The 144,179-nt window shown below is 37.0% G+C and overlaps 1 pseudogene; it reads right to left on the reverse strand.

Moving 5' to 3' along the window:
- Positions 1-50,124: 50,124 nt before the first annotated feature.
- Positions 50,125-52,731, reverse strand: LOC128051723 (alpha-1,6-mannosylglycoprotein 6-beta-N-acetylglucosaminyltransferase B-like; annotated as a pseudogene).
- Positions 52,732-144,179: the final 91,448 nt, after the last annotated feature.

Genomic DNA, 144,179 nt, shown 5'->3' on the forward strand with positions numbered 1-144,179 from the left:
TTGCAAAGAGTTGGACATGACTGAGCGACTGAACAACAATAAGTAATGTTGCTACTATGAACATTCACTAAGAAGTCCTTATGTTAACAATATATATTTTAATTTATATTTTATAGATTCCCAGGAGTGGAATTACTCATGAAATTGTAATTACAATGGTAATTACAATGGTAATAGTACTACATTCTTGCAAGTGGATGGGGTTCTAGTTTCTTCACATCCCCACAAGCATTTATTTTCTTTCTATTTCAACCATTCTAGTGGATGTAAAATAGTATCTCGTTTTAATTTTTATTTTTCTAATAACAATGAATAGCGTTTCATATGCCTAAGAGTCACTTATATGTTGTCTTCAGTGAAACATTTATTCAAATTCTTTGCTCATTATTTAACTGGATTTTTTGGTCTTTTTTGTTAGAATTGTTAGGGTTCTATAAATTCTAGATACAGATTGTTCATCAGATATCTAAGCTTATTTTTAACAACTCATTGCTTCAGATCAGAGGCAAACCAAAATAGCATTAATCCTCCTGACCTCTGATAAATTTTAATGCCTTGGAGTAAACAAAGTGTAGACTTTGGGGTCAGATAGTCCTGGGTTCGTGTTTTATCCCTGCTGTCACCAGCTGGGTAGACCCTGGCTGGATTGAGACTCAAAGTTTTCATTTCTTTCTCTAAAAATAGGGCTAACAGTACAAACTTCATATGAAAAATGAATGAGTGAGTTTAGGTCAGCAATTTTCTTTGAAGTGAATAAATGAAACCCAGTTCATGCCCGCTAATACTTATATTCTATTTGGGAAAGACGTGTTTAAATAGAGAATGACATTTTGTGATAAGTGCTATTTTAAGGCATTGACAAGGTCCAGATGATACTAGGGAGCAAGAAATTTGACTGAGCGACACAGAATGGTCAGGAAATTCTTGGAAGATATGGTACTAGGTTGTGTGAAATGTAAGACAAAAGTAAGCCAGGAAGAGTGAGCATTCAAGATTGAAACCAGTGTATTTTTTAAAATATCCCCTTTAAAATAACACCAAATATTATTGATGTTAACCACCAAATATTATTAATGAAGCTTCAGAACAGTCTAGTTGTGCATGAGTTTTGTGTTAGACTCATAGCAAAATGAAAGTGTGGTATTTAAATAAGTCATTTGAAAAAGATTTATAATGACTGTTCTTAGAGAATATTTGTCTTCCATTTATGGACAAAGAAGTGTCACTTATGTTGATGCCATCATGGCAAAAGAGAGCTAAATTTATTAGTCTTGTTGGTCAGTTGCAATTAGACTCCTGAAATATTTGATAATAAGGTTCACAATAATTTCTAAAGGATTTAGAAATATATGCTGGAAGTGTTAGTTTGTAATTACATATAAAAAAAGAATCCAGAATAAAGGAATGCCCACTTTTTTTCTATTTCAGTGCAATGATATAGTGCTTAAAAAAAATCAGTAAACAAGGAATAACATGTTACTTTTGTCTACCTGAAAGCTGGGAGACTTTGGAAGGTATATTAGCTTTCTTTATGCCACCTGATGACCACCAAATATTATTAATCAAGTTTCAGAACGGTCTAGTTGTGCATTAGTTTTGTATTAGATTGATAGCAAAATGAAAGTGTGATATTTAAGATTCTGGGGGACATGCCTGATGTCATTCAATGCCCTTTTCTTATTCTGTACATTTATTAAAAGCCTATCTTCAAAGTATCTCTCAGTTGGGCTTAATGTCAAGAAGATGATGACTAATATTACACGAAATAAGAATAAAAGGATGGAGGGAATTCAAGGCCCTGGAGAGGCTGAGAAAAAGGAGGGTATAAAAAGTCAGAACATAGACAGGTCATCTAGGGAATAGAATGTTTGCACTGGTTTTCTTCTAATTGTGATCTTTCTGAAAGTCCCAGAAGCAACTCATATCACAATCTGCCCTACATTGCCTCAGGATAATCTGAAGCTTATGTATAAACAAATAAGTTCATCCATGGAAGTCACAGAAATGTAAAATGTATAGTTATGTTCAAGGGGGATTTATTATTGATCCCTAAAAAACACACATACACACAAAATGATTGTAACACTAATGTTTAGAAAGACAAAATCTGTCCAATGTGGATTAGAAAGAAAGAAAGAAAGAAAGAAAAGAAAGTGAAGTCGCTCAGTCGTGTCTGACTCTTTGCGACCCCATGGACGGTAGCCTACCAGGTTACTCCATCCATGGGATTTTCCAGGCAAGAATATTGGAGTGGGTTGAAAAGGAGTTTCAAATAAGTTTCCTTCAAAAGTTCTTCACACACTTCTTAGCACTAAGCAATGGAATAGCAGTACTATCTACCTGAAGCAATTTTCAAATAAGCCAAGAATCTTTGTATGAACTGGGAAAAGAGATGGAATAGAGAATAAGATGGAGAAGGAAATGGTAACCCACTCCAGTAATCTTGCCTGGAAAATCCCATGGACAGATGGGATTGTAGCCTGGTGACCCAATCCATGGGGTCACAAAGAGTCGGACATGACTGAGCAACTAACACACACGCACACACACACACAGAAAATAAGAATCAAAAATAAGGCAAAGGAAAAACATAGTTAGCAGAGGAAAATGAAAAAAAAAAAAAAAAAGCATTAGTTGGGGGAAAATATCTGTAAATGTCTGGAGAGATTGAGATTCCAACTTCCTGTATAGCATAAATCACAGTTTTGATGATTATCAGTTTAATTTGGTCTTGAATAGAGGTACTTTTTTCTTTCACTTGTTTCCAGGGATCAAATGACCTAGATAATTTCTAGAGTTTCCATTTGGAGTATTCAGACAGATTTAGATTCAAGTGCATGAGTCATACTAGGGAAAAATAAAATAATTAGTAGGAAAGCCTATATTTGAACCATAAAGGATGACTTAGTTTATGAGATAAATCAAAGCAGCTACTTAATAGGTGATTTTCAAGAAAGGGGAGGCATAATAAATGGACTACTTGTCTTTCAAGGTCCAGTTCAAAGACTTTCTCTTGATATCCTGATGGGAATTAACCATCATTTTCCTTCGCTTTCATTGTCCCTCTATTATAGCAATTATTTCATGTTCATTTTATTATTATTCACATACTATGTTTATGAGATTTTAATTTTAATGTTACTGAGGATAGGACTTAGGTCTGACTGAATTTTGTTTCTTCTGTCCTCTGATTTCTACACATATATCCATCTTTCACCCAGAATATAGGGCCTGATGGTATGCAGATATTAGCAAATTAGACTCTGAGACTCAGTTTAACTTGGTCTTGAATAGAGACCAATAGAGAGAGACTCAATATTCAGAACTTGGCTCACAGCATGAAGTCTGATCTTAGGCAATGACTCAGGCTTCTTCTTGTTCTATGAAACGGGATAAGATTTCAAATTTAACATGTTGCTATAGGTTGAAATGAGACATTTTTCTTGCCCCTGTTGATTGGGATAGATAAAAAACTTGAACTCTGTTAAGTAAGAGTAAGTGGAGAAGGAGAGGGTAAGCTTCATTAAGAGGACTGTAACTGCGGAAGCTCACAGATCAAAGAGAAAACTGTGTGGTCAGGGAAGCCTCCAAGTCTTCGGGCACTGAGCTGGCCAAAGTTCCTTTGAGTTTTTTCATATCACCTTTTGGAAACATCTGAATAAACATTTTGGCCAACCCAGTATTTCTGAGCTCATTTCCAACAGGATTGTCTCTTCGCACTCCTAATTTCTGCATTCTTAAAAATGTTAGCTCTATTTCTCCAGTGTTTGAATGTGTCAGGATAAGGGCTCCTTAAAGAAGAAAGAATCTATCTTTCCTTCAAAGTCCAGCAGAAAAAATCCCAGAAAGGATTTGGTCATGTCACTTTCTGTCATGTGGTCACTTTTTACTATAATCAGAGAATTACCAGAAAGAGATTCTTGACAGAAAAAAGACAATAACTAACAAATGCACTCCACACCAAGTGCTTAGCACAATGCTTACACATAACAAATGCTTACAAAATATCTCAAATATATATGTGTGTGTATATATATATACTTTTCAAGAGGAACTAATGAATTCTAGGTAAAGAATGACTCTGTACAGTACCTTGCTCATTAAGATTCTGTTACATGAGTATGTGTTTGTGGCCACTGGATGAAAAAAATAATCATCTGGATTATTATAATGTCCATCTTCCCTGTATCAGTAAATTGCAATATCCACCCAAAACATAGGAGATTTGCAATTAATTTCTTTCCAGCCTAGGTAATGACCCATCCACAGATCTCAATTTCCATGGATACAATCCTCAACTAAGCCACTGTCATCTTTCAATAGATTGCTGAATGGAGCTTCCAAATAAATTCTCTGCTTCTACTTTTGTCCTCTTAGGGGCTGGTTTCTCTAAATAACCAAAATAACTTTTTATGAAAAAAACAGACATACATAATCAATCTTCCAATTAAAATGAGTATCTACTCATGGCAGTAAGAACATAGTCCACACCCTATTCATACTTAATATCCCTTTTCCATCTGATGCTTACCTCCCACAGCACCTTCATCACATACTACTCATGTTCCTGCACCATTGACTTCATTTATGTCAGTCAAGAATCAAACTTCCTACTAGCTCAGGATGTTAAAACTTTTCTTATCCAGAAGGTTCTTATTCCAGACCTTTGTATGGCTGACTCCTTTGTAGTAGATCTCTAATGAAATGCATCAGCATAACCAAGAGCCTTCTCTAATATCCTTGGGTAATGCAGTGAACCTTCACCTCCATGCTCGTTTCCCCAAAGCAGAATATAAACTCCAAACAGGCAAGAATCAGAGCTTTCTTGTTCATGGCTTTATTCCTAGGTCTTAACCTATGGGAAGGCCTTAATAATAACACGCTGATGAACAAAGTATGATACAAGTAGAAAGCTAAAAAAAATGAATGGCTCAAAATCCATATGATATTTGTACCTGAGATTAAGATACAGTCTCTGTAAAAGCTTTGTTAAAAACCTGGACACTTAGCTAAGGATAATGAAGTATATTGTCCTTTATATCCTATTTAGATATGGGTAGTGTTATGGGCCAGATGAGTAAGTGGTCACTTAACAAGATCCTGAGGGAATGGAACCCAATATAGGTATTTTTGAAGAGAAGAAGAGAAATGAATGTCAGATAGATAGGGTAACCCTGTTTGGACTACTTATCAAAGAATTTGTACAGCAAGGAAATAGCATAAAGTAAAAGACCACTAGGCTCTTGAGAAAAGGGTAGCAGACTACCTAAGGCAAAATTCAGCTAGAATAACACCATGCCCTGAGTTAGCAGACAAGATAGAGGCAATCAGTAACTTTGCAGTGCCCTTGGGAAAAACTCCTCTTATCACTAAGTTTTGGTTTTCTTCTCTGTGAAGAGAGTTGGCTTAAAGAGATGGAGAGGCTTTCCTGCTCTACAATTACAGAAGACTAAAGAGCTCCCCCCACGAACATTCCTCCAATGCAAATTAAGGGTTTACAGAGCCTTGGAGGCTTTCCTTAAAATCTGTAAGGGGATGCTACTAAGAAAAAGTGTATCAGTTGCTAAGGCATCCTCTCCAAGGTACAGACTAGGATAGATGTCATAGTAACCACCATGGGACTGTCCTACTTGTTTGTCAGCTCAGGAAGGGATAAATGAGGAATGTTAAGATGAAGCTAGTGTGATGTGTGTGCTTGTCTTTTGTCCCTAAGTTTTTTTTTTTTTAATTTATCTTATCGACAATATAGTCTCCTTTGAAAATTAACTAAAAGGAAAGGCAATTTTATTTATTATCACTGATGAGGCTCCCAAGAACCTCAGTTAGAACTGGGGCTGCAAGAACTTTGAACTAGAACTTTTTTTTGTTTGTAGCAGGTGTTACAACCTTAATGTGGGTTACAGATTCTAACTCAGGCCTAAAAAAGACCAAAAAAATGGGAAAAGTTACATACGTGCGTGCTACGTCACTTACCTAAGTTGTGTCTGACTCTTGGCAATCCTGTGGACAGTAGCCCTCCAGGCTACATATCCATGGGATTTCCCAGGAAAGACTACTGGAGTGGGTTGTCATGTCCTCCTCCAGGGGACCTTCCTGACCCAGGGATCAATACCTGTCTCTTATGTCTCCTGCATCGACAGATGGGTTCTTAACCACTAGCCCCTCCTGGAAAGCCCAAGAAGTTACATGATTGATTAATTTCTTTCCTCTGATACACTCTGAGTACACCAAAGTGGTGACCACTTTTCCTGGTAATCCCTGATATGCCTCAATATTTAGAACAGGATTTATCCATCAACAATTTCAGGTTAGATTCAGTAGCCAATGACTGAATCTGATTAGGAAAAAGAGGATTGTCTCTTTGAAGGACAATTCCACAAAAAGAAAGCTTCTGTTGCATTTACTGTGGGATAAAATGGAACTTGCTATTGGAAACAGGTCCTCATGATGAGTATTGACCACAAAGCTTTTGATTATGCTAGGAATGGGCACTGACAATTCCATCATTGTTGAAAATATTCCCTCTTTGTCATCTATAATGCAAAAAGGAACTGAAGTATGTAAAGGCAGGGGAAATAGCCTTATTCTAATACAATATGCAAAGCTCCCTCTGCTTTCAGTCTTCTGTGCCCATTTCCCAAAACAAATTCGAGAAAGTAGATATGTAATGTTTCTGTATGCAGAAGTTTAGAAATCAAAAAAGAAAAAAAGCTCATCTTTGCTCTTGATTAGATAGAGATCCCTACTTTTTCTTTGTACATAGACTGTATTTTGTTTTACAGAGATGTATGAAATTTCCAATTTTCTAAGAAAACAATAAATAAAAGCACACACACACTTTATCTGATCTAAGAAAAATAGTATCAAAGGAATGCAAGGAGGCAGGCTTAAGGGAAAGTTGAATGTTAAATAAGCATAAGAAGAAAAGAAATTCATCTAATTCAAATGATCCAGAAATACATCTGGAGAAATTTGAATTTGGGCAGAGAAAAGCAGCAGTAAACTTCTAATGAATGGACACTGAGTTGTGAGCAAATGCAAACTAGAAAACTGCAGAACCCTTTGAAACAAATCAAGCAGTCTCATGAGGTAGACATATGTATGTGTGAAAATGTGGTTCACTCTGAGAATATAGCAAGTTATGGACAGACCTGGGATTAAGAATTTGATTTCAAAAGAGTGTGAACCCTTTGTTACAGCATTCATTTGGTACATAACAAACTCAAGGATCAATTCAAACCCTATACCTTTCATAAAGCCTTCCCAGTTATTGTGACCCTTAATGATGCCTTCACACCATGACACCCATTATCCAACACAGATTTTTACCTTAATTGCAGTCTGTCTCGTCTCAATTTCTGTTTCATCTGTGTTCACTACGTAAGTCTCAGAACACCTTGAGGACTACTAGGTCTCAAAAAATTAAGCCTGATGTGCTTTTAGACACTAAGTTAGCATGTAATGAAGACATTATTGATTATGTATTATAAAGGAAAAAAAAGTCATACTCCCAAATTGAAACAATGACAGTCACAACCTCACATGTTTTGCTTAACCTATAGGATGGATATTGATCCCATCTGACCGCAAGAACAGAACTTGCATAAAGGGTTTACGTTCTGAACACTTTAGTCGTATTCAGTCTGCTGTGTGGTCAAAAATCCATATTAGTGGAGTGCCAGCAATGCATCAAATGTACTGTTAATTTCACTCACAGCAGAGGTTCTGCGCTTTGATGAGGACCACTTAAATTTAATAGAGGAGCAAGCTGTCCCATGCCTGTTCTAAAACAGGAAAGTGACCCAAAAGCCAGGAGACAGGTTTATCTTACATGCCCAGAATGTGATGTGTGCCTTTTGGCACAGAGTAGATTTTTGGCAAGAAACCTATAAGGTGAAATGGTAATTGTGGGGACAGGACCTCCAGGGTGATATGCAGGAGCAGACAGGCTTGCTTCTTTCATACAAGGCTCAGAAAAAGAATGGCCTTCATATTAGAGAGCCTTTAAATGTGTAAAATATTATTTCATCCAAGAAAGTAGCCCTCTGTGGACACCAAGGCTATAAGAAGTGGAGTGAGCAGGCAGGCTGCCAAAGCAATTGTCAGCAATGGCTGCCAGAGAATCAGATGCTGTGGCTGCAGAGATATTATCTGTGGCTTGGTGTTTGGAACCTACCCTAGAAGTTCAAAGAGGAGCAGCAATGACTGAACCAGCTCTCAGGGGAACACAATAGCTATATTATCTATAATTTATAGGACTTTAAAGACAAATCTTGATTTTTGAGGGGATATACAAGCAGTGATGTTTCCTCTGTAAGGGAAATTGCCTTAGAGCATGTGTACTGCAGATTTCTCTGAAGAAGAGCATGCAAATTGGAATGATGAAGGAAGTTATTATGAACTATCTTGATTAGGTAAATTCTGGTTATATGTGAGGCAAGCCATGGCGGTATAAGCGTAACTCTGAAGGGGAAAATCCTAGTAAGTTCACTGGAATTCTAACAACTGTAGAAGGATTCCCAGCCACCATATTTAATGACTTGAACAATAGAACTGCTCAACAAATAATGTGGAAGCTTAGGAAGTATTCCATCAGAGTCTACACAGAAACTTTGGAAATGTTTGTCTCCAAATTACAGTCAGAGTAAGGGTGAATTAGATAAATGACAATGGCTAGAACTTTGTGTCACATCAAAATGTAGGACTATATTCATCTAGCTAGTATCCTCCAGCATTGTATTAGGACTTATATTATTTCTAATGTATTATGACTCATCAATTAGTTATTAGGTATAGTGGATAAATTAACCCATTTATTCCAGATTGACTCATTTATTCAGTAATTATTAAGTGCATGCTATGTATCAAGACTGGATCTAGTTGTTGGGAATACAGAAGTGAAAGTAACAGACAAGTTTCTGCTCTCTTTACACTCTAGTTAAAGCAAGAAAAATAAACTAGAAAGCACACCGGGAGGCTTTGAGATGGAAAGAAAAAAACAAAATGGGGAAGAAAGACATTAATGGAGATTCTTTAAAAAGCTATTTTACTGAAGTATAGTTGATTTACAATGTTGTGTTACTTTCTGTTTTATAGCAAAGTGATTCAGGTATATGTATATATAATACTTTACATTTGCTAATCTCAAACTCCCAATTCACCCCCTCCCACCTTGGCAACAAGTCCATTATTTCTGTAAGCTTGCTTCTGTTTTGTAAGTAAGTTCACCCGTGTTGTATTTTAGATTCCACATATAAGTGGTATCATATGGCATTGCTTTTTTTGACTTCCTTCATTTAGTATGAAAATCTCTAAGAACGTCTGTGCTGCTGCAAACAGCATCATTTCATTCCTTCTTATGGTTGAATAGTATTCCATTGCATAAATATACCACATCTTCATCCATTGAGATGCAATTTTAAATAGTGTGTCCATGGAATACCTCAATAAGGTGGTAACATTTGAGGAAAGAAATGAAGAACTGAGTCATTGGGATATCTGAGGAAAGAACCAACTGTATATAGCACCAAGTATAGAAGTTCTGATGCTGCAGTATGCCAGGGAGTTCAAGGAGTAGTAAAAATCTAGTATATAGGCTATAATGGGATAGATAAGGGGATGAGAAACAGAAGGGGACAGGGACCCAGTGATAGACCATGGAGGGCATTGTGAGGACCTTGGTTGTTACTCCAAGTGGATGGGGAACCAGTGGAGGGTTTTGAGCAAAGGAAGGAAATGATTGATCACATGATTTTAAAACATCACTCTGCTGTTAATTAAAACCGAGTGGGACAAGGACAGAACAAGGGGTCCAGTGAGGAAGCACTTGGAATAATTTGGACAGGGAAGGACAATGGCTTTGAAACCATAGACACCGTGATGATGAATTCAACTAGGTGTTGCTGAGTCTTCTTTAAAATCCACTGGAAATGTACAAAATGAAATCAAGTAGTTTTACTACAAAACAGATATTTTTTAAAATGTTATAGTAGAGGGACCGAGTGCTACACAGTATAGGGAAAAGAACAATTAATATAAATAGTGACAGATGAGAATCTAGTAAGCAAAAAATCAGAAATGGCTTTCTAAAGAATGTGGTGTAGATTTGAATCTGCACAAATAGACACTTAAACACAACCTCTTCCTACCTGCTTGGTGGCTGTGGGGAACAGGAGAAAGGATGTTGAAAAAAGCTGAGGAAGAGATGGCAAATATATTTTAAGTCCAAATATTGACAGTAGCTAAGTTTTTGTACAATGAAGGAAGCTATAATCAAGGTGAAAGGCAGCCTTCAGAATGGGAGAAAATAATAGCAAGCAAAAGAACCAACAAAGAATTAATCTCCAAAATATACAAGTAGCTCATGCAGCTCAATACCAGAAAAATAAACGACACAATCAAAAAATGGGCCAAAGAACTAAACAGACATTTCTCCAAAGAAGACATACAGATGGCTAACAAACACATGAAAAGATGCTCAACATCACTCATTATCAGAGAAATGCAAATGAAACCACGCTAAGGTACCATATCATGCTGGTCAGAATGACTGCCATCAAAAGTTTACAAACAATAAATACTAGAAAGGGTATGGAGAAAAGGGAAGCCTCTTACACTTTTGGTGGGAATGCAAACTAGTACAGCCACTATGGAGGACAGTGTGGAGATTCTTTAAAAAACTGGATGTAGAACTGCTATATGACCCAGCAATACCACTGCTGGGCATACACACTGAGAAAACCAGAGTGAAAGAGATGTGTGTACCCCAATGTTCATTGCAGCACTGTTTACAATAGCCAGGACAAGGAAGCAACCTAGATGTCCATCGGCAGACAAATGGATAAGAAAGTTGTCGTACATATACACAATTACTCAACTATAAAAAAGAACACATTTGAGTCAGTTCTAATGAGGTGGATGAAACTGGAGCCTATTATACAGAGTGAAGTAAGTCAGAAAGAAAAACACGAATATAGTATATTAACTCTATATATGGAATTTAGAAAGATGGTAATGATGACCCTATATGCAAGACAGCAAAAGAGACACAGATGTAAAGAACAGACTTTGGGACTCTGTGGGAGAGGGCAAGGGTGGGATTATTTGAAAGAATACTATTGAAGCATGTATGTTGCCACATGTGAAAGAGATGACCAGTCCAAGTTTGATGCATGAAACAGGGCACTCAAGGCCGGTGTGCTGGGACAGCCCAGGGGTATGGGATGGGGCGGGGGGTGGGAAGGGGGTTTTGGACAGGGGGACGCATGTACACCCATGGCTGATTCATGTCAATGTATGGCAAAAACCACTGCAATATTGTAAAGTAATTAGCCTCCAATTTAAATAAATAAATTTAAACACACACAAAGAATTATTCTAACACTATATCTCAGATCAAGTAGGGAGAAGTGAAGATGGTTAGTAGTGTTTTCTAGGAGCACAGAAAAGAGTGAGTTAGGGAACTCCAGAGTGTGGAAGTGACAATGAGCAAAAATATAGGAGCAGGAATGTATGAACTTAATTCAGGAAAGAATGAATTCCTTGTCATGCCTGAAACATAAGACATGTGGAAGAAACCGTAATGAGGAATAATAAAACATCAAATTTCAGCTACTTATTTTAAAAAGAGCTTATTTAAATCAGCTCTTTGAGTAGATAACCAACCAATGTGTCAAATAAATTGGTTTTTAGAAATAGTCATTAACCTATAAATCACACATGTTCTTCATTTTAAAAAGAAGCAAGGTATTTGAAAGTTAATGTAGAATCTTGATGTGATATGTAGTCATGTAGCAAAGATATTGAAACACATGCATCCAAATAGATTAGAAAATCTCGTTAAACTAATTGCATTGAAAATTCTTAAAAATTTAACATAACCACTTAATTTTATTTTATCCCTAAATCTAGATTTTCACAATTTGTCTGCACATAAAGTATATATATATATATATATATTTATATATATATATGAAAGTATATATATATATTTATATATATATATGAAAGTATATATATATATTTATATATATATGAAATTTTGAGAACTTCCTAAAAACTCTAGTAACATATTTAACACATGACAATAAAATTAAATGATAAATAATTTGGTTCTAATATCTTGCTTTGCTCCTCACAAGTTATGTGAATTAAGCAAATTACTTAATACCTTTGGGCATTAGTTTCTTCATCTGTAAAAGAAAGATTATCCATAAAACTTGTTTTATGGATAATCAAATTATTGTGAATGCAATTTGGAGGTGCTGTAATCTTTATTCATGTCTTACAGAGTGTGTGTGTGTTTAGAGTGCAATTATTAATATTACAGTGAAGAATATAGCACAAAAACATCGCAGTGTTTAACACACATGTGAAACCAGTCAGCCTTGAAATATATCTCAATTGGATAGTCTAGTACCTGTCTAACAGGTTTAAAATGATTATAGGCACAACCTGCATCTGACAACAGTTGTTAGCACGACTGAGACTAACCTAAAAAAAATTGTTTAGTCACTCAGTTGTGTCAGACTCTTTGCAACCCTATGTACTGCAGCATGCCAGGCTTCCCTGTCCTTCAGTATCTCCCAGAGTTTGCCTAAACTCATGTCCATTGAGTCAGTGATTCCATCCAACCATCTCATCCTCTGTTGCCCCCTTCTCCTATTACCCTCAATCTTTCCCAACACCAAGGTCTTTTCCAGTGAGTCGACTCTTCATGTCTGGTGGCTAAGTATTGGAGCTTCAGCTTCAGCAACAGTCCTTCAAATTAATATTCAGGGTTGATTTCCTCTACGATTGACTGGTTTGATCTCTTTGCAGTTCAAGGGACTCTCAAGAGTCTTCTCCAGCACCACAATTCCAAAACATCAATTTTTTGATGCTCTACCTTCTTTATGGTCCAACTCTCACGTTTGTTCATGACTATTGGAAAAACCGTAGCTTTGACTATATGGACTTTTGTCAGCAAAGTGATGTCTCTGCTTTTTAAACTCTGTCTAGGTTTGTCATAGCTTTTCTTTCAAAGAGTAAGCATCTTCTAATTTCATGGCTTCAATATCCATCCACAGTGATTTTGGAGCTGAAGAAAATAAAGTCTGTCACTGTTTCCATTGTTTCCCTGTCTATTTGCAATAAAGTGATGGGACCAGATGCCACGATCATAGTTTTCTGAATGTTGAGTTTTAAGCCAACTTTTTCATTCTCCTCTTTCACTTTCATCAAGAGGCTCTTTAGGTCCTCTTTGCTTTCTGCCATAGGGGTGGTGTTATCTGCAAATCTGAGATTACTGATATTTCTTCCTGGAATCTTGATTCCAGCTCAAGCTTCCTCTAGCTCAGCATTTCTCATGGTGTACTCTGCATATAAGTTAAATAAGCAAGGTGACAATGTACAGCCTAGAAATCCTTTCCCAATTTTGAACCAGTCCATTGTTCCATGAATGGGGTCATACAAAAAATTTGTCACTATTGCTACTCTGCTAGAAATGAAAACATGGTAGAATGTACATCAAATATGAGATCATTAATGTATTTTTAACAGTGATCAGGTATTGGCAAGAATATGGCACAAAATTCTGATAGCTACCAATAGTTTGAGGGTTACTCTGTGATCATATGTGGAGAAGGCAATGGCACCCCACTCCAGTACTCTTGCCTGGAAAATCCCATGGGTGGAGGAGCCTGGTGGGCTGCAGTCCATGGGGTCTCTAAGAGTCGGACATGACTGAGTGACTTCACTTTCACTTTTCACTTTCATGCATTGGAGAAGGAAATGGCAGCCCACTCCATTGTTCTTGCCTAGAGAATCCCAGGGACGAGGAGCCTGGTGGGCTGCTGTCTATTGGGTGGCACAGAGTTGGACACTACTGAAGCGACTTAGTAGCAGCAGCAGCAGCAGCAGCAGCAGCTGTGATCATAGGATATTATCTTTAGTCAATTCAACAACCATAAATGATTTTTTTTCCTATGATTTATACACAAGGAAATTGAAGTGTAGAGAGGTTAAATAATTAAACCAATAAGACGCTATTATTAACGAGTGTCTCTGTATGATACACAGAGCTGTATATGATCTCTTATTCCTTAGTCGTCCATTAATTTCATACTGACATGAGAAAAAGGATGGATTTTGTAGAAAAGATTAAATGCATGCTAAGATGGAATGTGACAAAGATATCAATGATTAGATGTCTCTGTGCCAAAATTCTTTCCAATGCCATTTGTAAACTTTATACATACACACATATATATGATTTGCAATGGTCTTCATATATATATTTACTTATACAATGACCGTGAATTGCTCTATTTTGTATTTTGCAGGTGTTGAAATTGCAGAGCTCAGAGAGGTTGCATGACTTGCCTGAGGTCAAACAACATAGCTTGTAGCAGATCTGGGTCATAAGCTAGGATGTCTGAGTCAAAATCTAGTTCTTTTCATTACACCACTCATCAATCCTCAGAGCATAGTTGTCCCCTTAATGGTGGCCATGGATATCAAATCATTTCAGATGCCACATTTGTATTACTACAAAACTATTACCAACATAAATAATGTATCAATTGTCTTATTATTTATTGTTATCTCTTGACATAAATGACACGGGATATATAGGCATTTGAATTCAGAAATGTCAATAACTTCCTTCCAAAGAGATTGTTATTGATTTTTTCCTGTGTTTTGTTATCAATGTACAGTTACTACTGTATGTCACTCCAAAGTAATGTCTAAATTTATTGAGCTCACTGGGCTGTTCTCATATCATCAAACTGAAATCTTGAAGTGAGAATTTTGTATTGCAAGCAAGTGCAATGCTTTGTAAAGTTCCTGTGTACATAATTATAGGAACTTTATGAGTTCCAACTAAATGCCCTTTACTGTCTCAGACTTAATCTTGTCATTTTTTTCCAAGACAAAACACATTTTAACAACTATTAATACACAGGAATACTGTAGAATGAGATTTTTGACAAAAAATAGTGTAAATATGACTTAGGCATGCATTTATTATGAATGCAGTGATTTATATTCAATGCCCATTATCATTATTAGACAAATTTACTTGTGATTTCAGTGTGGAAACTGTAAAGAATACAAATTTAATAGCAAACAGTGGCATTGATCCAAGTTCAATCAATAAACAACCAAGAAAGAAGGGTGTGAGAGTTGGGTTTTCCATTGCAAGTTGCCTGTGTTCAGCATTCTAAAATATAGATAGTATATTCCAAGCAGGATTTATATGTTATTACTCACTCTGGTATACTCTACAATTTAGAGTATGTAACTTTATCCCTTTGTGGTGTCATTTTATCCCTTTATGGTATGCCTGCCAATGGTCAAAAGAGCAGTTCTGACTTACATAAACTATAAAATATAACCAGGTGTTACTGAAGTAAAATATTTCTAGTTTTGAGCCTTTTTCTTCGAAATGTGAAATCTTCATTCATACTAAAAAAACCCAAAAAGCCCTGAGGAAAATAGGAAAATAATAGTGTTTTCTCAATACCAACATTACTCTAAATAGAAAGATGGACAGAGCTCTTACGATTTCCATTCAAATTGACTATACAACTGGGGAAGGATTAAGATATTATGCACAAAAGTAGGAAAAAATAATTACTTTGGTAATAGAGTTTTGCTTTGAATAATTTGTATTTTAACTATGCTAGATGTATTTGGAAAGCTGAAAGCTATTAAAAACATACTACTACTGTATACAATGAAAACATTGTTACTAAATAAAAGATGCCATTTTTCCTTTTTTTTTTTAAAAAAAAACACTTTAAAAAGAAAAAAGCAAATAAATTGAAAGAGAACAACAACCTACAGTAAAAGCCATCACTGAACTCCTTTAATGATGTACAATCTGTTAGCTGTATGAAGACTGTAAACAGACTAATATTTCGAGAAGTGTAGGATGAATCACCTATTTTGAAGCATTGAAGAGAAAATGAAGAAGCTATGAGTGACTTGTGAAGCAATGAATAAGAATGTATTACACTACATGAAGCCATCAATATTTGTTTATTATGTCAGTATGAGGAATAAATCTGTTAGCTAATTTGTATTCTCCACAGTTGATTCCAGTGTTCCTGCCTGAGCGTTTTTGTTCCAGAATGAGTGTTGCACAGCTGTTTAATAGTGCTATCAAGAATTCAGAAAGTCATGGTCCCTTGGAGTTGGAAAGGCATTGCAAAGTATGATATCAAACCAGAAATGAATAAGATTACCTTCCGACATTCTATACTTCTTTCTTGCACTCTACGGTCACTGTCTGTCTTTTTCTGTCTCTACCTCATATTTTATATCCTTTAATGTTCTCTCCAGTTTTAAAAATATTTGCTTAGGCAAGAACCAAAATAACTACTAGGTTAAATGGTTAAAGCTCTATTTGTTCTTAATTGAAAACTTTAATTTTTTTAGGCTTACTTAGGTAATGACAAAGTCAACATAATAAAACACAGAAATTAAACAATTTCATATTGATAATAACCAATGCTTCAAATTGCTCTTAGGCGTATCACAATATAGAGATTATAGCTTATATTTACATATATACCTGTATTAAAGCAGTAGTTTTTTTAAAAATTAATAAAGAATTGAATCGCCAGTCTATGTCCAACGCGGGATACAGCATGCTTGGGGCTGGTACATGGTGATGACCCAGAGAGATGTTATGGGGAGGGAGGTGGGAGGGGGGTTCATGTTTGGGAACGCATATACACCCGTGCTGGATTCATGTCAATGTATGGCAAAACCTATACAGTATTGTAAAGTAAAATAAAGTAAAAAAAAAAAAAGAAAAAAAGAAAAAAAAATTAATCACATTTAATAATTTTTCAAACAGAAAAGCAACCTACTTACTGGAGAAAATATTTGCAAATTATATAACCAATTATGAGTTAACATTGAAAAAACATAAACAGCTTATACAAGTGTATATCAAAAAGACAAAAGCTCAATTAAAAATGGGCAAAAGAACTAAATAGACATTTTTTTCCAAAGAAAACATAATGATAACCAACAGACCCATGAAAAAATGCTCAGCATCACTAATCATCAGAGAAATACAAGTCAAAACCATAATGAGATATCACTTCACATTGTCAAAGTGACTATCATCAAAAGTCTAGAAATAAAAAATACTGCCCAAGGATATGGAGAAAAAGAAACCTTAGTACCCTGTAGGTAGGATTGTAAATTGATGCAGCCATTATGGAAAACAGTATTTCTCAAAAAACTAAAAATAGAGCTACCAGTTGATCTATCAATTCCTCTTGGGCATGTATCCAAAGAAAACAAGAACACTAATTTCAAAAGAGTAATGAACATTATTGTTTGTAGTAGCATTCTTTATGATAGCCAAGATATAGAAACAGCCTAAGGGCCAACCACCAGATAGATATAAAGAAGACTGGCTAAAAGTGAAACAGTTAATTGCTCAGTTCAGCTCAGTTCACTCAGTCAGTCATGTCCAACTCTTTGTGACCCCATGAACTGCAGCACGCCAGGCCTCCCTGTACATCATCAACTCCCGGAGTCCACCCAAACTCATCTCCATTGAGTCGGTGATGCCATCCAACCATCTCATCCTCTGTCATCCCCTTCTCCTCCTGGCCTCAATCTTTCACAGCATCAGGGTCTTTTCAAATGAGTCAGTTTTTCTCATCAGGTGGCCAAGGTATTGGAGTTTCAGCTTCAACATCAGTCCTTCCAGTGAACACCCAGGACTGATCTCTTTTAGGATGGACCCGTTAGATCTCCTTGCAGTCCAAGGGACTCTCAAGAGTCTTCTCCAACACCACAGTTCAAAAGCATCAATTCTTTGGCACTCAGCTTTCTTTATAGTCCAACTCTCACATCCATACATGACCACTGAAAAAACCATAGCCTTGACTAGATGGACCTTTGTTGACAAAGTAATGTCTCTGCTTTTAAATATGCTGTCTAGGTTGGTCATAACTTTCCTTCCAAGGAGTAAGCGCCTTTTAATTTCTTGGCTGCAATCACCATCTGCAGTGATTTTGGAGCCCAGCAAAATAAAGTCTGACACTGTTTGCACTGTTTCCCCATCTATTTGCCATGAAGTGGTGGGACTGGATGCCATGATCTTCGTTTTCTGAATGTTGAGCTTTAAGCCAACTTCTTCACTCTCCTCTTTCACTTTCATCAAGAGACTCTTTAGTTCTTCATTTTCTGCCAAAAGGGTGGTGTCATCTGCATATAGAAGGTTATTGATATTTCTCCCAGCAATCTTGATTCCAGCTTGTGCTTCAGCCAGGCCAGCATTTCTCATGATGTACTCTGCATAGAAGTTAAATAAGCAGGGTGACAATATACAGCCTTGACGTACTCCTTTTCCTATTTGGAACCAGTCTGTTGTTCCATGTCCAGTTCTAACTGTTACTTCCTGACCTGCATATAGGTTTCTCAAGAGGCAGGTCAGGTGGTCTGGTATTCCCATCTCTTTCAGAATTTTCCACAGCTTATTGTGATCCACACAGTCAAAGGCATTGGCATAGTCAATAAAGCAGAAATAGATGTTTTTCTGGAACTCTCTTGCTTTTTCGATGATCTAGCAGGTGTTGGCAATTTAATCTCTGGTTCCTCTGCCTTTTCTAAAACCAGCTTGAACATCTGGAAGTTCACGGTTCACGTATTGCTAAAGCCTGCTGCTACTGCTACTACTAAGTCGCGTCAGTCATGTCCGACTCTGTGCGACCCCACAGATGGCAGCCCAACAAGCTCCTCTGTCCCTGGGATTCTCCAGGCAAGAATACTAGAGTGGGTTGCCATTTCCTTCTCCAATGCATGAAAGTGAAAAGTGAAAGTGAAGTCGCTCAGTCCTGTCCAACTCATAGCGACCCCATGGACTGCAGCCTACCAGGCTCCTCCGTCCATGGGATTCTCCACGCAAGAGTACTGGAGTGGGTTGCCATTGCCCTTGGAGAATTTTACGCATCAATTTACTAGCATGTGAGATGAGTGCAATTGTGCAGTAGTTTGAGCATTCTTTGGCATTGCCTTTCTTTGGGATTGGAATGAAAACTGACCTTTTCCAGTCCTGTAGCCACTGCTGAGTTTTCCAAATTTGCTGGCATATTGAGTGCAGCACTTTCACAGCATCATCTTTCAGGATTTGAAATAGCTCAACTGGAATTCCATTACCTCCACTGGCTTTGTTCGTAGTGATGCTTCCTAAGGCCCACTTGACTTCATATCACAGGATGTCTGGTTCTAGGTGAGTGATCACACCATCGTGATTATCAGGGTAATGAAGATCTTTTTTGTACAGTTCTGTGTATTCTTGCCACCTCTTCTTAATATCTTCTGTTTCTGTTAGGTCCATACCATTTCTGTCCTTTATTGAGCCCATCCATCTTTGCATGAAATGTGCCCTTTGTATCTCTAATTTTTTTGAAGAGATCTCTAGTCTTTCCCATTCTATTGTTGTCCTCTATTTCTTTGCATTGATCACTGAGGAAGGCTTTGTTATCTCTCCTTGCTTTCTTTGGAACTCTGCATTCAAATGGGTGTATCTTTTCTTTTCTCCTTTGCCTTTTGCTTCCCTTCTTAGTCATGTCCAATTCTTTGTGGCCCCATGGACTATAGCTCACCAGGCTCCTCTGTTCATGAAATTCTTCAGGCAAGGATACTGGAGTGGGTAACCATTTCTTTCTCTGGGGAATCTTCCCAACCCCTGACTGACCCTGGGTATGCTGCATTACAAGCAGATTCTTTCCCATCTGACCACCAGGGAATCCCTGCTGGAATATTACTCAGTCATAAAAAGAATGAAGTCTACTATTTGCAATGTGGATGGATACAGACAGTATTATGCTTAATGAAATAAGGTAGAGAAAGACACATACACTATGTTTTCATTTATATGTGAAATCTAAGAAATAAAACAAATGAAGGTATATAACGAACAGAAACAAACTTACAGATACAAAGAATAACCTAGTGTTAACCAGTGGGGAGAGGGAAGAAAGAGGGGGTGGGATAGGGTATGAAATTAAGAGTCACAAACTATTATGTATAAAATAAATAAGCAACAAGGATATATTGTACAAGACTTGGAAATATAGACATTATTTTATAATAACCTTAGGTGGAGTATAATCTATAAAAATAATGAATCACTTCATTGTACACTTGAAACTAGTATATTGTAAAACAACTAAACTGGAATTAAAAAATAAAATGTACATAATTTTTATTACTTTCTAGATTTTAGAAAGCAATACTGTTCATTTTTATGTTCTGTAATGCCACATTCCTTTTTTTTTTTTTTTAATTTTCTGATTTTGCTTTTCTGCAAATGTGATCTAAACTTGTGGCCTTCTCTTACTTCAAAAGAAAGTTGAACCCTTAATCTCAGCCTTAAGTTGTGACAGGAAAGTGACAAGCTGGACTTGTACCTCTTAAACTCTCCTTAAATAAGTTTGAAATTTGCTCAACCCAGTGTCACAGAAGGTTACAAATGAGAATCTTACTTTAGTTATCACAATATCCTATATGCACTCATAGATTTCAAGGTTGAAACACTACAACTTCATTTGTGTGAATTTCTTTGTGCTGATAAACTAATAGATAAATTAGTGTCCATCTACCAACAGCTTTTTTTTTTATTTTAAATTTTTATTTTTACTTTATTTTATTTTACAATACTGTATTGGTTTTGCCATACATTGACATGAATCCACCATGGGTGTACATGCGTTCCCAAACATGAACCCCCCCCCACCTCCCTCCCCATAACATCTCTCTGGGTCATCACCGTGCACTAGCCCCAAGCATGCTGTATCCTGCGTTGGACATAGACTGGCAACAGCTTTTATCATTGGTGTCAAACTCTTTGAAAGTTGACAAATAATCTATGGAATAATAGATTATTCCAAACAAATTCGGATATTCTTCCCACCCCCCAAAAATCTGCTTACCTAAATCTAACAAATGCAACTTCAAAGCTAACATAATTGTATTCTAAGTTTGTCATCACAATCATCAAGAGCTTCTCTTGTCTGAACACATGAAGTTCAGTGCATGATATTTTTTCCTTCTTTTGAATAGCAGTAATAAATTTCTTCCTTCCATTCTGATTGCCTGTATGTGCTTGCTTGCTATATTTAATCTAATAAATGTGAAAGTGTTTTTGCTTTGTAAGAAAAATGATTTTTCTTTAAATTGCATTTGACCTAAGTACAAAAATTCATGTCACTGTACATATATGTACAAGTGTATCTATGCCATCTATGGGGTCGCACAGAGTCAGACATGACTGAAAATGACTTAGCAGCAGCAGCAGCAGTATTAAAACAGTAGTATTTATAAAGTAACAAACATTGATTACAAATAAAAATTTAACCATCCATATTGGTATTTTCCTGCTTAATCACAAACATTTGATCATTTGACAAGAGCCAGATAATGAAATATATTTTACAATTTTTGTGGATATATACATTATTAGCTCTATTTTTAGCATGAGAAAAATTCTGAGAATGAGTATATGTATTCTGGATATTAAATATTGTTATTTAAAGATGTAGATGAACAGTTTATATTTTTTAGGACAGATTTTTCCCAATTGTAATTTACTAAAAATACATATTTCATCTTTCTGTGTTTTTTTTAGACGGGGGATAGTAAAAGGAACATTTTTATGAATTGCTCAGTTGAGAAAACAGACAACACATTTCACTCCTTAAGTATATAAAATGTACCAGCAATCATGTGAAAATCTCAATTGTTTGTTCACTAGAGATTTATAAAGTTCTTCAGAGTAGAACTCATTTCCTCTGAATATAAGGAAGGTCATAAAGGTTTTCTGTTGACTTTCACTACTTGCTTTTCATTAATCATCTGGTTCGATAATTTCTAGTTTGTGGCACTATGAAGTTAATTCTTGATTTACTTTGAGAGACTGAAGTTATATGTCTTGGAAAATTGAACATCTGAGGCAAATGATAAAATGTGTAATTAAAAGTGAGATAACATACTTTGCAGGAAATATTACATGTTGTAAATTTGTTACACTAGAGATTTATACAACTTCCTTTTTTCCAAAAACATTAATATTAGAATTTTCCATTCTAACCATACAGGCTTAAAGAAATGTTTATACACTGTCGTTGTTTCTGGAAAAGTCATTCTCTTCTGTCAACCAACTGTACACATCAGATAGTTCATGGCTGGCTAATGTAATTTGCTCGTGCAATAGCATTAGAGGTGACCTGGTTGTGCAATTTGCTTCCCTAGAGCTACTTAGGCATGGATTCTTTCCAACCTCAGGTATGTACTGGGCAGAAGGTATATCAAAAGTCAGAGAGTATAGCGTCAGATGAATAATAAAAACACACCATTTAATGTGTACCTATAGCAGCAACTTGCTATCACGAAGCCAGTGTTCTAAGAGTCAACAAAACTATTTTTCCTATGAGCTTTGCCACTTGCTTGAGATCTAGGAAGGAGAGGGATAGCTGTACCTTTGTAGCTTTTAAGGAAGCTTTTTAAAGCATGATAATTTAATAGGTATTGTGTTTTTAGACAATATTGAAATTTTTTAGTGAGTGAAGTGCTATTGTGTCTAGGATTTTTTATGAAATAGGGAAGCAAAGGTTGAGGGAAGAACAGAGGTAAAAAACAAGAATAGAGGTAAAAAATAAGAATAGAGGTAAAAACGTCTCACCTCTGACTTTCCCAATGCAACTAAACAATGCATAACCACTTAGCTAGCAGGTGGGGAGAAAAGCAAAACGTGAAAAAAATAATCATATCAAGAAAAATAGACACTTGTTTGATTATTACTGAGGATATGTTGTGAAAGCTAACACAGTGGTTATGAAGTGAAAGAATGATTAGAAAAAACAGTGAACTAGAAGTTAAGAACATTATATAGTTGTTCTTAACATATTATTTACACTCACATATAATCCTAAGGATTATAAATAGCCAGATGGTCTTATTTAGCAAAATTGACTTCCATCTGTTTTATTTAATGAAAGAATAATGGAAATTTAAAAATAGTTCTACTACAAATTAACTAATATTTATATACTATATTACTCTGGATATTTAAATTCAATAACTGACAAGTATTGAATACCTACTTCATAGTTCTAGGCACTATGCTAGGAACAATAGATATAATATTTGTTGTACTTGTGGTCCAACAAAAGAGGGAAAATTAAGTAAAAGAGGTAAAATTAAGTATGATTCCATATGATATGATAAATGAGAGAGATATGAGAAGCACTGTTCAAACTTTCACTGTGGAAACTTTCAAATGAACACAAAATACTATGCTAAACTCCAATGTACCCACCATCCAATTTTATCAGTTATCTATGTGTGGCAAACTCTAGGTTTATTATTTACCTCTATTCTTCCTTCAACCTTCACTTCCCTGTTTCATAAAAAGCCTCGACACAAAAGCATTTCACCCATTAAAAAATTTCAATGTTGTCTAAAATATTAGTCTTTAAAAAAATACAATACCTACTAAATTATCATGCTTTAAAAAGCTAATAGCACTATTTGCATAATATCAGCTAAAATTGCACCAGTGTTTATATTTCCCTGGTTTATCTAAACCAGTATCATTATAGTTCATTTGTTCAATCAGGCTCAATAAAATAAATCCCTCATATGACATATACTTGCTTGATGGGATTTTCCCCAGCATTTTATAAGAAAAAAATAATAATTTACAAAGCTGATGGAAAGAAATACAGCAAATGCATATTTGCAAAGTAGATTTAACCATTAATATCTTAGTTCTATCAAGTATCTATCCATCTATCTATTTCTGCATTCAATCTATATTATTTTTTTGAAGTTTTTCAACAATATGTGACCAGAGTGGAAGATGTCAGAAAGGTTTTAGGAGAGGGTGAGATGTAAGGAGAGAGTAACATGGAAACTTACAATACTGAGGGAGGGAGGGAGAAAGATTTTAGGGATAGATGTAGCTGGAGGAGTAGACTGAGAACACATCACAAAGGGCGCTGTTCCTTTTTCTTTTCTTTTGGTTAAGAAATATGTACCTTATCTTATGGGGCTTCCTAGATGACACTAGTGGTAAAGATCACCTGGCAATGCAGGAGATACAAAAGCAGCGGGATCAGTCCCCGGGTCAGGAAGATCCCCTGGAGAAGGAAATGGCAACCCACTCCAGTATTCTTGCCTGGAAAATCCCCTAGACAGAGGAGCCTGGTGGGCTACAGTCCATGGGACCACAGAGACTCAGATACGACTGAGTGACTGAACATACATACTTTATCTTAAATTCCTGTGTAGAAGGTAGAAAAGGAACCTAGTAAATAAATGAAATGGAGAAGGAAATGGCAACCCACACCAGTGTTCTTGCCTGGAGAATCCCAGGGACGGGGAAGCTTGGTGGGCTGCTGCCTATGGAATTGCATAGAGTCGGACACGACTGAAGCGACTTAGCAGCAGCAGCAGCAGCAAACAAATGAAAGAGATAATAGTTATATAGTGATAAATGTTAAGGAGAAACTTTAGAAAGGAAAGTGGAAGTAAGAACAGTTGGCAAGTAGCAAGATTTATAATTGTAAACAAGTTAGCCAGGGTAGTGTCCACTAGGAAGATGGCATTTGAATAAAGATCTGAAAAATACACAAACCAACCAACAAACAAGAAAGCCATGTGGATATCTGGAAGATGAAGATTCAAAGACAGAAAGTAGTAAGCAAAGGCTCTGAAACTAGAACAAATTGACAATGTTTTATCATTTTAATTAAGTACAATTATACCAACATTATAAGGAACCAGTAACAGGAATAACAGGCAATAATTGAATGAAAGTCACCCATAATTCTACTATTCTCGGAAGTTGTTAGGTAGTTAGAATAGAAAACAGAGTCCAAAATGGTGGTGGCTAAAAGACAAGGAAGGGAAAAGCCCATGAAAATAGAACAAAGGAAGGTCAAAGGAAGGTCGGAGGACCGGAGTGAGGACTTCAGGAAGAACAGTACTCCTGGCTAAGCCCAATTTGCATAGAGCAGGCCCTGGGGAAGAAAAAAACATATAAAAAGAGAAGCCAAAGGGCTCTCTTTGTCTCTCTCTCTCTCCCATGCACTGGGGCACTCTTCTCTTCGTGTTTTTGGCTTGACATGCCCTCACACCTCAAAGATGGATTTTCCTGCTATTATCTAAAAAAAAATAGAGCTGTAGCACTGAGCTGTAACACTGATTTGTCTAAGAGCTATAACACGGTCCTTTTGAGACCTGTTAGTTATAACACGATCTGTATAAGACCTGAGAGCTCTGACACACCAAGGAGGTGTTTAATGTCCGTCACTCCAAATCTTTGTTCTGGAGGAGCATACACTCGCATGACAGAAGTCAAATTATTTTCATGTTTTATTCTTTAATCCTTTTGTTTTTATGCATTGTGTTCAACTAAAATTTATGTGTGTGTGTGTGTGTGTGTGTGTGTGTATATATGTTTGACAGAGTCAATTCCTAGGTAGGTTGATGAGAAGTCCGGGGTCCCTCAAGCCCAGAATGATGCTTACACAACAAAAAACTCAGTTCAAGCTCTGCACTAAGGATTATAGAAGAGCAGTGTTTCTTGCTTGAGAACAGTTTCTCCTTCCTGAAAACCTTCTGGCTAATCCTGTTTTCTTAAAATGTAAATTATGGGAGTGGGTCTAGTAGATCTTTTCAACCTTGAGACATTCTTTTGATTTCTTATAATAACTAATTAAAAAATATATAGCTGTCTTGCTTAGGCTAGCGAGGGGGTACTCACAGACCCCTTCTGATGTCTATGTCAGAAGCTTTCTGTCACTTTTCTGGTGGCTCAGACGGTAAAGCATCTGCCTGCAGTGTGGGAGACCCAGGTTCGATCCCTGGGTTGGGAAGAACCCCTGGAGAAGGAAATGGCAACCCACTCCGGTACTTTTGCCTGGAAATTCCATGGACTGAGGAGCCTGGTAGGCTACAGTCCATGGGGTCGCAAAGAGTTGGACACGACTGAGCAACTTCACTTTCTTCATTTCAGTTCAGTCGCTCAGTCGTGTCCGAATCTTTACGACCCCACGAATCGCAGCACGCCAAGGCTCCCTGTCCATCACCATCTCCCAGAGTTCACTCAGACTCAAGTCCATCGAGTCCGTGATGCCATCCAGCCATCTCATCCTCTGTCATCCCCTTCTCCTCCTGCCCCCAATCCCTCCCAGCATCAGAGTCTTTTCCAATGAGTCAATTCTTCTCATGAGGTGGCTGAAATACTGGAGTTTCAGCTTTAGCATCATTCCTTCCAAAGAAATCCCAAGGATGATCTCCTTCAGAATGGACTGGTTGGATCTCCTTGCAGTCCAAGGGACTCTCAAGAGTCTTCTCCAACACCACAGTTCAAAAGCATCAGTTCTTCAGCACTCAGCCTTCTTCACAGTCCAACTCTCACATCCATACATGACCACTGGAAAAAGTCGGCAAAGTAATGTCTCTGCTTTTGAATATGCTATCTAGGTTGGTCATAACTTTTCTTCCAAGGAGTAAGCGTCTTTTAATTTCATGGCTGCAATCACCATCTGCAGTGATTTTGGAGCCCCCCAAAATAAAGTCTGACACTGTTTCCACTGTTTCCCCATCTATTTCCCATGGAGTGATGGGACCAAATGCCATGATCTTTGTATTCTGAATGTTGAGCTTTAAACTAACTTTTTCACTCTCCTCTTTCACTTTCATTGAGAGGCTTTTTAGCTCCTCTTCACTTTCTGCCAATAAGGGTGGTATCATCTGCATATCTGAGGTTATTGATATTTTTCCCAGTAATCTTGATTCCAGCTTGTGTTTCTTCCAGTCCAGCATTTCTCATGATGTACTCTAGATGACCATTATATCTACTACTGTGGGCAGGAATCCCTCAGAAGAAATGGAGTAGCCATCATGGTCAACAAGAGTACGAAATGCAGTACTTGGATGCAATCTCAAAAATGACAGAATGATCTCTGTTTGTCTCCAAGGCAAACCATTCAATATCACAGTTATCCAAGTCTATACCCCAACCAGTAACACTGAAGAAGCTGAAGTTGAATGGTTTTATGAAGATCTACAAGACCTTGTAGAACTAACACCCAAAAAAGATGTCCTTCTCATTATAGGGAACTGGAATGCAAAAGTAGGAAGTAAGTGAAGAAACACCTGGAGTAACAGGCAAATTTGGCCTTGGAATGCAGAATGAAGCAGGGCAAAGACTGATAGAGTTTTGCCAAGAAAATGCACTGGTCATAGCAAACACCCTCTTCCAACAACACAAGGGAAGACTCTACTCATGGACATCACCAGATGGTCAACACCAAAATCAGATTGATTATATTCTTTGCAGCCAAAGATGGAGAAGCTCTATACAGTCAACAAAAACAAGACCAGGAGCACACTGTGGCTCAGATCATGAGCTCCTTATTACCAAATTCAGACTCAAATTGAAGAAAGTAGGGAAAACCACTAGACCATTCAGGTATGACCTAAATCAAATCCCTTATGATTATACAGTGGAAGTGAGAAATAGAATTTAGGGCCTAGATCTGATAGATAGAGTGCCTGATGAATATGGAATGAGGTTCGTGACATTGTACAGGAGACAGGGATCAAGACCATCCCCATGGAAAAGAAATGCAAAAAAGCAAAATGGCTGTCTGGGGAAGGCTTACAAATAGCTGTGAAAAGAAGAGAGGCAAAAAGCAAAGGAGAAAAGGAAAGATATAAGCATCTGAATGCAGAGTTCCAAAGAATAGCAAGGAGAGATAAGAAAGCCTTTTTCAGCGATCAATGCAAAGAAATGGAGGAAAACAACAGAATGGGAAAAACTAGAGATCTCTTTAAAAAAATTAGAGATACCAAGGGAACATTTCATGCAAGGATGGGCTCGATAAAGGACAGAAATAGTATGGACCTAACAGAAGCAGAAGATATTAAGAAGAGATGGCAAGAATACACAGAAGAACTGCACAAAAAGGATCTTCATGACCCGGATAATCACGATGATGTGATCACTCATCTAGAGCCAGACATCCTGGAATGTGAAGTCAAGTGGGTCTTAGAAAGCATCACTATGAACAAAGCTAGTGGAGGTGATGGAATTCCAGTAGAGCTATTTCAAATCCTGAAAGATGATGCTGTGAAAGTGCTGCACTCAATATGCCAGCAAATTCAGCAGTGGCCACAGGACTGGAAAAGGTCAGTTTTCATTTCAATCCCAAAGAAAGGCAATGCCAAAGAATGCTCAAACTACCACACAATTGCACTCATCTCACATGCTAGTAACTAATGCTCAAAATTCTTCAAGACTGGCCTCAGCAATACATGAACCGTGAACTGCCTGATGTTCAAGCTGGTTTTAGAAAAGGCAGAGGAACCACAGATCAAATTGCCAACATCCGCTGGATCATGGAAAAAGCAAGAGAGTTCCAGAAAAACATCTATTTCTGCTTTATTGACTATGCCAAAGCCTTTGACTGTGTGGATCACAATAAACTGTGGGAAATTCTGAAAGAGATGGGAATACCAGACCACCTAACCGCCTCTTGAGAAACCTATATGCAGGTCAGGAAGCAACAGTTAGAACTGGACATGGAACAACAGACTGGTTCCAAATAGGAAAAGGAGTACGTCAAGGCTGTATATTGTCACCCTGCTTATTCACTTTCTTACTTTAATAAAACTCTGCTACACAAAGGCTCTTGAGTGATCAAGCCTGGTCCCTGGTCCTGAAACTAAATCTTCTTTGGAGATCACAAATCCAGCACCATTCACCTTAAGCTATCATGTGCATATATATGCATACATACATACATATAGTAAATTTTGGCTGTTAATTTATTATAAATATTTCCATGTCAGTGTGTAATCTAAATAGTTATTTTAATAGCTGCCACTTATTACATGAATTGAAACATCATGAAATTTTTTTGCCAGTTATTTTGTTGTTAAATATTTAAGCTGTATATCTGTTTATTTTTACAAATAGAAAGACAAGTATTTTTGTATATTTAATTGCTTTTAATTTTTCTTTTAAAAATATTTATTTTGGAAAAAATCAAAAATATAATTATAGTACTGAAGGAATAAACATTGAGTGATTTTGCTTTCCTAAAATGTTGTATTAAAGTGCACTTCCTAGCAACTGTATGTGTTTTTATAATTGTCACAAATAGGAATAGTCACGTTATAAATTAGAGGATATATTTTGACCATTTAAGCTCTAAAATGGAATTCTGTTGTCTTACTTTGTATATTTTACTATTATCAAGTGCTAGTATTGTATCATGTATTTATATAGTAGTTGTTTCTGTCATATCAATTACATGGCCTTAAATTTTCCCATGGTTTTTATTATTCATTTAAGATATTTTATAAATGTTATTTGCTAAGAAAATTGAAAGAAGAACTCACCCACTGTTTGTCCTTTGTTTTATTTTCAGAAATAAGAGCAGATATGTGTAAAATACACATGAAATTTTAAATAATTATTCAAATATTATAATTTTCTGATTATCAATAATACATTTTTTGCATTTTTAAAATTTTGTATTGAAACCTAAAAAGACAGTAAAAATCAACTCTCTTTAGATAATGTGGGAGATTGGAGTAAACAGATATAATCTAGTATATATAGACTGGATAAACAACAAGGTCCTACTTTATAGTACAGGAAACTATGTTCAATATCCTATGATAAACTAAAATGAAAAAAGAATGTATATATGTGTAATTGAATCACCTTACTTTACAGCAGAAATTAACACATTGTAAAAAAAAACACTACAATTTAAAAAGAATGGAACTTCTATAAATAACAGCAACAGCAAGAAAGGAAAAAAAATATCAGCTCTCTTTGTGTTTCAGAAAATAAATGGAACCTGTAATCTCCCTCTTCTTGAGTCCCTTCCTTCCTCCACTATTACAGAAACAGTAACACTTGCTGACTGGATAGGAGTGTTAGAGGGCATGAAGTTTTTATTAGTATATGGGGAAAAAGAATAATTTCAAACAAGAATGGTATTTGATAGACAACGAAAACAGAGAATCTCTTCAAATCAGGCTCTGGAGAGCAATGCAGTGAAAATGGGGAACATGTTACATGGACAAACACTAAAACTTCCCAAGTTAAGAATCGGTGACCACAGGATACAATGAGGTCTGCAGCAATATTTAGGGGATTAAATGCTTTTCACTGGAACTGCTCTATCTGCTCCTATGTTTCCTCAAGGCATTGACACAATATCAGTCTATTTATTTCTTACCATCCTTCATCAGAATGCAAGTTCTCTCAGAACAGGCCATCACCTGTTTTATTCCAGTGCCTAGGAGAAGGAAATGGCAACCCACTCCAGTGTTCTTGCCTAGAGAATCCCAGGGATGGGGGAGCCTGGTGGGCTGCTGTCTATGGGGTCGCACAGAGACGGACATGACTGAAGTAACTTAGCAGCAGCAGCAGCGGCAGCAGGAGGTGCCTGGCGCATAGTAGGTTCTCAATATGCATTGTGTACATGAGCCAGATCCAAAAGACTTCCCTGCGACTTTCAAATGGTAAAAGATCTTCTGCCTCTAGATATATTTTCAGAGGTCTCATCTTTGATATTTTTCTGTTAAATTTCATAGGCCTGAGTTCTTTCTGGGAATTCTTTATAGTTAGACTGTCATATCTATATTTCCATGATGCTTTTTTGGTCACCTTTTCTAGAACCTTCAAAGGAATTTTGTGGAAAGTACAACTCATCTGTAGTTCATCAGGACTGTGAGCCAAGTGTTATTGCAATCCCTATGTTCTTTGTTTTAATAATTAAAAATTGTATCCTTGGCCTCTGTGACTATAGTACAAGATGTTATATTTAATTGCTTTTGTCTTTCGCTTCAGTAGATTGGGGCCAAGAGAACCTTTATAAAATTCTTCAGTTATAAAAATTTTCCCAACTACTTTAAAGGTATACATCTTTATGTCCCACACTTTTTTTTGTTTGTTTGTTTGTTTTAATCAACAACAAGTGGCAGTTTTGCTTGTGGTCACACTCTGGCCACTCCTGAATCATTGATCAAACTTCAAAAACATAAAAAAGTATGCTGTCCTTTTGAAGTTTGGCAAAGAATGCTCACAAAATCCTAAGAGAGTACCATTTCTAAAAACCCATTTACTATTAAGCAGTTTCAAATTTTCTTTTATTTCTGTTTTCCTTTAAAGAAAACTTTTTTCCAGTCACTATTCTCTTTTGGTTTTGCTTGTACGTAGTTTATTATAAAGAGGGCTTTGGATCTTACAGTTTTGCTTTTATACATTTATTCCAACATTGTTTTTGTTTTTCGTTTATGCCATATAGCCAAAGCATTTCTGCTGCTGTGTTCCTGAGTGGTTTTAAATGTGAAGCTTTCAATAATGTTTGTTTAACTGCTCAATCTTCATTTAGATTTTGGATAGCAGCCCTACTGAAGGCCTAGTACAAAGCAATATGGAATCATGCAATCTGATTTAAAATTTTTAATAAAAAGTGAAAGTTAAAGCTAATTTTCCAACAAGGGAGAGTAGGAAAGAAAAGAGCAACCTGATGATATTCCTATGTTAGAGTGAATCCAGAATTGTAAGAATGAAAAGGCATGAAGGGAGCAGTATTCTGACACTGCAGAGTCCCTCAGTCAAGAAAACTGAGCGAATACAGTGCGTCAGAGCATCACAACAGAGCGTAGGGCTGCAATATGAAAGGTTTCCCAGCAAAAAATAAATGGAAACAGCCACCTAGGCAACTGAAGCTCCACATCCTTTACAAGTAGTTATTTAGTTTGGATTTTGCTCAAAAGGGTATTTATTAAACATCATCAGTCTGGAAAAGACTTTTATTTTTTTCTTTCCACATACTTTATCTCAGAGATTTCTAACAATACTGGTAGGGTATACAGAGTATTACCATTTTATGTAAAAGGAACTGAAATTAGAAATATTTTAAATAGCTTGCAAAAATTACACAGCTAGTAATTATTCCAGTTGGAATTTTATTTCCAGATGGTCTGATTCTAAAGCTAGTGTTTTCGTTCTTATTTTTATTTTATGTGACTTTCCCTGTAAACTCTTACAAATATTTCATTTAAAGCAAAAGTGGAAATATAACATAAAATAATAGGCTGTAAAATTACCTGTCTCTTACCATTCCCAGTGTCAGTTACTCTATGACTACTTTTATTAAGTATGTGAATATTTGAAAGTTTTATTTTACTAATACACCTGCATTTAGGTCAAGCCAGCACAATGAGGTGTAAATATTTTCTTTGCTAAATAATAACAAATTAGTTTTGCATTTATTCTATATTTTCCATAACTTTCATTCTTTTTCTTCCACCCTCTCTCCCACTTTCATATTTTTTAAAAGGCCGTCATGAGACTTTTCGTGCATTTTGTGGATTGCATTGTTATCATTGCCCCTATCAATAGGAGGCAACACCTCCTCTTTTGCCGTCAAAATTTCACACATCCAGAATGCCTTTAATCAAAAATTTTTTCCTTCAAATACAATTTACTTACCCTTTAATGTCCTCACCAAATAGTTTTCTACCTGTATTCACTAAAGCCATACTGAAATATGCATTCCTGAATCTCACTCTTGCTCACACATCCTCTCTTTTGTGCAGTTACTAGTATTCTCAATGATTATCTGCAACAACAATCGAAATTTATAATAGATTATGAATAACTATGGGCATATGTTCTTTTTATATTGAGGATGGTAACCATCATTGAAGTCACAACTTAAGATGCAGACTATCTAGAAAGACAATGTAAGAGTGAATGAGAACACAAATCCCAGAATCAGACTATTTGGGTCTGAATTGAGGTTCCACCACTTCTAAGCTCTGGAAAAATCAGCAAACCTTGCAGTGCCTTGATTTCATCACTGTGAAAAGGGCATGTGCTTTATACTTACCCCTTCTGTCAACTGAGAAATCAAATGAGCAAATCTAAGTACATGTAAATCACAACAAGGGGTACTTGACATAAAAGTGCTCAATAATGTTAATTCTTATTATTTTGTTTACTGTTTTTAAATTGATGATTATCCCTGGATTTAAGCAGTCTTGAATATTATGCTTTATTTTATTAAATTCATGGATTTTGGAGATGGCTTGCTGGAATTAAACCTATAATCTCTTGCTTCCTGGAACCTTATCACAAGATGAGATGATGGATGAAGAAAAGGAATGAACGGTAGAATAAACTTAGAATCTGTAGAATAAACACAATAAAGCCTTGTTCTCATTATTAAGCTAAACTAGGTTTAAGCTGGTTGATGACTGTTGTTATTAGAGTAGTTTTTAATGTATGATTTGAAACATCTTTAGTCTAAGAGGGTAAAACATTGGTGCTTATTTAACACAAACACAGTATCATGCTACAACTCAAATTTGAAAGACACCAATTGATTATAAGCGTTCTTTGAAACAATATATTTAGTTCTTTTATACACCTCATGTTATTAATCAAGCAGAATTTGACACCCTTTGTACAATTGGGCAAAGCAACTTCATTTATATGAATGGAGAAATGAAATTTTAATATCAGAGACAGCCTCCTTTGGTGTTCAAACAATATGAGCAATCATGTTTCCTCCATGTGTTGTTAACTGGACACCTTTTTGTTAGCGTTCTTAGTAACTGGGAGTAAAGGATATGCTAATTCACTGTACATTATTGAAGAAAGTCCCCTGTATATCCAACTGTGAACTGTTGATAAGTCATGATATTGGCAGAAATAAGTAGGTATGACTGCACACGTGTAATTTATACATCTATTTCTCTGTTTTTTCCTGCCATCTGTACAGTAGCAGGGAAGCTGAACGACATGCCCCAATTTATTTAACAATCATATTTAACTCCCACACTGTTCCCAGGATGCAATAAAAGTATATTAATGATTACAAGGAAAATATTAATAAGGAAACAAATCAGAGAGCTCATGGGTTCAGCCAGAATGAACTTCCTCATCCATGCCTGCTCATGTGAATACAGATCTGGGTTCAAGCTAAGTTTTCATTACCTTATTTCTCCATTTGCAAGCCTGCATGAATACTAATGAACGAAAGAGGTGTCAAGATAGGTAAAAACACAGAATCAAATACATAGAGGTTTTCAGTTGTTTCACATGGAATCATAATGTTTCCAGTCGACACAGTGGTCGGATATTAATAATAAGTATATAAATGATTTAATCATGTAAATAGCTATTATTCAGAGGTGAGGAGCATTTATTTAATTATTTCTGCTGAGTGAGTGGTTTGGAGAAATGCTGATTTCAGTGTTTATGTGTTTCCTGAGAATGAGGCAGGCTAGTTAAAATAAAAACAAAACAAATAATCAAAGAGCACAACTACATGGGTTATTGGAAGTTGTTTGTTTACTTGCATGCTGATTTACATGCCTGAACAAAATGAAAAAAGCCGAGAGTTCAGACCCATTAGAATAGCGCCTTCCTTTTGCAAATAAGCCATGATTATAATATATAGTGATGTGGTGTTGGATATAGATTCTCTGAAATGAAATTAAGTCTCTTCAGGCTCATTTTCACTACTGAATTTTATGGAAGGAAGTGAATTCTCTAGATAGACTGTTAAGACCTGTATTCTAAGGAAATAAATGAATATTTAATGAATTCCAACCATGTGTGAGGGCTTGTGTTAGGCACTCTGGAAAATAAGAAGTAAAAGACTTCATGCTGATACTCAAGGTAATGAAACAATTAAGAGATATAAACCTGTAACATGAAGCCTTAGAAACAATGGGATCTTTGATCTTGAGCTTGTACTGGAATCCTGGATTCCTTAACATCTCAGTGAATTAATGAATTTATTAGAGCACTTTAACTTTCCTGCCTATGTAATAGGAATAATGAATCTTAGCTTGCAGGATTTATATGAATATAAACAATTATTTGTTTATCATTATGGCATGATGCCATAAGCTAAAAAATGTGTTTGCATTTTGCACATCACCTGTAAATTTCTCTAAACTATAGGTTCATTATATTATCGGTGAGCTTTTGAAAATTTAGGTAAACACTAAACTGCAGTGATCAAAAAACCTAAAAATGGAGTGGCTCAAACAGGATAAAAGTTTATTTCTCTAGAGTGGTGGGCAGTATCTGGCATGAGGGCAGACTATGACACATGAAAGTTATCCAGGGACAAGTGGGTCTGTTCTAGTTCTTATTGTTTCCAATTCCAGCCACTTTGAATGAGAAGAATAAACAAGTTCAGGGCAAGTATTATGAGAAAATTATGAAAAAATAGTATTGTGAGAAAAACCTAGAAGTTGGCTCCATGAATTCTGTAACATTCTATTGATGAAGATTTACTCACATGGCTATATTCAGATATAAGAGGGTCTGTAAAGTGTAATCATGAGCTGTATGACAATATGCTCAGGAATATGGAAAAAGTAGATTTGGAAGAGCATTAGTTTGCCATATTTGTCCACTCTTTCTCAGTAATAGTAGAGTTGAATTTTGAATTTTTATTTCGGCTTTTACACAACTCCCAAATTTATCTCTCTAGGCTAAAACTCTCTTTCTGAGTTCCATACTGTTAATTCCCTCACCCTTAACTTAAAATCTCCTCTTGTAGGTTTTAAAGGCATATGTAACAATCACATCTCAGTCGGTAAAGAATCTTCCTGCAATGCAGGAGACCTGGGTTCAATTCCTGGGTTGGAAAAATCCCTGGGAGAAGGAAATGGCAAGCCACTCCAGTATTCTTGCCTGGAAAATCCCATGGACAGAGGAGCCTGGATGGCTACAGTCCATGGGGTAGCAAGTGTCAGACACAACTTAGCAACTAAATCACCACCACTAACAATCACATATCTTATCTCTTGATCTTGTTTATACACCTGATTATTTTTTATTGATTCCTTACAGCAGTGGAATATTCAGTTAAGCAAATCAGACACAAAGGTATTGCCTTGATCAGTCTTTGGTACCTCATCTCCCATAGTCAACTGAACACCAAACCTTGGAGCTTTAACTTTCTAAATATGACGTATATCTAACCTGCCTCCCTCTCTTGCCACTGTTTCCACTGTAAGCCATGGTACCACCATCTCTTACTAGATTTAAAGTGAAAGTGAAAGTATAGTCGCTCAGTCGTGTCTGACTCTTTGCGACCCCGTGGACTGTGGCCCACCAGGCTCCTCCATCCACGGGATTCTCCAGTAATGTTGGATTGTAGACTACCAGGTTCCTCCGTCCACAGAATTTTCCAGGCAAGAGTACTGGAGTGGGTTGCCATTTACTTCTCCCGAGGCTCTTCCTGACCCAGGGATTGAACCCAGGTCTCTCACATTGTAGGCAGACACTTTACTGTCTGAGCCACTAGGGAAGTCCCTAGATTTAAAGTACTGGTTTCCTATATAGTTTAATCAGGTCAACTTTACACCTTATCAGTCTATTCTCTACACTTCAGCCAGAGATGATGTTAGTTTAGTTTAGTATTGTTTTGTTTTACACTTAGAAAATATGCTATTTAATTGAAGACCAAAACAAGAATCTTCAATGTCATCCACAAAGTATTCCATGCCTTAGCACTTGCTTACATATGCAAACTCATTTCATATCTTGCTCCCCTTGCTTTTTCACTTCTCCTATACTAAAGACTCATCTGTTGTCCCTAAGTCCCATGTGCTGTCCTGTGCTCAGTACCTTCAGTCGTATCTGACTCTTTGTGACCCCAAGGACTGTAGCCCACTAGGCTTCTCTGTACATGGGGTTCTCCAGACAAGAATACTGGAGTGGATTGCCATGCCTTTCTCCAGTGAAAGTGAAAGTTGCTCAGTTGTGTTCAACTTTTTGTGGCTCTATGGACTCTACAATCCATGGAATTCTCCCGGCCAGAATACTGGAGTGGGTAGTGATTCCCTTCTCCAGGAGATCTTCCCAACCCAGGGATAGAACCCAAGTTTCCCACGTTGCATGCATCCGGATTCTTTACCATCTGAGGCACCAGGGAAGCCCAAGAATATTCTAGTGCTCCCTTCTCCAGGCAATCTTCCTGACCCAGAAATTAAACTGGGGTCTCTCTCATTGCAGGTGGATTCTTTACCAGCTGAGCTACCAGAGAAGTCCTATATGAACAGAAGATATTAATTCATCACATATTATAGGTCTCTTTGAAAATACGAGTTTCTGTTGCCCAACCTGACTGTGGATGGAGGTTCGCGACATTGAACAAGAAGCAGTGATCAAGACTATTCCCAAGAAAAAGAAATACAAAAAGGCAAAATGGTTGTCTGAGGAGGCCTTACAAATAGCTAAGAAAAGAAGAGAAGCTAGAGGCAAAGGAGAAAAGGAAATATATACCCATTTGAATGCAGAGTTCCAAAGAAAACAAGGAGAGATAAGAAGTAGTGATCAATGCAAAGAACTAAAGGGAAATGATAGAATGAAAAAGACAAGAGATCTCTTCAGGAAAATTAAAGATACCAAGGGAACATTTCATGCAAAGATGGGCATAATAAAGGACACAAATGGTATGGACCTAACAGAAGCAGAAGATATTAAGAAGATATTGTAGGAATACACAGAAGAACAATACAAAAAAGATCTTCACAACCCAGATAATCACAATGGTGTGATCACTCACCTAGAGCCAGACATCCTGGAATGCAAAGTCAAGTGGGCCTTAGGAAACATCACTGCAAACAAAGCTAGTGGAGGTGATGGAATTCCAGCTGAGCTATTTCACATGCTAAAAGATGATGCTGTGAAAGTGCTGCACTCAGTATGCCAGCAAAATTGGAAAACTCAGCAGTGGCCACAGGTCAGGAAAAGGTCAGTTTTCATTCCATTCCAAAGAAAGAGAATGCTGATGAATGTTCAAACTACTGCACATTTACACTCATCTCACATGCTAGCAAAGTAATGTTCAAAATTCTCCAAGTCAGGCTTAACAGTACATGAACTGTGAACTTCCAGATGTTCAAGCTGGATTTTAAAAAGGCGGAGAAACCAGAGATCAAATTGCCAACATCCGCTGGATCATGGAAAAAGCAAGAGAGTTCCAGAAAAACATCTACTTCTGCTTTATTGACTATACTAGAGCCTTTGATTGTGTGGATCACACGAACTGTGGAAAATTCTTAAAGAGATGGGAATACCAAACCACTGGACCTACCTCCTGAGAAATCTATATACAGGTCAAGAAGCAACAATTAGAACCTGACATGGAACAACAGACAGGTTCCAAATAGGGAAAGGAGTACTTCAAGGCAGTATATTATCACCCTGCTTATTTAACTTACTTGCAGAGTACATCCTGTGAAATGCTGGGCTGGATGAAGCATAAGCTGGAGTCAAAATTGCTGAGAGAAATATCAATCAACTCAGATACACAAATGACACTACCATTGCAAAGGAGAACTAAAGAGCCTCTTGATGAAAGTGAAAGAGGAGAGTGAAAATGTTGATTTAAAACTCAACATTCAAAAAACTAAGATCCTGGCATCTGGTCCCATCACTTCATGGTAAATAGATAAGGAACAATGGAAACGCGAGAGACTTTATTTCCGTGGGCTCCAAAATCACTGCAGATGGTGACTGCAGCCATGAAATTAAAAGATGCTTGCTCCTTGGAAGAAAATCTATGACTAACCTAGACAGCATATTAATAAGCAGAGACACTACTTTGCCAACAAAGGTCTGCCTAGTTAAAGCTCTCGTTTTTCCAGTAGTCATGTATGAATATGAGAGTTGGACTATAAAGAAAGCTAAGCACCCAAAGAATTAATGCTGTTGAACTCTGGTGTTAGAGAAGACTCTTGAGAGTCTCTTGGACTTCAATGAGGTTCAACCAGTCAATCCTAAAAGAAATCAGTTCTGAATATTCATTGGAAGGACTGATGCTGAAGCTGAAACTGCAATCCTTTGGTCACCTGATGGGAAGAAGTGACTCATTGGAAAAGCCCCTGATGCTGGGAAAGGTTGAAGGCAGGAGGAGAAGGGGATGGCAGAGGATGAGATGGTTGGATGGCATCACCGACTCAATGGACGTGAGTTTGAGTAAACTCTGGGAGTTGGTGATGGACAGGGAAGTCTGGTGTGCTACAGTCCATGAGGTCGCAAAGATTTGGTTATGACTGAGCGACTGAACTGAACTTGAAAATTTGAATTTCTGTAGCCCAACATAACTCAGAAGGACTGTTTCCAAGTGAAGTTAATTTAACCTAATGGAGTTATGTTAGGAAGAAGGATAAAGTGTATGTATCAGGTAGTTTGTTAATAGTAGCCACTAGATACAGATTTTTGTAATTATGCTTCTCAAAATTCCACTTCAGGATACTCCCTTTTTAATTTTTTTATTTTTAACATCTGGAAACATTGATCTTGGTTTGTCGTTAGTTCATTTAAAGGTTGGTGGTTTATATCATTTATCTTAATTCACCCTGATGGTCTCAGTAACCACCCTTGAACAGTATTTATCTTCATGTGATTCACATTTGCTCAGCAGTAGCTTTCTGACATGGCTCTTCCTCATACACTTTTCATTTATTAAGCGGCAGATGTATGACATTGTTTGGTTTAGTCTTTCCAATTCAATTCAACAGTAGTTGCCTCAATCATCTTTCTTCATTGATGCATCTTTGTCCTATGGCGTTCTCCTTCTCTCACTTGTGTACTTTAGCAATGATCGTATAATGGGATTCAGTTTCTCTTATCTCCCAGGCATTCAGAAGTCATCTGACATCATTTGCTTCTATCCTTTTTGGGTTCATTCAGAGACTATTTATTTTTATTTCTTTTCTCCCATTGAGAAATTATGTAGTTAATGCCACATGCTAGCCTTTTCTGTAGAACACTCTTTCTGATCAAGAAGTTGGTCATTTATTTATGAACACTATTGAGACTTCTCAGCTTCAGTTGAGCCAGTGATGCATTTTTGCCACATCAGACAAATTCTACAAAAATACTTTAATGCTAAAAACTGGAAATAAAATGAACAAGGACATCCTTGGGATAGATTATTTAAGCTATATTAAAAAAATACATTTCCTGGGCAATTCTCTGTGTATGATTGTCCCAATATTTGTAGAATTGCTTCTTAATCCTTTACCTCCAAAAAGAAAACAAAGTAGAATACTTTGTGAGATTCTACAAATTGTTTAAACCTTCATAATGCCCTTTGCCTTCAGTTTAAAACATCCATAAGTACAAAATGTAGATTTGCCCTCCCACAAGCATTGGAACTTTCCTGCTCATGAGATATCTTACTACATATTCTCTCCAATTTCACATAAAGTTTAATGCTGGAAGGCTTGTAGGCAGAGTGAGTGATAGCTTTATGATTACAAGATGGAAAAAAAATATTCATTTAACAGTGAATGTACATAGTGCTTTGTCAATTTTTACCAAAACCAGTTCATCTAGTTCATCACAGCATTCAGAGATTAATGTTTCAAAGCCTATTTGACACTGTTTCAAAAAGGGTTAATGTATTTTTGACAAAAGAAACCATTTGCTCAAATCTTTTTCTCTCCTGGAGTTTAACTTAAAATCCAGCTACATACTTAAATAATCTGTATAACTACATGTTATCCAATAGTAATTTTCAATTAAAACTTAGAATGTTGCAGTGGAATCTACCAAACAACCTAGATTTTCTGAAATATATGCATTCACATATATCAGCTCTAAGATTAGGCTTTCAAATTAAGTAAACTTAGATATAAAAATTATATATACGATTCTTGGATATAAGAATTTTAACAATTCTATTTCTGACTGCTTTTGGTGTCTCAAGACCTCTCTCCCTTAGTAATGTAATGACATGTTATGATGCTTACCTGGCTAGATATGAAAATAATTGTCATATGGATATCAGATTTTTTCTTCTAGCCCTCATCAAAGTCTTTGGACAACTGACAAAGCACTGAAATAATGAAACCTTTCCTGGTTCACGGAACCTTAGGTAAATCCCTGATGTTATAATCCATAAGAGCACATCATGAGCACAGAATATATCACTTTGCTTTCATAGACTGATAAAGCAAATATAAAAATGAAATATTTGAATATTGCAAATGCAAAATATCTTCGACAGTCTCCTGCTAGTTGCGTTTCTATTGTTTCTCCATAACAAAGTTTGTTCCATTACATCCTTTAACAAAAAAGAGAATTGAGGCAATAAGAATATTAGAGATAGCAAGGGAACATTTCATGCAAAGCTGGGCTCCATAGAGGACAGAAATGGTATGGACCTAACAGAAGCAGAAGATATTAAGAAGAGATGTCAAGAATACACAGAAGAACTGTACAAAAAGGATCTTCATGACCCGGATAATCACGATGGTGTGATCACTCTCCTAGAGCCAGACATCCTGGAATGTGAAGTCAAGTGGGCCTTAGAAAGCATCACTACGAACAAAGCTAGTGGAGGTGATGGAATTCCAGTTGAGCTATTTCAAATCCTGAAAGATGATGCAGTGAAAGTGCTGCACTCAGTATGCCAGCAAATTTGGAAAACTTGACAGTCGCCACAGGACTGGAAAAGGTCAGTTTTCATTTCAATCCCAAAGAAAGGCAATGCCAAAGAATGCTCAAACTACCACGCAATTGCACTCATCTCACACGCTAGTAAAGTAATGCTCAAAATTCTCCAAGACAGGCCTCAGCAATATGTGAACCATGAACTGCCTGATGTTCAAGCTGGTTTTAGAAAAGGCAGAGGAACCACAGATCAAATTGCCAGCATCTGCCGGATCATGGAAAAAGCAAGAGAGTTCCAGAAAAACATCTATTTCTGCTTTATTGACTATGCCAAAGCCTTTGACTGTGTGGATCACAATAAACTGTGAAAAATTCTGAAAGAGATGGGAATACCAGACCACCTAACCTGCCTCTTGAGAAATCTGTATGCAGGTCAGGAAGCAACAGTTAGAACTGGACATGGAACAACAGACTGGTTCCAAATAGGAAAAGGAGCACGTCAAGGCTGTATATTGTCACCCTCCTTATTTAAATTATATGCAGAGTACATCATGAAAACTGCTGGACTGAAAGAAGCACAAGCTGGAATCAAGATTGCCGGGAGAAATATCAATCACCTCAGATATGCAGATGACACCACCCTTATGGCAGAAAGTGAAGAGGAACTAAAAAGCCTCTTGATGAAAGTGAAAGAGGAGAGTGAAAAAGTTGGCTTAAAGCTCAACATTCAGAAAACGAAGATCATGGCATCTGGTCCCATCACTTTATGGGAAATAGATGGGGAAACAGTGGAAATACTGTCAGACTTTATTTTTTGGGCTCCAAAATCACTGCAGATGGTGATTGCAGCCATAAAATTAAAAGATGCTTACTCCTTGGAAGAAAAGTTATGACCAACCTAAATAGAATATTCAAAAGCAGAGACATTACTTTGCCGACTAAGGTCTGTCTAGTCAAGGCTATGGTTTTTCCAGTGGTCATGTATGGATGTGAGAGTTGGACTGTGAAGAAGGCTGAGCACCGAAGAATTGATGCTTTTGAACTGTGGTGTTGGAGAAGACTCTTGAGAGTCCCTTGGACTGCAAGGAGATCCAATCAATCCATTCTGAAGGAGATCAACCCTGGGATTTCTTTGGAAGGAATGATGCTAAAACTGAAACTCCAGTACTTTGGCCACCACATGAGAAGAACTGACTCATTGGAGAAGACTTTGATGCTGGGAGGGATTAGGGGCAGGAGGAGAAGGGGACGACAGAGGATGAGATGGCTGGCTGGCATCACAGACTCGATGGACGTGAGTCTGAGTGAACTCCAGGAGATGGTGATGGACAGGGAGGCCTGGCGTGCTGCCATTCATGGGGTTGCAAAGAGTCAGACACAACTGAGCGACTGAACTGAACTAAACTGAACTTTTAGGGCAAAGTATAATTTTTTAACAATCCAGTCTACTACACTGCGAATTAAGTGATATTATCTAGATTCTGCTGCCAAGTCACTTCAGTCGTGTCCGACTCTGTGTGACCCCATAGATGGCAGTCCACCAGGATCCCCCATCCCTGGGATTCTCCAGGCAAGAACACTGGAGTGGGTTGCCATTTCCTTCTCCAATGCATGAAAGTGAAAAGTGAAAGGGAAGTCCCTCAGTCGTGTCCGACTCTTTGCGACCCCATGGACCGCAGCCTACCAGGCTCTTCTGTCCATGGGATTTTCCAGGCAAGAGTACTGGAGTGGGGTGCCATCGCCTTCTCCAATCTAGATTCTAGAGTGCCCTAAATTTTAAGGGAACAAACCAAGTTGTCTAGATTCAAAATTAACATTCATACTGTATTCTCCATGTTCCCCAGGGGAGGGGGATATATTCCCATAGCATATAGTATGAACACGGCTCCTAGAGTCGTGTTTTTTTTGCTGTTGTTGCTATTGTTGTTTAATGGTGTGGATTTTAAGGTCTAGGTGCATTGTCACACTGTCTGGTATTCATAAATACCTGGTTAGTTGTGTGTCATAAATGAGGGAGCAACAAGCCTTGTCCTCAACAAGATGGAAAATAAACTGTGAAATATGGGAGAAAAGACTCTTAAGCAGGAGAATCCCTAAATCCAAACCCAGTAGAGTCAGAGATAGATGGCAAAAGGAAAAATAAGCACACTTCAGTGAAAGTTTATCCATAGAGCTAAACCTGTTGAATTTAAAGAAGTGCTTTTAGTTGTCAGATTATGTCTCTACTTGACAATTTTTTTTTCTTTTATAGGCAATAGACCTTGTCTAGTCAGTTCGGGCTGTCTTAGTGCAGCCTGTCATAACAAAGTATCATAACTAGGTGACTTATGAAAAATAAACATTTATTTCTCACAATCCTATGCTTTGGTAAGTTTACGATCAAATTGCAAGCAAATTTGACCACTGATGAAGGCCTGCTTCTTGTTCATAGAGTTTCATGCTCTTGCTATGTCCTCACATGGAAGAAGGGGCAAGGATATTCTCCAGGGTTTCTTTTATAAGGACATTACTCCCATTCATGAAGGCTCTATCACCCCCAACCCAACCCTACCAAAAAATTCACCTCCAAATGCCATCTCATGGTTTTAAGGTTTCAACATAAGATTTTAAAAAATTGATTATCATCCCTCATGCAAATTTCAGCCCATTCAATTTCATATTATTTTTTATTTTAACCATGGAGAAGAGATGAGTGGGGAGAGATTTTTAGAAACAACCTAGATGTCCATCAGCAGATGAATGGATAAGAAAGCTGTGGTACATATAAACAATGGAGTATTACTCAGCCGTTAAAAAGAATTCATTTGATTCAGTTCTGATGAGATGGATGAAACTGGAGCCGATTATACAGAGTGAAGTAAGCCAGAAAGAAAAACACCAATACAGTATACTAACACATATATATGGAATTTAGAAAGATGGCAATGACGACCCTGTATGCAAGACAGGAAAAAAGACACAGCTGTGTATAACGGACTTTTGGACTCAGAGGGAGAGGGAGAGGGTGGGATGATTTGGGAGAATGGCATTCTATCATGTATACTATCATGTAAGAACTGAATCGCCAGTCTATGTCTGACGCAGGATACAGCATGCTTGGGGCTGGTGCATGGGGATGACCCAGAGAGATGTTATGGGGAGGGAGGTGGGAGGGGGGTTCATGTTTGGGAACACATGTAAGAATTAAAGATTTTAAAATTAAAAATAATAAATAAATAAAATAAATAAATAAATAAATAATCTATTGGTCACTACAATTCATTGCAGTTCTCTTATCCTGTTAGACTCTCACATGGTTGCTATTAGATTCTAATGACAGCAACAATGGTCATTAGTGATGGTGATTTAATGGTTTTCATTCAAAAATCTCAAAGCACATTATACCCATAGTAACAGATACTAAGTCAGTTTTAATGGCTTTATAAGATAATGTTTTGTAGAGATTAATGCCCATTATTTTAATCATGGCATTCATAATTATAATATTTTCTTTATTTTTTATGGTAATATGGTGGTAATATGAAATGGACCAGAAAATCACAATGTTATTTTCAGTGTTCATAGTGCTCAATTCTGTGTCTTATTGTTTTATATGTACATCTAGACTTCTTAGCAAGATTTTTATTTCCTCAAATGTGAAATTGTTTATTTTTATTTTTTCATGTGTGTCAGTTAAAGAATTCATTTCAGGACTGGTGGCATAAATAGGGCTCAAAAAACACTTTTGTATTCTGTTTAATAACAAGGTTAGCTTTAATAACTACTTATATTTTCAAAATATAGGGTAGCTTTAACCTATTGGGTTGGTCAAAAAGTTTGTTCAGATTTTTCCATAAGAGCTTACAGAAAAACCTAAACAAATTTTTGCCTAACTCATTCAGTTCAGTTCAGTTGCTCAGTTGTGTCCAACTCTTTGCGACCCCGTGAATTGCAGCACACCAGGCCTCCCTGTCCATCAACAACTCCCAGAGTTCACTCATGTCCATCGAGTCAGTGATGCCATCCAGCCTTTTTATCCTCTGTCATCCCCTTGTCCTCCTGCCCCCAATCCCTCCCAGCATCAGAGTCTTTTCCAATGAGTCAACGCTTCACATGAGGTGGCCAAAGTATTGGAGTTTCAGCTTTAGCATCAGTCCTTCCAAAGAACAACCAGGACTGATCTCCTTTAGAATGGACTGGTTGGATCTCCTTGCAGTCCAAGGGACTCTCCAGAGTCTTCTCCAACACCACAGTTCAAAAGCACCAATTCTTCGGCACTCAGCTTTCTTCACAGTCCAACTCTCACATCCATACATGACCACTGGAAAAACCATAGCCTTGACTAAACGGACCTTTGTTGGCAAAGTAATGTCTGCTTTTGAATATGCTGCCTAGGTTGGTCATAAATTTCCTTCCAAGGAGTAAGTGTCTTTTAATTTGATGGCTGCAATCACCATCTGCAGTGATTCTGGAGCCCCAAAAAATAAAGTCTGACACTGTTTCCACTGTTTCCCCATCTATTTCCCATGAAGTGATGGGACCAGAAGCCTAACCCATTACATATAGACAAATAAAAGTAAAGATTTGATAAATGTATACTTCTAACTCAAAGACTGAAATAGAGAGGAAGAAGGTCATAAATAGATAAATAGTTTTAGGGGTATAATTTTATAATTGTCTATAGTGTGATGATGCATTTTAACATTGGGTCAATAATGTTATGATAATTGTATAGTTTAATAAATAAAAGCAAGCCCTATTTTCACAATATGTAATAACTGGCACAGTATCTGAAAGCTGAGCTTTGTAATATTTCCAACTGTAATATAACTAAGAAAGTGTATTTTTCACTGTCTTAATTACTTTTTCAATTTTTTTCACAAAGCCAGCCTATCCACAGAATGGCATTTATATATGTTTTTCATATTATGAGGCTTTTTAACTACTACAGAATCTTCTCTTCGACCATCTGGAAATGTTAAAATCCAAGCTTTGGAAAGAATTCAATGATACTGATGAGATTTTTCTATAAATTCATTACTTCACTGCACTTCTTTCTTTGCTTTCTCCTTTAAGTTACTTTAATAAGTTTTAAAGCTTTTCTTACAATAAATTTTATATCTGATTTTGAAAAGACAAATGTATTTCCTTACGTATATTGTTACTATTCCTTTGAACAACTTCCTCACATTTGGAAATGATTACTAAAATAATCCCAATGGCTGTTTTATGTAGTCTATGAGTTTGTATAGTTATGCGTTGTGTATTTTATCCATCTTCTCTATATAGGCACAAAATGTGTTGTTAAGACACAAAAGCCCACTTGTTCTATGATCAGTGAATCTAAGACACTATAGAAAATAGCCATATGGTGAATCTATACCATGAAAGTTATTGCCTTTTCCTTCTTTTTAGAGTTTTCTAAAGTCATCTTCTCTTAATTCTATTCTCTGAATAGAAAACCACTTATCTCAACCAATTTCTGTCTTCAATGTTTATGAGATGAATTTTCCCCTCTTACTTCAAGGTGTCCCAAATTTTCTAATGACCCTAGTCTGCTGGAAGTAATACTTAATGCCTCAGAGTTTTCTGAGGGGCCCTTTAAGCATTCTTTCCACACATGAAGAACAGCCCAGGTTTCTTAATGGTGAGCTTGTCATACCAGATTAGCTGAGTTTTATATTGAAATGTGACATTTCTGGGTGTGCTCACAGTTACAAATTCAGTTTGTCCAATTATATCCTGGTAAGAGAATGTGTATTATTGAACCTTAGAAATAACTGCATCCCCATATGAAGTAAAGGGACTGAATGAAGGCACCCTGTATAAATCCTAGCCAATACTGAGGAATCTTATGAACAGAGTCAAATGATATCTGCCATTTTACACAAATAAGCACTTTCAATAACCCTTTACTTTTTATCAGCCAAAAAAACTCAACTTTCAAAAAAGTAGAAGTCATAGAAACTTCCTTAATTTACGTCTCTAGTGCCTTTATTACTCCTAAATCAGCTTTTTTCATTCTGTGATTTCTTAAATTCTGAAAATATACAACCTTTTACTAATGAAACACTTTTTCTCTAGACTTTTATGTGTGTTATTTTCTCTTTTCTATTGTGAAGTTTATTTTGTAAAAAATTACTATTGTCTTTGCTTATAAAATTTGGTTCACTGATAATCTGAAATATTTCTCAATATTACAATCATCAATTTACTTCTTAAAGCATAAATATTATATCCATTTCTTCTTATTGAACTAGAATGAGCTAGTGAATTTTAGCTAGCTATTAAGCATATTATCTAAGTAGGTTTTCTTCCCTGGGTGGTAAGTTATTCATCTTATTACTTTATAATTTTTTTTAATACTTCCAGCTTGAACAGGTATGGGAAATTACTGTTGTACTTTACATTAAAGAAATCTATTGGGGAAAACTTGAATGTATAAAATAAGAAAATCCATTAGAGAAAATTGGAAATGAGCTATAATTTTATTACTAGGCAAAATGAATTTCTTTATAAATATAACAATGTATAATGGAAGTCCTTGGTTGATTTGTTATTTTCAAGTCATAAATTCAGTTGAGATATCAGGTGATAGAAAAACTGCAAGCTAGAATGATAGATCCTATGTCAACTAAAATTTAATCAAAAGTAATATGAAACAACTAAAAAGTCATACTATATAAAAAATAAAAGTTGAGTTAAATTTTAGAAATTATTTCTATTATTTTAAAGAAAATTATCATGTTTATCAAGCTGTCTTTTGTAATTCTTGTAAAATAAGTGAAACTGTGGTGACATAAAATAATTATTATGCTTTTGAGAAGTTACATTTTTAATCTTGAGAAGAAATTTTAATATTTATTTTATTTTTTAAAAACTTTACTGGCCTTCATTACTGTGTGCAGGCTATCTGTATTTGTGGCAAGTGGGAGCTACTCTCTAATTGTGGTGTGTGTGCTTCTCATTGCGGTGGCTTCTCTTGTTGGATAGCACAGGCTATGGAGTGTGCAGGCTTCAGTAGTTGTGGCTCAATGGCTTAGTTGTCCCGTGGCATATGGATTCTTTCTGGACCAGGGATTGAGCCCTTGTCCCCTGCATTTTCAGGTGGATTCTTAACTTCTAGACCACCAGGAAGACCTAGGGTTTTTCTGTTTTAAAAATACTACCTTATCAAATTTGTGGGGCAGCCTTAAATTAGAACTAGATCTGCTTTTTAAAGAGTCTCATGAAATGTTTCTCTCAGGTCTGTGTGGCCTGAATTATTTTAACTTTTCTAGAAGGAATCAGGATTCATAGAATCTACACATTTTTTTTCTTTTTTTTTGAACCTCACATCCCAATAAAATATTTATTATTTCAAGAAATAAATCTTTAAAAAAAGAGAGAGAAAAAAGAGTATCTCTATTGCTTTCCCCCGACAGGTCAGGTCCTTGGTGACTACTGAGTTTCTGTGGCCGCAGGGGCCACCCAGGCCGAGAGGGCTCTCTGATGGGAGGCATCCACCCTCAGGCCCACAGCAGAGCTAATCCCCCGTCTCTGGACTCAGGGTCCTGTGGCTGCCTCCCTGAAAGGGTGGAGGGGCAGGCCTAGGTGGGTGGGGCAGGTTGCCAGAAACGGAGTGAGATTAAAAATCAACTGGGGTGGGGTGGCAGTGTTTCTGAAGTCCTGGTCTTTTTCCTCAAGCAGGGCTCTGGGCTCAGGGTGAAGGGGAAGGCATGCCACACAAAGATGGATGGACAGCTGGATCTAGAGGAGGTCTGAGGCTGACGAGGCTGGAGGTAGGGACGCGGATGCAGCATTGATGGGGTGGGAGGCACAAGGGGGTAGCAGGCCTGGGGAGCCAGGAAATAGGCCAGGTGTGCTGTGGGGCTGAAGGTCCATCCCAAGCCTACGAAAGATGCTTGTGGGGTGGGGCAGGGCCTGAGGCTTTGGAAGCAAGTCCACAGTCTGGAGGCACAGTAATGCTGGGGGAGGTTTCAGGAAATGCCCCAAATGAAGAGAGTTGGAACAAGCAAGAGGGAGACAATTCAACCCAGGGTCCAGGTGGTTCCTGCAGCTTCTGACTGTAGTCCCCAAGTGTGGAGGGGAGAGGGAATTTGGGAAAGCTAATAGGAGGCATAAACAGGGTCCCCCAGCCTGGCCTTCCCTCAGGCCCCCCACCCTTTCTGCCCACATTGCAAACAGCTCCAGAGGGACAAGGTCGACCCCTCACACATCACTCCCCACTCTGTGGACCGTTCAATGGGCCATCAAGCAAGCCTCACCCCACTTCCTCTGTTGTATACCCAGAGGGCCCCTCCTGGTCCCAAGAAGGACAAGAGCCCTCTCTCCATCTGGTTCAGATCTGGTCTTGCACAGAGCAAGGGACCTCTGACCACCTGCTCCTGGGCCACTCACTGGGACGCTTGCACCAACCCCCAGCTGCTTGGCCACTGCGCTGCCATGCACCCCTGGGAGGAGCATGAGGAGCCTGCGGAAGGTAGACACCAGATGCTTGGCAGAGTCTCCCCCCTCCCTAGACCTACGCACCAATCTGCCCTGCCCACGTCCCAGTCAAGGAAGAAGGCTGCAGTTCGGGGGCGTCGAGGGGAGGGAGGGTCACTGGAGCTCGGAATCTGCTGGGGCTTTCTCCTGCGGTAGGGAGGCCAACCTGGTGGTCACCCTCCCAGACAGTCCTGGCACAAGGCCACCTGGCCCTTGCGGAAGTCTCGGCAGGGGCAGAGCCGCGGATATTTCGTGCTGGAGCCGGCGCAGCTGAAGAGCAGAGGTTCCTTCTGCAGGAAGCACTCCTGGCCGGGCTGGGCGAAGGCCGGGTACAGGTGGTTCATCTCTGACTCAATACCGTCGAAGGGCACCTGCAGCTTCTGGAAGGTGTCCTGGCTGTTGAGGAAGGGGAAGAAAGGGGGCTCACAGATCAGCCCGTGGTCCAGGCAGGCGTCCGTGCAGGCCCTTCCCGTGGCAGCCAGCCAGGCCCGGAGGGAGTGCACTGGGGGCCAGGCCCCCGGGGCTAAGCTGGTGTTGCGAGGTGGGTGCCATTGGGAGCCAGGATGAAGGGGCTCTGCGGCACTCGGGCCCCAGGTGGGGCAGGAGCTGGGTCTACACAAAAGTCCTGGTGCTGGACATAGGCGCGGATTTGCTCCAGCATCCCCTCACACGTGTACTCGCAGGGCAGGTAGGGGTCCACCTCATGTTAATGCCATTTTCCAGCCAGCAATGCCAGAAATCAGGTAGCTTCAGCCCTGGTAGTGAAATCCTGCAGGTCTGCTTGAGGCCCAGAATCTATACATTTTAGAAGAGACTATACAGTTCATTTACCTGATCTTTTTACAGTTGCGGTCACAGTGGGCCACACAGTTTAAATGCCTTCAGTCACACAATCAACAGCAATTGTCTGACTCTCTCATTTTTAATCACTGATTTGTGACCAAATGTTAGCCAAAGAGTAGCCTTTTAAAATTACATATAAAGTAAAGTCAATTATAATAGAAAATTTAAGAGAACAAGGGTTTTGTATTAATAGGTGAATATCTAATTCAGCCAACTTTCTTATATATGTATTTAGGTTCATGTATGTGTATATATGTATTTAGGTACATTTATGTGAATTAAGAATAGATCTCATTCATTATTATTTAAATTATTGTTTCCAAACTTCTATTCATTATATGTATCATCTACCATCTTCACTGTAATACAGTAGCTGTCCTACATGAGTCTTACTATCATACTTCTCAATTCTCAATTTATATCTCATTAACATATATTCTGACCATAATTGGGCTTGACCAGTGACTCATGAATCTTTTCAAAAATAATTTATCAGTAACCTATCATGTACCTTACATTGTATGAAGATGCACTGATGAATAAAGTAGATTGGATTCCTTCCCACAAAGAGCTAGGGAAGGAATTATCTAGAGTAGGGCAAGGATCTCCATTAACTGATGCCAGTCCTTGAAATGCCTCACTGTTTAACAGATTACCCCCAAAATATGGCAGCCTAAAGCAACAGAAATTTATTATCTCTCAGTTTCTGAACTGTTGGGAATCTAGGGATAGATTAGCTGGGTCTTCCATTTCAGAGTTTCTCATCAGATTGCAATCACAATGGCAGTCAGGTCCATAGTGCTATCTGGAGGCTGAACTAAGGGAGATCTGCTTCTGGCCTCATTCACATGGTTCTGAACAACATTCAATTCCTTGTGGTTTGTTGGACTGAGGACTTCAGTTCATCACTGGCTGTGGGATAGAGGCTTCCATCAGTTCCTTGTCATGTGGACCTTTCCATAGCGAACATCATAGCATGGTATCTGGCTTCCATCATGGAGCTAAGCAAGAGAAAATGAAGAAAGTCAAAATAGAAGCCCGAGTCTATTTGTAACCTAATCTTGAAAGTCACAGCCTATCCTTTGTGCCATATTCTGGTCATTAGAAGAAAGTCACAGCATCTAGCTCACCCTTCTAGGAAGTATATCAAGGGTATTAAAGCCAGGAGTTAGGTATCATTGGGAATTATCTTAGAAGCTACTTACCGCAGGCTTTAAAAAATATATATATCAGTGTGTGATAAAATAGTCATATTCAACCAGATTTCAAGTAGAAACCAATACTGTATGAAAAATTGTGAAGGGATTATCACTTTATTCCCTGATGTGTACCATTTAACAAGTTAGCCCGCCAATATTTCATGGGTCAGGTATGAAGACAAGAGACTCTAGGCTCAGAGAGTAGACTAAGGACAGTTTATTGCTTGAAGTAGAAGTACCAGAGCACCAGCATTTCTAGTATTGTTTCATCAACCCAATTATTGTCAAAGTGAACAAACAGTGCCAGATTACTCTTGCACATGCAGTGAATTGAATTATAGGTAAGGGACCCTGAGTTTAACAAGCCTAATATTTTATATTTAACAGTAAGCATACTTGCTGTTTGCTCCAAAGACAGATGCTATCTCTGCATTTCAGATTATAAGCAAATGTGTTCTTTGCTTCAGAGAAAAACTCTGTCCTCCAAAGTTGTTCACAATACAAATCTTCTTGAAAAGATAGTTGAGAATAAAGGGCAATGAGTATCTCTTTCACTCTTAAGACATGCTGACATATGATTATCTCATAGATGATTGTTTTTCAACATACTGGTTCTTTCAACACAAGTAGTTTAATAAGCATTGACGTAGATGTTTGCTCACAAAACTTATAATCTAGGGGTTTTCCATCTCTACTCTCTATGGTTCCCAGGGCCTGTGGTGGTGCCTCTGAAGTCATTGTAGGGATTGGTAAATTTAAAAAGAAAAGAAGTCTTTGCTTCAGATATATCTCATTCTTTTTTAAATTTTAGAGTTTGAGGTAAGAATGAGATCTTGCTGAAATGTGAAAAAGAACTAGAATAGCCTAAAGTGAATGAGGTAAAGATAAACCCTGATTATAGGAATTAACCACAATATCTTGAGAATTTATTCCAGAGAAGCAGATTAGAAAAGAATAAAGTCTTTGAAAGCATGCTCAGAAGGATTTGCAACATGGTACATGTTTACACCTTGGAACAACCAAGAAATTTCACCTCTTAATTTTATAAGCTCATTTCACTTTGCAATGTTTAATGTGAGATACTGATTAGAAAGGTAAGAAATGAAAAATCTGCTGTGTGAGAGGAGGAAAAGACATTTTTGCTAACTTACAGAAATAAGAGAAGTTAAGTCAGTTAATTCCAGAGAAAACATATAGGCCAAAAGAAACTATGGAGAAGTGATAAATACAATAAAAAATCAAGCAAAACTGAAATAGCTTGCATAATTTTAATCACAAAGTGAGAAAGACCAAGAATATAGTAAAAATCTGACCAACTAGAGTTAACAACTAGAGTTAAATCTAAATTAAGGCTACACTGTGCAGACTCATAAGAATGGAAATATGTTAAGGAAAATGTTATGCAAATGAAATAAACAGTAACTAGAAATGCTGCTGCATATACTCTAGTTAGCTCCATTTTTGGTAAAGATCTGGAGAGGAGTTTGAAAGGGATTTATGCTCTACAGAAAAAAAAAAAAAAGGTACCTCAAAAGAAAAGTATTTGAGGTGGACACTTGAGAGTGATTTTATGTCTATGCATTCAAGAGAGATATTGCTGCTTTTTTACCTATTGCTTTCCACTTTCACAGTGACAAGTTTGAGCAGGTAATAAAGGAGGAAGTTAAACTTTCATGTAGTTTCTTCTCTGCTTTTTGATACTGTTGGAGGCCCCACATATGAGGAAAAGCTTAAAACCTTGAATTTCGTACTCTACATAAATTGGACTGGGACTGGTACAGGAGTCCAGGCAGCTTACTACTTAGAATGCTCTCTTTGTTTGTATCATCTCCAAGAGTGGTGAATGTTGGTCCCTCTTGTGTGTGTGTGTTTGTGTGTGTGTGTGTGTGTTTGTGTGTGTGTGTGTGTGTGTGTGTAAACCATATGTTAAAATTTTAAATAATATAGGTAAAACAATAACCCCTTGACTACCGCATCCCCATTCCAATATCATTTCTGTTCTCAGATACACATACTATCAGTTTTGGTATTTTTTGATATCTATAAACAAGCATTTATGTCATCATATCCATGAATAGAAATGGAATTATATACAACAGGGATCAGAAATCTTTAGCCTGGTGGTCAAATCTTGTTGACCTCCTTTTTGTTTACTGCTTGTGAGCTAAGGTTGGTTTTTGCAGTTTTTAAATTGTTACTTTTAAAGAGTTATGTAAGAACCTACCTATATGACAGCCTCAATTTTTGTCTCATGATCTGCAAAGTCTTAAATATTTGCTCTCTAGCCCTTTAAGAAATGGTTTGTCAATCCTGGATACAGAATGAGTTATTTTCTAAAATATCTTAAAATGTATACAAGAAAGTTTCTTGGGGATCTGATGTGAATCTATTTTATTCTTTATAGCTGAAAGATGATATTGCATAGTATGGGTTATTGCTTTAAATTCTACCAAGACCATATATGTCTTGCTAGATATTAATGTTAACATTTTTAACATCAGAAATAATACTGAAATGCCCAAACATTTTGGTGCACAGGGGCAAGTATTTGTTTATGAATGTTTTCAATTGATATTAAAAATAATGTACTTAGAATGTTTTCACAAATTTGAGGTCATTTCCCACTTATAAGATTTTTAACAAACTCTTGGAATATTATTGTAAGAGAATTTTTTATTTTAAATATAACCACCATGTAGACCATACTTGCGTCAGTAGGCATAATACACTTTTCCCATAGGCAACACTGTAAAGTATGACAAGTTATAACCACAAAAGTATTTGGTGAATACAGAAATAAAACAAGGTGCATCAGTTATGTGAATTTAATGTTTAAAAGCATAAAACTAATTCAGCCTGGTGAAATTATCTTTAAAATTAGGACAGTCTTGTCAATAAACCATCAGATTATAGGCAGCTCTGTGTGTGTGTGTGTGTGTGTGTGTGTGTGTGTGTGTGTGTTAGCTGATCAGTTGTGTCTGACTTTTTGCAATTCCATGGACTATAGCCCTTCAGGCCCCTCTATCCATGGAATTCTCCAGGCAAGAATACTGGAATGGGTACCCATTCTCTTCTCTAGTGGATCCTCCAGATGAAGCAATTGAATCTGGGTCTCCTGCATTGCAAGCAGATTCTTTACCATCTGAGCCACACTTCCTTTAAATCGGCTAATGATTCTCATTTTCAATATATATAGTTCTTCCTCTTTATATTGTCACATAATAGGAATACACATAACTTTTACTGAATGTGTAAATGAATATATTGTTTATTTTTGAGATTGATATTTGGTGATGCATGTTTACAGGAACATAGATTATAGAAGAATAAATTAAATTTGATTAATTCAAATTTATATGGGACAATAATATAGTTATATTCTCATAAATTCTTAGAAGCACTTATATTGCTCAAATTTAAAATACTATAGGTAATATGGAGGGAGATCAGAGTTAATCAGAGACAGAAATATGTAAAAAATAGTATATTTGAAAAGATAAGCTGTGCTTTTAAAACAATATGTGTAAAATATACTTTTTTGACTAGCTTGCAAAAGTTTTAACAACAGGATGTAAAAAAAAAAAACCATAAAGATTGAACATATTTATGTTGTTCTCAAATTTCAGTGTCTATCAGAATTACCTAGAGGGCCTATTAAAACTTCTGTGCTCCATCCCCAGAGTTTCTGAATCAGAACGTGTGTTTTGATATTGTCAACTTGACTGTGCTAAATCACCCAACCTCCAAATTCCTTTCTTGTAAGTTTCTGGACAGGTGGACTACACTAGATAGTTTTGTGAGAGTTGGAAGAAGGAAGGGAATCACAAGCCATTTTGTACCGTAAGTAAAACATTTATCCAGTGATTCAAACACAACCTATGTGCTACGATGATGGGGTTTTGAAGATAAAATTAAAATCCTAAAAAGTTGACTTTAAATTATTGAGATTATCTTGGATGGACCTCAACTAATTCATTGGAAGGCCTTAAAAGAGCACTTAGAGAATTAGTTGAGCACTTAGACCTCAGAGCGGAGAAGGCAAAGGCACCCCACTCCAGGACTCTTGCCTGAAAAATCCCAATGACGGAGGAGCCTGATAGGCTGCAGTCCATGGGGTCGCTAAGAGTCGGGCACAACTGAGCGACTTCACTTTCACTTTTCACTTTCCTGCATTGGAGAAGGAAATGGCAACCCACTCCAGTGTTCTTCCCTGGAAAATCCCAGGGACGGGGAAGCCTGGTGGGCTGCCATCTATGGGGTCACACAGAGTCGGACACGATTGAAGCGACTTAGCAGCAGCAGCAGACCTGAGACAGAGACAGAGAGAGAGGGAGAACGAGATAGAATTTCACCAAAGATAGCCACTTCAGCCCATATTCATGGGATTTCAGCCTCTTTGTGATATTTGCTTCTTAAACGCCTACCCTAAGAGCTTTGGATTTACTTAGCCAACTCTGACATTGGTACAAACCAATTTCTCGTATTAAATTTGTTTCTCTATATAATGTATAGTATATATACATACTCTGATTCTCTGATTGAGGAATATATGTATATAAACACACACACACACACACACACACACACACACACACACACACACATATACAAATTGTATCAAAGATACAATGGCTCCAAATTGGGAAATGAGTACATCAAGGCTGTATACTGACACCCTGCTTATTTAACTTATATACAGAGTACATCATGAGAAATTCTGAGCTGAATGAAGCACAAGCTTGGGTTCAGGCTTGTTGGGAGAAATATCAATAACCTCACATATGCAGATGACACCACTCTTATGGCATATACTTTCTGTGTTTTCATAAAACATATGAAGACCAGGTTATATGCCCTACTGGCTATGCCTTGATATTTATGAATGTTTTCTTAAAGTTGATCAAAACACCATGTAAACTTGTGTGTGTGTGTGGGGGGGGGGGGGGTGTGTTCAGTTGCTCAGGTGTGTCTGACTCTTTGCAATTTTGTACTCCAAGGGATCTTCTTGACCCAGGAATCAAACCTACATCTCCTGCATTGAGAGGTTAATTCTTTATCACTGGTGCCATCTTGGAAGCCCAGTTAAACTTACTGGTCTTAATCTGTGTCCATGAAATAAGAATGTTTTCCATTGATTTAGCTAATCATAGTCTTCATAAGGCTTTATCAGGAATCCCTGAAAACTAGTTATGTCATGCAGATGCTTTAAAGAGTGCAAATCCATGTGAGTTGAAAGAGATAAATACATTGGCCACATTAACATTCTCTACCCCATCCCCTATTTCTATTACCAGTTCAGTTCAGTGGCTCAGTCATGTCTGACTCTTGCGACCCCATGAACTACAGCACGCCAGGCCTCCCTGTCCAACATCAACTCCTGGAGTTCACCCAACTTATGTCCACTGAGTCTGTGATGCTATCCAACCGTCTCTTCCTCTGTCGTCCCCTTCTCCTCCTGCCTTCAATCTTCCCCAGCATCAGAGTCTTTTCAAATGAGTCAGCTCTTTGCATCAGGTGGCCAAAGTATTGGAGTGTCAGCTTTAACATCAGTCCTTCCAATGAACACCCAGGACTGATCTCCTTTAGGATGGACTGGTTGACTCTCCTTGCAGTCCAAGGGACTCTTGAAAGGTTGTTGTTGAATTACAACGCCGGGATTTTTGGCCCCCGGAGGAGAAGAATTCAATCTGGGGCCAGAGACGAGGCTTGATCACTCAGAGCTTTTGTGTAACAGAGTTTTCTTAAAGTATAAAGGAGATAGAGAAAGCTTTTGACATAGGCATCAGAAGGGGGCAGAAAGAGTACCCCCCTGCTAGTCTTTAGCTGGATGTTATATAGTCACCAGCAGTCTGTTAATGAAAGAAAGGAATATCTCAAAATTTAGAATGGCACCAAGCCCCTCACCCATAAGATGTATTTTGGAATAATTTTGGCTCCAAAGGGTTTATCTTGGGCCATAAAAGGATTAACTTGAATCTTGAAGAAGGGCAGAGCACCATACAAATAGTTTCATTTATATAGATTAGAAGAACAATATCAGAGTATAACATACTGGTTTATCAAGTAGGTTCTGAGCCCAAAAGGCAGAACCAACTTGAAGACAGAGTTTGGGGTAAATGCATAGTACATTAGTATAGCTTAAGATAAACATAAGAAAAAGGCATTGGTTAACTTCAGGTGAAACCAGGCGTCATGGCAACACAGAATTTTAAGAGAAACTTCCTTTTAAATTTGTATAGAGAAGGAAAAAAATATCACTAGTTTGTTTCCACCTGCCGCTTAAGGGAGATAAAAATGTCTGACACTTGCAGGCTATTTCCTCCATTTGGAGACCCCTGGCCTTCCTGCCTGTTACTCTCTCACTCTCAAGAGTCTTCTCCAACACCACAGTTCAAAAGCATCAATTCTTCGGCACTCAGCTTTCTTTATAGTCCAACTCACATCCATACATGCTGCTGCTGCTGCTGCTAAGTCACTTCAGTCGTGTCTGACTGTGCGACCCCATAGACTGCAGCCCACTAGGCTCCCCATCCCTGGGATTCTCCAGGCAAGAACACTGGAGTGGGTTGCCATTTTCTTCTCCAGTGCAGGAAAGTGAAAAGTGAAAGTGAAGTCACTCAGTCGTATCCAATTCTTTGTGACCCCATGGACTACAGCCTACCAGGCTCCTCCGTCCATGGGATTTTCCAGGCAAGAGTACTGGAGTGGGTTGCCATTGCCTTCTCCGATGACAAAACTAGATAGCATATTAAAAACAGACATTACTTTACCAACAAAGGTCCGTATAGTCAAAGCTATGGTTTTTCCAGTAGTCATGTATGGTTGTGAGAGTTGGACCATAGGGAAAGCTGAGCACCAAATAATTGATGCTTTCAAACTGTGGTATTGGAGAAGACTCTTGAGAGTCCCTTGGACTGCAAGAAAATCAAACCAGTCAATCCTAAAGGAAATCAGTCCTGACTATTCATTGGAAGGACTGATGCTGAAGCTGAAACTCCAATACTTTGGCCACCTTATACAAAGAGCCAACTCCTTGGAGTAGACCTTTATCCTGGGAAAGATTGAAGGCAGGATAAGGGCAAACAGAGGATGAGATGCTTGTATGGCATCACCAAGTCAATGGACAGGAGTTTGAACAAGCTCTGGGAGATGGTAAATGACAGGGAAGGTTGGTGTGCTGCAGTTCATGGGGTTACAAAGAGTCAAACACGACTGAGTGACTAAACAACAACAATTAAAGAAATTATTTTATTGGGATGGATTTGGATTAGATAATGCGGAAAATCTTTTTCAGTTCTGACTGTATGATGTAAAAGAACCAATCTAATTCTTTCATGTTATTCTTTCCTCAGAATATACTCCTTTGACTATTTGATTTTATAAGCAGTCTTAGTTTTATAAACATGATTACTCAGTCCCTTGTTACTTGGATAAATGTCAACATTTTAATTTTTTTAATAACACATTATAATTTTTCCTATTATGGGACAATTCAAGTGAAGAAATTACATAATCAGATAATTTAGACCTCAGTTTCATTTTTATATTAATATATGTATTTTTGAAAAATTTGCCAAGAGTGCATACAGTGCCTAAAAGAGTCTTTAGTACATGTACATGTTTGTAAAATTAACAAGGAGAGGGAAAAGAAAGGATTTCTAGAACCTAAAATATTACTAGTGAATTATGTTATCCTTATCATTAATCATCATCTGGTATGTCATGTTTGCTCTCCATCTCATTGGGTATCAGGTGTGATGTTGAAGAGTTTCAGTACATTAATTCACAACTAGTGCCTACTGGTGATGGGCAGATTAGGTTATTCTGTTACTATTTATTAACTCTGTTAATTGCTTGACAAATTATTATTGACTACCATTCACACAGTGACAGATGACCAATAAGATGTTAAATAGCACTTACTGTACTGTTTTTGAATTCTTGATAGATGATACATTTACAAAAATTTAAATTAAAAAACATTTTTCTTTTAAGGGGCAAATGAGTTGTGTTATAAAATCAAGGTATGAATAATTTTAGTATGAAAATGAAGCCTCATTTAAAATAAAGTAATGAAGACCAAATTAACTTTAAATGCTCACACAATTAAAGGTTGTTTTCAGAATCTTGTGCGCTTCTCTGATAATGAGTATATTAGAAGAGTATTCTAGTAATCAATATCATATCAGTAAGAGAGAAAACCTGGGAAAGGATCCAAGGTTAGTGGAACAGTTCATCGTACAAATGTTTTCTGAATGAAATAATGAAAAAGCAAATGTGAATCCATGTTCTTTTCCAGTGCATTTATGCATGTGAAATTTCAGTAGACCTTGAGCAAGAGAAAGTGTGCAAAAAAGTTTACATTTCAAATATTTTCTGATTTTGAACTTTTTTTAAAAATTTGAAAATATAATATGGAACGACCGGAATACAGAGAAACTAATCCTGAGAAATGAGGATGACTATTGTGTAAGAAATAAACAACAAAACTTATTTCCAACTTTCCTTCAACTCAGCTTATATCTGTCTTATTCACCAGTGCTTTCCAATATTAATTAGAGTAATGAAAGCTAATGTGACAAATAAACAATTGTATTGACCAACACATTGCAACTAATTTCTTACTTGGATGACAGTTCTGATGCAGTTCCTAGACAGAATGTGGCTCTACTCAACTTGAAGATTTAGAAATTTAGATCTTTCCATCTCTGAACTTCCTCTCTTAAGTCTAGCATTCTGGGGTCAATTGTTCTCAGGTAGAATAAAAGGAAGAATGAGGGAGAAGAAGGCTTTCACACTTCTTAACCTTGTAACAACTGAGGTGAAATATGCCACTTTCATTTCTATTCCATTGGCAAGAGATAGTCTTATGACTTCCCTCAAATGCAGCAGAGACTGGAAAATGTACTTTCTGTCTGGGCATCCAGTTCGCAGCCACTACCTATTCTGTGGAGAGCAGCAATGATGAGGTTGGCATTTGTTTAGACTGCTTTCTAGGAGGAAAATGATCATTGAGGTGAAAGATCATCCATAAGGATCATGAAGTTTTCTCTCTTCTGTATATGGCAACAGGTAGAAGCATGGTGCCCCTGCCTTCCTGCTTCATCACACCATAGGACGCTTCTTAAGCTCTGCTTCCTTGGTCTGACAAATTCTTAGTGAAATCTAACAAGACTACAAAATTCACATGACATACAACTGTTTGGAATACCCTCTATTTAAAACCCCCTAAATTTGCATGCATTCCATGAAGCTTTTCTAAAGTAACTGAAGCTACTACTCTTCTGTTACCTTGTATTTTCTAACATAGTCTAATTTAAAAAAATCTTCTAATTTCTCATTGATTTATAATTAGCAATGACTCTGTCTGAATTGCATTTTCTGTTCTAATTTCTTCCCCACCTCACTCTGTTCATCAAATATATTTATAAGCATATCAAGAAATATCTATACATTGCTGGGAAATGGCTTCTTCAAGAGAGCTTTCAGTGAGTTAAGCATATGTTTGAGAGATTGGCTCTATTAAAATATATCAAATGCCTATTGGTTCAAATAATCATAGGGGGATCAATGGAAGAGGACTGGAGAGAGATAGCTTCTAGTGTAATATGAGCAGGCTTCTAGAGAGGCAATGGAGTGGAATGGAGAGAACACTGTACTTGGAATCCAAAATACCTTCATTTGCTTCTACCATAATACTTAATGGTTTTGTGGTTTGTGGTTTTAGACACATCACTTACTCTCTCTAAATCTCTAAATCTTGATTTCATCATGCATGAAATAGCAACCTTTTCCTATAACAGTTTGTATGAATATGAAAAATAATTTCAATGAAGGTGTCATAAATTTCAAAATTCTGCTTCATAAAGTAATAGATTCTCTCTAACTTGAGCCATTGTGCTTAAGCACAGTGGGTCTGCAAGTTTGGTCAAGTGCCCACAAGGATCTCCTCAAACTGTGAGATAATCTGATTTTATTCAACTGAGCCTCCTCATTTTGCAGATGAGGAAAGGAGAGAGGTGAAGACCCTTATACAAGTATAAATGCATGACCACAGCATTCTTATCCTAATGCCAGCGTACTCTGGAATCATATGAGTTTTGGCTTTTGCTCTGTCTGGGCTACCTTTAGCCCTTTCAGTCATTTTTTTTAAAACTTAAGTCCATTTTGATTGTTGTTTTCTTGCACAATGTGGCCAGAAAATGCTATTGACTTCATAAAACATAATTCCTCCATACTCCAAAGACATCTAAATAATTCATTTATGAATATCGTGATGATTCAACTGATTTTGAAAGAGAAATTATTCACATGACTGTTTTACTTGGTACCCAGCTTCAATAGGTTTTCTAGCTTAAGTTGAACCTAGTATTGTTATCAAAGAATTGAATTATATTTGGTTCAGTTTAACTTAATACATAAACTAGCTCTATGAAAGAGTAGAATATTACAGAATGATTTTATAATAAATCAGAATGTCTGACTATATAATTTGAAATCAAGAAAAATGTATTCTTAACACTGTGGCATCTATAGCATTAATATGTTTAGAAGTCTAAAAATTGATATTTCCTAGTGTCTAAGGAGACAGTTTCCAATTAAGTAAACTTTTAGCAGATATTTTTTATTCTTTGATTGCTTTATACTGTGTAAACTAATTCAAGATGAGATGCGATAGGGACACAGACGTAGAGAACAAATGTGGACACCGAGGGGGCAAGGGGTGTGTGTAATGAATTGGGAGATTGGGATTGACATGTATACACTATTATGTTTAACATAGATAACTTATGAGAACCTGCTGTGTACACAGGAAACTCTACTTGGTGCTCTCTGGTTACCTAAATGGGAATGAAATAAAAAAAAAAAAAGGGGGGGGGGGACAGATGAACACGAATGGCTGAATTTTGCTATACAGCAGAAACTGACACAGCTATATACAGAAACTATGTTGTTGTTTAGTCACTAAGTTGTGTCTAACTCTTTCGTGAACTTACAGACTATAGCCCACCACGCTCTTTGTCCATGGAATTTCCCAGACAATAGTGGAATGGGTTACCATTTCCTTCTCCAGGGGCTCTTCCCGACCTAGGTATTGAACCCACATCTCCTGCATTGGCAGGCAAATTCTTTACCACTGAGCCAATCAGGGAAGCAAAACCAGCTATACTCAAAAATAAATAAATAAATAAAATAAAAAAGGTGAGAAGGGTTTCTTGCTCAAATTAAGTGGTCTAATATGATGGTGATGATGGGTGAATAACTATAGGCTCATTCAATTACTGATGATTTAGCCTCTCAGTTTGTCATCATATACCTTACCATGGGTCAAGTTAATTTGTTTAAAAAATCTACTTTGGAGACATGGAATTACATAATTTTCTCTGATATTGTTTGGTTATCTTCGCTGATGTTATGGAGTCTGTTAAATTGTAGATACCCCCTCTTCTCTTCATTCTCACCATTAAACTGTTCTGGTCATAAAACCTCTGATTTTGAGAAATTAATTTTATCATATTACTCTAAATGTAGAGAGGAGAACATTATGTAATTTTAATTAAAAAACAACACCATGGTGAAGATAAACAATGGAATTATAATATATTGATTTTTTTTTACCAACAAACCATAGTTGCTAGTATTGAAAAACAGTTAGAATGTGCTGTAACTTGCATATTGAAAAAATATTTCATTTCTGTAGGCATTTTAGTGTTGTTTCTATTCCATTCAAAACTTCTTCTAAGCTTTGGAAAACAGGAAAAATATTGCTAGGTATCTTGTATGTGATTTTAGATATGTGATATTCTCACAGGGAAATATTAATTTTTCAAGGATATCCTTTTTTAATCCTTGCAAATGAAAACAATGATTGTCACAAAAAATTATCATTTTACTTAGAAAAAATATTTTTGTGCATGTGCCTAGCTGTGAAATTAGTCACCAGTACTTTTGAGTTTTGCTCATTTGAGATATTTCATACATATAACAGCTAAGTGCTCAGATTCTTTCAACCAGTATATAAATAATTCCATTGCTACTACAGACCATCAGAACTAAAGTTTTTATCTCTTTGAATTGAGTGAACTTTTGCTTATCTTGCAAAATATTTAAAATTTTTTTGGAATCTGTATTTCCAGATTCTAGGCTTTGGAGATACAAAGAAAATATAATCCTTAACTACATATATATATAACTATATATATATATAACTCTCTCTCTATATATATATATATATATGATTATATATAATCCTTAATCCTCTTTCCAACAAAAATTGGAAAGAAATATTTATATAACTATAACACATAACTATTTATTTACATCATTTAGTATGTGTGTGCTAAGTTGCTTCAGTCATTTCTGACTCTTTGTGACCCTATGGATGTAGCCTGCCAGGCTCCTCTGTCCATGGATTCTCTAAGGAAGAATACTGGAGTGGATTGCCATGCCCTCCTCCACTCTTCCTGACACAGGGATCAAACCCAGGTCACTTAATGGCAGGTGGGTTCTTTACCACTAGAGCCACCTGGGAAGCCCATTATGTAGTATAGTATTTATATTATCTAAGAATTTGATAAGTCCCATGGAGGTGTACATGGTGATACTGATGTAGGGCATCACATTATAAAACAGGTGACTGGAAATCAGTGGGGCTTTGTGGGTTTTAACTTTTTTTTTTGCCTTTAAATCATGATTTCTTTATTTTTTTTCTTTCTTTTCATACATAACAGACATTTTTAACTTCTTTTTTTTAATTTAAAGAATGAGGTTGAATTTGAAGATGGAGAGGATAGAAAGTGGAAACAATGAGATAAGGTGGAAAGGACACCATAATCTATAGAGGCAAAGGCAGGAAAATAAGACTTAGGATGGATCTGTAGGACACTAGCTAGCAAACTAAAGCAAGTCAGTATAGCAGAAATGTAAATTATGGAATATCTGGATAATTTTCTCATAGGTTTTAGACATGTATATTCAAAGCTTGTAACCTACTTGAAAGTGTTTGAACATCTCATCACCCAATCTACAGGGGCATTCTCCTTTTCTGAACTTTGCCAGTCATTACTACATATTTAATCAGCTTGTCAATTATACATGAACTTCCCTGGTATATTTCTAAAGTACCTTTGATTTTTCTTAAACTACAAATTTCTACTATAGCTTTACTTTTCAGTTATAAAAACTCTTTAAAAGCAACATTTAAATATAATAATAACCATGTCTGCCCTGCACTGAATACATGCCTTACATTCAGTTGCTATTTGGTAGTATTTACTCATTAACCTCTACCAGTTCAGTTCAGTCACTTAGTCATGTCCGACTCTTTGCGACCCCATGAATCACAGCACGCCAGGCCTCCCTGTCCATCACCAACTCCCAGAGTTCACTCAGATTCGCATCCATCGTGTCAGTAATGCCATCCAGCCATCTCATCCTCGGTCGTCCCCTTCTCCTCCTGCCCCCAATCCCTCCCAGCATCAAAGTCTTCTCCAATGAGTCAACTCTTCGCATGAGGTGGCCAAACTACTGGAGTTTCAGCTTTAGCACCATTCCTTCCAAAGAAATCCCAGGGTTGATCTCCTTCAGAATGGACTGGTTGGATCTCCTTGCAGTCCAAGGGACTCGCCAGAGTCTTCTCCACCACCACAGTTCAAAAGCATCAATTCTTCGGTGCTCAGCCTTCTTCACAGTCCAACTCTCACATCCATACATGACCACTGGAAAAACCATAGCCTTGACTAGACAGACCTTAGTCGGCAAAGTAATGTCCCTGCTTTTGAATATGCTATCTAGGTTGGTCATAACTTTTCTTCCAAGGAGTAAGCGTCTTTTAATTTCATGGCTGCAATCACCATCTGCAGTGATTGTGGAGCCTCCAAAAATAAAGTCTGACACTGTTTCCACTGTTTCCCCATCTATTTCCCATGAAGTGATGGGACCGGATGCCATGATCTTCGTTTTCTGAATGTTGAGCTTTAAGCCAACTTTTTCACTCTCCTCTTTCTCTTTCATCAAGAGGCTTTTTAGTTCCTCTTCACTTTCTGCCATAAGTGTGGTGTCATCTGCATATCTGAGGTTATTGATATTTCTCCCGGCAATCTTGATTCCAGCTTGTGTTTCTTCCAGCCCCGCATTTCTCATGATGTACTCTGCAAAGAAGTTAAATAAGCAGGGTGACAATATACAGCCTTGACATACTCCTTTTCCTATTTGGAAGCAGTCTGTTGTTCCATGTCCAGTTCTAACAGTTGCTTCCTGGCCTGCATACAGATTTCTCAAGAGGCAGGTTAGGTGGTCTGGTATTCCCATCTCTTTCAGAATTTTCCACACTTTATTCTGATCCACACAGCCAAAGGCTTTGGCATAGTCAATAAAGCAGAAATAGATGTTTTTCTGGAACTCTCTTGCTTTTTCCTGATCTGGCAGATGCTGGCAATTTGATCTCTGGTTCTTCTGCCTTTTCTAAAACCAGCTTGAACATCAGGAAGTTCACGGTTCATGTATTGCTGAAGCCTGGCTTGGAGAATTTTGGAGAATTAACCTGTATATTTCATGCTAATATTTGTTTTGGTTTGTTATTCCCAAGTCACCACCTCTGTTATAGGTTTACTGTGTCCCTCCAATGAAGATATGTAGCGGTCTTAACCCCTAGTGCTTCTGAGTGTGATCTTATTTGGAGATAAGTTCTTTAAAATGGTCATCACATTAAAATGAGTTCATTAGAATGGTGGTGGTCACGGTTTAGTTGCTAAGCTCTGTTCAGCTCTTGTGACCCCATGGACTGTAGCCCACCAGCCTCCTATGTCTAGGACATTTCCTAGGCAATAGATCTAATTGAAAATGACAGGTGACCTTATATATAAAAAAAGAGAATTTAGAAACACAGAGAGAATAACATAGAAGAAGACAGTTTAAGGAGACACAATGAGAAGGTGGCCACCTTCGTGTCATGGAGAGAATCACAAAACAGGGTCTTCTTCATAGATCTCAGAAAGAATTAGCCCTGCCAACACCTTGCTCTCAGGATGTCTAGCCTCCAGAACTGTAAAATGATACATTTCTCTTCTTTATGCACCCAGTGCATAATAAAGTAAACTGAATAAAGTAAAGCACATAATAAAATAAAGTATTACAGCAGTAATAAAGGAAACTAATACAACCTTTTAAATGACTTTACAATCTTGCTGAAATGCTTTCACTACACAAAACAAAACTGTCTTATAAGGAGTAAAGTTTGTTGAATGCCCCAGATTCCTGGGCACACAGAAAATTATTCATCCTCTGCTCCAATTGGTGCTGTAAAATCTGGACCACGGGTGTGACTGCTGACTTTGCATATCAACTTGACTGGCCACCGGATGCCCAGATTAAACATTATTTCTGAATGTGTCTTTGAGAATGTTTTCACATGAGATTAACCTATGAACCAGTGGACTCCATAGATTGTCCTTACCAAAGTGAATGATTATTATTCAATTTGTTGAAGCCTTGAATAGAACAAAAAGCAGAAGAAGATTATCCATTTATTCTATGCTATTGGTTCTGCTTCTCTGGGGAAACAATGAGTGATAAGTGGGGAAAGTGTCGTCAGTATGTACTTTACCATTTCAAATATGTCTTATGTGAGTAAGAGAAGTTTTATAAATACCTACAAAGGTTATTTGTTGTTCAATTGCTGGTTGTCAATCATCTCTCAATTACCCATGTATGAATTATTCAGAGCTGTTTAATCTCAGGCTGATTTCTCTTTGCCTCCCAGCACACATCTGATGTCACTCTCTGTTCCATGAATTGATAAGTGCTTAGAAAATGCAAGCTAATTTAAGTATTAGCCTGAACTAACACTGAAAAGGCTAAAACTGCTTTAAAAAATAAATTAATGCATTCCCAAAGACAAATATGTATCATATCTATATGAACAGATATTTTGGATTATTATTAATGCCATGGCTCATTTCCTTGATAATGAGTATAATAATCTCTATCCTTAACACTGTTATAACTTTAGGTTATAATTCTGAATCATCAGATGTTTTTCATTTCAGATTTCTGTAGTGTTTAGGACAACATTATAGTGTCACCTGGTACCAATTGGCACATGAAGATTCTACCTGGCAACCATTTACTTTAAATAAAATTATATATATATGTAAACTAATGCCACCTGGGGAGCCATTAATTTTATTTGTTTATCTATTTTTGGTTGTGCTGAGTCTCTGTTGCTGCATGGGCTCTTCTCTAGTTGTGGCCAGTGGGGACTACTCTCTAGTTGTGGTGTGTGGACTTCTCAATGTGGTGGCTTCTCGTGTAGCAGTGCATGGGTCTAGGGCATGTGGGCTTCAATAGTTACAGCACGTGGGCTCAGTAGCTGTGGTTCCCGAGCTCTAGAGCACAGAGTCAGTAGTTGTGGTGCATTGGTTTAGTTGCCCCGCATCATGGCGGTTCTTTCCAGATCAGGGATCGAACCTGTGTCTACTGCAGTGGCTAGCAGATTTTCTACCACTAAGCTACCAGGGAAACCCTCTATCTGGAAATCTTAACTGGTAAGGTTAGGAGACCTTACTGTGTTTCACTCTCAGCTCTTAACAGCACCTGCCTCTTCGGTGAGGCACAGGTGGTATCTAAGCTGTCATTTCATGCATTGTCTCTTCCATTTTCCAAGGCTTTGTCCTTCCTGCTTACATGGACAGTTGATTCAAATTAGATATGACTATAACATCTTTGCTGAGAATCTAGAATGTGTACTCTGCATGAATCCACCTTCGCAGGTGCTTGGGTCTCATTACGTGGCTGCAGAATCTTTGAGCAGCCAGCTTTTCTGGCTTGTACAAACTGGGAAGCAGATCAGTTCAGTTCAGTCATTCAGTTGTGTGCGACTCTTTGCGACCTCATGAATCGCAGCACACCAGGCACAGGGTCAGACACGACTGAAGCGACTTAGCAGCAGCAGCAGCAGCAGCAGTATTAGAACTGGAAAGGGACACATACCTCCAAATTCCTAGGGAATGTTTCATTTTGAGAAAATTGTTCAGAGCAGTTCTCTATCTTTGAAAGCAGCTGAGTTGCAAGTCAATAACTAGTAGATGCATCTGTTAGTAAAATAATTATCATTCACTGGCCATCTGTTTGTTTTTTTGTTTAGTAGCTAAGTCATGTCTGACTTTGTAGCCCTGTGGACTGCAGCATGGCAGGCCACCCTGTCCTTCACTCTTTCCTGGAGTTTGCTCAATTCATGTCTGTTGAGTTGATGATGCCATCCAACCATCTCATCCTCTGTCACCCTCTACTCCTCCTGCCTCCAGTCTTTCCCAGCATCAGGGTCTTTTGCAATGAGTCTGCTCTTTGCATCAGGTGGCCAAAGTATTGGAGCTTCAGCATCAGTCCTTCCAATGAATATTCAGGGTTGATTTCCTTTAGGATTGACTGGTTCAATCTCCTTCCAGTCCAAGGGACTCTCAAGAGTCTTCTCCAACACCACACTTTAAAAGCATCAGTTCTTTGCCACTCTAACTTCTTTACAGTCCAATTCTCATATCCATTCATGACTACTGGAAAAACCATAGCTTTGACTATACAGACATTTATCTGCAAGGTGATGTCTCCGCTTTTTAACATGCGGCCTAGGTTTGTCATGGCTTTTCTTCCAAGGAGCAAGCATCTTTTAATTTCATGGCTACAGTCACCATCCACAGTGATTTGGAGCCCAAGAAAATAAAATCTGTCACTGACTGTCTGTCTACTATGTGCTATTTGCATTCTAGGTTCTAGGGATATAGCAGTAGATGAAACAGATGAGGTGTCTGATTTCATAACACAGAAATTATGTTCTATCCTTAATACAGTCAAGATTCTTTTTGAAATTTTCTGGTAGGATGGATAGATTTGTACAAATGCATCTCTTTTGCTGGTCCTCCTTGACAAAGTTCATAAATATACAAAATGGCTGGCTGAAGCCACAAATACAGGTTGGTCCTCACAGAATGTAGAGAAGCCAGCTGGTCCCCCAGGAAACAGCATAAATGGAAAATACAACAGAAGGCACTGGAGAGCATAATTATACAGCGTGTGCCCCACGGCTCAGTCCTGTCCAATATGTCAACACACTGAGAAATTTTAGGGAATTCTAACTCCTCAGAGATAACAGTAGTTGTGAATATATGCTAATCTTCTTGCCCCTTTTTATTTGACTTTCATCATGAATCTATCAATGATTGCTGTAGACCTCCTGGTCCCAATCAGCTAACATTGTATGGCCCAGTATTTAGGGCTCCCAATGCTTTTAGAAATGCTTTTTTGTAGGCACCAGGGACTTCCCTGGTGGTTCAGATGGTAAAGCGTCTGTCTACAATGCGGGAGACCTGGGTTCAATCCCTGGGTTGGGAAGATCCCCTGGAGAAGGAAATGGCAATCCACTCCAGTACTAGTACCTGGAAAATCCCATGGACAGAGGAGTCTGGTAGGCTACAGTCTGTGGGGTTGCAACAAGTCGGACACGACTGAGCGACTTCAGTTTTGTAGGCACCATCATTTCAACTCCTTTATCTCAAATTTAATGTCTTCCAGGATCTAGCTGCAGGTTCATACATACCGCATAAATATAAAAGGAATTTAGCAACTGGTAACTGAAAGAAAAAAATCTTATTCTGCTGCTTTTTAAGTAATTTCACACAAGTCGAATCAAATCAAAATGTTTATCTTTATGTATTCCATCACTACCACCACCTGCCTTCATGATTTCATTCCATCTATGCATGCCTTTGCCTCTGCAATTCAATGAATCAAGAGTACCTCCTTCTTATATTGGAGTTTCAGCAGCCTCTCCAACAGCTGTTATACCATCTTGTTCATTGAGGGTAGGGGCCAGTTTAAACACTGAAGGCTTCAGGTATGTGTCTTACCTTCTTCATCAATAGCCTATGCTCATATGTGACCATTGCCTGGCCAATAGGCCAGAAGCAGAAATCTGCTAGAAAAGAACTTCCACCATGGTAATACTAATATGCATAAGGAAAGTCCCTTCCCCTTCCTTCCAGCTTTAACTGTAGAACTGAGATGCAGTTATATGTATTTGCCAAAGCCAACTACTCTGCTGGGGAGATTGAGACAGTTGCAGAGAAATCCATTCTGAGTACTGCCATTATTGAACCATTGAACCAATCCAGGTGCCACCTGGTTCCAGGAAACTTGTTACAAAGGAATAATAAATCTTTATTTTGAAGTTACTTTTATCTGGGTGTTTTCATACTTGTATCACACTCATGCCAAGTGTATCACTTTATTTATACCTTTATGTGTTTAGCCCTTAATAGCTTATATTAAAATTATTTATGTATAATTTATATGGCAGTTTAGTATATGATTAACTAAGGTATTCTTCCCGTGTTAAACAAGAACAAACTGAAGCTTGAAGGAGTGCACTGTCTGAAGGCACACAACTAACTAGAAAGGGACAATTCTGATTTTAAGCTCATGGCATCCTTGAGGTATGGTTTATCTTGCATAATTAGCCACATGCTGGTGCTTTTTAACAGTGTTGAATTTTCATTGGTTCCTCTTTTGCAAACAGCCCTCCTACTGGAAAGCTATATTTATGTGAATGTTTACCAATTGGTGACTTCATGACTTATAGCTATACTTGGCCATGGTTTTCCCACGGGGATAATCCTATAATTGGTTCATACACTAAGACAGTCTTTAGCATTTCTCAGAATATGTAAGAGAAGCAGGCTCAGTGGTAAAGAATCTGTCTGCCAAAGCAGGAGACACAGGTTTGATCCCTAGGTCTCAAAGATCCCCTGGAGTAGGAAATGTCAATCCACTCCAGTATGCTTGCCTGGAAAATCCCATAGATCAGAAGCTGGTGAACTACAGTATATGGGGTTGCAAAAAAGTCAGGCACAACCTAATGACTAAACAACAACAACACAGTATAACTTAGTGGTTATGTGAATGGACTTGAGTCAGAATGTCAAGTTAATACCTGGACTCCACATCTGTTAGCTGTGAGCACAATACAAGTAACAATAGAAATTGAGTCTATACCCAATTCTTTCTCTAAAGTATACTATATCTTTGTTTTTATTGTAGGAAACTACTTAAAAATTGTTATTTTTGTGACCCCTAAATAAAGCATATATATTTATTGCTCAGTATAGTAGGTGCTCAAAATGTGCTTAAATAAATAGAATGTGACAGGTGAAAATCACCCAAGCCTTCTTTCACTGACATTAGTATTTAGTTATAAATGTTTCCTAGAGAAAATACACAGGGGCAAATAACAGATACTGGATTATGATGGGTACTAAACCAGGTTTTCTATCAAACGTCACTTTGTATATGCCAATATCATAGGAAATACAGTTAGGCAAAATATATTTTTTTAGCCCCTAAAATGGTACAGTACTAAAGCTTTGGGCTCCCAATTATATAAAAATGCATAATTACCCACAACGTGATTTCTTTTAAGTCTTAATCACAAGGGCTCTATTAAAGTTTTCTTGCCGTGTTAACCTCTTACAACTCACCTTGACAGATTTCTTTCTCTCTCTCAAAGTGCATTTTTTTCTGCGTGTGACCACAGTTCCTTTCAGAATCTTATTTGCTCAATGAGACAAGAATCCAGTTCTTTCAAGAAAAAAGCAAATTAAAACGTTATTAAAATATGTATCGCATCTTGACAAGCCCCTCTGGATCCATTTGAGCTTATGACCATGGTGAGTCTTCAAGAAGACTTTTATTTCACAAATCACTGAGCCCTTCCAAGCCACATGGTGTTTGATAATTAGGGGCTATATTATCTGTGATAGAAACCCAGTATTGAAGAAAACAGTGGAAGAGACTAATATAGACAACCAGCTGTTGTTTTTCTGCCACTGTACCACTTGTCTTAAACTGTGTCGCCATCCAAATTTATTTTGAGCCAAAACCTTTTCCTCATAGTAATGCGATGGCAAATAGAACAATGTGCCATCCTGGCTGTAGTATTTCCATAGCAATAGCTAACATCTGTGTGGGCTTTACAATTTACACTGTCCTTTTATGTTATTTAATCCTCACAGATAAGCTGTAAAGTAGGAAAATGTGTTCTTGTTTTAGAGGTGAAACAGAAATGTATGACTCTATGTGACTTGTTTAAGGTACAGTGGTGGGCCAGAACCATTAAGCTCCTCTTTGGTTCTTCTTACCTGTCATCATCACCATTTATGCTGGTTCTGATACCTGTAGAAACTCATTTGTTCTTCCTTAATCTCTGATGTGAGCAGTCCTGGGGTTTGTATTTTTACCTGCAGTAGGAGTCATTTGAATAACACCAGACTGCATTCTCCCTCCAGCCACTTTTGACTGGGGACCATTGGGCCACTGACTATTGACCATTGGGTCAGTCCAAGGTAATCGGCTAATTCCAAACTGCTCTCGCTGTTGAACTAATAGGAACAGAAGGCTCCTTTGGCACTAACCCCTAAGAGAAACTTCAAAACAAGGCAACGTGGCTATTTTAGAGATTTCTCCCATGCTAACTTCCTTCTCACCAGGGCAGCAACCTTAGATTTGGGCAATATTCAAGACAAACTTTTACCTTTCATTTACCAAATGAAAGCACATCTAGGAAATGTTTAGAATTTACCCATCTTGTAACTTCATTCCTCTATAGGAAATTTCTTCAGTTTTATTCATCTCTGTGTTGCTTTTGAAGTAAAACCTGCTGGTCTTGCCGATCCTGATTCCTGGCATCTGGGACACATATTTATAATCATTACTTCCACTGCTTGAAGGCAACCTTTGGACTTTATTGATTGCCTTACATTAGTTAATACTCCCCTGGCATCCTTGAGTTGTACCTTATAGAACTGGCAAACAATTTTAGCATCCTCATTTTTCACATAACATGTTCACAAAGAAAGAATCTGTGATTATTCTAGTGAGACTATGAGTACTGATACTTTTTAGGATTCATGATGCTTCCTTTATGTTGGCAGTGAGTACAGAGAGACTGCTGTTTTTAACACTGTTGTTATCTTCTAGCACTTCTTGAAAGGATAATGACAAGGTAAATATTATAGACAACATTGAAAGATATATTTAAAGTAAATTTATAATTTTAATCCTGTCCTTGATGTTGCTTCTCTTCTCTCCCTCCGTTCTTCCTTCCCTCTTTTTTCCCTTCTTTTCTGCTTTCTCTCTCTCTCTTTTATTCTTTCTGATATTGGCTCTGACACTCTGTAGAAATCTAACAGTGACACTAATTCCATAAGAATCTTGCTTCAATGAAATAATCTCTGTCCCAGTTTAAGACTGTAAGTGAAGGTATAGAAAAAAATATTAAAAATGAGAACATCTCTTTTCTAATATATTTGGCTTCATTATTTCAAAGGTTTAGGATCTTCTTTCTTTTTCCTGGTTTTTCATGGTGATTTTTTCTTAAGCTTGAAATGTTTACTCTAGAAGAAATTATAAAAGATTATGAGAGATATTTAGAGTGCTCTGAGAGAAGGGACTGAAGCTGCAAAATTAAAATGGAAAAAGGGGCACAGAATGAGTATTCTGTATGTGTTGCTTCTAGAGACATAGTCATAATGACCTTCTCTCAGTTTCTGACACAAGCCTAGCTTATTTTCATTGCAAGTCTTAATGCAGTCTAGGCCTATCCCTGAAATATTCTTTTCTAGTCTCTTTGTCTGAATGACTCCTCAAACATCAAGGCTCATCTACTTAGAGGAGCCTCCTCCTGATCACTGTAGTGCAGGTCCCTCAGTTATTCTCTAACGCTGTTCCCTACCATTCATTGTAATTATTTTTCTATTTATGTTTGATTTTTTTCTTCCTTCTCCAACAAAATATAATAATCACATGTCTAGAGGCCTTATTTACCTTGTTTCCATTTTATTTGCAACAACTGAAGTGGGAAGTGGCACATTGCAAGAACCCATAAATATTTGTTGAAAGAATAAGTGAGGTTGTTTCTCATAATGATTCTGAATTATTGGCATTGCTAGTAGGGAGCTGAGATAGGGAACACAGAAATGTGGAGTCCAAAATCTGTTTCTCTGTTTTAAATTGTTGTTCTGGCTTGCTGAAGCATAATTAAAAGTATATAGATTCAATATAAAGTGTACATTTTGATGAGTTTTGATATATGTATGCAGACATAAATAATCACTGTGATCAAGATAATTAACATAATGGTCACCCTTCCCCCACTGCCACTTTGTCATTCCCTCTGACTTCCCCTACTCACACATCATCAAATACTGATGGGTTTTAGGTCACTAAAGATTTATTTTCATTTGTAGAACTTCATGTAAATGGGATCGTAGAGTCTGTAGGCTTTTTGGCATGACTTTTTACACTCAACGTAATTATTTTGAAACACATGCATGTTATTGCATGTCCATTTATATTTGTTGCTGAGTAATATCTCACACCATAAAGTGTTTAGCTGTTCACTGTTGGTGGGAATCTGGGTTGTTTCCAACACAACTAAATAAATGTCTCAGTCACTTTAGGTCATGGTATTAAATTGATTTTTCATCATTAAGCAATAACCTTCTGTAGCCCAGGTAATATTCTTTGTTCTGAAATCTATTTGATATGACATCTATATAGGATCTTCAGTTTTCTATCGATTAATATAGGAATCATGTATTGTTTTTCCATTCTTTTACTGTTAACCAACTTGCTTATTTACATTAAGTGGGTTTAAAATAGTACTTCCACTTCCTGTCAAGATGTTAACCCTTGCACCAAAAACAAATAGAAAACTGGACAAAATGAGAAGCAGTTGCTTTCACCATTGAGCTTTGTGCAGTGCAGGGCAGCACCACCGGTGAGACTGGAAACAAGTGAAGCGAGTCCTACAATGTAGCAGTTTAGTGTTTCCAGGTAGCAATAGAGGAAGGCGAACCTAAGGCAAAGTCCAGTAGATGCTTAGAGTTTAGAAAATGGAGCTGGAATGTTAAGAAGGACAAGTAAGGGGTTAGTAGCTTGGTGAATTGGTAGACACAGAAGTAAACATATTTAAAATGAAATAGAAAAGCAGACCACCACTAAGCTGTGGTATAGCTTCACATAACCTAATGCGTGTGTAATTGTGGTGAAAGTGAAGTCGCTCAGTAGTGTCTGACTCTGCAACCCAATGGACTGTAGCCTACCAGGCTCCTCTGTCCATGGGATTTTCCAGTCAATAGTACTGGAGTGGATTGCCATTTCCTTCTCCAGGGGATCTTCCCGACCCAGGGATCGAACACAGGTCTCCTGCATTGTAGACAGACACTTTACTGTCTGAATGGGGAGAAGTAGCAATAGAAAAAATTTTTCAAAGTTAATTGCTTAATTTTAAAAAAAATTTATAAAAACTATAAATAGATCTAAGAATCACAAACATCCCCAAGTACACAATATGTAAAGTAAATCATACCACATTGTAGGCAGATGCGTCTGAGCCACCAGAGAAGCCTAAATCATACCAAGGTACATAAAAATCCAGATATGTGGATGACACCACTATAATGGCAGAAAGTGAAGAGGAACCAAAGAGCCTCTTGATGAGGGTGAAGGAGGGGAAGGAAAGAGCCAACTTAAAACTAAATATTTTAAAAAAAAAAAAGCTAAGATCATGGCATCTGACCCCATTACTTCATGGCAAATAGAGGGGGAAAATGTGAATGTTGTGATAGATTTCCTCTTCTTGGACTCTAAAATCGCTGCAGAGAGTGACTGCAGCCATGAAATCAGAAGACATTTGCTTCTGGGCAGGAAAACTATGACAAATCTGGACAGCATGAAGCAGAGACAATACTCTTCCAACAAAAGTCTGGAGAGTCAAGGCTATGGCCTTCCCACTGGTCACAGTATGGTTGTGAGAGCTGGATTATAAAGAAAACTGAGGGAAGAAGAATTGATGCTCTTGAACTGTGGTGTTGGAGAAGACTCTTGAGAGTCCCTTGGGCAGCAAGCAGATCAAACCAGTCAATCCTAATGGAAATCAACCCTGCATGCTTTTTGGAAGGACTGATGCTGATATTGCAACTCCAGTAATTTGATCATCTAATGTGAACAGCTGACTCATTGGAAAAGTCCCTGATGCTGGGAAAAGTTGAGGGCAGAAGGAGAAGAGGGCATCAGAGGATGAGATGACAGGATGGCAGCACTGATGCAATGGACATGAACTTGAGCAAACTTCAGGAGATGGTGAGGGACAGAGAGGCCAGGCATGCTGTAGTCCATGGGGTTGCAAAAGTTAGACATAACTGGGTGATTGAATAAAAACAAAATCAAAATCAAATTTCTGGAAGGCAATGATAAAGAGAATGTATTATTAGCGGTCTGAGAGAGAAAATTTAAAAACTCATTAAATATGGAGAAGCAAAGGTAAGAATGGCAGAATTCTCACAGGAAACAGAGTCCGCCAAAAGACAGTAGCATCTTCCAAGTATGTACAGAAAGAGAAGTCTGTCAGTATAGAAGTCTATACAGAGCGGGAATAACTTTAAGAAATGAAGACAAAATAAAGACTTCTCAGGCATAAATATGCGGAAAGTAAACCTGCATAAAAGAAATTTTAAAGTAAATCCTAGAAGCAGAAGGGAAATGCTGTCATACAGAAAGACAGCTCTTCATGGAGGAATGAGAAGCAATGGAAAAGGGAAATTTGCATACAAATATTTAATATTTTCCTATTAAAGTATGTTTAAAAATGACTGTTTAAAGCAAAAATGATAACAATATTTAATGTAGTTTGTGACACCTGTGGAAGTAAAATATAAAAACAGCAGCACAAAAGATGGTAAAGTAAGTATACCATTTTAAAAAATAATGCACTGAAGTGGCATAATATTACTTAAAATAAAGTTATAATATTAAAAATCTATGCCTAAGCCCTCAAGCAACCACTAACAATGTATTATTCATTCACCAAAAGAAGTAAAATGGAATTATAAAAACCATACTTAACCCCAAAGAAAGCAATATAAGAGAAAAAATGGATTAATTACAGATGTCATAGACAGAAAACAAATAGCAAATGTAATATTGAAGTCAAACTTTGTCAATAATCACAGTCAATGTAAACAGTCAAAACACCCCAATCAAAAGGTATTGTTAGATTGGATTCTTTTTTTTTTTTTTAAAGAATGAAGATCCAATGATATTGTGCATGGGGTTACTTAGCTACACTATTCCTTTTACATCTCTGAATTGTATTAACTAAAAATACCAACTATAGAACAATAACATGCACATTAAAAACACACAAGTCACTAGACTGCAATTATGCAAGTGATTCAATATGAAACTAATGAACTAAAAAGAAAATAACATTTGAGCACAATGTGTAAAAATTGCCTAAAACAATAGACATGGGGTAAGGCATCCTTATGACCTTCTACTTCTCCAATTTCTACCTCCTCATTCCTTCTGAACATACCCTCCAGTCTAATAAATTCACACCCAACTGTTTAATTTTCCAGTTTATCCATTTCTTATTACTCTTTTATGTCTTTGCACATATTCTTCTCTCTGCATGCAATCGCTTTTCTACACTTCTACTTTTGAATAAATCATGCTGATCCTCCAAGATCTAGTTCATATAGTACCTCCTCTGTGCAGACTTTCTGACTTTCTCAAGTTGTTTGACTTACACATACTAAATGACACATGTTATTCTTTAAACAAAGTATTCTATTTTGATAACTGATACAACTGTTGAAGGAAACGGGATGAGAAATTAAACTATGCAAAGTCATCTGTATAACATATGGCAGAATCAGAACTTGCTTAAAGTCCTATCATATTTTTCTCATATCCAAAAAAAAGGCAGTTGCAATACTGAAATTATAGGGGCAGGCTTAACCAGTATCATTGTAGGAGAATACCTTAGCTTTTCATGAGAAATGATATAGCAGAATTGATTTGTATAGAAGGGTAACAAACTAAACCTATCACTTACACTTTTCTTCTTTATAGTCAATATCCTGTGATAAGCCATAATGGAAAAATATATATAAATAAATTATATATATTTGTGTGTGTGTGTGTATAACTGAGTCACTTTGCTGTACAGTAGAGATTAGCATAACATTGTAAATCAACTATAATTCAATAAAATTCTTTTTTTTAAGTGGATGACAATCAGTCTAAATCAGAAGAAAGATGTTTAACAAATCAAGCTGCACTCTGGCCAAGGCCAGACTAAAGATATATTATGGAACAGATTAAATCTGAGAATAATTTCAATATTTAAAACAATAAACTAAAATCTAAGATATTGATCCAACTCACATTCCCAACTACTTCTGACATTCAAGAATCATCTGGTCAGACAAGGGTGTCCACTTTCACCACTATTATTCAACATAATTCTTGAAGTCCTAGCTACAGTAATCAGAGAAGAAAAAGAAATAAAATGAACCCAGACTGGAAAAGAAGAAGTAAAGCTCTCACTGTATGCAGATGACATGATATTGTACATAGAAAACCCTAAAGATAGCATCAGAAAATTACTAGATCTAATCAGTGAATTTAGCAAAGTTGCACGATACAAATTCAATACACAGAAATCACTTGCATTTCTATATACTAACAATGAAAAATCAGAAAGAGAAATTAAGGAATCAATCCCATTCACCATTGCAACAAAAAGAATTAAGTATCTAGGAATAAACCTAACTAAGGAGACAAAAGAACTGTACACAGAAAATATAAGACTCTAATGAAAGAAATCACAGATGACATAAACATGGAGTGAATTTCATGTTCCTGGGTAGGAAGAATCAATATTATGAAAAATAACTAAACTACCAAATGCAACCTACAGATTCAAAGTGATCCCTATCAAATGACCAATGACATTTTTCACAGAACTAGAACAAAAATTTTCACAATTCATATGGAGACACAAAAGACTCTGAATGGCCAAAGCAGTCTTGAGAAAAAAGAATGGAGCTGGAGGAATCAACCTTCCTGACTTCAGATTATACTACAAAGTTACAGTCATCAAGACAGTATGGTACAGGCACAAAAACAGAAATATAGATCAATGGAACAAGATAAAAAGCCCAGAAATAAACCCATGCTCCTATGGGTACCTTATTTTTGACAAAGGAGGCAGGAATATACAGTGGGGCAAAGACAGTTTCTTCAATAAATGGTACCAGGAAAACAGGACAGCTACATATAAAAGAATGAAATTAGAACACTTCCTAACACCATACATGAAGATAAATGAATTAAAGACCCAAATTTAAGACCAGAAACTATAAAACTCTTAAAGGAAAACATAGGCAGAACATTCAACATAAATCAAAGCAAATCCTCTATGACACACCTCCTAGAATAGCAGAAATAAAAAAAGGAGTAAACAAGTGGAACCTAATTAAACTTACAAGCTTTTGCACAGCAAAGGAAACACTAAGCAAGATGAAAAGAAAAGACAACCCTCAGAATGGGTGAAAATATTAGCAAATGAAACAACTGACAAAGGATTAACTTCTGAAATATACCAGTAACTCATACGACTCAATACCAGAAAAACAAACAACCCAATCAAAAAATGGGAAAAAGACCTAAGCAGACATTTCTCCAAAGAAGACATACAGATGGCTAAAAAAACACACAAAAAGATGCTCAACAACACTCTTTATTAGAGAAATGCTAATCAAAACTGCAATGAGATATCACCTCACACCAGTCAGAATGGCTATCATCAAAAAGTCTACAAACAATAAATGCTGGAGAGGGTGTGGAGAAAAGAGAATGCTCTTGCACTTTTGGTGGGAATGTAAATTGATACAGCCACTATGGAAGGTGGTATGAAGATTCCTTAAAAAACTAGGAATAAAACCACCATATGACCTAGCAATCTCACTCCTAGACATATACCCTGAGGAAACCAAACTGGAAAAAGACACATGTATCCCATTGTTCACTGAAGCACTATTTACAATAGCTAGAACATTGAAGCAACCTACATGTCCATCGACAGATGAATGGATAAAGAAGTTGTGGTACATATACACAATGGTATATTGCTCAGCCATAAAATGAACACCTTTGAGTCAGTTCTAATTAGGTGGATCAACCTAGAACCTATTATACAGAGTGAAGTGAATCAGAAATAGAAAGATAAATATTGTATACTAATGCATATATATGAATCTAGAAAAATGATACTGAAGAATTTACTTACAGGGCAGCAGTGGAGAAACAGACATAGAGAATAGACTTGCGGACATAGAGAGAGGGGAGGAGAGGGTAAGATGTACGGAAAGAGTAAAAGGCAAACTTACATTACCATATGTAAAAGAGGTAGCCAACGGGAATTTGCTGTATGGCTAAAGAAACTCAAACAGAGACTCTGTATCAACCTAGAGGGGTGGGATGGGGAGGGAGATGGGATGGAAGTTCAAAAAGGAGGGGATATGTGTATACCTATGGCTGATTCATGTTGACGCTTGACAGAAAACAACAAAATTCTGTAAAGCAATTATCCTTCAGTAAAAAATAAATAAAATTTTAAAAAAATCATCTGGTCCAGAAAAAAAAAAAGTACTCCCATTTGAAAATGAGTAACCACAATAAAAACAAATACAAAGAGACTCTGCAAGTTTCCTCACATGAAAAGCAGTTGAAATCATGAAACCTATAATACGTAGTAAAAACAGAGCTAAATCATTAGTTATAAATAAATAATGAATAAGTGTGATTTAAATACCCAAAAAATAATGAAAATAAGAATTTCAAAGTTTCAAAGAAGAGAAAGAAAAACAACAGAATTAGAAAACAAGTAAACTGAAAGGGATTAGTGAATAAATGAAACTGATTAACAATAATGCTGTGAAAGCAAAAGTCACATTGGAAAGTCCAAAATGAAAAGCACTCTAAAACATAGCAAAAATAAATAATAGCACCTTCAGAAAACAGAATGAAATGAAGTTGAGAAAAAGATATGCTTACATTGTTAGAGAAAAAAATAATGGAAACAGAAGATGAAGGAGAATCAACATACAAATAATTTAATCCTCTGAGAGAAATAAGCTAATTAGAAAATAATCAGTTGTGTGTATAGACAAGACAAATATCGTGAAAAAAACAAACAAAATATGTGCTGGAGGTGAAAATGGGGAAAGGGGAAATGAATCAACATTGTATCAATCAGGGAACAGTCAGAAAAGTGGAATCACTATAGGAGAGCTCTTTCTCTTCTTCCAACTCCTTCTTCTCATTCAATAGGAAATTTATTGTGTGGATTTGATCATTGTATGAACTTGATTTTATGCTTTTCAATTGTGATAACTAGTTAAAAATTTTTGAAGCTGTTGCCTCCGTGTCTGGTGCTTGGGTCTGAAATCCACAGGGCAGGCAGTTCCAGAGAAAAGGACATGATGTAGAAAATCATGAACAAGCAGGAGACTGTAAGGACAGACAGAAACAAGGTGAGGAGCTCACCATTTCCAAGTCTCCACCTTTTTAGAGCAGAGTGTCCTGCAGGAGAGACTGCCGCCTTTGCTCTCAGGTCTAAACACACACCTGGCCCAGGAGTCGGAGAAACTGAAAGAGGCAATATGCCACAAACTGAACGAGCAGAATCCTGCTTCTGTCCCGCTTCAAAAAGTAAGATAGAAGAGACACGATAGCCTGTGAGAGCTACAAGAAATCCAACCATCTGCATGTGAAAAATATATGGAGACAGATTCTCTCCAAAAGGGAATCCTAATGTATGCTGTGAACTCTGGGTGGTAGTTACGTGTCAATATAGATTTAGCAATTTCAACAAATGTATACCTCCAGTCTAGGATGTTGATAGTGAGGTAGGAAGATATGCATGTGTGAGCACAAGGGATATGGGAGGAAATCTCTACTTCTCACTCAATTTTGCTGTGAACCTAAATTAGCTTTTTGGGCTTCCCATGCGGCTCAGTGGTAAAGAATCCATCTGCCAATACAGGAGACCTGAGTTCAATCCCTGGGTCAATAAGATCCCCTGGAGTAGAAAATGGCAACCCACTCCAGTATTCTTGCCTGAGAAATTCCATGACACAGGAGACTGGCAGGCCACAGTCCATAGGATTAAAAAAGAGTCAGATATGACTGAATGACTAAATGTAACAACAACAAATTAGCTTTAAGAGAACATAGGCAAAACACTCTCCGGCATAGATCACAGCAGGACCCTCTATGACCCACCTCCCAGGATATTGGAAATAAAAGCAAAAATAAACGAATGGGACCTAATTAAAATTAAAAGCTTCTGCAAAACAAAGGAAACTCTAAGCAAGGTGAAAAGACAGCTTTCGGAATGGGAGAAAATAATAGCAAATGGAGCAACTGACAAAGAACTAATCTCAAAAATATACAAGCAACTCCTGCAGCTCAATTCCAGAAAAATAAACGACCCAATCAAAAAATGGGCCAAAGAACTAAACAGACATTTCTCCAAAGAAGACATACAGATGGCTAACAAACACATGAAAAGATGCTCAACATCACTCATTATCAGAGAAATGCAAATCAAAACCACAATGAGGTACCATTTCACATCAGTCAGAATGGCTACAATCCAAAAGTCTACAAGCAATAAATGCTGGAGAGGGTGTGGAGAAAAGGGAACCCTCTTACACTGTTGGTGGTAATGCAAACTAGTACAGCCACTATGGAGAACAGTGTGGAGATTCCTTAAAAAACTGGAGATAGAACTGCAAGACGACCCAGCAATCCCACTGCTGGGCATACACGCCAAGGAAACCAGAATTGAAAGAGACACGTGTGCCCCAATGTTCATCGCAGCACTGTTTATAATAGGCAGGACATGGACGCAACCTAGATGTCCATCAGCAGACGGATGGATAAGAAAGCTGTGGTACATATACACAGTGGAGTATTACTCAGCCATTAAAAAGAAGACATTTGAATCAGTTCTAATGAGGTGGATGAAACTGGAGCCTATTATACAGAATGAAGTAAGCCAGAAAGAAAAACACCAATACATTATACTAACGCATATATATAGAATTTAGAAAGATGGTAATGATAACCCTGTATGCGAGATAGCAAAAGAAACACAGATGTGTAGAACAGTCTTTTGGACTCTGTGGGAGAGGGCGAGGGTGGGATGGCTTGGGAGAATGGCATTGAAACATGTACAATATCATATGTGAAACGAATTGCCTGTTCAGGTTTGATGCATGATACAGGATGCTTGGGGCTGGTGCACTGGGATGACCCAGAGGGATGGTATGGAGGTAGAGGAAGGAAGGGGCTTCAGGATGGGGAAACACGTGTACACCCATGGTGGATTCATGTTGATGTATGGCAAAACCAATACAATATTGTAAAGTAAAAAAAAAAAAGTCTCTTAGAATATATCTATATTCATATATATACACACACTATGTGTCCAACTCTTTACCAGCTGAGCTATATCTCTCTATGTAGATGTATATATATCTGCTTCCTTAACTTTTGTCTTTCAAATCTTATGTAAATTGTCACCTTTGCCTCATGTTAACCAGATACTGTATTTGTCTCTCTCTCTCTCTCTCTCTCTATATATATATATATATATATATATACACACACATATATCTATCTCTATGTATATAATCTGTAAAACATTGTTCCAGATTGGCTAAGTTGACAAAATATAAATCTACCACAATGTGTTAGAGTGTTAATTGCCACATCTAAATAGATATCTTTGAAAGCTGATGACTCAGTGATTCCAAGTGTAGACACATTTTCTTAAATTCCATAAATCATAAAGAAAAATATTGTTATAAAAAGTAAAGACAATTTTTCCAAACATGAGGAAGAGAATTTCCTCCCTTCTTGCCTCTTTCTCTGTCTTACACACACACACACATTACTTTCATTATGATAAAATATATTGAGAGGATAGATATTAAAATTAGACTTACAGGGATTAAATTCCTAGCTGTTTCCTAATTACTTATATAATATTAGGCAAATGACTTTACTTCTCTAAACTTAGTTTTCGCATACCTAAATGATAATCACAGCACCTTCCTCAGAATGAGACAGTGAGTTGAACAAATATATGATGTCAAATAACTCTCTGGCTCATGTTTTCCCCACTAAATTGTGGTATATTTTTACCAAAATTACTGAGTCATGCAGTTTCAGGAGTGTTAGAGACACACCTAAAGCAACCTCGAGGAGTGTCATTGCTCAGCCAGAGTTTCAGAGATGATTATTTTAGTGGCGCCTTTGTAAAGCACTCTCTGAGTGGCACCTGACCTCCTGACACCTGTTTCAGACCGTGAAGTTTTTGGATGCAGAAAAAGATGTGACAAGACAGCTCACAGTTAGGAACCAGAAGACTGTGCTCAAGCCAGTATCCAGACTCTTTCTCAGAAGCAGAGAAGCAGAGAGAAACAATGGTTCTCTCCAGGGCCAGGGGATGATCTCCACTTCCTCTTCAGAAAATTGTCTTCCTCAATCTGTGTGTTAGTGCTGAGATTTTGTTCTGATTTTCAAGCCATAGATTAATCCCTTGAGTTTCAGCAATAAAGAAGCCTCTAGTATGCTAGCTGTAGCAATGGACTTGAAGGTAACACATCGATGACCTGTTTCCACATAGTTTTAAGTTCTGGAAAGAGCATTTGAGTCTGGGGAGGAAAAAATAGGTCTGTATGTATCTTTACTTTCAGCCATTCCTTCAAAGACTTTCTGTAATGTTGGCAGCATTTATGAAACAGATTTATTTATTTATTTTTGGAAAACATATTTTTTCCCCTCTGAGAAACAACTGTGTATAAAGTTAGGGCAATTGTAATATACCATGGAAAACCACCTGAGCATTCTTACGGCTTCTGCTATAATTTATTTTATTCAGAGCTTCTGGTAAATTGTATGGGTAGAAGCATTATGAGTTCTTTTTAATATCTCACTAAATATATTTAGAATGCTTAATTGAAGCTTAACCTTTATTTTGTTCAATACATGTTGTCTCTAGCTAATAATGACAGGGAAAAATAATCACCTAGGTTAACGTCTTATATTTAGCTACTTCTGTTTCCTTCAAAGCTTGAAAAATAAGTTCTGAAATGAATTGATATAACAGGAAATCAACAGGGTAAAGAATAATTCTAATGATTTCTTCTTGGCCTTGCAATTATATACAGTACATTTGAAGTAAACAAATAGTTCAAACAAAGACATTAATTCCCTTTCTATCTATATAATTTTAATTAGAAACCTTTAATTGGACTTGGCCAAAGTTCCTCAAGAAGGTTATAGAGTGCCCTATCTAAGCTATTTTTATATAAGAAAATGTATTTTTCATCACTTACTAAATACAATAAATAGCTGCCATTATTGTAGATATTTCATAGAGAACACTCTTCTCAACATTTTTATCACAAAATTATTAGAAAACAAAGCTCTTTCAAGGTTTATTAGTTATTAAGTGTTTGATATATTAATTTTTATAATAAATAAGATGCCTTTTAATATATTCATTGCATTTTATATAATGTCATATTTTTATGGCAAGCAATAAATGTGTTTGATGTTCCAGATACTATTTCATCACTGAATTCTTTTAAACTTTCATTTTTATGAGCACTTCTAACATGAATTAAAATGATCTGCAAATGTGCAAGCTCATTTAATTGAAACAAAATTGCTAAATTCTTGAATTTATAAATAAGCCTTTAATCTTTAGGGGCAAATATATCATTTTCAAACAAATTTTATAGAGCTCAATCAATTGTTTTTAGCAGTCCTTTTTTTTTATTTTTGTTATGCCACAACCATTCGTGTGTAGGAAATATGCAAGTATAAGTTCCTCGACTTAATGTTTAAAATAATAAATATTTTTACCAGTTACTTCAATTATCATTGTTTGAAGGCACTATACTATGTCTCCTAACTAAAGACACTTCATATTGCCTAATTATTCCCAAGAAGCATATGATTCACAAAATATTTACTAACAAATTTTTAAACACAAATATTTTGAAGTGTCTATAGTTCCAATTGTATGTTGCAATGATAAAGATGAAATTATAAACTTTATTTTTTAATAATAAGATATAAACTCTGTGCCTTTATTATCAAAATCTTAGAAAAGACATTTAGATTTAACCAGAGAAGTTATTTGAGCATTTGAGTGTGCAGCTAGCTGATATTTAAATTCATGCAATTCAGGTGTAATTTTTTTCTAAATTCCTTCTTAAGTGACTGAACAAATTTCAGCTTTTAAAACCAACTTTTTCATCTGACCTTACAAAACATCCACATAATTGTTAAAAATATAAATACTTCAGAAATCTATAGCAGAGAGAATTTTATGCAATTTGCCACAAAGACACAACACTGAATAGCTTGATGCATATTTCTGTAGATTTTTTTTAATAGTTTTTAATTTTTTTAATTTTAAAATCTTTAATTCTTACATGTGTTCCCAAACATGAACCCCCCTCCCAGTTCCCTCCCCATAACATCTCTGTGGGTCATCCCCATGCACCAGCCCCAAGCATGCTGTATCCTGCGTCAGACATAGACTGGCGACTGGGAAAACTGGTCAACTACTTGTAAAAGAATGAAACTAGATCACTTTCTAACACCGCACACAAAAATAAACTCAAAATGGATTAAAGATCTAAATGTAAGACCAGAAACTATAAAACTCCTAGAGGAGAACATAGGCAAAACACTCTCAGACATAAATCACAGCAGGATCCTCTATGATCCACCTCCCAGAATTCTGGAAATAAAAGCAAAAATAAACAAATGGGATCTAATTAAAATTAAAAGCTTCTGCACAACAAAGGAAAATATCAGCAAGGTGAAAAGACAGCCTTCTCAATGGGAGAAAATAATAGCAAATGAAGCAACTGACAAACAACTAATCTCAAAAATATACAAGCAACTTATGCAGCTCAATTCCAGAAAAATAAACGACCCAATCAAAAAATGGGCCAAAGAACTAAATAGACATTTCTCCAAAGAAGACATACGGATGGCTAACAAACACATGAAAAGATGCTCAACATCACTCATTATCAGAGAAATGCAAATCAAAACCACAATGAGGTACCACTTCACACCAGTCAGAATGGCTGCGATCCAAAAATCTGCAAGCAATAAATGCTGGAGAGGGTGTGGAGAAAAGGGAACCCTCCTACACTGTTGGTGGGAATGCAAACTAGTACAACCACTATGGAGAACAGTGTGGAGATTTCTTAAAAAATTGCAAATAGAACTCCCTTATGACCCAGCAATCCCACTGCTGGGCATACACACCGAGGAAACCAGAATTGAAAGAGACACGTGTGCCCCAATGTTCATCGCAGCACTGTTTATAATAGCCAGGACATGGAAACAACCTAGATGTCCATCAGCAGATGAATGGATAAGAAAGCTGTGGTACATATACACAATGGAGTATTACTCAGCCGTTAAAAAGAATTCATTTGAATCAGTTCTGATGAGATGGACGAAACTGGAGCCGATTATACAGAGTGAAGTAAGCCAGAAAGAAAAACACCAATACAGTATACTAACACATATATATGGAATTTAGAAAGATGGCAATGACGACTCTGTAGATTTTTATATGCACCTTTTATTTTTTAATGAAAATGACATGTCCATTTTTGTTTATAACATCATTTTTCAATAATATATATTAGGTGTAAATAAATTCAATCTATATCACATTTTTAAAAGAAAACTCTTAGTCTGAGCACAATCTGAGACTTACATGAGTATTCTAACTATGAAAAAATCAGTTGTGTTCTGTCATTTTAACTCTTCTATTTATCCCTGGATACACAGAGAGAAAGCAACTATTTTTAAATATATCTATATACCTACATACATATGTATATATATATATATATATATATATATATATATATATATATATGTAATCAAGATTTAAAGATAGAAAAATTATGTGAATGCAATAACATAGAAATTTCTGAGATTTATCACTAAGAAAAATAGTGATCAAAACGTTTTTCCCCCTTTTAATTTTTTATATAATTTTTGTAGGTTATTTTCCATTTATAGTTATTTACAAACCATTGGCTATATTCACTTTGTTGTATAATACATCCTTGAGCCTATCTTGGTATAACCAATAGTTTATTCCTCCCACTCCCTTACCCCTGTATTACCCCTTTCCCTCTCATCGCTGGTAACTACTAGTTTGTTCTATATACCTGTTAGTCTACTTCTTTTGTGTTACATTTGCTGTTTTCTTTTGGTATTTTTTAGATTCTATGATGTAAGAAATATCATATAGTCTGACTTATTTATCTGTCTGACTTATTTCACTTAGCATATTCTTGCCAGGTTCACACATGTTGCTGCAAATGACAAAATTTCATTCTTTTTCACGGCTGAGTAGTATTCCATTGTGTATGTATTCCACAGTTTCTTTATTCATTCATCTGTTGATAGACACTCAGGTTGTTTCTATGTCTTCGCTATTGTAAATATTGCTGCTATTAACATTGGGGTGTATGTATCTTTTTGAATTAGTGCTTTTATTTTTTTCAGCTATATATACCTAGGAGTGCAATTGCTAGGCCATAGAGTAGTTTTATTTTTAATTTTTTGAGGACACTGTATACTGTTTTCCACAGTGACTATACCAGTGCACATTTCACTTACAGTGTGGGAAGGTTCCCTTTTCTCCATACCCTTACAAATGTTTATTTGCATTCACTTGATTTTGAAACATATTTTCAAATGTATAAGGCCAGCACGGAACCTACTTTGCCTTTCTGTGTGTATACTTGTTGAGATCTGCCTTAACAATTGTCCTGAGTTTAGTTAATTGACTTTATTGTGTCTGGCTAAATTTGTTGTAAACACAATAGACTGCTGCTAAACTTTAGAATACCACAAATTTGTAATTACTACTCTTATAAACTTAATGGCTACCTACAAAAGGTCAGTTTTATGGGCATTTCCTCATTTCAACTTTAGATATTCAATAAAGGGAGTATTATTTTTGCCTTCATATTACACTAAGGAATCAAAGGCACAGAGTATAAACAGTTTCAGTTCAGTTCAGTTCAGTCACTCAGTCGTGTCCAACTCTTTGCGACCCCATGACTCGCAGCACGCCAGGCCTCCCTGTCCATCACCATCTCCCGGAGTTCACTCACACTCACGTCCATCGAGTCTGTGATGCCATCCAGCCATCTCATCCTCTGTCGTCCCCTTCTTCTCCTGCCCCCAATCCCTCCCAGCATCAAAGTCTTTTCCAATAAGTCAACTCTTTGCATGAGGTGGCCAAAGTACTAGAGTTTCAGTTTTAGCATCATTCCTTCCAAAGAAATCCCAGGGCTGATCTCCTTCAGAATGGACTGGTTGGATCTCCTTGTAGTCCAAGGGACTCTCAAGAGTCTTCTCCAACACCACAGTTCAAAAGCATCAATTCTTCGGTGCTCAGCCTTCTTCACAGTCCAACTCTCACATCCATACATGACCACTGGAAAAACCATAGCCTTGACTAGACAGACCTTAGTCGGCAAAGTAATGTCCCTGCTTTTGAATATTCTATTTAGGTTGGTCATAACTTTTCTTCCAAGGAGTAAGTGTCTTTTAATTTCATGGCTGCAATCACCATCTGCAGTGATTTTGGAGTCCAAAAAAAAAATAAAGTCTGACACTGTTTCCACTGTTTCCCCATCTATTTCCCATGAAGTGATGGGACCAGATGCCATGATCTTCATTTTCTGAATGTTGAGCTTTAAGCCAACTTTTTCACTCTCCTCTTTCACTTTCATCAAGAGGCTTTTTAGTTCCTCTTCACTTTCTGCCATAAGGGTGGTGTCATCTGCATATCTGAGGTGATTGATATTTCTCCTGGCAATCTTGATTTCAGCTTGTGTTTCTTCCAGTCCAGCATTTCTCATGATGTACTCTGCATATAAGTTAAATGAGCAGGGTGACAATATACAGCCTTGATGTACTCCTTTTCCTATTTGGAACCAGTCTGTTCCATGTCCAGTTCTAACAGTTGCTTCCTGGCCTGCATACAGATTTCTCAAGAGGCAGGTCAGGTGGTCTGGTATTCCCATCTCTTTCAGAACTTTCCATAGTTTACTGTGATCCACACAGTCAAAGGCTTTGGCCTAGTCAATAAAGCAGAAATAGATGTTTTTCTGGAACTCTCTTGCTTTTTCCATGATTCAGTGGATGTTGGCAATTTGATCTCTGATTCCTCTGCCTTTTCTAAAACCAGCTTGAACATCAGGAAGTTCACGGTTCATGTATTTCTGAAGCCTGGCTTGGAAAATTTTGAGCCTTACTTTACTAGCGTGTGAGATGACTGCAATTGTGCGGTAGTTTGAGCATTCTTTGGCATTGCCTTTCTTTGGGATTGGAATGAAAACAGTTTAGCAAATGTTATACTTACACTCAGAGGAGAAACCAAGATCTGAAAAGTGGGAATTATGATCTTACTCTATATTCTTAAATTCTATGGTACATGTCACCAAATAAAATAACTCCTTTCCACAATAATTGGTTCTGCTGTACTTACTAGGTAAGTGAAGGACATCTGTATTTGCACAATCTTACCCACATCCTGTTTAAAGCACCTGATTCAACTTCTTGCCTTGAAATGTAACAGTTTACTCAACCTTTGAAATTTCAGAGATGAATTTCAGCTAATGATTGTGACCCTTAAAGTCATTTTAGTAAATATTGAGAGTGATTATCTACTGTTTCCTGAAAGTGTGTTCCTTAAATTTTCCACTGGCGTATAATAGCAGTTATTTACACAAAAGTTATTTTGCAGAGAAAACCTTACAAGAAAACAAACATTGTGAGTATCTAAAAACAGTTTCCAATATACTGATTTTCATTTTTGCTTTTAAAATATTCGATTTCATAACCCTTTTCTTTTTCAGCAAATTTCTAATTACTATGGTTCTGTGAAAACAATTTACATATCAGATTTATATCACTTTTTTATACTCTTTGTACATTTTAACTTAAGTCTCAGTTTTAGCATTTGTAAAGTGAGAATAACAATATGTATTCTGTAAAATTTTGTGAAGATAAAATAGGTAACATATGTGGTAAATTTGCAGAGTGCCACAAACTCTTGCTCTTTCCAGTAAAAAATAGAATCTGTTGGGTCTGAGATAATATGTAACTGTATTAACCAAAAGCTATGGTAGAAGTAATTATATTTCATTTAAGCTCTTTACTTGGTGTTATAAAAGCATGTCATCAAGCATAAAATGCTATCATGCCATCATACTGTAAAGAGGGTCTAAGCCATGTAGAGAAGTTTCTGGGGCATGAAAAAACTTTTCTTTTTTTTTTTTAAGAAGAGAGAAGTCAAGGTAAATCACAATGATAGACCACTTTGAAAGTGGGTATCCCAAACCCAAAAACTCAAAATGAAGCTATATGAATTAAAATTGAAGCACTAAGAGAAGTGTTATCAACACAAATAGCAAATTATGCACCACCACCCCCAAAACAATTCATCCCAAGCAATAAGAACTTGAAAAAAATTGTCAAAATCATCTATGGAAATCATCCAAAGGCTTGCACCAGTATGAGGAGCATTTGCTCAAGAAAAATGGATGTATCTTAGTAATAATAGTGAGCTTTGTGTCATTTTAGCCCATGATTTCCTACTGTATGGTTCCCTTAAAAATGAACAGCCTTGCAATTACTGTAGTCAGGAACAACAGAAGCATGGCACTCACTGGAAGAAGTAAACAATTTTAAGTTTCCCCAAAGTCCCTTTCTCAGAAACTTTGCATGATTTGACTTGTCTGCCATTTCCCTGGAAACCACCATTCACAGAATTTGTCATTATTTAACCTGATTCAGAACTCACTGTCTGCCACCAACTTTTTTTTTGAGAGCATTTATTAAAACAATCAGTGACATTGCAACTGTTTGAGGTGTAAGAACAGTTGGAGCAAACAAGATGCTGACCAAATATGTAATAGAAAACTTGGGGGGGGGGGCGGGGGGGAGGTGCGGGGTGGTGGTGGTGATGTATCCACAGAGATTTTTGAAAAGCTCCAAAATATGTGGATATCTAGTAGACTAGATACTATAGTACTGTGCACATGCACAGAAAAGACCCAGGAATGCCTATCCTCTTACTGCTGACTGATCATGAGGAAACGTGAAAGCAGGCAGTGAAGATTAAGGCAGAATTGTAAACTCCCTGGCTTGTCAATGATGGCATGATCCCAACAAATACTAAGAGTACCTGACAAAGATGGTATAGCCATTTGTTTAAATATTTAAGGAAATATGTTCAATCACTAGTTGGCCACCAGGCTATATGAACAGAGACATATGACCAAATTTTCTGAATAATTAGTTCAAGAAAGTCACTAAGCAAGCCAGCAGAAACAACAACAAACAGCAGCAACCGCAAATCTTGGTAAGGGGGCAGATTCTGGGGTTCAACATTGCTGCATTGTATTATTTAAAATAACTATGTTTCAACTAAAAATTATGAGAAATGCAAAGAAATGTGAAAGTATACCTGATATGCAGGGAAAAAGTAGTCAAAAGAAACTGTCTCAGAAGAGTCCATCTATTGGACTTATTACAAAGACTTTAAATCTGATAATTTAAGGAACTAAAGTAAACCACATCTAAGGAGCTAAAGCAATATGAGATTGATTCCTCACAATGTGGAAAATGTCAACAAAGAGAGACTTATTTAGAAGTAGAACAACAACAAGAAATAGAAATTATGTATTTAAAAATATATTAATTGAGAAAACATTCATTAGAGGGTCTACAAAAGCAGATTTTTTTTTTCTGGCAAAACACAAAGAATAGAGATATCTAGTCTGCAAAACTTCCCAGTGGTCATTTATGGTTGTGAGAGCTGGACCATAAAGAAGACAGAATGCCAAAGAACTGATCCCTTTGAACTGTGGTACTGGAGAAGACTCCTGAAAATCCCTTGGATAGCAAGAAGTTCAAACCAGTCACTCTTAAAGGAGATCAACCCTGCATATTCACTGGAAGGACTGATGCTGAAGCTGAAATTCCAGTATTTTTGCATCCAGTCATCTGATGCGAACAGATGACTCATTGGAATAGTCCCTGATACTGGGAAAGATTGAGGGCAGAAGGAGAAGAGGGTGTCAGAGGATGAGATGGCTGGATGACATCACCAATGCAATGAGCATGAACTTGGGAAAACTCCAGGAGATGGTAAGTGACAGGTAGGTCTGGCATGCTGGAGTCGATGGGGTCACAAAGAGTCAGACATGACTGGGACACTGAACAACAAAGTCTGCAGAAAAGAAAAAAAAAAAAAAAAAGTAAGCAAATTCTTGGAAATCTCTGGGACACAAATTGAAATATCAACATATGAATAATGGAAGTCCCAATAAATGAGAGAAAGAATCAGAAAGAATATATGAAGAAATAATATAATAATGTCTCAAATTAATGAAAAACTTTAACCTGCAAAACCTAGAGCTTGTTGAACTCTAAATGGGATGAGCTCAAAGAACCAAGAGCTCATTGAACTCTAAATAGTATGAAGTCAAAGAAATCCATACCTAACCACATCATAATTAAACTGTTGAGAACTATTTGTTATTGATGATGTTCAGTCACTAAGTCATGTTTGACTCTTTGCAACCCCATGGACTGCAGCATGCTGGGTTCCTTTGTCCTCTGCTATCTTCCCAAGTTGGCTTAAATTCATGTCCATTGGGTCAGGGATGCTATCTAACCATCTCATCCTGTGCCACCCCCCTTCTCCTTCTGCCTTCAATCTTTCCCAGCATCAGAGTCTTTTCCAAATGAGTCACAGACAAAGAGAAACCTTGAAATTAGCAAGAAAGAAGTGACTACAAGATGAACCACAGATTTTTCCTCAGAAATCACAGAGGCCAAAAGAAAGTGGGGTGAAATAGTTAAGTGCTGAAGAAAAAGATTCTGAACAATGTATTCAATATCTCCTCAAGCCCCATCCCCTCAAAAAAATCCTTCAATAATGAAGGGGAGGTAGTCCAGATCAAGATGGCAAGTAGAAATATCCTGAACTTACCTCCTCCCATGCACTCATCAAAGCTATAACTGCATATAGAACACCTATCTCTGAGAATGACATAAAGACTTAGCAGAACAGATTTTTGACAACCAAAGTTATAAAAAATGACACATCAAGGTTAGTAGGAGGGGCAAAGATGCAGCCTTAGCAAAACTCACATCCTGGGTTTCTCTGGTGGTCTGCTGGCTAAGACTCTGCACTGCCAATGCAGGGGGCCCAGGCTCGATCTCTGGTCAGGGAACTGGGTCCCACATGCTCCAACTAAGAACCAGAACAGTCAAATACATAATAAAAATAGATATTAAAAAGTCCCACATCCCCATTCAGTGATCCACAAGCAGGAGGGATGTCACCATGGTAGAGGTACCCCCACCACCACCACCACCACATCTTGCTGTGGGAAACTGTGACTCTTCTCTTGAAAGACTCATATACAAAGTCACTTGCTCCAAATTTCAGTAGAGAGGCAGCAGCTTGAAGAACACCTGGATTATATGAAAAGAAGATCCACTGACTAATTTTAAGATATGTGCTTAAAAGACATATGGCAGGGTCCAGTGGTACTTTCTCTAGTCATGGAAGTGCTCCTAAACCTCTTGTTTTGTTGTTGTTAACTCTCCCCCAGCTAATTGGCTCAGCTCTTGTGGGTGTTATTTCTGTCACTCTTCATCAACCTAGCCAACACCAGGTGCCCCACCCACCCCACTGTTTCCCTGAGGACCCAGTGGACACCCCACTGGCCTCTCCAATTGGCTCCTGCCCTCTCCCACCTAAAGGACTGCCATGACCATCACCAGAACCCTTCCTAAGTGGTTCACACTCTGGGGGGACAAGTCTGCACATCACTGCCCTGATAGTACTCAGACCAGAACCCCTCATCAAACCAGGCCAAGGACCAGCCCCACTTACAGACTGTGTCCAGCAGTTAGAGCCAAGCAATGCACCCAGCCAGCCTGGGAACCAGGTCCACTAACTAACATGCCTACAGCAATCATGGCTCAGCTACAACCTGCAGAGAAATGGCTGGAGTACTTGGCTCTGGTGACCAGGGAGGATATTCTGCCACTGGGCCCCAAAGGATACCTTTTCTGCATAGGGCCTCTCTTTCAAGACTGGGGGACATAGCTGATATATTTAACACATAGAAACAAAATGAGGAGACAACAGGATACCTTTCAAATAAAAGAGAATTAAACAAAACCTCAGAAAAAGAACTAAATGAAACAGAGATAAGCAATCTACCAGATAAACAATTCAAAGTAATATTCATAAACATGCTCAATAACCTAAGGAGAAGAACAGATAAAGACAAGATTAACAGATATAAATGTAGAAATTGACATTAATAAAATAATGATAAGGGACTTCAACACATCATTTACATCAGTGGATAGAATATCCAGATAGAAAATAATTAAGAAAACATTGGCCTTAAACAACAAGTTAGGTCAAACTGATTTACGAGACATATACAAACATTCCACCCCAGAAGAGTAGAGTATACATTGCTTCCAAGTGCACATGAAACATTCTCCAGGATAAATCACATGCTAGAACCAAATGAGTCTCAATAAAATTAAGATTGAAATGATATCAAGCATCTTTTTCAACCATGATAGTACAAAACTATAAATCAATTATAAGAAAACTGGAAAAAAAACCACAAATATGTTCACACTAAACAATATGCTCTTTTACATCACAGATGTGTCAGTGAAGAAACGGGGGATTAAAAAATACCTTGAGACAAATAAAATCGGAAGCACAGTGTTCCAAAACCTATGGGATGCAGCAAAAGCAATTCTAACAGGGAGGTCTAGAGTGATATAAGTCTACCTCAGGAAACCAACGAGAAACAGAACCCCTCAAATAAGCAATCTGTCCTGATACTTAAAAAGGGAGGCAAAGAACAAATAAAGCTAATGTCAGTGGAAAGAAAGAAATACTAAAGATTAGAGTGGAAATGAATGAAATGGAGAAAAAAATAAAAACACTGAAACAGATCAATGGAACTAACATCTTATTTGTGAAAAGATAAGCAAAATTGAAAAAACCTTCAGTCAGATTCAACAGAGAAAGAAAAGACCCAAATAAATAAATTCAGAACTGAAAGAAAAGTTACAACTGACATCACCAAAATACAAATGATCAAAAGAGGGTATACTTATATGCCAAACAAATTGGACAGCCTTGAAGAGTGGATATATTTCTAGAAACATATACTCTTCTAAGACTTAATCAGGAAAAAATAGAAAATTTGAACAGAACAATCATTAGTAATTTTATTGAGTCAATAATCCAAAAACTCTCTCAACAAACAAAAGTTTACTAAATCAACATTAAAGATTTTGTTGAATGTGAACTTAATATAACTTAGAGTGTGCACATTTTTTTATACTTCCCAGACTATAAATCAGGAAAATATGAATCATCCTAGATTTGGAAAATTGCTTGGCATTACTTTTGGTCTTTTTCTTTTCCATAAACTGGCTGAAGATTTTTAAATGTATTGTAAGTGGTGGAGGTGAAGCCAATACCAGTGGAAGCTGTTGTTTTCCCCACTGGATTGCAAGTTATTTGAATGGATTAGCCAAATCAACTTTATAATATAGTCCTAACATAATAATACTCGTTATTAAGAATGGTTGCCTCATAGAGCCTGGAAAAATTATTGGCAGACTGAATTTATATCATTCAGTCTTATGAATATTATAGATGAAGAAAATACAAATATCTTAACATGAGACATTAATACATGGTCATTTTAAAGGGCAATTTTGCCTCTGTTTTTGCACCCATATGAGATTATCAGAGAATGGAAAAAAAGATGAAATACATTTAAGTAAAGAAGCTAACAGTTTCAGAAGTAAAGTTTTTTTTGTTGTATGCATAAGTACTGAAGCCCTATAGATTGTTTAGCTCCGCTTGAAACACAATGAATAAAAACCTACAGCAAAGCACAAATTTTGTGGTATATTACAAAAAGATGCATTCGGAATACCATATGTGAAGTGTATGCTCAGTTCAAGTGACACACAAGCTTGACTTCAATTTCTGTAATATCAAATAAGTTCTGCTATATGTCTTGATTTACCATGAAAGTTAACTGTCACATTTTAGGCAAATAAAAATTATTAAAACTTGACAGCTGGCAAATTATGCTAACATCTGGTAACAAATCATTCCTGACAGTTCAATTGTACACTTCTTATTGCATAGCTATTAATATTATAAAGACCAAAAAGGAAACATTATAGCACTTGACTAACATATTCCCTAAAGTGATAGAAAGAATGCACTGTTTATCTTAATGTGTAAGAAATGTCATCTTTTCATGTCTGAGGTTTGAAGTAGATTGGAACCAAGTAACTCTAAACATGGATGGCATCACCCAGTGCCACAAGCTAAAAAGAGAATTGAAAATTTCTGAATTCGGAATGACATTATAATATATTTACAGTATATAATAGATAAAATAGTGAAAACAGATTATGGCAATAATAAAAACAGCTAAATGATATTATATACCTATGCACTGATAATTTGGTACAATATCACTTTCTTAGTTAAGCTTGCTAATTATCGTAGAGGGTAGAAGTTCTAAATGGCACTTTAACAAGAAAGCTCTAGACTCCAGGTAACAATTAATTAAAATCTTGCTCAAATTCCTGGCATTGGGATATAAATGTTATTTACTGTCACTGATCTTTTTAAAGGGAGAAGAATAATTTTCTTTTCAGTTTTAAGTCATGATTTTATTCACTTTCATCCTTAAGTCGCTTTTGTTAATTTCTGGATGTTATCCCCAAAGCATATAATAAATAAAAGTAAAATCTGAACCAAAAAATAAATTGTGTCCATGAAGATAAAAGCTGAATTGGTATGTTGAGCATCTGCATCATGGTTCTGGCTTGGTATTGTGTTAAATCACTGTCCATTCATGGGTACACTTTGAGTACTGTAAAATGAGAGGGTTGCATATTATAATCTATACAGTCATTTTTAGGTCTGAACATGCATTTTTTCTTAGACTATGCAACTGAATTTAGAAAATATAGTCAACCATGGATTGATTTAACTGGCTAAATAAGAAAATATGTATATAAAGATAATTTTGCTCACTTATATTTTTGTGAGTATGTAACTGTCACTCATAAAGACTGTATGATTAAGCAAGAATATTGACATTTTTGTGTTTTAAAGTAGACAATTTTAAAAAATATATAGAATCAAAGTTATTATAGATTTAAATAATTTTTAATCTTGATGACAAATCCTAAGATATAGAATAACAGTTCTAAAATGATGTCTAAAATCCTATTATGAGTGTGAGCTCAGTCAGTCGTGTCTGACTCTGCGACCCCATGGACTGCAAACCCCAGGAGCCTGCCAGGCTCCTCTGCCTATGGGATTCTCTAGGCAAGAATACTGGAGTGGGTTGCCATTTCCTCCTCCAGGGGCATCTTCCTAACCCAGGAATCGAACTCATGTCTCCCACGTTTTCTGCATTGGCAGATGGATTCTTTACCATTGCGCTACCTGGGAAGCCTTTTGGATGCTCCTGTGTTTTGTTTCATGGTTGCATGTTAGGTTGTAGAGTTAAAAAATCTAAAAATAATCAAAGGTTAAGTATTCATTTGCTCTAATGAATTCATATAAAATTTATGGATGGATTTGCACTTCCCTAACGCCTGAGCCTCAATTCACTTTCAAATACATGAAGTGTCATTTGAAGAATAGTGTGCTCTTAATGAAATTCTCTAGATCTTATGTTTTAAATGTTTAAGAGGTTCATATTTTAAACCTGGTAAGAATACCAGAGTAACCTTCATACATTTTCTTAGTCTACAAGCTGAAATCCAACTATATGACTTTTGTAAAAGAGAACTTAAGTTCCAAGTCATGTTACTTTTTTTATAACAGATACTGTATCCTATATCAAATGTCTTATGAAAATATTATATTTTCACTTTTGGCAATTTTAGGAAGAGCTATTCATTTGAGAGAAAATGTTATTTTATTATTGGTAGTTTCTGTTGTTGTCATTTATACTCATAATTATTTTTTGGAAGATTTAAGATCAACAGAAGGCAGATGAAAAATAAATACACTGTTTAAGAGCTAGATTAATAAATGAGTAAATATCTGAAGCTGACCACTATATATTGATAATAAATATCAGAAAATGCATTTAGAATGACTGATTATTTTTGTAGAATAACAAAACAATGAAAGTCTTGTTTTCTCTGAAAGTTCTCATTGTTAAGTTGCCTTCATGCTTAGTCACTCAGTCATGTCCGACTCTTTGTGACCCACTGGACTACAGCCCACCAGTCTCCTTTGTCCATAGAATTTCTAAGGCAGGATACTGAAGTGGGTTGCCATTTCTTTCTCCAGAGGATCTTCCTTATGCAGGGATAAAACCCAGGTATCTCGTGTCTCTTTCCTTGCAGACAGATTCTTCACCCTGTGAGCCATCAGGGAAGCACCTTAGGAAACCACTAAATTAAGCACTCACCTTTGGGAAGCACTGATATTTGCACTGCAGGAGCGATGGGCGCAGATCACTCAGAGAAACATAATCATATGCTTTAAAGAAATTAACAAGCCAGATAGTAACTGGATACCACCATCCTCACATCCACTTGGAATGTTCTCTTGCTTCCTTATGTTTCCACCTTAGTCCCTGGCTTGATACATTTAAGAAATTTTAAAAAGAGGATCATTGAGGAGCAGAGGTTCTATTGCCATTACCATTTCAGTAGCGGAGGTGGTGTGCTATGGAAACCTGAAACATGGATTTCTTTACCGGTCCAAATTGTCATCCTTTTCTATATTCAATGTCACGTAACTTTTCAGTTTATCCAACTTAAAGATATTTAATATTTATTAGTTTTACCCCTTGGCCTTGGACTTTGCCTTGTGCCATACTTAGATAAATAAAAGAGAACAGATATGACAGTGAATCATCTCTGTATTTAGACTTCAAAAGATCTCTTGTATAACCATATGCTTTCCTTCAACTCCATCATCTCAATGAGATAAATATGCCCAGAGCGGTCTGCTGGTTGAGGAGAAGGAGTAACAAGTGATGCATAGCAGCTACACTAACTAAGTTGCTGCAGCCAAACCTGGTGTAAATATAAGCAAATGCTTATTGCCGTGTGCTGCCGAGATTTTATCTTTATGTGGTGCTCCTCTTTATCTCTAGTAACATTTCTGGTTATAAAGTATATAGAATCTATAGGAGTATAGTCACTCTATTTTATTGTATTGCTGTCATAATATGTATTTTCCATGATTTCATTTTCAACCTATTCATATCATTGAATCAAAAATATATCTCCTTTAGATAGGATACAAATGGGTTGTTTTTTAACCCATGTTGAAAATCTTTGCCTTTTAATTAGTTTACTTACTTACTTACTTAATTAATTAATTTTATTTATTTATTTATTTATTTTTATTTTTTTTACAATACTGTATTGGTTTTGCCATACAATGACATGAATCCACCACGGGTGTACATGCGATCCCAAATAATTTAAACATATTTAATATCATTAATGATGTTTTTGAATTTATATCTGCCATTTTTACTTTTGTATTCTATATATTCCCTGTCTTTTTGCTCCTATGTTTTCCTTTACTACTTTCTTTTGCATAAACTGGATTATTTTCTAATGTAGCATTTTAATTTCTTTAATTTTTTAAACATACATATACTTTTTATAGTAGTCATGGCTCAGTGATTTATTATATATGTCTAAATGTATCAGAATCAGCTTCATATTTATTCTAGCTTACTTCTAGTGGCATATAGAAAGACTACTATATAGATTTATCCCTTTCCTTTTTTTTTGTATTTTTATACACATTACATCCATAATGTTACAAACTGAATAATAAGTTGCTATCATTATTATTGTACTGCCTATAGTCATTTCCTCAACCTAATACAGCTTTACACACACCCTTCTACTTTGTACTGTTTTTCTTTGTAAATATAAGTATATATTTTTGTATCTTATATGTACAATATCTTATATAATGCTGTTTAATAATTGCTTTTTAAAGTAGTTAAGGAAAGAAAAGCAAACATGCATTTATACTCTCTCTTATAACTGCACAATTAATGGTGCTTTTTTTCACATGGATTTGATTATCTGGCATCCTCTGCTTTGAGAGTCAAGAACTTTCTTTAGTATTAAGGTGGGTCTCGTAACAACACATTTTCTCAGACTTTGTTTATCTAGTAAAGCCTTTATTTCACCTTCATTTTTTCTTTGATAGCTTTGCTCGATTCTGATTGATAATTTTTTATGTATCTTTAAGTACTTTGAACATATTAACCCACTTCCTGATGGCCTCCATTGTTTCTGATGAGAAGACAGCTGTTAATCTTATTGGGGGTCCCCTTATAAGTGAGGAGTCATTTTTTTCCTCTTTCTGGTTTCAGTATTTTCTATGTGTCTTTGACAATCAGCACATTTACTATGATGCGTTTTATCATGAACCTTTTTGTATTTGTCATATACAGTTTGTAGAGCTTTCCAAATATGTAGGTTTTTATGTTTCAATATATTTCAGAAGTTTTTAGTCTTTATTTAAATTTTTCTGCTCCTTTCTCTTCCTCCTTTACTTCTTGTATCCCTATTATGCATTTGTTGATGTGCTTAATAGTATGTCACATTTCAATTTTCTTTATTATTTTTTTTCTATATATTGTTTAGCTTGAATAACCTCTATTGATCTGTCTTTGAGTTTACTAATATTTTCTTATGCCAGTTCCAATCTGCTTTAGAACTCCTCTAGTGATTTTTTTTAATTTCAAATGTTTTATTTTTCACTTCTTAATATCTACTTGATTCTTTGGCACGGTTTCTATTTATTGATATAGATGGTCAATCATAATTTGCATTGTATCTGTTATCAGGCTTTCCTTTAGCTCTATCAACATATTTATAATGATTTTTTTAAATATTTTTTCTTTTAAACACAGCATCTAATCACTCTCTTGGTTTGTATAGCCTTTTTTTTTTAATTTTTTTTCCTTTTCCCCCAAAATAAGGGTTTTATTTTCCTGTTACTGTGCATTTTTCATCCATTTTTGTTAGTAACTGGAGGTTTTCGACCATGTATTGTAGCAGCTCAGCGCTGGTGCCCTCCTGCCTCCCTATGCCCACTTCCCATGCCCAGGTCCCTGCCTTGTTTCCCTGGTTAGTTTTAATGACTATATCACTTTAGTGATTTAACATCCCCCCCAACACACACACATATGATTTTAATTATCCAGTGCAGTTTTGTGTATGCCCACAGTCATCCTGGGATAACAATGGTTTGGGTAGTACTCTTTCTCTAGCTACATTCAGATATTAACCTCCACTAGTTGCCTGTTGATTCCTGTCTTGTTTCAACAGTTCTCAGGGGTATAAACTGTTGTACAAATGAATCCAATCAAATTGTGTCTCTTTTGAAAGAATAGTTGCTGAGATCAATGCATTATATTTTTTCAGAACATAAGAGGACCACTCCCAGCTGTCTTATTTGCTAGTTCTGTCCTGCAAGCTAGCCAGACTATAGTTTAGGTTGTACCTTTGGTTAAATTTACTAATATCTTCCTGATTTCCTCTCACTACAAGCTTCACTGTTCTTGAGCATGCCTTCATACTTAAACTTTTCATACTCTGCTACAAGTGAATTCAGGTCTTTTGAGAAGAGATTAGAAGTTATCTGTTTTAAGCCTGATCCCTTTCCAAGCTAAAATCTCTGAGCTATGTCTCTGGAGCTGGGATGGGGACAACAGCAAACTTCCTCCCAAAGACATTCCCACTCTAGGAAATGAGCACTGGGTAGAGTGGCAGCCAACAGTAGCTGACGTCTTTTTTGGCTTGCTTCTCCTTTCATGGAACCACTGTTTTATGAGCCAGGACAAAGGAATTTGTGACACCAGCATTCTCAGTGCACCATACATATGGTAGAACCAACATTGCATGAGTGAGGGTTAGTATAAGGGTGCTTCTCACCTCTTGTTTGAAATTCCTGGGACTTAGCCTCAGTACCGTGCATCTGGGGAAAGCATGAGTAATGCTGAAATTTTACTCCTCCCAAAGCCTTCTGGCTGGTAGCCATGAGGCAAGGCCCTGGGTTTGCGGCTGCAGCAATCTGGAGTGGAGGTAGTCATCTTGGTCCAAATACTCCAAACTTTCACCAATCTTGTTGATGTTTACAAATTTTCCCTAATAGATGTTTCTTCATTTGTTATTTGTCCTTAGGACCATTTCCATGGGCTTGTGTCCACACTAGCTTCACTGCAGAGCAGGTCAGCAGTGCTCCCCATGCTGTCTTGCCAGAAGTTGTGTGTGGATGCTCAGTCATGTCTGATTCTTTGTGACCCCATGGACTATAGCCCTCCAGGTTCCTCTGTTCCTGAAATTTTGCAGGTAAGAATACTGGAGTGAGTTGCCTTTTCCTATCAGGGATTTTCCTGATCCAGGGATTGAAACTGTATCTCCTGAATCTCCTGGCAGGTGGGTTCTTTACCATTGCACCACCCAGAAGCCACTTGCAAGAAGTTAATTTATTTTATTATAGACATGGATAGTTGTTAACCAGTTGATCTAAGATAGAGATGAAGAAATTTATTCAAGCCAGATTTGAGTATTATAATGTGGGAAGAGCATCTCAAAAAGCTCTGAGAACTGTTCAGCAAGTCAGAAGTCAAGGCACAGTTATAAAAGTTTTTTTGAGACAGAGGGTTGAATATCAAATGATGTGTTATTGACAGTTTGCATAATCCAGATCTACATATTATGTCATGGGACACGGGGTCGCTTACAAGATCAAGAAGGTATGTGATCTGTTAAGGGGTTATCTTGTTGATGATGGGAGAATGTTGTTGTCGACAGTTGAGCAGGATTCCTACGAATGGGAGAGTTTTGGTGATGTAAGAGATTTGGTCAATGCCAAGTGCAGATACCCAGTACTGAGTGAGGGGAGAGAGGAAGCCAAAGGGCAGGGAAGGTTTATTTCTGCTTGTTTAAATTTCTCTTGTATTCTCATAAAATATGACTTTTACTTCACAGCTACATCTGCAAATATTCAGATATGTGTACACACATGTTAATATATTAATGTATAACTCCTATCTTTGTCAGCTGAAAAGATGCAGAATCAGTGATTCCTCCCAGTATCAGTGAATACACCTAGCACCCATTTATTGGATTGTAATATGATTGTCTAATAAAAGAAACCAGAGCTTCTTAGGAAAAAAAAAAAAAGATGTTTGATTCTGGGACTGGGGCAGAATATACATAGGATGAGCATAAAGTGTCTTGTGGTGTCGTAAAACTAGGAAATACTCAAACACACACACACACACACACGGAAGATTTAACTGAAATGTCTCCCAGTGGGCAAAGCTGGAAAAAAATTAGCAAATTAAATACAGTGATATTGAATCGTAATCCAAAGAAGAAAGTAAATATCCATGAATCCATACTGTTATAAATAAATGATAGCATAAATGAATAAATGGGAGGGAAGAAGCAAACCTCTTGTGGAGAAGAATCTCCTATGCAAAGAACTTATGTATATATATTCAACCCTCAGGGACTATAGCATCATCCCCCACTTATTAACAGAGGATTCTGACAATCACTACTTCAGCCAGGTTATCGAGGTCAACATCAACAGTGAGAAGCTGTATTCAGAGTATCTACTGATAGTATACTGTGATGAAAAAGGCACTCAAAAAACAATGTAAATTTTATTTGAAAAGTGGTGAATAGATGCACCTTCAATGCTCTCAATATCTGTGGGAAAGATATCCCAGTGTGATGACTACCCAGTGCTAAGATCAAAATACATCTGGTGTGTCTGAGGCACAATAAAAAGAAAAATAAGTCTGGAGTAGAATGAACAAGGGGAAAGTCATAGTAAAAGAGGTTAGGAAATGTAACAGAGGATAAAGGAGACAAATTATTTTATGATTTAGAGGCCATTTTAAGGACTTGGGTTTCCCTGTGGGTGAAATGTAAGTCATTGGTGTGCTATGAAAGAGTTACTATTGTGTTTGAAATAAACTGAAAAAGATGGAAGAGAATCAAAAGTGGAAGCAGAAATGCTGGTTATGACAATCCAAGGGAGAGCTGGTAATATTAGCAATGGGGATAGTGAGAAATGTTTGACTCTGGATATAATTTGAATGTAGAGCCAAGCCAATCTTCTGGTTGGCTGTGTGGTATAAGAAAAAGACATACCAAGAATGACTCTAAATGTGGGAGGAACCTACAAGGACAGAAATATCATTAGTTGTGATGTAATTGGGAAAGGTTTTGGGGCAAAGATTAGAAGCTCACTTGCAGGTGTGTTTGGCTTGAGATATGTATTAGCACCTCAGTAGAGGTAATTAAGTAAGAAAAAGAAGAAATCATAGCTGCCATAACCAGCCAGTGCTGGTTGAGGGAGAGTGTAGAAGTGATGAACATCTTATTGAGCCAGGAAATATAAACTATTTTAAAGAGTTCTGTTGTATATGGGAATAAAGAAAATAGCAGTAAACTGAACTTGGGAAGTATAGTCAAGAGAGGTTTTTCATGAATACAAAAATATTTATACATTGGTGAGCAGGATTCAGTAGAGATAGGAAAACAGTGATATTCTAAGAGGGGAGAGGGGATATGCTGGAGTGAATGTTCTGAGTAGATGGAAAGGATTGGTATCTTGTACAAATGGGGAGGATTGGTCTTAAATAGGAGCATAGAGAATGCACCTAATAAGAGGAATGAAAGACAAGAAAGTAGCTACAGATGCTGCTGAGTTGGATAGATATGGTGGTGAAAGTTTATTCTATTCCTGTGGCTTCCGTTTTCTATTACTGCTAGCACTATTATTACTATCACTAGTGATAACTTCCCTCCTTAGTTTAAAATTTTATTCTGATGCCCAAGTAAGTTTATCATTGTTCTTTACAGTTGTCCTTGGTATCCGGGGCAGGAGGGGGGTGGTTTCCTAGGATTCTAGAAGATAGCAATATTTGAGAATGTTCAAGTCCCTTGTTTAAAATGACTTACTACAGACAGCCCTCTGTATCCACACGTTCCACGTTAGTGGGTACCAAGGTGAAGGACAGAACTGAAAAAAGATGATTGAACTTCATGCCACATTCCACATTCAACACATCAGGCAATGAATAGATTGTGATGTTGTAGATAATAATGTCTGAACTAAATTGAACACTTCTTAATGACACTATTCTTTTAAAATTAGCTGTTTTTTAGATTTTTTTTTCTTTCAGTGAAATATTGTAATGATTTGACAGACTCAAACTACTCCTTCTTCAATTGAAAAACAGATCATTGGAACTGATGGCAAGATTTACCTTTCTCTAAATGGAATACCTTAACACAATGATATCAGGGCTCTGTGGATGTAAATAAATGGTTGGTTGCCTCTGGAACACATAAGCACATAAGTATAAGATTCCGATAAGAAAGTCATGTATCATCAGTAATGTCGGTCTGAGAATCATTATTCAGTCCCCAGAAATTGCTCAACATACAGTGGGTAATCAATAAATGCTTTGATTGATACATGGATGGATGAAACTAAATCTGCATGATATCCCAAATAGTAACCTATGCTCAAGGTTATCTGAAGTAGCTCAGTGGAAGGGAATAAGGGAACATGTCTATTTATAAGAGCAAATATTTTATAAAGGGTTGCTTAAATGAATCTTTTCCATCAAGGAAAGGAGGTAGAAAAAATAGAAATGTCCTAATCTATTGCTAGGTCATAAAATAAAGAGAAGAGGGAAGAAGGAAGAAAGGAAGAAAAAAATAGAGTAAAGAAACTATTCATTTCCTCGCATCTATCACAAAATTTCCAGCCTTCCCCCTCGTCTTTAACTTGATGTGCACCCAGGACAGTGGTTAACTATAATGTAATCTGTACTGCTTCCTTGGGACCCCAGCCAAACCTCCATCTATAAGGGTTTCTAGGTGAAGGAAAACTATATATTAAATTCTTCTATGTGATAATTTTGTGTATTGGTCGCTCAGTATGTCCTATTGTTTGTGACCCCATAGGCGGTAGCCCTCCAGGCTCCAGTGGGAATTCTCAAGGCAAGAATACTGCAGTGGGTTGTTATTCCCTTCTCCAGGGGCTCTTCACAACCCAGGGATCAAACACAGGTCTTATGCATTGCCAGCAAATTCTTTACCATCTTAGCCACCAAGAAAGTCTGATATCTAGATACTCAGCTACAAACATACCCATCCATGTCTTTGTGATTAAACTGTCATCATTTTCTCCTCTACATGCCCAGAATGTGTCAACATGAGTCTATAGTAGAGGCCAAAACCTTTTTAAATTCTGGAAAATCCAGTGAGGGGAAAAATGTATTTGAATTTTCCACTCAAAGAGAGGAATATTTTGTTAGAAAGTGAAAGTGAAACTGAAGGTTGCTCAGCTGTGTTCAACTCTTTGTGACCCCATGGACTATACAGTCTATGGAATTCTCCAGGCCAGAACTCTGGAGTGAGTAGCATTTCCCTTCTCCAGGGGCTCTTCCCAACCCAGGGATCAAACTCAGGTCTCCTGCATTGCAAGTGGATTCTTTACCAGCTGAGCCACAAGGAAAGCCCATTTTGCTAGATGTCTTGTGCTAATCTGTACCATGAAGCTAATCAGAATTATTTCTGGAGGAGCATGTGAAATATTTTTCAACAGCTAAATAAGTCAGAACTTTGGAGAAAGTTAATGAAGCTTTTTACAGGCTGTGGCACATGCCCCGGAGGTCCTCAGGATCTGGGCTGTGACTCTCTGCTTCTGTGGCACGTGGTGGAGTTTGCTTCTGTAATGATTAGAGTGACAGTAGCTACTGGGTGAATGTTACTATACTCACAGCTGCTTCCACTGATGTCTAAAACCCCAAACCACAGAGACATGCCTCCTAGGGATTACAGGATGAAGCGCAGCCGTTCTGGTGAGTATAATCGAGAGCAGAATGTCCTTTCACATTCTGTGAAATCAAGAGCTGTGATAAAGGATCCCCCTTAAAATGACTTGAAAACTTGCTGTAGATTTAGATATATGTGGTTTAAGAGTGGGAAAAGAACTTCGCTGAAGAGATTGAAAGAGACAAGGGAGGTAGCACTGGACCCAGGCTGCATCCTCCTCTCTTGTTGGAAGGGAAGAATGACACAGAGGGGAGGTGCCCCTTTTCAGAAGGATACTTAGGTATTCCAAAAATAAGGTGCTTTCCTCTAACATTTAGTGCTGAACTCTTGGCTTGGCGATTGCCTGGGAAATATGCAATGCACTGCACTTCCAGGTGCCCTGGCTTCAGAGAGAGAGAAAATGGATTGTGACCTGGTTTTGGCATTTGACAACTGTGTAAATCCTGAGCATATATTTATTTCTTTAAACTCCCATCTGTACAATGGAGCTCAAAACCAGCTCAACCTAACTGAAAGAACATTTGAATGGCTCACTTGAGTTAATGCATGGAAAACACTTTGTATGATGTGGTATAATGCAGTCTGATGTAAGACCATGGAATTGATCAGGTTTCTTTCAAATCCCCGTTTTACTACTTACTGATAGTATAACCCTAGGCACACTCGCTTTACCCCTCTAAGCCCCACATTTCCAAACTAAAATCTGAAGAAGTCAATCAAACTCACTTCAAACGATTATTGTGAGGTTTAAGTGATCTATCTAAAATGTTTACCGTAATGCCTGGCATAAATCCTCAATAAATAAGAGCAATTATTACCAAATTTGAAGCATCTTGATGGAACAAATAGCTCACTGAGAAACTACTATGTTCCAGCTACCATGATGGAACAAGTATTATAAATAAAGACATGTGCTTATAGTCCCTTGATGGCTTCCCTGGTGGTTCAGATAGTAAAGTGTGTGCCTGCAATGCAGACAACCTGGGTTCAATCCCTGGGTTGGGAAGATCCCCTGAAAAAGGAAATGGCACCCCACTCCAGTACTCTTTGCTGGAAAATCCCATGGACGGAGGAGCCAGGTAGGCTACAGTCCATGGGGTCCCAAAAGAATCTGACACGACTGAGCAACTTCACTTATAGCCCCTAAAATCTGTAATATCTTTCCCTTTTAAATTATGAGGTAGAATATGGTAGGATTACAATAATGGATTCTTTGTTGAAAGTAAAGCCAGTGAGAAGTTTATAAAACATTCAATCATGGAGGCAGACAGCTCTTGACATCAAGAATCACTTTAGATCTTTTCTTGAGCTCTCAACTCTCCCTAGGCTGATAGAGCAGTAGACAGTTATCAGCAGAAAACATTTCCTGATGCTCACTGCCTTTTACGAACATCATCCTACCTTGCAAATGTTCAGTCTTTGTGCTCTATGGACTAGCTACCCAGTGGGGCTGCTTGGTGGCCCATTAACTCTGCTCGGTGCATGCTTTATCATTGCTAAACAGGCTCAATTCCCAATTACAGGGTAATGGCATCATTAGTTTTCTCATCATTATTTAGTCATAAAGATAAGAAACAAAAAATATTGCAGAAAATTGGGGGGAATCTGTGCACTTTAGAGCCCTGATATTTATGAACTTATCATATGCACCTGCACATCTCAGTTCATTAACGGAGACAGACACTCTTTTTCTAATGCTCATGGTTCTAATAAAAATCAATTGCAATTGAAGGAGAAAGGAAAAGGAAATAATCATGAGACCGTTTCCCATTTCTTGTGGCTCAAAACAGAAGCCACATCTAAAAAGTTTCTTTATTTTTTTTTTTTCCTGACAGGATTTCTCACATCCAAGAACTATATCCTTAAGAAGAGAAAAAAAGAGTGAAAGTATCACTTATCAACACATTTATTTCTCAGAAAAACTCACCTTCATCTTCCATTTCAGTTCAGTTCTGTTCAGTCGCTCAGTTGTGTCTGACTCTTTGCGACCCCATGAATTGCAGCACGCCAGGCCTCCCTGTATTTTATTAAGTTGAATTAAGAAAGACAAAAACACTTTTTGACTCTTAGACAAATATTAAAACCCCATTAAATAAGAGAACTGTTTAAAAATGTATTTCTTTTTGCTTTCTAAAATAGTTTATTTCTACTAAGAATGTGTTTGAGTATTTATGGCTGGGAAATGCCTAAACAAAGTCACTAACTTGGCTTAAATTTATACCATGATTGTAACTTAACTTTCCAGAGAGTGTTTCATTCTGTGTGGAGCCCTGCTCATCTGTGTACCATATTTTCTTCTTCTTCCCCTTCCCACTCCATTCCTCTTTCCTCTTTCTCTTCTCCCTCTTCCTCTTCCTCCTCCCCTTCCTCCTCCTCATTCTTCACCACCACCACCACCACCACCACCACCATCATTACCTGATATTTTTGTAACCATCTGCAATTTCCAAAGCACTTTGAGAGGTCTTCATATGATCGTCCCTGTCACTCTGTAGGGTAGCCTGAACACATGTGGTTTTCAGATGAGGAAATGAAGCCACTTGTCTTCTTGTAGCCAAAGGTGGGCTCCGACTGCTCACCACACAAAAAGCCAATAAAGGAGCAAGGTTGATGGAAAGGAAAGTTTGTTTTATTTTGGATGCCAGCAACCTGTGGTGGAGGGAAGTCCTACCCAAAGGCTGATTCATACTCACAATGATAATCAGATTTTATAGGTTGAGGGGGAGGGCTACATGCAGTACAGTCATCGCTGACAGTCGTCTTGAAATTCATCGTTAGTGGTCTGACCAGCGTCATCTTGATCATCTTAGGTACAGTTGGCCTTCAGCTCCAGAGTCGATTTTTGTTTCCATTTCTTTAGGGCCAGTTCTTGGAATTGTGGCAGCTTGTGTCATGGCTATGGTCTGGTCATCATATAGTTAATTTCTTTCACTTGGTGCGGGTTTCAGTCTCTATAAGGCGGCTCATAGGATACGGCTGAGAATATTATCTATAGCCCTTGAGAAGGAATTAAATATCCTTGACTATGCTTAATAACTAAGTTATTATTATTTGGTCTCCTTTGACCAATTCCTTTGTTTCTGCTTGTTCTCACTTCTCGGATTAAACTTATTCTCTGGCTAAAGTTTTTCCATGGACAAAAGGCAGGAAGAGGACATGGAGTGTAATGACCATAAGGTCCTGCTCCATGTCATTCTTGTTTCAGATCCAATCTTTGAACTTAGTCTTTTCAATATCACTTTATTAGAGCTCTTTCTCTCCATCTCTGTGTATTTGCATTATAATTCTTTTAATTCTGAAAAGATTGGTTTTTTTTTTTTCTTTCTGATTTCTCAATATACTGTCTTTCTATTCACTTACTAGTGCTTTTGCCAAACTCACACAATATAGTTCCAAGACTCTTCTTTGTGGTAATGTCTAGACATTTTAATTCCAGTTGCCATCAATCTGTCCATATAACTCAATTTTGTGATGAATTTGTTCGGAGTATTCTGCTTATTCTTCTATCTGGCTATAAGAAGCTACCTTAGATGGCAAATGGTGGCCTTTTTTTTTCCTTACCACTTATTTGAGTCCTGGCAGGTATATAGACAATGTTCACAGTGCCAAGAAACAGCCTTACTGATGTGAATAAACCGTCTCTTTTCCAACCCTAGGATGGAAAAGTGAAAGTGTTAGTTGCTCAGTCATGTCCAATTCTTTGAGTCCATGGATTGTGTTACCCTAGGCTCCTCTGTCCATGAAATTCTCCAGGCAAGAATCGAGAAGATTTCCTGAGAAACCCGAGTCTCCTATATTGCAGGCAGATTCTTTAAGATTTGAACCACCAGAAACGCCCTAGAATGGAAAAGGCATAATTCAAAACTTTGTTCCGAGCCTCCTCCTGCTATTGGAGGGAAATAAAATTAGCCAGGTCACATACTCAGTTCAAAAGAATACTTATCACAAAATGAATGTTTTCAGTTATTGTGCTTAATTATATGATCTTTTTTCCTGCGTTCTTGATTTTAGGCTACTGATTTGTCTGCTTATAGCAATCATTCTTTCTTACAAATTTCTATGAATCAACATCCAAGCTTTAAAGAAATCTAAAAAGGGCGAGATAGTTTTTGTAGTTGTTTTTGTTTAGATAGAATAAGCCAGTCTTGGTATGTAGATTTTGAGCATATATTTTGTGTTTAAACTTTCTTTTGTTATTCTAACATTCTCAGTTATGTTTTTGACTCTTCAGATTATTAACTATCTTTATCAAATGAAGAATTACATTAAATGAAGCATTCTTGAATGACCATTGTTATGTTTAGTTTCCATGCTAGTCTCATTTCCATTATTTTTAATTTTTTATTTCATGTTTGATTCAAAAGAAAAATCTACCTTAATAAAAACACTGTCCCTCATACCTTATAAAAGGTTAAACAAGAGCCCTCTTTAAGAAAATAAAAAAAATGTAAAATTATTACTCTCTCACTTGGCCTTTACTCTGTAAAATTTCACAAAGACATTTTTATTGCATGAGTAGGTTCATTCCCAGGAAGGCAGAGAAACAACTGGTTTTATGTAGAAAATGTAAAAATCTGTCTATATTTATGAATTGTAATGAACTAGTTCTTCTCTTTGGAGAATTATAATAAATTATTCCTAATTTTTCTGATAAGCATTGATAGCATTAAGCTTAGAAGGTAATATTTTAGGAATTGACTGTTACATCACAAAATGCCCATTTGACTCACTGCTGAGGCTTGTTTAAAGATAGATCTCCACAGTGTTACTGAGTGCTTTTGGAAAATTTATGAATTTCAGGTCTATACATGGGGATATCTGTGTGGTACAAGTTCTCTTCCCTATAATAATGGCTTCTATGCTACATGTATTCATGTTTCATTTAGAGAAGCATTGAAGAACAAGCCATAACAATAGTATAGCAGTTAGGTATACTGATTAAATTCAGACAAACATGAGTTGAAATTCTAGTTCTGCTACTTACCGACTGTGTGTCTTGTCAGATCCATGAATTCTATCCTACCTACCCAATAGGTTTTGGGGAATAAGCAAAGAAATGTATTTAAAATGCTTAATGCCTCATGTATCTTTATTGAGTGCTCACTATATAGTAAATTTTATTATTATTGTTGTTGTTATGGTTATATTTTTAAGTATGAGTTTAGATGTCTATGGCATAATAAAGATGTATATGCTTATCTCATGGACATAAAATTGTAAACTTTCAGATTTTTTGGAAAATGCACATAAATTTGAAATAAATTCTATTTGTAATAGAGGTGACTTTTTTTTTTCTGTTTAGATCATCTTTGTCTCAGTTCAGTTCAGTTCAGTTTAGTCGCTCAGTCGTGTCCGATTCTTTGCAACCCATGGACTGCAGCATGCCAGGCTTACCTGTCCATCAGCAAATCCCAGAGTTTACTCAAACTCATGTCCATTTAGTTGGTGATGCCATCCAACCATCTCATCCTTTGACATCCCCTTCTCCTCTTGCCTTCAATCTTTCCCAGGATTGGGGTCATTTCAAATCAGTCAGCTCTTTCCATCAGGTGGCCAAAGTATGGGAATTTCAGCTTCAACATCATTCCTTCCAAAGAACTTTCAGGACTGATATCCTTTAGGATGGAATGGTTGGATCTCCTTGCAATACAAGGGACTCTCAAGAGTCTTCTTCAACACCACATTTCAACAGCATCAATTTTTCAGCATTCATCTTTCTTAATAGTTCAACTCTCACATCCATACATGACTACTGGGAAAACCATAGCCTTGACTAGACAGACCTTTGTTGGCAAAGTCATGTCTCTGTGTTTGAATATGTTGTCTAGGTTGGTCATAACTTTAGGAGTAAGTGTCTTTTAATTTCATGGCTGCAGTCACCATCTGCAGTGATTTTGGAACTCCAAAAAATAAAGTCTGACACTGTTTCCACTGTTTCGCCATCTATTTGCCATGAAGTGATGGGACCGGATGCCATGATATTACATTTCTGAATGTTGAGCTTTAAGCCAACTTTTTCGCTCTCCTCTTTCACTTTCATCAAGAGGCTCTTTAGTTCTTCACTTTCTGCCATAAGGGTAGTGTCATCTGCATATCTGAGGTTATTGATATTTTTCCAGGCAATCTCGATTCCAGCTTGTGCTTCCTCCAGTCCAGCGTTTCTCATGATGTACTCTGCATTTAAGTTAAATAAGCAGGGTGACAATATACAGCCTTGACGTACTCCTTTTCCTATTTGGAACCAGCCTGTTGTTCCATGTCCAGTTCTAGCTGTTGCTTCCTGACCTGCATACAGATTTCTCAGGAGGCAGGTCAGATGGTCTGGTATTCACATCTCTTTCAGAATTTTCTACAGTTTATTGTAATCCACACAGTCAAAGGCCTTGACATACTGAATAAAGCAGAAATAGATGTTTTTCTGGAACTCTCTTGCTTTTTCATTGATCCAGCAGATGTTGGGAATTTGATCTCTGGCTCCTCTGCCTTTTCTAAAACCAGCTTGAACATCTGGAAATTCACGGTTCATGTATTGCCAAAGCCTGGCTTGCAGAATTTTAAGCATCACTTTACTAGCGTGTGAGATAAGTGCAATTGTGCAGTAGTTTGCGCATTCTTTGGCATTGCCTTTCTTTGGGATTGGAATGAAAACTGACCTTTTCCAGTCCTGTGGCCACTGCTGAGTCTTCCAAACTTGCTGGGAAATTGAGTGCAGCACTTTCACAGCATCGTCTTTCAGGATTTGAAACAGCTCAACTGGAATTCCATCACCTCCACTAGCTTTGTTCATAGTGATGCTTCCTACAGCACACTTGACTTCACATTCCAGGATGTCTGGCTCTAGGTGAGTGATCACACCATCGTGATTATCTGGGTCTTGAAGATATTTTTTGTATAGTTCTGTGTATTCTTGCCACCTCTTCTTTATATTTTATGCTTCTGTTAGGTCCATACCATTTCTGTCCTTTATTGTGCCCATCTTTGCATGAAATGTTTCCTTAGTATCTCTCATTTTATTGAATAGATCTCTAGTCTTTCCCATTCCATTGTTTTCTATTTCTTTGCATTGATCCCTGAGGAAGGCTTTGGTATCTCTCCTTGCTATTCTTTGGAACTCTGCATTCAAATGGGTATATCTTTCCTTTTCTCCTTTGCTTTTGGCTTCTCTTCTTTTCATGGCTTTTTCTATGGCCTCCTCAGACAGCCATTTTGCTTTTTTGCATTTCTTTTCCATGGGGATGGTCCTGATCCCTGTCTCCTTTACAATGTCATGAACCTCTGTCAGTTGTTCATAGGGCACTCTATCAGATCTAGTCCCTTATATGTATTTCTCACTTCCACTGTATAATCATTAGGGATTTGATTTAGGTCATACCTGAATGGTCTAGTGGTTTTTCCTACTTTCTTCAATTTAAGTCTGAATTTGGCAATAAGGAGTTCATGATCTAAACACAGTCAGCTCCCAATTTTATTTTTGCTGACTGTATAGAGATTCTCCATCTTTGGCTGCAGAGAATATATTCAATCTGATTTTTGTGTTGACCATCTGGTGATGTCCATGTGTAGAGTCTTCTCTTGTGTTGTTGGAAGAGGGTGTTTGATATGACCAGTGCATTCTCTTAGCAGAAGTCTTTTAGCCTTTTCCCTGATTCATTCTCTACTCCAAGGCCAAACTTGCCTGTTACTCCAGGTGTTTCTTGACTTACTACTTTTGCATTCCAGTCCCCTATAATGAAAATGGCATCTTTTGGGGGTATTAATTCTAGAAGGTCTTATAGGTCTTCATAGAACCTTTCAACTTCAGCTTCTTCAGCATTACTGTTCAGGGCATAGACTTGGATTACTGTGATATTGAATGGTTTTCCTTGAAGACGTACAGAGATCATTTTTTCGTTTTTGAGATTGCACCCAAGTACTGTTTCAGACTCTTTTGTTGACTATGGTGGTTACTCCATTTCTTCTAAGCGATTTTTGCCACAGTGGTAGGTATAATGGTCATCAGAGTTAAATTCACCCATTTCAATTCATTTTAGTTACCTGATTTCTAAAATGTCGACATTCAGTCTTGCCATCTCCTGTTTGATCACTTCCAATTTGCCTTGATTCATGACCTAACATTCCAGGTTCCTATGCAATACTGCTCTTTACAGCATCAGACCTTGCTTCTAACACCAGTCATGCCCACAACTGGGTGTTGTTTTTACTTTGGCTCCGTCTCTTCATTCTTTCTGGAGTTATTTCTCCACGATCTCCAGTAACATATTGGGAACCTACTGACCTGGGGAGTTCATCTTTCAGTGTCCTATCTTTTTGCCTTTACTGTTCATCAGGTTCCCAAGGCAGGAATACTGAAGTGGTTTGCCATTCCCTTCTCCAGTGGACCACATTTTGTCAGAACTCTCCACTATGACCCATCCATCTTGGGTGGCCCTATACGGCCTGGCTCATAGTTTCACTGGGGTAAACAAGGCTGTGGTCCGTGTGATTAGATCTTTGTCTACTGAATGTAAAATTCTAAGAGTGGTAGGGATTTTTAATTAATTAAGCCTTCAGATTATCCTTCCTCTCTCTTATCTTTTATTTTAATGAAATAGTTTTTTCAAGTGGCCCATACTCACCGCTTTCTAACACGTATCTTTTCTTCTTAGAATATCTGATAATAGAGATTTGAATCATGCTCTCTTTGAATCATACTCTCTCTTGCCTCACTTAATTGACTCTAATTCTATCATGAAAGCCATACAAAATGAATTTATTCTGAGCATTGTCTGATAAAACTTCAGACATGATTTTGAAAACACCTCTTACCTTCCCCACCCCCACCTTCATATCTACTCTTCTTTGTATGGCACACTTTCTAATTTAACATGATTTTTAGTCAATTCAGCATCTCAGTTCCTCTCTACAGAATGTGTTCACTTTCACAGAAGCAGACACAATACCTGGTAGCTTGTAAAAAAGAATCCCAAGTAGCAACCATCACTTATTTCTTTCTGCTACCTTCCCTCATCACAACATAGTGCCAGTCATATCGTACCACTGGCCAGTAACAAAGAGCTGTACTTTCTTATCCACTTAAGTATCCCCTACTCAAATCTTATTTTCAACACAAATACAATGGTCTAGCTACTTTTTTTTCTTTTAATGGCACAAACATTATTATTATATAATATATATATACATATTTTCATTATTGCTTTTGGTCATTTGAAATATTTTCCTGAAGTTTGACTTTTTCATGTAAAGTATTTCTTTATACTGTGTTGAAACAAATTGGTAAATCTGCTAGTGACATTATGCAGATTATGTCATTAACACTCCTTTTGCATAGTAATTCAAGCATCTGCAAAGCCAGCTGATAGAAGAGGAATTGAATTTACTAATGGATAAGAGAGTGGTCTTCTCTTCTCTTGACTTCAGCCCCTTTCCTCACCCCACCTTCAATATAAGATCATTTTACCTTTGCAAATTATCTTCAATCTTTTGTAATGCAAAATTAGGAAAGCAGGTATTGAAAGAGTAGGAAGAAAGTCTGAACGACTAGAATTGGTCTGGGAATAAGGTGATATGAGGACTGAAGAAAGTATATATTCAAAATATGTATGTTGGTTATACTAAGCTGCAGAGATCAATTATGTCTGTGCCAAGTATACAATTATCCTGCATACTTTGTCCCATTTTACTTTTAGAAAATCATTCTTAAAACATTATCAAATATTCTTTGAGGTTGATAAAGCCCATATCTATTCTTAGTCTATTTGTTTTTTTTTTATATAGTTTAAAAGTCTGTGAGTTTTTACCAAAAAATAGGAATATTATAATATCTGAGGAACCATGAACCATTTAGTTTGTTTCTTTACCTTCAAACAAATGTGCGTCTAAATGTGTGTGTTGCTGCTAAGTCGCTTCAGTTGTGTCTGACTCTGTGTGACCCTATGGGCTATAGACCCCTAGGCTCCTCTGTCCATGGAGATTTTCCAGGCAAGAATATTAGAGTGGTTTGCCATGCCCTCCTCCAGGGGATCTTCCCAACCCAGGGACTGAACCTGCATCTCATGTCTCCTACATTGGCAGAGGGTTTTTAACTACTAACACCAACTAGGAAGACCCGTCTAAATGTGTACATAAGCTAAATTAAGTATGGTTTATATCTTTTTCTTTTCATTTTGAAAAGTATCAGAATTTTAATACAATTTAAAATAAAGTTTATAGATGTATCCACAAGAAATTAAAATTAACTTGCAGAGACAACTTGAATACAAAAGCACTTCATAAATGGATGTTTGAATAAACATTTCTTTTAGTGACTTAGACATAACAGTTCCACCAGCTGTACAAAGGCTTAAGTAAATAAAAACTTGCAAAAATAAACCCATTTTCTTTTTATGAAGTGCTTAAATATAGCAATACTATCACTACATTTTCCTATATCAAGGCATTTAATAATGTATGCATAATACACACAGCGGGGAAAGATACCATCAGTATCAGTTCAGTTCAGTTCAGTCACTCAGTCGTGTCCAACTCTTTGCAACCCCATGAATGGCAGCACGCCAGGCCTCCCTGTCCATCACCAACTCCTGGAGTTCACTCAAACTCACGTCCATCAAGTCAGTGATACCATCCAGCCTTCTCATCCTCTGCCATCCCCTTCTCCTGCCCCCAATCCCTCCCAGCATCAGAGTCTTTTCCAATGAGTCAACTCTTCGCATGAGGTGGCCAAAGTTCTGGAGTTTCAGCTTTAGCATCAGTCCTTCCAAAGAACACCCAGGACTGATCTCCTTTAGAATGGACTGGTTGGATCTCCTTGCAGTCCAAGGGACTCTCGAGAGTCTTCTCCAACACCACAGTTCAAAAGCATCAACTCTTCGGCGCTCAGCTTTCTTCACAGTCCAACTCTCACATCCATACATGACCAGTGGAAAAACCACAGCCTTGACTAGACAGACCTTTGTTGGCAAAGTAATGTCTCTGCTTTTGAATATACTATCTAGGTTGGTCATAACTTTCTTTCCAAGGAGTAAGCGTCTTTTAATTTCACGGCTGCAATCACCATCTGCGGTGATATTGGAGCCCCAAAAAATAAAGTCTGACACTGTTTCCATGTATAAATATGTATAATTTATATGTATTATATAATATTTTTAATTAAGCTGATTTTTAAATTCTTATCTAAAAACACCATGAGCAACTTAGTTCCCTAAAAGATGTCATATATACTGTCATGTCTTAAGGTACCCTTTTCTCTTTCTATTAATATGGCCCTAGGCAAATTACTTCACACCCTAGTGTCTTCATCTCTCGAATAAACGATTGGTCTAAATGATCCCTTCTCACTATAATAGTTTACTATTGGAAGATATCATAGTATCTAGTTCTTAGCAGCTGGAATATAACTAAAAGAGTTCAGGTATTTAAAAAATGCAAAACCAAAGTAAAATACCTTGGTTTCATTGTCACCCTTTCAAAGGGACATTTTGTTCTCAAGAATGAGAATTGATCTTAATTTGGAGATAAAGAAAGCTGTCAATAGAATTTTCTGACATTATTTGACTCATTTGGATATATTAGCATCATAATTTTGTTATGTGTATTTTGGAAGAATGTCAGCATAACTTCTAAAGAGAAGGGGCCTACGGCAGGATGTGACAGAGAAAAGAAACTGCTTTAATTGTGACAAGATCAGCAGGTATGGAGGAATAAAATGAAATTATTCCTAACATAAGCAAGATATACTAGAAATAAATGAGCCATAGGAAAATAAGAGATACTTAGAGTAAATTGCTCAAAGACCTTAGAGCCATCATAAACAGCCCAACAAAATACAGAAGAAGTGATTTTGCAATAAATCTCATCTATTAATTTTTTTGCAAGCCAATTGTAAATCTTTGGTTAAGTTTTGTAGGATGAAAATCATGTTTTAGAAATATTTCTATTCATCATCTTCCACACTGGTCTGAAGGAATAATTTTGATAAAAGCAAATTAAGAGGGGAAATAAAAGGGAAAACATGCCTCCCTTCCAAATCATCACAAATATGTTAGATTTATTTATAAAAGCAGCTAAAGCTGATATTGTATACAATTTAAAATGAGTGATACCTTTCTGTTTTGTGTATATTTGCACCTCTTTTTCTTTCCACTCCCTCTGTACAAGTATTTTCATGACACTTAAAACTCTGTACAGATTTTTTTGCCTGACTGAAGCTCTATATGCAGTATGTGACCTTCCCTTTGCTTCCAAATTTTACAAAAATGCTCAAGTAATTTCATGTTATACCTCCACACCCATAATGGTTCATTCAAACACTATTTTTTCAGCAACTATTATCACCTGGACAAGGATCCAGGAGCTGGATAGAAGAGAGAATGAAGGAGCACATTCCTAAAGGACCTTAATAGCAATTTATAGATTATAGGATTTCAGACAGCTGTAACTACTAACCAGAAAACTATATGCATATAACTATATGTGCAGATAGCTATAACTACATACCAGATAACATCAGTGCTGTGTGGAAATTTGAAGCAACATAAGGGAAGTAGAGAAAAAAGTGGCAGAGGTAATATCCTCTAATGTGGAATGGTATGTATATGAGATGGAACATGAATGAAAAGAGGGAACAAACCAGAAGAAATGTGGAAAAGGAGAAATTATATCCAAAGAGTGATAGTTTCCAAGGTTTTGAATGACATGGAACAGCAGTTCAGTTCAGTTCAGTCGCTCAGTCGTGTCCGACTCTTTGCGACCCCATGAACTGCAGCATTCCAGGCCTCCTTGTCTATCACCAACTCCCAGAGTTTACCCAAACTCATGTCCATTGAGTCGGTGATGCCATCCAATCATCTCGTCCTCTGTAGTCCCCTTCTCCTCTTGCCCTCAACCTTTCCCAGCATCAGGGTCTTTTCCAATGAGTCAGTTCTTCGCATCAGGTGGCCAAAGTACTGGAGTTTCAGATTCATCATCAGTCTTTCAAATGAACACCCAGGACTGATCTCCTTTAGGAAGGACTGGTTGGATCTCCTTGCAGTCCAAGGGACTCTCAAAAGTCTTCTCCAACACCACAGTTCAAAAACATCAACTCTCCGGCACTCAGCTTTCTTTGTAGTCCAGCTCTCACATCCATACATGACTACTGGAGAAACCATAGCCTTGACTAGATGGACCTTTGTTGGCAAAGTAACATCTCTGCTTTTCAATATGTTGTCTAAGTTGGTCATAACTTTCCTTCCAAGGAGTAAGTGTCTTTTAATTTCATGGCTGCAATCACCATCTGCAGTGATTTTGGAGCCCCCAGAAATAAAGTCAGCCACTGTTTCCACTGTTTCCCCACCTATCTGTCATGAAGTGATGGGACTGGATGCCATGATCTTCATTTTCTGAATATTGAGCTTTAAGCCAACTTTTCCACTCTCCTCTTTCACTTTCATCAAGAGGATCTTTCGTTCTTCTGCACTTTCTACCATGAGGTGGTGTCCTCTACATATCTGAGATTATTGATATTTGTCCTGGCAATCTTGATTCCATCTTGTGCTTCCTCCAGACCAGTGTTTCTCATGATGTACACTGCATATAAGTTGAATAAGCAGGGTGACAATATACAGCCTTGATGTACTCCTTTTCCTATTTGGAACCAGTCTGTTGTTCCATGTTCAGTTCTAACAGTTGCTTCCTGACCTGCATATAGGTTTCTCAAGAGGCAGGTCAGGTGGTCTGGTATTCCCATTTCTTTCAGAATTTTCCACAGTTTGTTGTGATCCACACAATCAAAGGTTTTGGCATAGTCAATAAAGCAGAAATAGATGTTTTTCTGGAACTCTCTTGCTTTTTTGATGACCATTGGATTTGGTAATTTGATCTCTGGTTCCTCTAAAACCAGAGGAATATCTGCCTTTTCTAAAACTAGCTTGAACATCTGGAAGTTTATGATTCATGTATTGCTGAAGCCTGGCTTGGAGAATTTTGAGCAGCACTTTACTACTGTGTGAGATGAGTGCAATTTTGCGGTAGTTTGAGCATTCTTTGGATTGCCTTTCTTTGGGATTGAAATGAAAACTGACCTTTTCCAGTCCTGTGGCCACTGCTGAATTTTCCAAATTTGCTAGCATATTGAGTGCAGCACTTTCACAGCGTCATCTTTCAGGATTTGAAATACCTCAGCTAGAATTTCATCACCTCCACTAGCTTTTCTCATAGTGATGCTTTCTAAGGCCCACTTGACTTCATATTCCAGGATGTCTGGCTCTAGGTGAGTGATCACACTATCATGATTATCTGGGACAGCAAAGAGGTGAGGAAAAGCCGAACAGAATAGGTAAAAGTAAAAGGGTAGGAAGCAACGGTTAGAACTGCACGTGGAACAACAGACTATTTCCAAACAGGAAAAGGAGTACGTCAAGGCCGTATATTGTCACCCTGTTTATTTAATTTCTATGCAGAGTACATAATGAGAAACGCTGGGCTGGAGGAAGCACAAGCTGGAATTAAGATTTCTGGGAGAAATATCAATAACCTCAGATATGCAGATGACACCACCCTTATGGCAGAGAGTGAAGACGAACTAAGAAGCCTCTTGATAAAAGTGAAAGTGGAGAGTGAAAAAGTTGGCTTAAAGCTCAACATTCAGAAAAATAAGATCATGGCATCCAGTCCCATCACTTCATGGGAAATAAATGAAGAAACAGTGGAAACAGTGTCAGACTTTATTTTTGGGGGCCCTAAAATCACTGCAGATGGTGATTGCAGCCATGAAATTAAAAGACGTTTACTCCTTGGAAGAAAAGTTATGACCAACCTAGATAACATATTGAAAAACAGAGGCATTACTTTGCCAACAAAGGTCCATCTAGTCAAGGCTATTGTTTTTGCGGTGGTCATGTATGGATGTGAGAGTTGGACTGTGAAGAAAGCTGAGCGTCGAAGAGTTGATGCTTTTGAACTGTGGTGTTGGAGAAGACTCTCGAGAGTCCCTTGGACTGCAAGGAGATTCAACCAGTCCATTCTGAAGGAGATCAGCCCTGGGATTTCTTTGGTAGGACTGATGCTAAAGCTGAAACTCCAGAACTTTGGCCATCTCATGAGAAGAGTTGACTCATTGGAAAAGACTCTGATGTTGGGAGGGATTGGGGGCAGGAGGAGAAGGGGATGACAGAGGATTAGACGGCTGGATGGCATCACTGACTCGATGGACGTGAGTCTGAGTGAACTTCGGGCGTTGGTGATGAACAGGGAGGCTGGCGTGCTGCGATTCACGAGGTCGCAAAGAGTCAGACACAACTGAGCAACTGAACTGAACTGAACTGAAAAGGGTAGGAAGTGAGATTGGAAAGGTTGCTAAGGTTAGACACATAGAACCATGCAGATGGCAATGCAGACTTAGTGTTTTTGAGTGAAGTCACCAAGTGTTTTGGACAGAATATTGATATACTCTGATAACATAGGGACCTCTCTTATTGGTGTGAAGGGCACAGAGTGCAGGGGAATGGGTAGAAGCAAAGAGACCAATTAAGGGGCTTTACAATTGTCCAGGCAGGAGATAACTGCTGCCTGGATCAAGGTATTAACAGTGGAGTTGGCTGGAGGTGTTTGGAGTTTGCATATATTTTAAAGCAAGTACCAGTGTTGTGTGGTCTTTAGAAGGCTGGGGAGTGGGAGTATGGAAGTGAAATTAGGGAATCTAAGGTCTCTCTCAATATTTGCCCAGAATAAATGGAAACCGGGATTTACTAATTTTTATATCTGAAAGCACCACATACCCATTAAACAGATTAAAGCAGGAGGAGATAGGGAGAGAAAATCATGCCTCAGTCTTGCTCTCAGCCTTTTTCTGTCATCACTCTCTTATTTTGCTCTGAGAACACTAGACTTTTTGTTGTTACTTGACTCCAATGAGCAACTTCTCTCCTCAGAGTCTTTACATGTGTTCACTTGGAGAAAAATTAAGCTTAGGATGCCTATTTACACATCCACGTGGAGATGTTCCATGGATATTTGCTCGTAGTAGATGGGGGTTCAAGGGAGAGGGCTGGGCTGCTGGTTCACATTTCAGAGAAAACAGGTAATGAGAATGAATGAGATCCTTAAGGATCAACCAGTTACAAAAGAGGAGAATATACCAAATGCCTGGTACATTTCAGGTGCTCAGTAAAAAAATTTAGGTGAAAGAAGTCAAGAGGGAAGTAGGGAAGGAGAGAAGGAAGAAAGAAGGGAATTTTATAGAATCAAATGTTTTTCTAGATCTTACTCTCTTTGTCAAGGAATTACTAGTTGACTGCTTAATATATGAAATTTATTTCAAGTAAGACACTAATACCCAATATTGGTTTATTGTATTATATTTTTTCTTTTCAAGGAAATATGGATTTTAGTAGAGAATTTCTAAACATAAGGATTTTTTTTTTAACATAACTGAAGTCATGATCTTGAAGCTAAGCAGAACTTACCTTTCACCTCTTCTTATCTTTCGTGTACATGGCCACTAACACATTTCTACACAAGTATTATTGGACTGTCTTGCAAAAGTATGATCCTATATGATTTATAGCCATATTCTGATAGCTGCCTGTCTCAAAACCTGTAACTGAAAAATATTACAAAACAAGAATGTGAGGATGATATCTTATCAAACCATTAAACTTGAAGATTAAATGCCAAATTAGGCAGTTCAAAAGTCTTTATGAAGACTAAAATAAATGAATACATTCTGACTTCTGAAACCCAGCTTAAGAGATCCATTTTTACCAAAAATAAATCAACAGGATCTCATTTCATTGGTCTAGAGAGTATTTTAAAAGTTAAATTTAGGTATCAGTGGTTACAAACAGTTGCATTCCTTTTTCAAAAACAGTGGAACATGAAGTGAAAATGATGCTTTTCACTTTACCAAGTCATCCTGTAGAAAGTTTATTAGTTACTACAGAACCCCTCAGTTGAAGAAGGAAAAACAATACAATGTTTCTCAGATATATTCATGTCTACAATGTAAAATAATCATTATCATAACTCTGTGAATGGGTTAACTTTGGCCATATTAAGAGTTAAATTGGTTCACATACAGTACAGTTTCATATATTATATGCCTCAGTCTAGGTCATCCAAGCCTAAGTAAAGTCTGTCATCCATTAGAGTAAATATTGACCAGTGAAAGTTATGCTATGGTAGTTTTTAGTCTATGAATACTAAGTAACCCAAGTCAGATACAAGCAGAAACATGAGAAAAGCTACAATATTTTAAAGGTGACCCAAGGCTCAGGAAATGTACTGAGAAAATAATAATTTCTTTCCCATGGTAAAACCATGGGAAAGAAATTACTGTTAAGACTAGAAAGGTAGGCTGAGACCATCAGGCGAAAATCATCAACCATACCAAAGGAATGTGAATGTGATTCCATAAACCAAGAATGGCAGGCAGGTCTGATTTCCTTTACCAACTCTGCTGCTGCTGCTGCTAAGTTGCTTGTCGTGTCCAACTCTGTGCGATCCCATAGACGGCAACCCACCAGGCTCCCCCGTCCCTGGGATTCTCCAGGCAAGAACACTGGAGTGTGTTGCCATTTCCTTCTCCAATGCGTGAAAGTGAAAAGTGAAAGTGAAGTCACTCAGTCGTGTCTGACTCTTTACAGCTCCATGGACTGCAGCCCACCAGGCTCCTCCGTCCATGGGATTTGCCAGGCAAGAATACTGGAGTAGGATGCCATTGCCTCTCCAGTTGGCAGTACTCACCTGATAATCTCTGTTGAGAATATTCAATACACTAAGCTCAGAACTAAAAGCTGCTATTATTAATGAGCAAAATCTTTTGGTCAGTGGTTTTATGTCTGCTTTCATTTGTCAATCTCACCATATATACTAATAGCCTTTAAACTTTTTTATAAAGTCAGAGTAATATCAAGGGTTTACTCTTTGGAAACACAACTATTGACAATAAGTGGATGGAATGAAGGAGGCAGAGATTATCAATTGAAAAATAAAAGGGGGCTGTTTAGAAATTCAGTTTAGAGAGAGAACGAGAACACAAATGAAGTCAGTGGCAGATACAATGAATTTTAAGAACATTCAGTTCTTAAATAGTCATAATCTATTCAAGATTATGACAAATCACTATTCAAGGAATATTTAATTAACTAGGTCACACTGTGTTAACCTGTTAGATTCCTCATGGAAAAAATCCCTTTATTTTCTTAAGTCTCTAAAATAGAGTCTAATTTTTTCTGACTTTCACATTTTTAGGTAGAACAAAAATCCTAAGACAAACATGGGTGAGAGAATGGGCTAGATGGACCACAGTCCCACAAGTTTTCACTTTCTGTTGGGAATAAAAAGTGAGTTAGATGAAGAATAGAGAGGGTTGAAATAAAAATTTGGATGAAAATAGCACAGCAATTAAAAGCAAATGATGACTAAAGATTAATGCATGAATAATTAAAATTTGAAACTAGAATAAATCTAACAATAATCATGAAGCATGTTATCGAAAATCTTGAAAACTGCCTAGGAGATCATAAGTTTGCAATACTACTAAAAGAAGAGAGAAAAAAGTCCCCCATAAACTCTAGTGAGTTCTGAATTTTAATCAGTATATTTCAATAATTCTCATCATTCACTCAAAGGCTACTAGACAGTGGCCCTTAGCCATAAGTAATTATGTAATGATGACAACAACAACAACCAGTATTTAATGAGTAATTGGTTCAGACTTTGAACTATAAGTACCCTATATTTATGATCTCACATAATCTTCATAAAATCTCTAAGAGAAGGGTACTATATGTTTTTCCCATTTTGCAAAAGAAGAAACGAAGATGGGGAAATTAAATACATGTTTCAGAGTCATGTGTATAGTAAGTGTTGGTGGTACTAGTTTTCAGATCTGGTAGTCTGATTCATGGCAGCCTTCTCCTTAATCAGTGCTCTATTTTACATATTTCGTCTATATGAATTAAGGTATCGGGTTTTTTTTTGGAGGAGGGCAGTTCTGAGTTTTTGTTTTGTTTTGTTTTCAAGTGGCATAGATAGCAGTTTCAGTTCAGTTCAGTTCTGTCACTCAGTTGTGTCTGACTCTTTGTGACCCCGTGGACTGGATCCACCAAGAGGAATCTAATATCTGCTGTCCTTATTTTGGAAAGAACTTAAGGTCTCTGCTTTCCAGTCACATATGGCTAATCAATCCCTTTCAGAGACCTTGAATTCTTGTCAGAATTCCAATCTTTGCCACTAAGGGAATCCTCATTGAAATTTACCTGACAAATAAAGATGGCTGCTTAATTTTTATCTAAAATACTTATGAATTCTTGATAAAGTATATTAAATTTTCTAACAGGCTTCATTTTAAGGTTATTTTATAATGTGTGGAGCTAGACTGAAAAAAAAAATCACCAATATTACTGTCATTTCTTCAACTTCCTGCAGCTGATCTACTAGAAGTCATCCAGAGGAATAAATGCAGCCATTTTTATATCTGTATGATTATTGCTTTTATACTTTACAGCAGGAAACAGATAAGCTATTTATTGGTCTCTGGAACTTAAACATTTAAAAGGAACCTACTGCTATATTTATCACACTTTACAGGAAGTGCAAAGCTGTTCAAGACAGACAATGAATAGATAGGTTCATAAAAGACACTGCAAATTTAATAAGCTGCACTATCATTTGCTGATTTCTATTTACTCTGCATGCAAATGGGATTTGAGTGGCTTCTTTTTACATTTTATAATAGGGATTTCAACAGAAGGAACAAAGAAAAAACATTTCAAGCTCTGTGTCTTGAGACATTCTATTTTTGATTAATTTTTCAGCCTCTTTTAGCACTGTCTTAATAAGAATCAAAACTCCTTTAGGTATTTTGGGAAACTGCCACCTTTGCAAATGAGTCAGCAAGTCACATGTGTAAATGATTGTGCAACAGTGGTGAGTAGTTATACCTTGAAGATATAAATGTATACCTATTTATATATGCATACCAATATACACTTCACATATATAAATATATATACTTTACACATTGTTTTATTATATGTATATGGTATGTTTTCTCAACAAAAGAATAAAAACCACTTCACCTCCACGTAAACCTATGATTTTTGATTCAATCTTATGCACAGTAAGACAGTCTTTTAGTATTTATATGACTCCCTGGTTTTTAGTCATGTTTGGAGCTAGGGAATTTCAAGGAATTTCCAGAGAGAAATTTAAATATAACATGTTAGTAAACAATTGATACCAGTGCATATTCCTTTGCTAAATATTTTAGCACACATAAATTTCTTTCCTGTTTAATGTTTCTTTTTACATAGGCACTGACATTTTTACTAGCTGGATTCCAGAACTTATATTCTTTGTCCCATTCATATCATGCATTCCTTATTAAGCATAATATTTTATTAAGCATTATATTTTAAGCATAAATGCTTAAAACCCTGACAGATACTTATAGAAAACATTCTTTCAATTTATATTCTTAGTAGCTTTTTCCATTTTAGACACTTAAATTATTACAGTCATTTTTTTCTTCTTTTTGGTTGTTAAAACTCACATTTTTAAGAAATAATGTTACAGAAAAGAAATTAGTCATGACTTCAGATGCTTCTAAAATTGATTAAATTATTATCATTAAAAATGATGGTCATGATAACATTTAAAAATTTTATACTCTCATCTGTCATCTTTTTCATATGGTTTCTGAGTTATAAATTGTTACAGCATTTTGCTTTTAAGTAATAAAATAACATTTTTTTTAACTTATTATATACATATGGATTCTTTTGAGTCTGTATACAGTTTGCAGATGACATCACCCTTATGGCAGAAAGTGAAGAAGAACTAAAAAGCCTCTTGATGAAAGTGAAAGAGGAGAGTGGAAAAGTTGGCTTAAAGCTCAACATTCAGAAAAATAAGATCATGGCATCTGGCCCCATCACTTCATGGGAAATAGATGGGGAAACAGTGGAAACAGTGTCAGACTTTATTTTTGGGGCTCCAAAATCACTGCAGATGGTGATTGCAGCCATGAAATTAAAAGACACTTGCTCCTTGGAAGAAAGTTATGACCAACCTAGATAGCATATTGAAGAGCAGAGACATGACTTTGCCAACAAAGGTCCATCTAGTCAAGGCTATGGTTTTGCAGTGGTCATGTATGGATGTGAGAGTTGGACTGTGAAAAAAGCTGAGTGCCGAAGGATTGAGGCTTTTGAACTGTGGTGTTGGAGAAGACTCTTGAGAGTCCCTTGGACTGCAAGGAGATCCAACCAATCCATTCTCAAGGAGATCAGCCCTGGGATTTCTTTGGAAGGAATAAAGCTAAAGCTGAAACTCCAGAACTTTGGCCACATCATGCGAAGAGTTGACTCATTGGAAAAGACTGATGTTGGGAGGGATTGGGGGCAGGAGGAGAAGGGCATGACAGAGGATGAGATGGCTGGATGGCATCATCGACTCGATGGACGTGAGTCTGAGTGAACTCCAGGAGTTGGTGATGGACAGGGAGGCCTGGCATGCAGCGATTCATGGGGTCGCAAAAAGTCAGACATGACTGAGCGACTGAAATGAACTGAACTGAACTGAACAGTTTGAGGTATGAAGTTGAAAAATAAATGAGGACCATATTCATCAATATGACCAAGATGATATTTATATGTATATATACATATTTTTTTAAAGTAGGTACTAATTTTAAAAAAAATACAGAAAATTTTGATGAAAAGGAAGGGAAATCACTTAGAATTCCTCTGAGTAAATTTTAGACATAAAGTACAGTGTGATGGACAAGATGAGATTGTCATTTCCATTAACTTTAATGAGTGACATATGGCTGAATCTCTAGTGCATATTCTAAAATTTAGCCCTTCTGGCTTAACAAAAGAAGCAGTGTATAATGATCATAATTACAAGTTCCTTAAACTAATTATTTTTTTTTTTCCTGTGACACTTTTATTGACTGGACTGCCTTAGTCAAATCAGTCTTCTGCAAATAGATTGAAGACTCATGGACATTCCTCTTAGTGATGAGGGTATTCATCATGTAGCAATAAATTAAGGATTTTTTAAAAATTATTTTTTCTTGCTCTGATGTGTTTTTTTATTTTTATTTCCACCAAAGTGAGAAACTGCTTTAACACACTGATTTTAGAATTTGTTAGTATCTTGTATCTTCCCCATGTATTGCACAAAAATTTTAAGCACTAGGCTCAAGAGTGTACTTTGCAATGCCAGGAACCAGTAAGTTGAATCTCTCAGAGTCATGGTATTTGAAACCTGCAAAGGACCTTAGAAGCAATTTACTCAAAACCTAGGAATACTTTTAAAAAATATAATTAAATCCATGTACTTTACAAGTAGCTAGTCCAGCATTTAGACCCAGATTTTGATTCCCCATGTTTACTCCACAACAAGATGACCATCATCTTTCTTACTTGACATGGTTCATTCATGAAATAATGAAGTTCCAAAATCAATACAAATCTTCATATAGCAACCCCAACTCTGGCAAAATATAAATCATGGCAAAGAGCAGACTTTGTGCATTTGTGGTTTTTAAGGCCTTATGCACATGTTGACAATGACCACATTCACAACAGATCACTTGAGGTTGGATGCAATAAAGTTTGAAGACATTTACTTTAGAAACAAACTTCCTGTTGAAAATAGGTGTTTAGCAGGAGGACTTTGTTATAAACAGTACTGACACAAAGCTCTTAGGCAGTGAGTAATAGCACTCTTTAATAACATGAATTTCTTGTTATCACCAACACTGATGGTGTATAAATCACTCTGTTTAGGTACAATGAGTTATTTTATGGCTATCATTTGAAAGCTCCACCGTTTTCTGCCCAAAGAGGAATGATTCACCCCTCTGACAAAAGTGCTGCAAGGATCAATGATAAATCAATGATAAAGAAGATCAATGTAAAGCATTTCCCGTAGTATAAAAGAATTATGCCTTACAAATAGGAATCATTATTAGTGAGGCTGACTCTGAAGTAATGTAAGTCACTCTACATAAGATATTTAGGGCTTAACGGAACAGGCTCTGGTCATTCAGCCAGTTCCATATTCAGTAACACGTGTTCACTTCATTGGTGATTGAAAATGGGTGGAGGAAACCTTAAATGACATAAAAAATTAAAAAATCAGTTTAACAGAGAAAACAATCTTTGTACCAGAGCAGCAGTGGGTGTGTTTTCCCCTCTTCCATTGACAGAATCAAGCTTTCTGAAACAGTCATTATAAGCTGAAGCATTCTTTTTTGGATGCTTCACAAACAGCACTTTGTGCTCACCAGGACCCAGGAGAAAAGAGCAATGACCCCACAAGAGACTGGCCCAGACTCGCCTGTGAGTGTCCAGGAGTCTCTGGCAGAGACGTGGGTTGGCGATGGCCTCCAGCAGTGTTGGGGGCACTGAGTGCCACAGTGCATGCACAGAACCTTTTGAAGGAGGTTGCCATTATCTTCATGACCTCCACCATAGTTTAGTCCCAGGTCAAACAGCAGAGAGGGAACACAGCCCCTCTCATCAACAGAAATTTGGATTAAAGATTTACTGAGCATGGCCCCACCCACCAGAACAAGATCCAGTTTCCCCTCAGTCAGTCTCTCCCATCAGGAATCTTCCATAAGCCCCTTATCTTTCTCCATCAGAGGGCAGACAGAATGAAGACCACAATCACAGAAAACTAACCAAACTGTTCACATGGACAACAGCCTTGTCTAACTCAATAAAACTATGAGCCATGCTGTGTAGGGCCACCCAAGGTAGATGGGTCATGATGGAGTATTCTGACAAAATGTGATCCACTGGAGAAGGGAATGGCAAACAACTTCAGTATTCTTGCCTTGAGAACCCCATGAACAGTTTGAAAAGGCAAAAAGATAGGACACTGAAAGAGGAACTCTCCAGGTTGATAGGTGCCCGATATGCTACTGGAGATCAGTGGAGAACTAACTCCAGAAAGAATGAAGAGATGGAGCCAAAGCAAAAACAACACCCAGTTGATGATGTGTCTGGTGATAGAAGTAAAGTTCAATGCTGTAAAGAACAATATTGCGTAGGAACCTGGAATGTTAGGTCCATGACTCAAAGTAAATTGGAAGCGATCAAACAGGAAATAGCACGAGTGAATATCGACATTTTAGGAATCAACAAACTAAAATGGACAGGAATGGGTGAATTTAAATCAGATGACAATTATATCTACTACTGTGGGCAAGAATCCCTTAGAAGAAATGGTGTAGCCCTCATAGTCAACAAAAGAGTCTGAAATGCAGTACTTAGATGCAACCTCAAAAATGACCAAATGATCTCTGTCCATTTCCAAGGTAAACCATTCAATATCACAATAATCCAAGTCTATGCCCCAAATAGAAATGCTGAAGAAGCTGAAGTTGAATGGTTTTATGAAGACCTGCAAGACCATCTAGAACTAACACCCTCAAAAGATGTCCCTTTCATTACAAGGAAGTGGAATGCAGAAGCAGGAAGTCAAGAGATACTTGGAATAACAGGAAAATTTTCCCTTGGAGTACAAAATTAAGCAGGTAAAAGTCTAACAGAGTTTTGCCAAGAGAAGGCAGTGGTTATAACACCCTCTTCCAACAACATAAGAGAAGACTCTACACAGAGATATCACCAGATGGTCAATACTGAAATCAGATTGATTATACTCTTTGCAGCCAAAAATGGAGAAGCTCTATACAGTCAGAAAAAAACAGTGACTATGGCTCAGATCATGAACTCATTATTGCCAAATTTAGAATTAAATTGAAGAAAGCAGGGAAAACCACTAGCACATCCAAGTATGACCTAAATCAAATCCCTTACAATTATACAGTGGAAGTGACAAATTCAAGAGATTAGGTCTGATAGACAGAGTGCCTGAAGAGCTATATATGGATGTTTGTGACACTGTACAGGAGGCAAATATCAAGATCATCCCCAAGAAAAAGAAATGCATAAAGGCAAAATGGCTGTCTGAGAAGGCTTTACAAATAGGGCAATAGAAGAAAAGCTAAAGGCAAAGGAGAAAAGGAAAGATATACCCATCTGAATGCATAGATCCAAAGAATAGCAAGGAGAGATACCAAAGCCTTTCTCAGGGATCAAAGAAATAGAGGAAAACAATAGAAGGGAAAGACTGGAGATCTCTTCAAGAAAATTAGAGATACCAAGAGAGAATTTCACGCAAAGATGAGCAAAATAAAGGACAGAAATGGTATGGATCTACCAGAAGCAGAAGATATTAAGAAGAGGTGGCAACAATACACAGAAGAACTATCCAAAAAAGATCTTCACGATTCAGATATTCATGATGGTATGATCACTCTCCTAGAGCCAGACATCCTGGAATGCAAAGACAAGTGGGCCTTCGGAAGCATCTCTATGAACAGAGCTAGTGGAGTTGATGGAATTCCAGTTGAGCTATTTCAAATCCTGAAAGATGATGCTGTGAAAGTGCTGCACTCGATATGTCAACAAATCTGGAAAACTCGACAGTGGCCACAGGACTGGAAAAGATCAGTTTTCATTCAAATTCCAAAGAAAAGCAATGCCAAAGAATGTTCAAATGACTGCACAATTTCACTCATCTCAAATGCTGGAAAAGTAATGCTCAAAATTCTCCAAGTCAGGCTTCAACAGTACGTGAACTGTGAACTTCAAAATGTTCAAGCTGGATTTTAAAAAGGCACAGGAACCAGAGATCAAATTGCCAACATCTGTTGGATCATCAAAAAGCAAGAAAGTTCCAGAAAAACATCTATTTCTGCTTTTTTACTATGCGAAAGCCTTTGACTGTGTGGATCACAACAAACTGTGGGAAATTCTTCAAGAGATGGGAATGCCAGGCCACCTAACCTGCCCCCTGAGAAATCTATATGCAGGTCAAGAAGCAACAGTTAGAATTGGACATGGAAAAACAGACTGGTTTCAAGTTGCGAAAGGAGTATGTCAAGGCTGTACATTGCCTCCCTGATTATTTAACTTTTGTGCAGAATACATTATGCAAAATGCAAGGCTGGGTGAAGCACTGGCTGGAATCAAGACTGCCAGGAGAAATATCAATAACCTTAGATACACAGATGACACCACCCTTCTGGCAGAAAGTGAAGAGGATCCAAAGAGCCTCTTGATGAAAATAAAAGAGGAGAGTGAAAAAGTTGGCTTTAAAGTCAACATTCAGAAATCTATGATCATGGCATCCAGTCCCATCACTTCATGGCAAATAGATGGGGAAACAATTGGAAACAGTGACTATTTTCTTGGGCTCCAAAACCACTGCAGATGATGACTGCAGCCATGAAATTAAAAAATTCTCACTCCTTGGAAGCAAACCTATGACTTACCTAGACAGCATATTAGAAAGCAGAGACATTATTTTGCCAACAAAGGTCCATCTAGTCAAGGCTATATTTTTTCCAGTAGTCATGTATGGGTGTGGGAGTTGGACTACAAAGAGAGCTGAACGCTAAAGAATTTGTACTTTTAAACTGTGGTGTTGGAGAAGACTCTTGAGAGTCACTTGGACTGCAAGGAGATCAAAATTGTCCATCCTAAAAGAAATCAATCCTGAATATTCATTAGAACTACTGATGCTGAAGCTGAAACGCCAATACTTTGGGTATCTAGTGCAAATAACTGACTCATTGGAAAAGACCCTGATGATGGGAAAGATTGAAGGCAGGAGGAGAAGTGGAAGACAGAGGATGAGATGGTTGCATGGCATCACTGACTCGATGGACATGAATTTAAGCCAGCTCTGAGAACTGGTAATTGACAGGGAAACCTGGTGTGCTGCAGTCCATGGAGTCACAAAGAGTCAGACTGGACTGAGTGACTGAACTGAACTGATCCTTTTTTTGAGATGAAGCTTCTCAATGTTGGTGGAAGACTGATCAGGAGGGATTCCCAACCATTTATGCTGCTCCCTCAGAATTCTTTCTGGCTATAAAGACGTGTGAATTGTCTTCCATCTTCAGTGCTGTAAAAGTTGTAGAATTTGTCATCATTCTTGAAATGCTGAAGAAAGTGTACAAAGAGGAATGTACAAGGAAGTTTGATATTTAGTTGTTTTTCTTTGTTTCAAGGGTGATAGTGTTGATTAAATCCCATCTCTCATTTATTTTTATTGTAATCTAATGTAATTCTGCTTTAAAGAAAAAAAAATGGAAATCTTTTAATATTCCCACAGGAAGTGTTTGCGTATCTGGAGGATTGTTTTAATTCACAGAGCTTATTTAGTTTCTGTTTAATTTGTACAGGGATAAAACAAGTTTCAACAGTATTGCTGTGACAATTATATGAACATCTAGAAAACAAAGCTAGACTCTAAGATACCTCAGAGGGGAACAAGGATTGTATATTGAATTTGTACAGAGAAATAACCCTTCTTAACTAGAATTGTTTTGATTTTCAAACTAAGGGGAACAGATAATATAGCATTAAAATGTAAATAAAAGCCATTTGGTTCTGAAGTCTAATTTTGAAAGAGTATGACTAATAATAACCTTAAAATGCCCAAGGGAATAGAATTTGAAAGAAGAAAGCTTGGGGATGTTGATGCCTCTTAACCCTTGGATAGTGTATGGAGGATAAATGCTGAATCTCCTTCAAAGGGCTTCAAAAACAGCTCAGGTTATCATGGTGGTGCTTCTGCAAAGGCGCCAGTACTAATTAGAAAATCTTCATTCTTTTTTATTAGAAAACTTTTCTGAGTGTCTTTCTTTGATCTGGAAACTCCTAGGGGTAAAAGTGGGAGTCAAAATACATTTTAGTTCTATCTAGATATGGTGAAAGATATACACTCTTTTGCTCTAAATATGGAAATACAAATGTAATTATTATTGGTGATAATATTTTTTTTAATTTTATTGAAGCCTAGTTGACTTAAAACGTATTAGTGTCTGCTGTACAGCAAAGTGATTCAGCTGCATATATATTTTTATATTATTTTCTATTATAGTTTATCACAGGATATTGAATATAGTTCCCTGAGCTACTCAGTAAGACTTTGGGGTTTGGGTGGTAGTATTTTAAATATGAGTATTATGTTTTATATAAACTTTATATGCTTACACTTTATAGATTGTATATACACACAAACACACATCACACCTACATACATATATATATATATGTATGTGCATGTATATGTGTGTATATATGTGTGTGTGTGTGTATATATGTTGTTCACAACTACTTAGTGATAGATAGATGTTATTATGCCTCTATTACCAGTGAGGAAATTGGCTCAAGAATAAACTACTATCAGAGGAAGACAATGAAATATTGAAACTAGATCATCCAATTCTTAGTTCACTGCCCTTTCTCTTGCAACATATTATTTTCTACATTTGTGGCTTATTTTTAAACTCTTGATGAATGCTTGAATACTCTGGGTGCTAACTGGTGCCATCCTGTTTTACTAATATTGAGCAATTGAGGAACAAAGATATCTCCATGTTTTCTGATAATTGTAGGCCCCTTAAAATCTCATGGTTACCTCTAACTTAGAGTTTCTGCTTTTGCTGAATTTTCAGTCTCACTTGCTTTTCATTTCCTAGTCCTAATTTTCTCTTATTTTAACCCACATATGCATAGTAGTCTTTCTGAAGATTTTAGACAACTGAAAACTTAAAACTGAATCATAGATATTAGCTCTTAATTCTTAAAGTCTTTTAGTCACTACTTTAATGTCTGTTCTTAACTGATCATTTTCTTTTGCAGACTCAAGTTTCTATATTGTCTGGTTCCTTCTCTCCTAAGAGCAAGTTCTTTTCTCTCCTCTTCATATGTCAGTCCCTTTTCTTGTGCACGAAACACAATTTATCTCTTTATTTTACTATTCCTTTTCAATCCATGACACTGAATTCATGAGCTTCCATTCCCTATCATCAATTTTAGACCCAAGCAAAAGCAGTTTCTTATCTTAAAATTCTTGAACCAAAAGTTAGAATATTTTTCTCTAGTTCACACTTAGATCCACACTCATCTCTGCCCATTTTTTTCTTTAACTACTGAAGATTCCTTCCCTTGCTGGCAGAGATCTTCATCTATAGTTAACAATTAAATGCTTTTTGAATGAATCAGGCATTGGAAAGGGTCTCTAACTTTTCTTTCCATTACCTTCAGCTTTCAGTTTACCCAAAACCTCATCTCCAATCATTTAGGGAACTGCATTATTTGCAATGTATTTTTCTCATAAGTTTAAAATAACTGTTAAGTTTCAAATAACTCTTAGTTCCTAGCTAATATTTTCTGTCATGTTTTTGGAAATCTCCATGCCTTTCTATCTAAATTCATTATTTGTTCATTGGTTTGTTTGCTTTCTGATTTTTTCTAAACTCCCTGGAACTTCCCCCCTTCATTTTTCATTGCTCTTTCTTCTCAAATAACTTAATAATGACCAGGGACCTGAAGATAGGTAATCTTTTAATTATGTAAAAACATACATAAAAACAACAAAACAAGTGTCCCAAATGGCTATTTAAATATATCTGTGATTTTTTGTAAGCGCAAAAATATACTTTATATAGAGAAAAATTGACAATTAAGTTTATAATATTTAAATGTATATAAATTCTGAAGCAGCAATTCCACTTGTAGGATTAGCTTATGAATTTATGTACATGGAGTTATGTAAGGTTAAAGTGATGAAACTATTCATTGAGAATTAGTTAAAATGGAAATAGCTTAAATGTCCATAAGTGGGTCAAGTATTTCCTAACACACAGAACATCCATAAAATGAAATATTATACAAATATGTTTCAAAAATCTTTATCAAATTACCTTTGATAGTCTAAACTTATAAAAATTTTAAAAAATTGTGATGACCTTGGTTTTCAATTGATGTTACTAAGATAGGTAGACACTGTATCTCAGAGAAGCAAAATAAACTTTAATGGTAGTAAGACAAATGTCCAAAACTTAAGTCCTTTATACTACATACCAGGGAATTTCTTGTAAACCTACACCCAGGGTTTATCTGCTACTTTAGAAGATTAGAAGTTTGTTTACCCAATAGGTTCAGTTCAGTTCAGTCGCTCAGTCATGTCCAACTCTTTGTGATCCCATGAATCACAGCATGCCAGGCCTCTCTGTCCATCACCAACTCCCGGAGTTCACTCACACTCACGTCCATCGAGTCCGTGATGCCATCCAGCCATCTCATTCTCTGTTGTCCCCTTCTCCTCCTGCCCCCAATCCCTCCCAGCATCAGAGTCTTTTCCAATGAGTCAACTCTTCGCATGAGGTGGCCAAAGTACTAGAGTTTCAGCTTCAGCGTCATTCCTTCCAAAGAAATCCCAGGGTTGATCTCCTTCAGAATGGACTGGTTGAATCTCCTTGCAGTCCAAGGGACTTGCCAGAGTCTTCTCCAACACCACAGTTCAAAAGCATCAATTCTTCAGTGCTCAGCCTTCTTCACAGTCCAACTCTCACATCCATACATGACCACTGGAAAAACCATAGCCTTGACTAGACAGACCTTAGTCGGCAAAGTAATGTCCCTGCTTTTGAATATGCTATCTAGGTTGGTCATAACTTTTCTTTCAAGTAGTAAGCGTCTTTTAATTTCATGGCTGCAGTCACCATCTGCAGTGATTTTGGAGCCCCAAAAAATAAAGTCTGACACTGTTTCCACTGTTTCCCCATCCATTTCCCATGAAGTGATGGGACCGGATGCCATGATCTTCGTTTTCTGAATGTTGAGCTTTAAGCCAACTTTTTCACTCTCCTCTTTCACTTTCATCAAGAGGCTTTTGAGTTCCTCTTCACTTTCTGCCATAAGGGTAGTGTCATCTGCATATCTGAGGTGATTGATATTTCTCCCGGCAATCTTGATTCCAGCTTGTGCTTCTTCCAGCCCAGCATTTCTCATGATGTACTCTGCATATAAGTTAAATAAGCAATAGGTTAGGACTACAATAGGTTAGCAATACACAATAGGTGAAGACTCAGAAAACTTATTGGTTCTGTGAAACTTACTAGATATGGTTTTACTGATAAGTTGTGGTTTATTTGTTTGCTGTTGTTTTGCCTTGTAGCCATTAATCTGATTTATATTTTTGTACTCTCTCCTTACTTCCCCCACTAGATTGTAAAAATTTCATTTTTCAAATTCTCTTTTCTTTGAACCTGCTTGTCATCCTTCTACTTCTCTCCTTAGTGAGTTAAATAAAATCAGTCTCAAGTGAGGTGACAGCCATAATGGTCACTATGATTCACAGCCATCACTGCAAATCAGAAATGATTCAAAGCAACTTCCCTTTGAAATAAAGCAAATCCCAATTGCAATTGCAAGAGAGAAATATGTGTTCAACTCCCCATAATGGAAAGTTTAGATATGGTAAGATTTTTTTTTTTAATCTCAGAATTAGTATCTAATAAAGTGAATGTTATATAATATTTTCAGTGGAATATGAAGTTAAGAAATAATCCATCTCAGTCTTTACATGAAACAGAGGGAGGGTGCATTGTTATATAGAAAAATTTTATTTCAAGTAATATTACCACTATCAACTAAATCTAGAAAACTGTATACAAAAATAAGCCTAGAAATTGCACACTAAGTTACATATAGAGATATATGCACTCCTAATTCTAGAAAATATATATCAAACTATTTCAGTGGTTATCTATGGGATCAAGGATGAAATGAGATTTTTTCTTTTTACTTTTAATATTATGCTTATCTATGACATATAAATACTGTAGGGGGATAGAAGATGAAATGTTTATAGTAAAGAGAGGTGAGGGATTATAAAATACCATAGATATTATGTAAAATCACCACCTTTCTCTTTCTGTTCATTAACCTCTAATCTTTTTTTTCCTAGGTAGTGGAGAAAATAAGATTCTTTTTAAATGTTATAGTAGAGCTTATTTTTCATAAGGATTATTTCATTTCTATAAGCATTTCATGACTTTTGTACACTTAAATCAAGTGGCATGCAAATGTAAAATTTTACTTTTGAATAAACTCATTCATTTCACATGCAAAATTGTGTTCAAATATAGTATTGTTTATTTTCATGTGAGTATTACTTTTGAGCTATTTTAATTGTTGAAGATGTAAATTATGGTAAGGTTTATACTTACCTTCAAATTAAAGATAATTTTACCACTTGATTCATAAAATTTAGATTAATAAATATGTGGGAAGAGATATTGGCTATCTGACACAAACAAGTCTGAGTTAATAAAATATCTGAGTATTGGGTGTTCATTTTGCTCATCACATCTTTCTGCCTATATAATAACATATTAATATTGTTTTTAATATTGCTGTTAATAATTTAGAGAAGAGAGACTGTACCATTTGCTTGAAAATTGTGTGTTAAATGGTCAATTAGAATCATCACAGCAATCTTATGGAATAAGATTGAACTTTGGCATTTTATAGTAAGTAGAATTGTGTCTCTTTTGCAATGAGAGTCTTTTAGCTGTTGTGTTACACTGATTTCTAAGAGAAGTTGAAGTCTGTGATCAAACATTTCACCATTTTACAGAGTGACAAAATGATTCTTAGCAGCTAAGTACAAGATAGCCTTTTATTGTCAGAGTTTATGGAAATTACATGTGTAGATAGAAAAACATCTGATATATAAGTAACTGTAAAGGTAAGTATTTCTGTTTGTTTCTCTAATAAGCTTTATAGACGCAGTTGATATACTCCACAGGCATAAAGTAATTATCTGCAGTAATGGTTTTTGGAAATAATTCCGAGTATATCTGATTTCTGAAAACATGGTGGGTAGCATGTGATGATTTAGGAGTAAGAGTAAAGAAATTATTGTTTGTTTGTTTGTTTGTTTTTCTGGGAAAGCCCTAGAGTTATTTCTTTAATGAGATCACAGGGGGAATCCCAGAATTGCCCTTGAACTTGGCCTGTCTTTCCGCATGTTCTCTGCATTGTCCCTCTGGAAACAGAACTGCACAGACCAGATTGCCTCCTGGCAAGCGGACATGCAACCAATATACCGGTACATTGTATGTGAGTCTGGACCACTCAAAATCCAGAAAGCTTCTTTTTTCCCTTCCTGGAACATGCATGTTTTTTGGTTGACTTTGAAGTCTGATTTGAGATTTGAACACAACATTATTTTTATTCTATAATTAGCTTTTCCTTAGACTTTAATTTCAAGGATACCATTGTGGGTTAAACTGTGTCCTTCAAAAAGAGACAGAGAGAGAGATGTTGGGGTCCTAAACCCTAATATTTCTGAAAGTGACCTTATTGAAAAATACGATTGTTGCAGATACAGCTCATTAAGGAAAAATGAAATCAGAATGCAGTAGTTCAGTTCAGTTTAGTCGCTCAGTCGTGCCCGACTCTTTGCGACCCTATGAATCGCAGCACACCAGGCCTCCCTGTCCATGGTGGAGCCCTAATTTAATATGACTGATGTCCTTACAAACAGACACATGTGAGAGAATACTGTATGACAACAAAGGCGGAGACTGGAATTATGTAGCTGCTTCCCAAGGAATGCTAAAGATTGTAAGCAAACCATTAGAAGTTAGCAAAAGACAAGGGAGGCTTTCCTTATAGATTTTAGAGTGAAGATGGCCCTACTGATAACTTGATTTCAGACTTCCAGACTCCAGTACTCTGGGACAATTAACTTTTATTGTTTTAAGCTATCCAGTTTGCGATGTTTAGATATGGCTGCTCTAGGAAATAAATAAAGATTTGTAACATAAATGAGTCATTACTAGGTTTAGCTCTGGTTATTACATCACAGAGTTGATCTGTCTGATTCTCCTCTGGTGAATAGGATCTAGATTAAATCTGAACCAACTTTATTAATCTAATTAAATTCTGTATTATAAAGTATAACTTATCCACTTGCCCTATTTCTGCTCCTTCATTTTAATCTGCTGAGCACCAACTGTATGCCAAGTACCCGGTTATATATAGTCTTGAACAAGACTCCTGCCACTGCCTTTGGGGAGCTTAGACACTGGAGAGGCAGAGTAGCCCTTGCCAGTGTTGTCACATCCTCGTTCTTCCCATGCTCATTATTCTTACACACACTTCTCAAGCCTTGAAAGATTTGCTTGAACAGTTTCTCTGGCTGCTGAAAACTGCTGGAACCCTCTTGGCTCATTTATCGTTGAAGATCAACCCTCAGTCAGTTTGATGTGGTTGGGTACACAACATCTCTGTCCCCTCTCCCTACTCTAAGGCATATCTACCCTATCCCCAGACTTCCCTTTTGGGGCTGAGCCTCAGCTGTCCACAACAACAGCCTGCTCAATAATGTACCTAAATTAGCTTCCTTCCTCCAGTTTCACACTTTCTTACTGGTGCTTCCTAAAATAATATCCAAAATTAGCTACTTGAAAGTATATCTTTGACTCAGGATCTACTTCTAGGAATATCCAAACCAAGATTGGTGGCAGATAAATCTTAAAAGATCAGAAGTGAATGAATTATGCATTTTCCAACTGTGTTGAGTGCTATAAAGTAAGAAATAATAGCCTTTAATAGAAAGTGATGGTGAGAGTTTCTCTCCTTTGGGTAAAATGATCAGGGAAGCCCTCTCTAAGTTGGTGACAGTTAAAACCTGTGGGAAGAAGAACAACAGCCAAATGAAGAAATAGGCGGAAGACATTACTGGACAGTTGTAGTAACACTGAGGGCACTAGTTCTTAAACTGCCAATGAGCTCAGCATCTTTGAGGAGCTGAAAGACTTTTAGAGCAACAGGAGTTAGAAGAAGGCACATGATAGGAGGCAGTAGGGCTGAGCAGAAACCATAAGGCAAAGGCTTGTAGACCTTTTTCTCTCTGTATGGAATGCTGCTGCTGCTGCTGTTGCTAAGTCGCTTTAGTCGTGTCCAACTCTGTGGGACCCCATAGACGGCAGCCCACCAGGCTCCTCCATCCCTGGGTTTCTCCAGGCAGGAATACTGGAGTGGGTTGCCATTTCCTGCTGTATGGAATGAGAAGTCATAAAATAGTTTTCAGTAATGAAGAAATATAATCTAATTTATATTTTGAAATTATTCTTAACACTGGGAAGGGATCTGATTACAGAATGATCAAAGTAGAAATAAGGAGATAGAAATCAATGACAATTTAAAAAAATAGTGGTTTGCCTGCACTAAAAGGGTAGTAATCAAGTTGGAAAGAATAGAGACTGTTTACTCATGCATTCTCTCAATTTTTAGTATGACATACAACATTTTGAAATT

This window comes from Budorcas taxicolor, chromosome 1 (genome assembly GCF_023091745.1).
Source record: "Budorcas taxicolor isolate Tak-1 chromosome 1, Takin1.1, whole genome shotgun sequence".
Taxonomy (NCBI): domain Eukaryota; kingdom Metazoa; phylum Chordata; class Mammalia; order Artiodactyla; family Bovidae; genus Budorcas; species Budorcas taxicolor.